This window comes from Pleurodeles waltl, chromosome 10 (assembly GCF_031143425.1).
Source record: "Pleurodeles waltl isolate 20211129_DDA chromosome 10, aPleWal1.hap1.20221129, whole genome shotgun sequence".
NCBI lineage: Eukaryota > Metazoa > Chordata > Amphibia > Caudata > Salamandridae > Pleurodeles > Pleurodeles waltl.
In genome coordinates, this window is record NC_090449.1 from 734,677,012 (window position 1) to 734,798,907 (window position 121,896).

Consider the following 121,896-nt stretch of genomic DNA (forward strand, 5'->3'; position numbering starts at 1 on the left):
ACGTTCAAGTTAAATGGACAGGATCCAGCGATCCCTGGTATCTATTATATATGTGGACTTAATGCTTATTACCGTCTTCCAAAGGGATGGTATGGGACATGCTATTTGGGGATAGTTTTCCCAAAGATATATCAACTTGGCGATTTGAAAAGTTTTCCGAAATTGTCTGAATTACATCGTACTAGACAAAAGAGAGAGACTGCTGCTGGCGTAGTAGGAGACATATTTGGGGCGATAATTCCTTCAGTGGGAGTTATCTTAAACTCCATAAAGATTCGAAAGTTGTCTACTATTGTGGATAACATGCTGACAAATTTTACAGGGGCTATACTCCTGATGGATACTGAACTTGCTGCGGAGAGAGCTATGACTCTTCAAAACAGGCTTGCTTTAGACATTCTTTTAGTTAAAAATGGAGGAGTTTGTAGGATGCTTAATGAGCGTCACTGCTGTGCTTACATACCAGACAATAGTAATGAGATTAGAAGTATGCTTACTAACTTAACTAGGGATAGTGCAGATTTGAAGGAACTGAAAGAACCAGGTGTTTGGGAAAAGGTTGAGAAAGGATTTGCTTCGGTGGGGAATTGGTTTAGTAATAATTGGCATGGAATATTGGTGAAAATAATACAGGGAATCTTGATTGTTATAGCTTGCTTATTTGGATTATGGGTGGCATGTAAATTAGGAAAAAGAATAAAATTGAAAATGGCAAAAAATAATAAGAGGAGGGAAGAAAAACAAAGGGAAATATTGTTTAGGGCAAAATCACAGGCGGAAAGATTAAGAGGAGAGACTGAAATGAAGGAATTTTAGAATGTAACATTTGAGGGAAAGGTTTGTGTAATGACAAGAGTCATCAGAGGAGGGATTGTTGGAGTGTGTTGTAGGAAAGTACCATCTTGCCTGGAATGTTACCCCCATTTTCACTGTATGTATGTATGTTTTAGCCCCTGTGTCACTGGGATCCTGTTAGGCAGGACCCCAGTGCTCATAGTATGTGCCCTGTATGTGTTCCCTGTGTGGTGCCTAACTGTATCACTGAGGCTCTGCTAACCAGAACCTCAGTGTTTATGCTCTCTCTGCTTTCTAAATTTGTCACTGCAGGCTAGTGACTAAATTTACCAATTCTCATTGGCACACTGGTGCACCCATATAATTCCCTTGTATATGGTACTTAGGTACCCAGGGTATTGGGGTTCCAGGAGATCCCTATGGGCTGCAGCATTTATTTTGCCACCCATAGGGAGCTCAGACAATTCTTACACAGGCCTGCCACTGCAGCCTGAGTGAAATAACGTCCACGTTATTTCACAGCCATTTTTCACTGCACATAAGTAACTTATAAGTCACCTATATGTCTAACCTTCACCTGGTGAAGGTTGGGTGCCAAGTTACTTAGTGTGTGGACACCCTGGCACTAGCCAAGGTGCCCCCACATCGTTCAGGGCAAATTCCCAGAACTTTGTGCGTGCGGGGACACCATTACACGCGTGCACTGTACATAGGTCACTACCTATGTATAGCGTCACTATGGTAACTCCGAACAAGGCCATGTAACATGTCTAAGATCATGGAATTGTCACCCCAATACCATTCTGGTATTGGGGTGACAATTCCATGATCCCCCGGGTCTCTAGCACAGAACCCGGGTAGTGCCAAACTGCCTTTCCGGGGTTTCCACTGCAGCGGCTGCTGCTGCCAACCCCTCAGACAGGATTCTGCCCTCCTGGGGTCCAGGCAGCCCTGGCCCAGGAAGGCAGAACAAAGGATTTCCTCTGAGAGAGGGTGTTACACCCTTTCCCTTTGGAAATAGGTGTGAAGGGCTGGGGAGGAGTAGCCTCCCCCAGCCTCTGGAAATGCTTTGATGGGCACAGATAGTGCCCATCTCTGCATAAGCCAGTCTACACCGGTTCAGGGATCCCCCTGCCCTGCTCTGGTGCGAAACTGGACAAAGGAAAGGGGAGTGACCACTCCCAGGGGAGGTGCCCAGAGCCCCTCCCGTGTGTCCCAGACCTCTGCCATATTGGAAACAGAGGTGTTGGGGGCACACTGGACTACTCTGAGTGGCCAGTGCCAGCGGGTGACTTCAGAGACCCCCTCTGATAGGCTCTTACCTCTCTTGGTAGCCAATCCTCCTTTCTTGGTAGCCAAACCTCCTTTTCTGGCTATTTAGGGTCTCACCTCTGGGGAATTCTTCAGATAACCAATGCAAGAGCTCACCAGAGTTCCTCTGCATCTCCCTCTTCGACTTCTACCAAGGATCGACTGCTGACTGCTCCAGGAAGCCTGAAAAACCACAACAAAGTAGCAAGACGACTACCAGCAACATTGTAGCACCTCATCCTGCCGGCTTTCTCAACTGTTTCCTGGTGGTGCATGCTCTGGGGGTCACCTGCCTTCACCCTGCACTGGAAGCCAAGAAGAAATCTCCTGTGGGTCGACGGAATCTTCCCCCTGCTAACGCAGGCACCAAAAGACTGCATCACCAGTCCGCTGGGTCCCCTCTCATCCTGACGAGCATGGTCCCTGGAACACAGGAACTCTATCCAAGTGACTCCCACAGTCCAGTGATCTTTCAGTCCAAGTTTGGTGGAGGTAAGTCCTTGCCTCCCCACGATAGACTGCAAATCTGTGTACTGCGTGATTTGCAGCTGCTCCGGCTCCTGTGCACTCTTCCAGGATTTCCTTTGTGCACAGCCTAGCCTGGGTCCCCAGCACTCCGTCCTGCAGTGCTCAACCCTCTGAGTTGGCCTCCGACATCGTGGAATCCTCCTTTGTAACTCTGCGTGGACTCTGGTTCACAAATCTTCCAAGTGCCTGTTCAGGTACTTCTGTGGGTGCTGCCTGCTTCTGTGGGGGCTCTCTGAGTTGCTGAGTGCCCCCTCTGTCTCCTCCTCCAAGGGGCAACATCCTGGTCCTTCCTGGTCCCCAGCAGCACCCAAAAACCTCTACTGCAACCCTTGCAGCTAGAAAGGCTTTTTTGTGGCATTTCTTTGTGGGAATACTTCTGCAACCTTCATCGCGACGTGGGACATCTTCCATCCAAAGGAAAAGTTCCTAGTCCTCTTCGTTGTTGCAGAACTCCAAGCTTCTTCCACCTAGAGGCAGCTTCCTTGCACCTTCATCCAGGGGTTTCTGGGCTCCTGCCCCCCCGGACACTATCGCAACTCTTGTACTTGGTCCCCTTGCAGGTCCTCAGGTCCAGGAATCCACCTTCAGTGCCTTGCTGGTGTTTGTTGTTCTTGCAGAATCCCCCTATGACGACTATTGTGCTCTTTTAGGGTAGTAGGTGTACTTTACTCCTACTTTTCAGGGTCTATGGGTGGGATATCTTGGACACCCTGACTGTTTTCTTACAGTCCCAGCGACCCTCTACAAGCTCCCATAGGTCTGGGGTCCATTTGTGATTCGCATTCCACTTTTGGAGTATATGGTTTGTGATGCCCCAGACCTATGTTCACCTATTGCAACCTAGTGTAAGTCTACACTGTTTGCATTACTTTTCTGACTCTTACTTACCTGTTTTGGGTTTGTGTACTTGTGTATATTACTTACCTTCTTACTGAGGGTACTCACTGAGATACTTGTGGCATATTGCCATAAAAATAAAGTGCCTTTATTTTTAGTAACTCTGTGTATTGTGTTTTCTTATGATATTGTACATATGATATAAGTGGTATAGTAGGAGCTTTGCATGTCTCCTAGTTCAGCCTAAGCTGCTTTGCCATAGCTACCTTCTATCAGCCTAAGCTGCTAGAAACACCTCTATTCTACTAATAAGGGATAACTGGTCCTGGCACAGGGTGTAAGTACCACAAGGTACCCACTATAAGCCAGGCCAGCCTCCTACATGTGTCTTTTAAAATTAATATTAATATGAAAAGCTTACAATATATTCTGTAATGAAGCTGCATAGAAAATGTGTGAACGTAAAAATAATGCACGCGTTTGAAATGCGCCCACGGGGAGTGGTCATCAATGTACACGAAGACTAATGAAGCTTATTGATGATGAATTAAATGATGTACTAATGTTTTGATTTGTATTAGCATATTATAATTAGAGTCATATTATTAGGGGTTTGTTAACTTAATCACTAGGCCTTAGTTAGCAAGGGTCTGGGCCTAGCTGTAAACTTCGTACTTGTATAGCACACTACTCACCTGTTAGGGTCTCAAGGCGCTGTACGCATAACGCTGTAGAACCCCTCCTGGCTTTTCCCTGTGAGGTGCCCACTCCTGGGCAACCTCCAAGGTGAAGCCAGGCACCCCAGCACTGTTGGGGCCGTTGTGGAGATTAAGCAAGCTATTGCCCAGAGTTACAGAGTGGGACCCATGAATTAGAATAGGCACCGATGCGAGAATGATCAGGTCCGAGGAAATTGAGCCCAAGACCCGCCGAGGCAGGAATTGAACCCTGGTCACAGGCCAGATTTCCGCATCAGGGTCTGCTGCTCTAACCATTGAGCCACACTTCTCCAATAGCTGCTTGGTCTCATATTAAACTGTGTTTTTCCTAACGTGCAATGTGCTGTTTTCCTGAAGGACACGACGCTGTACTTTTCCAGAAGTTAGATGTGTGTGTAGCCGTAGTAAATTCTTTCTCATGAGACCCGACTTGCTCAAGGAGACATTGTTGCTGAATGCAGCAGTGTAGTTCGTAACAGGTGCAAGGCTGCCTGGAGTAGGGGAAAACAATAGAGCCACTGACTGGAGCGTGAAGTGTAACTTTTCTTACCTGACATTCCAACCGATGAAGACGTCAATAATGTGAGCCAATCAACGACATGAGAACTGTGTTCTGTGGAAAATTCTAGTGAAGCGCGTGGAGAATTATTGGACAGAGATAATGATGCACCAAATATTATCCAATGGGGAATTAAGGGCTAGTTCGACAGTTTTGATATAACCGCATGACCCGAGGAGAGATGACACATTTTATTAGCCATTATTTGGACATTCTACCTTAAGCCATACTTTGTCATTTCGAGACTTTGCCTGATACTTTAACCATCCTCTATCTAAGTCCACACTGATGCTTGCTTCTCCCCCATATGAGGGAAGTGTCTTATTCTTTAGCTATGTCATACTGAGACTTTGCCCTGTCCTATCTTTGCTGATGGTGAATCGACTGATGTCCTGAGGACGAAGACTGACGCTGGTTACTGATTCGTTGGGGGGGGGTAACTATCTAATGATAATTGTAGTTGTCTGTTTGCCTTTTCTTTTTAGGTACCAAGTGCTCTTTTGATAGAGGCCATAGTTAGATATTTTCCAAATTTGTGTTTGCTAAATTGTTTTGCATGAAGCCCAACATGCTGATGCTAATTCAAGGTTAGTGAAGGTGTTCACAAATACCTGACGCAAATAGACAAATGACTGAGTTCTTGCTTTGTTGAATCTTGCCCTACTGAAACTTTCCTAAGATGCTTCCTATTAATGATGTGTTAATGCTTAATGAATATTCTCTATGCATTGATTAATTGTGTTTTAATGATAAATCTGAAGTGTTACTAATGAGACTGATTGCTAATGAGATTAACGGAGATGATTATTGGATTGTAACCAATAGGGAATAAATATCCTAACACTTAACTAGATTTGTGTGGTTATTCCTGACTGAGGGTTCAAGGCGTATTCATTTATTGATTCTTGCTGAATATTGATTGGGTTATTGATATATTGATTTTGTGATGCCAGAAAGATATCTCGTACTGGGAAGTCTCCAAACGTGGTCAAAAGGTTCATCGGCCTAGGCGTGTCCCCTTGCAAGTTTACTGATCAAGGTTCTGACGCGTGGCGCGCTATCACATCCAAGTCACAAGAGAAAGGCATGACAGCATGGACGTCATTTAGGGGTCGCCAGTAGCAACCCCTGCTTGCTCCTTGCGAGCCCTGGCTCTGATTTTGCGAACCCTAGCCTTACAGATGGCAACATTAGTGTCAGGAAGACAGGGGAAATTCGTCCTTATAGATGTTGGTTGGGACTCCAGTTTCCTTTTTTTCTTGCAATTTTTTATTACACCAATGGGGATTAATATCATATTATGTTATATTATTGACTAGTAGTGTAATAGAGAATGGAGTATGATTAGCTGGAATGTGACTATCCCTGGCAGCTAAGGTAAGTAAATAATGCTTTTAGATGTATGTTGCGTGCATGCTTGTGAGCGAGAGTGTAATTATGTGAGAAAGTGTGTGAATGTGTGTGTTTATATGTAAGCACATGTGTGTGTGTGTGGGGGGGGAGTAAAAGTCAAATGGTGTGTGATGTCACTTCCTGTAGGGGTAGCAGGATGTAGAAGCATAGAGAGCTGAGTGAAATATAAATACTGACAGAAATGACTGCAGCTTTAAGAATTGGCAGTCTTTCCTCAGATATGTTAATGCCACATATGTTGTGTCTTATTAAGTTTAATAATCCTTCCCTCCTCTCTCTTGCACTTCCTCATCAGATTCAGGAAATTTAGTTTTCTATGAAACCAACTTTAACCCCCCTGGCTTCTGTTATTTTAGGTCAAAGCCTATCAGACAATGCAATTGTCTGGTTTGCTAAAGACATCTTGGGGACATTCAGAAAGCTGATCTAGGCACAATGCCACACAAGATAGCTGCCTGCCTTTGAGACTCCTGAGCGGTTCTGATGGCCAGACGAGGATACAGGCACCTCAGCTGAAAGAGTCTATCTAATGGCACAAATTTAAGTGCTGGAAGGTGGGCACTTTCAAACCATGTCTTTTCCGACCTCTTACTTTCAGTTTCTGTCAAGCACTAATCCGTTTGTCCAATGGAGACACAATATTGACCAAGTTGCTTATTCTCAATTCCTCCTAGATGTTCTGTGCCTCCCACTTACATGCTCGTGATCAGCACCGGAAAGTCCCAGTGGGAAGGGGATGGATGAAGAGAGAGACACTGGAGCCATAGGTCCGGATCCAAAGGAATAGTGATGGTTCTCGAAGAGACGGAATTTCCTATGAAAAATTACACATCAGTCAAACAACTCATTACTCATAACCCATGTATATACTAGTCTCTATCTACTATGTGCAAGTTAAGGTGTAACTGTTAGCGCCCCCTTTCCCGCTTTAGATAGCTCTCCCTCTCTCTCTCTAGGAGGTTTCATGAACTTATGTGGCTTACCGGTAGTTAAATAAGAACCTTGAACCTCCTAGAGTTTTAACTACTCCCACTGTGACCCCAGATTGCTCCCAAATCACCTCAATTAACGCCTACCTAAATGTTCTTGAAGTTCTGTGGAGACCTTGCTTGATTCACCTTGCTGAGTTTTCCCAAGATGCTGACTTACTCGCCTTCATAGACATTTAAATACATAATAAGTAATGACAACAAATTCTCAGGTAATTAGTGTTTGCAGACATTCATGGTTTAATTACCGCATTATACTTAGAATTTCAAGAAACACAATTCAGTGTTTTTGATCACACTGAAAACATAGGGTTAATATCAAAAGATCACAGTGCACAGTTTGCATCACTTTGGGAACATAGGGTTAGTATCAAAAGAACAAAGTACAAGATTTGCATCACTCTTAAACATACGGTTAATATCAAAAGATCACAGTGCAATGTTTGCATCACTCTGGCAACATAGAGTTAATGTCAAAAACACAAGCAATTGGTTTTATCACTGTTACATCAAAGCGCAAGTTGATCATAGAAATGACAAACTTTCAGGCCATACACAGACTGCTCTGTATCACCAGCAACAATTTAGAATTATGCAAATGTCATATTAAACTTAGCGATAACCAACACATTCACAATACATCGTTTTTATAATAGTTGCACGAAATAATTTCCTTTCTGTGATACATAGCAAGCAATAACGATACGCGTTACTACGTGACAAGCGGCGAACACCCCAGTGACCTTAAACGCCAATGATGTGCCTTCTTAAGTGCTTCGCGCGTCGAAACATCCAACTGTCGAAAATCAAATGAGCAAATGTCAGGTTTTCACAAAAAAATGCCTTTCGAGGGTGCAACACGTTACTGCATTTTTAGTAGTTAATTCTCTTGTTTTCTTCCTCTCCCCAAAAGCGGCATCCAAGATACTGGACTGAATGTGAAGGTCAAATGTGGAGAAGCAGAGACTCCTTTTCTGCAGCCGGTGACCTTTACAGCAAGCAATTCACTCAGGCTGGGTGAGGATTAAATACCTTCTGCATCTGGGCACACCCAGTCTGAGTCAAAGTATGCTAGAGGCTTGAGAAACAAGCATTGGTCTTAAACAAGCAATGGTCCCAACAAGTACTGGTCTTTGTAAATAAGCATTTGTCTCTGTAAAACATTCTTATGGGGTTACAGCAAATGTTGGTGCCTGCAAAGGCAGATGATTGTCTTAAGAGTTCTTTACTGGAGCACATCCAGGTTTGCAGGCCCAACAGTTTCAAGGTATCTTTTTACAATGATGTTGTTTCAGGCTTTCTCCCACATATATTTGACTTTTCTTTCAACAAACGCTTGTGATATTCTTATTCAATATGAGTTGTGCTTCTTTACAAAAGGATTAATAAATATAATTACAAAGGATAGTTAGGATTACAGCCACTTTGCCACTCCACTACTATTGCCCTTGCTAACACATATGTACTATTTTACAATATACACATGCTTTATAATGATTTATAGTGTCTTCATTTTCTCCTTTTGCCTGCAGGACAACAGTCCATGAGTATCAGTACATGATGACATACACGATTTATAGCTGAAGACTTATATATTGCCATACAGACTCTTTCCCTGACTCATTCACCTTTTTTCAGTAGAGAACCTTTGATTCTTAAGCTCACAACTTACATGTTTTGGTGAGATAAGCACGTATAAAGTATCAGGGAATTCTCTTCATACATTATACATGGACAGACCGCATAGACTGAAATGCATATTAGATCATCCTTCTCTACTGTCAAACCTATAATAAGGAAACCTCACCATCAAAGGGATCTTGGCCCAGAGTATCTTTCATCTATTATGGAGGGTGACAGTGATTATTAAGGCGCCTCCTCAAAATCTGTCATGGGAGCCATTTCATTGAAGTCATCTAGGTCAGTCAACCATCCTAAAATAAATGTTGAATCTCCCTCCAAGTCACATTCTTCTTTTACGCTGAAGCATATTATGGAGGAAATTAGAGCCTTCAAGCCTTAAAGTACTTCAATCCAGTGAATTGAAGAATTTTTTTTTTCTCATGATCAAAGTATTTCTGCCATTGAGCAATGGATTAGTGATGTTGAAGACTCCATGCCTAATGTTTCTCATCTACTAAAAGAAATTAAGCAATGTAATAAAGCTGCAGAGGGCTTGGAAAATAGAAATCACAGGAACAATGTCAGGCTTTATGGCATACCGGAGAACTCTGGAGGGTCTAATATGATTGCCTTCCTGCAAAATGCAATTCCTTCAATAGTCCATCTATAAAATAAAAGTCCCCTTAGTATCCAAGGGGTTCATTGATTGTGTCCAAAAGCTAGAAACTCTGCAAATTCAAAGCCCAGAGGGATTATTGTTCTCTTTTTACAGTTTACTGAACTGATGCAAATACTCTCAGTGGCTAAAGAAGTTGGCATCTTACATTGGTCTGGTGACAGAGACTACTTTACACAAAATGTTTCTAATGCAGCTAAAAGGAAATGTTTCCTTGAAATGCGACCTCAGTTTAAGTCCTTAATTGCATCCAAAGACAGACAATATACTTTTGGGGAACCAGACAGTCTTCAGGCACTCCTTTGACACAGGGTTCAAGAAGATATGGAAGCAGCTTCAAATGCCACAACATGACTTTACAATGTTTATCCTGGTCTCCATGTTATTTACTAACTAAGCAGAACTTTCTTCCGGTTTTGCTTCTTGAACTAACATTGTTGATTCATATTTTCCTTTCTCCTTTTGTTTTTTTATGTTCACTTGTGACAGAAGCTCCCACTCCCCTATGTATATTGCCATGCATGTATCTTGTCCACTGACTACAATCACATGGGCCACCAATGGTAGGTCTGTAGTGTATTTTCTATTTTGTTAAACATTTTGCTATTATAGTTCTACATGTTTATATATATATATATATATATATATATATATATATATATATATATATATATATATATATATATATATACTTGTTACTGTCTCATTGAATTGGAGTACATATTTCAGTTTGTGTCCATTCGGAACAAAGTCAGGTGCATCTTCATCAGGTGCCCCACTCCCTTAGCATCCTTTGGGATGGTTCATTATTTCGTTCTTTTTTCACTTGCAGTTAAGGAATTTTTCTTTCCTGTATTTCCTTTTCTACCTCTTGTTCTTAGTTTTCAGGTCTTTACTCCCTTGTGTTTCTTTTCTTTTACTTCACACTATTATTTCTTAGCTGTCTTTCTGCCTTCTTTTGCTATTTTCATTCTGCCATATATTATACATACCTTCAAATATGCTTATCTGCTAAGAATATATCTGGGTCCACAGTAAATTTAAGAGATGTTACTTGAAATGTTAAAGGCCTCAAGAATTCAGTGAAAAGGCAGGAAGTACTGTCTCACTTATCTAACCTAAATGCTAAATTGGTTTCCTTCAAGAAACACACTACAATGATAAGGAAGCTGGTATGTTAAGGAAATGTTGGGTTGGTGATTGGTGTTTTTTCCCATCTATTTACCGTAAGAATGGAGCTATTATTTTATTTCACAAACGACTGAAGATTTTGTTTGTATCTCAAGAATATGATCATGAGGGTACATAGGTTTTAGTTAAGCTTAATATTAATAATATTACTTTCACCCCTTTCAATGTATATGGTCCGACACATACAAACCCTGAATTTTGGAAAGGGATTTCTCACAAAAGCACGTAACACTATTCACAGAATTTCATATTGGGTGGAGACTGTAATCATGCATCAGACCTCTTCCTTGACCGCTCTTCTTCTACCAAATTCACACCTAACAAAGCAGACAAGGTCTTACAACGTACTATGGGCCAGATGTAGCAAAGGTTTTTCCCCATTCTGTGTCTATGGGAAAAAGTGTTTTTACATATGGCCCTATATCCCAACATTCCCTTTCTGATAATATCAACCCAGACCTTACAGAATTTTCCTTTTACTCCCCTCATCACTACTCTAAAACAAGAACTGACAAAATATTTTTAAGCATCAATCTATTGCAAAATTTGACTAGTTCAATTTTATTATCTGACCATGCCCTGGTACTGACTGATCTTGAAATTCTAAATACATCAACACATAAATCCAGATGACGATTCAATAAGTCGTTACTTTCAGATAAAGATTTACTCTGCATTTTAGTCCTTTCCCCTGGATTTTTCAAACAAAAAGACAACGGAGACACTTCTTTAAATTTTGTTTGGGATGCTTTCAAGGCGGCATCTAGCGGATTTATATTTAGTTATGTCTCATCTATGAAAAAACTTAGGGAAAATGAGACCACAGCCATACTAACCAATATTAAACATTTAGAACATATTTATTATGCTTCCAAGAACATCAAAGCAGATCTAGAAGTGCTCATCACATAAAATTCCAGTTCAATAAGTTATCTACCGGAAAAGCATGTGGTACACTTTTCAGAGTAAACTCTTGAAATTATTGTGGTAAAAACAAAGCGTGTGCTTTGCTTGCAAATGATCTGAAAGGTAGAAAGAAAAAAAGCACTATTAAGACAATTAGAAGTTCTTTGGGTACTCAGCTGTTCCATGACATAGCAGCATGCTTTGCAAAATATTATCAAGCACTCTACACTTCTGAAAGTAATCCTCCTGAAGCTCTTATAAACTCTAACTTTGCGAATCTTAAAAATCGAAACATCACAAATACTGATACTTCCTACCTTGAATCTGAATTCACCATAGATGAACTTAGAGAAGCAATTAAATATTCACTCTATTTCACTCTAGGTCACTCTACAACACTCTATTCCACTTAACTATAGGCCACTCTATGCCAGTCCACTCTATGATATCACACTTTACGACACTCCACTCAACGGTACTCTATGCCACTTAACACCACTCCATGCCCCTCTGTACAACTCTACTCCAATCTACTACACTGTACTCCACTCTATGCTATACCACTCCCCTCTAAGACACTTTTTTCCACTCTATGCCCCGTCACTCTATGGCTCTCTACTCTACCTCCTCTGCTCTACACCCCTCCGCTCTACAGATCTCTGTTGTACAACCCTCGTCTCTATGACACTCTACACCCATCCGCTCTGTGCCCCTCCACTTTAAGACACTCCACAACACTACTTCACTCTACAAGTCGGAAGACCGCCAGGGTTAATATGGTGGTATCACCGCCAACAACCTGACGATGAAGACCGCCACATTATGAGTGTGGCTGGTTGGCTGCTGCCGGGCCGGAGATGTTCATCTCCGACCCGGCGGTCCAAGGAAGAACGCAGGCGGTATTAGGAGCAGGCCTACCGCCATGGTTTCTGTGGCAATAGCACTGCCACAAAAACTGTGGCGGTAAGGCTACCGGTGACAGGAAATGCTTTCCCTGTCACCAGTAGATGGTTCCCCCACCTGCCCCAGCAAGCACCTGACCCCCCCTGCAGTCACAGTGCCCCCTACTCACATAGCACGCCCTCCTCCCCGCATACGTGCAGACACCCACACGCACCACGCATACACAAATTCGCCTACACTTCCAGACACGCATCCACTCACACTCATCCATACACATATTCACTCACACATACTCACACGCATTCAGGCACACATACACACAAACATCCAAACACGCATACTCACATGCATACACACTGACATGCAGACACACACTCACTTCAACATTCATACACGCATTCACTCACATGCATACAACCACAAATACACCATAACACTCACACACAACACCCCCCCCCCCTCCCACCCTCCTCCCCTTTCGGACACCCGACTTACCTTGTCCGGTGAGGAGGTCGTCTGGCAGGGAAGGGGTGCTGCCACTGCCTGCAGCGCCCAGCCAGCAGGACACTGCCAGGCCATATTAATGGTCTTAATATAGCTGGCGGCGTCCTACTGGTGGGGCGGTGCAGGTGGTAGCAACGCCAGAGTGCCACCACCCGCCAGTATGGCTACCTCCCGATATCCGCCCACAGTGTGGCGGAAATCTGGCAGTACCCATTACATGGCAGGCAGAAGACCACCAGCACTGGCTGTCTTCTGGCACCCGTAGATTTGGCGGCCTCACTCAGAGACCCCCAAGGTCATAATGAGGGCCTCTATGCCCATTCATTCTACAACATTTTACTCCACTCCACTCTGCATGCCTCCACTCTATGGCCCTCCACTCCATGCCCCTATACTCTACAACCCTTCACTTTACAACCCTCCTTTCCACACCACTGTATGACACTCCACACCACACTACAACACTCCACAACACGCCACACAGGCCACTCTATGCCACTTTACTACACTGTGGGGGTCATTCTGACCCTGGCGGTCATGGACCGCCAGGGCCAACGACCGCCGGAGCACCGCCAACAGGCTGGCGGTGCTCCCATGGCATTCTGACCGCGGCGGTACAGCCGCGGTCAGATACGGGTACACCGCCGGTTTCCCGCTGCCCAAGGGAATCCTCCATGGCGGGTTGTTCTGGCGGATTTGACCGCCAGAACCTGGTTGGCGGTAAAGGGTGTCGTGGGGCCCCTGGGGGCCCCTGCAGTGCCCATGCCAATGGCATGGGCACTGCAGGGGCCCCCTAACAGGGCCCCACCAAGATTTTCAGTGTCTGCCACGCAGACACTGATAATCGCGACGGGTGCAACTGCACCCGTTGCACCCCTTCCACTCCGCGGGCTCCATTCGGAGCCGGCATCCTCATGGAAGGGGGTTTCCCGCTGGGCTGGCGGGCGGCCTTCTGGCGGTCGCCCGCCAGCCCAGTGGGAAACTCAGAATTACCGCGGCGGTCTTTTGACCGCGCAGCGGTATTCTGCCGGTGGGACTTTGGCGGGTGGCCTCCGCCGCCCGCCAAAGTCAGAATGACCCCCTGTATGCCATTCTACTTTATCACTCAACGCCACTCCATGCCACTCACATCACTCCACATTACTCCACACTACTCCATGACACTCTACATCAGTCTACTCCACTCTATGTCCCTCTACACCAGAGGTCTTCAAACTGGGGGGCGGGCCCCCTAGGGGGGCCTGAAGTGATCCCAGGAGGGGCCCCAGACTCTGGCCAAAATAAATATTATACAGATAACAGGCCTTTGTTTTAAGCAGAAGCATGTTATTGCAGTTTTAAAAAGGTAACAGTACTTAACTGCAATGTTTAAATAGGTTTAGACATATTTAAACATTGCCATGTTTATGAAATAATTGTGAAAAATTCTGAGGGGGGCCCAATGATTTTTATTTTTCAACTGGGGGGGCGCAGCATTAAATAGTTTGGAGACCACTGCTCTACACCACTATAGTCTACTCTGCTCCACTCTACGCCACTCTTCTCCACTTTACCCTACACCACTCCACTCTATGAGACTCCACTCTACGACACTCCTTTCTACTGCATTCTACAGTAGTTATCTCTATTCCACTCTATGACATGCCAATCTACTACCACCTACGCCCCTCTACTCTATGACACTCAATGTCAGTCCACTGTATGCCACTTCACAACACTCCACAACGCTCTATGCCACTCCACTCTATGTCACTCTACTTCATCTATTCTATGACACTTTATTCCACTCTTCAACACTTACTCTACTCTATGCTAAGCCTCACCACTCTACTCCATATTATGCAACTCCACGCCATGCCACTTCACTCTACACCACTCCACTTCATTCCACTCCACTCTACAACACTCCATTCCACTTCACTCTACATCAGGACACGCTATGACACTCTATGCTCCTCCATTCTATGACACTCCACTCTACAACACTCCACTCTATGGCACTCCACTGTATGCCACTCTACTCCATTCGACACCACTCTACTTCACTCTGCCCTACTCTACTCCACGCTATGCCACTCTAGAACTCTCCACTCTATGACCCGCATTTCTATTCCATGACACTACACTCTAAGACACTACACTCTACGTCACTCCACTACACTACACAACTCTCTACTCCACTCTATGCCACCCCCATGACACTCTACTCCACTCTCTACCACTGCACTCTACGTCTCTCCACTCTATGCCTCTCTACTCTATGATGCTCTACTCCACTCTATGCCGCTCCATTCAACAACACTCTTCTCCATTCTATGCAACTCCCTCTATGCCACTCCATGCTACTTTACTCCACTCTAAGCCACTCCCATCTTCTCCACTCCACAACACAGTACTCTACTCCACCTATGACACTCTATGACATGCTGCTGCTGAAACTTGCTTCACGATGCTCTCTGATATCTGGATAGGCTATCTAAATAAAGGAGACTGAGCACCCCCTTGGAATCCTAATGACATGATCCTCATCTAATGTATGCCATTCTTCAGGTAAGCTGATGCTGCTGAAAGCAGGAACAGTGTGTCATTTCATTGCATAGTTCGACCTATTGAGGTTATTACATAAAACAAAGGTAAGAATTTACAATAATAAAACCAATTCCCCCAACATTCTGACAATATGAACAAGTAAACATTCCTGGGCATTTCAGTTGCTTCGCAAAATTATGCTATGGCGGCATAAGGTGGCGCTAGGGTCTTGTAAATATGCCCCTAAACTCCTTAACCAATCCTTGGAAAGCTCTTCATCATGGGGCTGTTGTTATTGATAAATCTGAGAACACTCTCAGATAATTGTTTTCTGATAAAAAGAATGATTTTTTTGTTAATTGCTGTCCTAAGAATCTCCTCTTTAATTGGTAGTCCGAAAAGTTAACCAAAATTACTATTTCGCATTTACTGGCTGATGCTTTGGGACTCTGTGCGCCCTCATGATCGTCAGGTCGGCTGGTGGGTCCACTAAAATATGCATATTTACAAGACCCTAGCGCCACCTTACGCCGCCATAGCATCATTTTTGTTTATGCTAAGGCGGCTTTTCCCTTACACTGTATTTACAAAGTGGTGCAATTCTTGTGTCATGCATAATGTATGAAAGGGGGGCATACTGATGTAGGGAGGCCTGAAAAAATGGTGCAGTGAAATTTACAACATTTCACTGCGCCATTTTTTTCCATCATTTTTAACGCCTGCTCAGAGTAGGCGTTAAAATGACACTCCTATTTTAATCAATGGGCCTCCCTGTGCTATGCTGCACTAGCATCAAAATTCTTGACACTAGTGCAGCAAAGGGCCACAATAGCATAAAAAATGTTGACACTTTTGTCATAATGACTGCCATGATGTGTTGTATTATAAATACGGCACAACCATAGTGTTGTTAGGTAGGGCAGGGGCAACGCAAGAAAAGTGGCGCATCAGGACCGATGCACCACTTTCTTGCAAACATGGCCCTTAATCTGGTAGGAGTGCAAGCCTTGCTATTCCAACAATCTACGTTTTGGTTAATAGTCAACTTCTTGTGTTCTCCAATGTTGAGGAGGCACAGGTTTTCTTGTCTAAAATGCCAAAGTCAAGAATGTCATAAAAGCAAATTGTTTGGGTGGGTGCAGTCCAGAGCTATGACTGGGCTGAACTTTTGTAGATGTACTAGCGGGTTGTGTGGATACATAACAAACACAGGGTACAGTGTCAGGGCACCATTCGAGGGCAGGGAACCTTCCGGGGTAGGTGGGGAACCCCCGGATCCAAGGATGGGGTGGGACTAGGTTGTGGTGGTGGGGAGGATGAAGATCATTTGAAAAGAACAGTGTAAAAAAGTATCTGGAATGGTTAAAGCCTAAGCTGAATGTGAATGTGAACGCAAAGACTAAATTGCTGGGCCAGTGCGTATGCCTGAATTATGTGATAACAGGTGCTGTGGAGGCTAAAAACTCAGTAATGCAATACGTTCAAATGATTAGGTGTAATGGCAATGGAGTAGAGGATAGAAGTAAATGCAGTTCTCTTTTCATTTAGCACAGATGCTATCTATTTGCAAGAAAGACATTTTAAAAGTGAGACCCCGAAACTGAGTTTATCAGGAGGATTTACACAAGCCCTTTTCACATCAGCTGTGGAGGCAATGAGGGGTGTAGCAATCGTGTTTACAGATTTAGTGGAATGCCAAATAAAGGGGTAGAAGGGGCAAAAACATAAGGTGGATCTGGGTCAAGGCCTTAGTTAAAGATAGAATGGCCAACTTTGCAAACTATTATGGCCCAGTGACGGATAATCTGCAGCCATTAGAACAAATCTATGACTTAGCCACGAAAGCACAGGGGGTGTTAGTTATTGGGGGAGATTTTAACTTTAGTCAAGATATAAAAACAGACACCGCAAATACAGTAAAAAAAAACAGCTGAGACCAAAAACAGCCGAGCTGTGGAATCAAACAGGATTTTAGATTATTCGGCACTTGGTGGGTGGATCACCCTCAACTTTCACAATATACATGTTATTCGAATAGATGTAGATCTGCCTCTCATATAGATTTTTTTCGTCTGACAAATACAGTGAAATGGATGAGGCAGAGGAAATTGTAGCAAATTAATTTTCTGATCATTTAATAGTTTATCATAAAATAAAGCAGAGTCCACTCTCAAAAGTACAGTCAAGGTGGCATTTTGATAGGTCACTCCTTTCGGATCAGATTTGTTTGGAAGAGATGAGGGGCTTTCTAAAATAATATTTGGAAATTAATTGTAATACCACATCTGATTTTATGGTTTGGGACGCATTTTTAAGCCACATTTAAGGGGAATGTAATAGCTTATAAAGCATGATATAAGAAGTTCCATCTTGTAAAAATCCAGCTATAGTTGATAAAGCTGTGAATGATTTTTTGACAGTTAAGGGTAAACCAACAACCTTGGATGAATATCAGGAAAAGAAGATTTGCTTGATAAAGCAAGGCAAGATTTGAAGGATCTTATTTTAATAGAATTAATTTCAGGAGATAAAGCTTTGCAGCAAATTTATATGAGGAAAACCAACAGGTAACAAAATATTTGTCCTGGTCAAAAAAAATAAAAAAAATAGCCAAGTGTTAGTAAAATAAAAACATCTGCCACTGGTGGATGGGAAGTGGGGGAAGAGGCAATTATGGAGGTGTTTTTACGACATTACAGGTATATATATATATACCACTTGATTTCTGCATATCTGAAGAGTTCTCAGGACTGCATTGATTCCACATTCCAATTGCAATCTTCACTCATGATGCTTTTCGAAAATCCACCAGTGTCAGCTGTGCAGCCACTGAGCAAACCATCTTGTACTACCTGAGGAAGGCGGAAGCTGAAACGTTGTAGTAGAAATATATTTTTGTTCTTTAATGAGATCATCTGTTTGAGTCACTTCTTTCTTGGATATATATATATATATATATATATCCAAGAAAGAAGTGACTCAAACAGATGATCTCATTAAAGAACAAAAATATATATATATGAGGAGGAAGAGGTTGTCTCCCAAATTAAGTTGGAACAATATTTTGAGACACTTGGGCTGCCACAGTTATCAAATTCCTGAGTAAGTGCTCTGCCAGATAAAATTCAGCAGGCGGAGTTGGTCAATGCCCTTAAAAAGATGGCGAATACGAAAGCCACGGGATCTGATGGTATATCATCAGAAGTTTACAAAATGTTCCTAAAAGCACTGCTTCCTTTTTTAACAAGACTGTTTGATCAAATCAGTGAGGGGATAGAGGTCCCAAATTTGTTTAAAGAATCTATAATAACTAGTTTTCTAAAAAAAAAGGTAAAAGTGAGTGCAACAGATGCCAACATATTTCACCCCTTAAGTCTGCTAAATGAGCATTATAAGTTATTTATGAAAATGTGGGCTGATAGAGTTGCTTTAGGGGCACAGCTAGCGATAGACAGAGACCAGAGTAGCTTTTTACCCCAACGATCAATGGCAGCCAATTCACAGTTTTTGATGCAAGCAATAGGTTATTTTTCAGTCAACACGCAGAAAGCAGCAATTTTAAAGATGGATGCAGAAAAAGCATTTGATTTGATAAATTGGCAGACCCTGTTTTATATATTGGAGAAGTTTAGGTTTCCAGATAAAATTTTAAATACGCTGAAAAATTTAAATATGGGGCAGAGGCAAAAGTTATTGTCAACTTTAAAGAGACTGGAAGAGTCAGGATCAGTCGTGGCACCCGACAGAGGTGCCCTCTATTCAAGCTTCTTTTTTGATTTTTTTATAGAGCCATTAGCGATCATGATTCAAAACAATGATCTGATTATGCTGCCTATGGAAGGAATGTCCAAAATAAAACTGCTTGCAGAATGCATCCTATTATATTATACATAAAGGTAGAAAGTGGGAATGTACAGAGATTGATTGACAAAGTTAAGGGTTTTACTAGTAGTGGTGGTTATATGACGAACGAGGCAAAAACTTAATTTTTATTAATTAATTTGTCTAGATCAGATCTTCCGGTCAGCTTACAAGCCCTACCCAGCGCCCTCTATGCTCTCTGGGAATTTATTTTACCAGCAATTTCTCAGAACTATGCCAACTAAACTACAGGGCAACTTTCAACAAGATTAAAGCGTCACTTGAGATGTGGACTCTCTTATAACTTGTGTTGATTGGGAAGGTTGTTTAATCAAAATGTGGATAGTGCCACTGCTTTTATTCCTTTTGTATAACCCTCCCTTTACAGATACCTATCTTAAAGAACTTGATGTAATCTTTCAGAAATTTTTATGGCACAATAAAAAGTCTAGAGTAAAGAAGGCAGTATTAGAATTGGAGGTTGAGCAAGGGGGACTGGCATTTCCTCACTTTAGGACTTATTATCAGGCAGCCCTTCTAGACAATCTTATCCAGCTCTCAGTATCAGCTATGGGGTTTGACTGCTTCTTTTTTTAAACTTATGGCCAGAGAAAGCCAGATTTAATTGCCGGCATCTTTGAAGATGGCGAAGTTACTGAAAAAGTCTAGATATAAGATGTTGGGAGTGTTAGAACAGCGCCTCCAGGTATTTTTTAAGTGTTGGGAGGGGTCCAACTTGTCATGCATATACCCTTATGTAGGATGGCGACATTTTGGGGTTGACAGTAACAAAGCCAATGATACACCAATGGGAGGAGAAGGGGTTCACTAAACTGGGAGACTTTTATATTGGTATGAATAACGTGGGACCAAGTAATCCAGCGATTTGGGAGTACCAGATTGGGTCTCCAGCTCAGTTTTAGTCAAATAAGGAGTCTCTTAAAAGTCAACTATCAGGAAATGAAGGTGGAGACTCATGCATTGGTCAACTTGTTCTACGAGAATAAACTCTAGGGAGTGTGAACTTGGTATAGGTTATAGGCCAAATAGTAGTACAAGATGTTTTAGAGAGAGTACATAGAGAGACTGGATGTAAATTAACAATATGTGAATGGCAGTACATCTGTGAGCTGGGGTATAAATCTCAAAGGGCTGCCAATTATAAGAGGATGGCATTTTTTTCGGGGAGGCTTGCATATTATGCACCATATCGACTCCATAAAATGTATCAAACTCAACTAAGTCAATCTTACCAGTGTGACACAATTGAAGGAGGGGATTGGGAACAAATCTTCTTCACATTTCCTAGGTTACAGCAATTTTTTGGCTGAGGATGTGTTCTTTGAAATTTCTAAAACAATACAGGTAGATGTATCTCCCGATCTTACATTGACCTTATTTAGTTCCTCCCTTTCACTGGGCAGAATTGGCAAGTATTCGCAATGGTACATTTCAATGCCTATTGCAGTAACACACTTGTTAATTTTGCAAAACTGGAGATTAACCAAACATACATTTAAGATATTGGAGGAAAAAATCATGAGGACTAAAAGCTTTGAGGGGGTTTATGCAAGAAGGGTGGCGGCTCTTTTGAGGTTCCTGGCAACATGGGGGGACTAGATAAATCTGGATTTCTCCATCAAAGCAATCAGAGAATTATTTAATAGGGGAAAATAGTGCTGATTTTCCACTAAAAAGGTGCTTGGGATCTGTGGTACACAGTTACCTCTATATACCTAAAACTCTGTTGGCATGATCTTGCAAATGAAAAAGAAGTTATTTAACAATGACATTTAATTCGTACAGATATACTTTATATGTTTTAGTGGTTTTGCTAAAGAAAGGAGCTCTGGGATCTTTTTAGTCAAATCTGCACCTGTCATACGAGGATTTATCTTAATTGTTGAGTTAGATTCCTAACGTGAGACGTTCGAATGCACTTTAACAGCACAAATGTACTTTGAGTATCAGGTATACCTGTGAACAGAGAGGTTTCTGAATAAATTAATGAGATTTGTTATGTACCTATGCACTTTAACATATTTCTTGAAAGGCCTATTAAATCAGTTAGATTTGTTACATATCTATGCACCTTAATATATTTGCTGAAAGGTTTGCAAGGTTCAAGGCTAAAAGTACTTTTTACAGCACAAATGCACTTTAAGTAATAGATATATGCTGTTAATCGGGAGGTTGTTGAATAAATCAGCCATACCTGTGACGCATCTTTGCACTTTAACATATTTGCTGAAAGCTGGTCAACAAGAGAGGTCAAAACTGCACTTTAGCGGCAATGGTGCTGTGGCGAAATATGCTGTATTAGTAATGCTTGTTGCACTTTATTGTATTTTTTTGCTTTTCTGCCATGTCCAGAAAAGTAAAAGATGCTTATTTGCAATTTTTTCTTTGTGATATTGTTTCGCTTTTTTATCCTGCTCAATAAAAAATAACTTTGGACTTGAGGCAGGCTCAGTGAAAATGCCAGTTCTTGTCCTGATGATTGAACCTGACCTTTAGAGGTCACGCGTGGTCACAGAAACAAGAGACAAGACTTTGAGCACATCAGCTTCTTGCTTTTAATCTTGTGGAAGAGAGCATTAAAAAAGTGTCCAGAGAACCTAAGAGCTTACAAGTTTATTCCAGTTCTCAAGTTGAGAATCACAGTTTCACAGGTTGCACAGATCTGACAGTCCCAGAGAGCAGAGCTACCACTTAGTGTACAGAAATTAAGTAGAGCATCCCATTCCCACATCTGGTTACTTAGGCTACCCATCTTCTCTGTCTCTTAATACCTCCCTAGTTATGAATAGTAACATTTTCTTAGACATCAAAGTTTTTAAAATCTTGTATGTGAGTAGATTTTTAGAGCAACAGGAAGCTATTTTCAGACAGATTTCATATTTAAAATAAAGAGCTGTGTGCTCCAATGTCTAGTGTGATGCTCGAAAGGAGTTTCAGTTTGAACATTTAGGCCCAGATTTACTAACCTTTTGCATTGGGGTTGCACCACATTTTTGACACAGTCACAATGCTAAATGTGAGTCTGGATTTATGAAGGAACACAAATCTTTATTTGCATTGCTGTGCATCACATTTATCCCAAAAAGTAATGCTGCCTTTCGTTTTCGTGCATGTAATTGGAACAAGGACAGCCCTATATGCTCATGATAACCAGGCTAGTTCTGTGGGACTCATTCATGTTCAGCTTCAATCATCCTTACAAACAAATACACGTGGACACAACTCAAGTGGTCATAGAAAGTGTACAACTCACATACTTATTTAAATGTGTTATCTAGGAACAATATACAGCTCATAGAAATATTTTACAAAACTTTTTTAGTGCAGACGACACAGTGCTCAAGGTGTGAACAAGAAATATATACTATAGTATAAAACAAAATATTAAATAATCCTGGGCTTTGTTTCTAATTCTGGGAAACAACATTTTTTTGAGATTCGATCTATATTTTTAGATTTTCTAGCACATATAAGGATGCTGAATACATCCTAGGGAAGTGTTGTCAATGTTTCAACCCGAATCACTAATCTGGTCTCATCAGGACAAAAGACACCCGATTAACGACCTTCCAGTGGCGTACATTGAGGTTGCACCATGTGTGATGCACACGAGGTCATTGACAGAAGGACGATAATCACAGAGACCAAGCTTTGTACGTACGGGTTGTGATTCCAGTTGGTCGGTTGATCACATCTGCTACAAGATATATGAGCCGCTATTTCAATCAGCTTGTCCCATATAGTAACCATGTCTAAACCTGTATGGGGCTACTGCATTCTATTCAACTGGCCACCACCATACTGCTGGAGAGTCACTTCTCTAGGGTGCATTCAGGGTCTTTATATGCACTGGGAGATACTATGACCAATTGAATTGGGTCCACGTTTACTTGTTTGTAATTAGAATCAACATTGAACATGAATGAGTCCCACTTGACTATAGTTGGACTACAATTTCATTTCATTGCATCAGGAGGCAATACATGGTTGGAGCACGGGCATTCCTGTGCATGCACATATGTATTTTGATGAAAACTCAGATTTTCTAAAGTCAGTAAACATCGGTTCATGCCAAAATGGTGTGCCTACCTGAGGTTGACATAACGAGGAGAAATATCTTTATTTCTCCATGTTACTTCCTCCTTGCATGTGTGCTGCATTGTGCAGCACACATACAAAGAGGAATAGGCTTCAAAGGAATGTCTTTGTACAGGAAGATATGCCTTCCTGCACAAAAACAATCCTGACCACAAAGCAGGCACCCTTGCACCATGGCGTATGGGTGCATGAATTGGCACTAAGCTGCCACAAGCGTGCCAGCTCAAGGAGTGAACAGAAGTGCGCCATGTCTTAATAAATGTGGTGCATTTCTGATCTAGCCCTTTCACACAGTGCAGTGCAGGAAGATCCCTTAGTATGTTGCGTTGAGTGAAAAACTACTAAATCTGTGCCTTAATCTTTTCTTTGATTTCTTCCCACTTCCTTTTGTTAAGAGGTCTCAAGTCTCATGAATGGGCACAGCCTTCAACATTTCTTTATTGTGAGTTAAATGTAGGAAAATGGTAAATTATGTATTAAAAATCTGTGTTTGTCGATGAAAAAGTATTTCTGACAATTCATGAACTGCTACGATCAAAGTTCATTAATGAAAACATTGTAAGATACTTAACATTGTAAATCTGGCAAACTAATGAGAGTACTAATTTAGTAAATAGTGAAAGCTGCCATAGACTACTCAATTTTCAAAGACTGGGAATACTTTAACTATTTAATTCCAACAAATGGCAAGCAATGTTTTGGTGAACCATTTAGTTTAGAAACCTATAGCAGCAGGAGTAAGAGACATGTTTAGTACGTATTGAGCTTTATGTACATGGAAGCAAATGATTTTAAAGCTGTCTCATCCAGCTGCATGTCGCCCACTGCACGCACATTCTGTGAGAGAGGTGACGATTGCAATTCTTATTTAGAACTTTGTCATCTTCACAGGCACACGGTGTAGTGATATGTGAGTTGTTACTGTAATGAGGCTTGCACCTGGTACTAGCTACGAAATTCCTTGGTAGATATCAATTGGCTATGAGTCAATCAAAATGCAGCATTTTTGGTAGTGTATAGCTGTCTGATTTACAATTATTGTTAATTGTTTAATATGTTAGATTTGTACTGTTATTATTTATTTACATGTTTTATAATTCTATAATTATTTATTTCTTTTCATTTTGGGGATGTGGAATTTATTGGGGGATTTGATGGGTTTCTTTAAATTCAAATTGATATGAATGTATTGATTGATTCTCCTATTAATTATGCTAATATTTCAATAATTTTGTTTGCTTAATATGTTCATTTTTGTACACGTTGGATTATGTGATTACATGTTGAATTGAAAAATAATGTCTGTATTTTTTCATTATGGATTGTGGTGTAGATTGGGGAATGGGGGTGTTTTTTAAACAAAAGATATTATTAAACTATAATTAGTTAAAAAGTCAATAATGTTAAATTTGAAAATTCTTTTTTGTGAGGTTTTTAATTATTATAACATATGTTATTACTTTTCTTTGTGGTTTGACTGTTCTACTGTGGTTGACGGGATACTGTTTATTTAAAAAACAAAAATTGAATTTGGGGATTCTGTTATATTTGCAATCTTTTAAAAAATATTTTAATGAACGTTTCAAATTGTAAGATATTTGATTGAAATTTAATTGTTTTAAAGTCTGAATTTAAATTTCAGCTATCATTTTTAATGCACAATTATATTATTTGAGTGAGGCGAATCTTACAACCTACACTTGCCCTAATGTTCATGAGAATGAAGGTAAATAAATGTAAAATCTCCTTCCCAGTGTATCCACTTTACCCAATGTTTTAGATTGAAGTTAGAATAGTAAATACTCTCTTTCTCCCCCGCAAATATACACTTACCCCAACCATTTTTTAGTTGGAATTAGAATGCTAAGCTACATTCCTTTAAGACTGAAGCTGCATTAGAAAATCTGACCCCAGCCCCAAAATATGTACTTTTGACAGTATTTGATGGAATATAGTGGGACCAGGAAATACCCCACCCCCATGTATGCATTTTCCCTGATGTTTGTAGATCTGGTGTTAGACTAGTTCATCTGACACTGCAAATATATTTTGTACTTTCCTCAATGTTTGTTAGACTGGAGTTTGAATAGTATATCTGCCTCTCCCTACAATGTATTCTTTTTCCCCCATGTTTGCTGGATCCTAGTTAAAATAGCATATTGTTGTTTTACTTGGTTAGTGTGTTCATGCTTTTGGAATGGAGTTAAGTAACTACATAATACTTTACCCTCAAATATTTTAAAGACATTTTTAGCATATTTAATTTCTTTTGTTTTTTGTTTGTTCTACTTTTTCATTTATTTGTGTTTTGTTTTTAAATGTTTTTAAAAATAGACAAATATGTTGTGTATTTTCCTTCTGTCAATATTTATCTTAGGTTTTATTATGTATTATATTTTCTATGTAGGACATATTTATATTTATATGACAAATACATTGTTGTTTATAATGTAATATTTTGTAGTCATTGATAAAATTATTTTAAAGTTACATGTATTCTAAGAATATTTTGAAAATTAATAAATGAATGTTGAGATTTTATTTTTGTGTTACATATATTTATTTAATATTATATTTTTTTAAATGTATGTTTTATCATTTTTTAATCTGCAAGACAACACCTCACAACACTGATCACAGTAATGATCATGATCATAGAAAAACCATTTCATCAATTTAACATAAAACATCAAAAGCCTAGAAGAAGAAGGGAAAGAGAGAAAAGGAAACTCCAAACGTATTGCACAAATCTCCATAGAGTGCTGGTGCAAGAGTTATGTATACTACTTATTCCGTCCCTCAAAGAATCAAGATTATTGCCCAATCTCTTTGAACTACAATATCCCTACGCAATTCAGCTTGAGCCCAGGGGCCTTTAAAGTGCAGAAAAGAAGTTTCATAAAGTACTGTCAGAAAGTGATATAGTACCCAAGATGGTTACTTATAGTGGTCGGGCTACAATTTCTGGAAATCACTCGGTCCTTTCTAAACGCAAGCATGCGCACAAAGAAATTCTTGGGTTTGTAGTCCATCTTCAATTTCAATTACATGTTTCGCCACATATAAAAAAACATGGAGGAGAACGGACGGGTTCTTCATCAGCAATCTCTGTCATCTTGTAAGAGTGGAACTTTCTTACCCGGTACGTTTCTTTATTTATTTGTCACCACATATGAATATAATTTTTTTAGGGTCTTGTATTATTATTGCAGTTACTTAATAGTTTGTTCTGGTTGTAGTGTACTCGGTATATGTTATTAATTGTAGAACGAGCAAGCGCATATCACCGCGCTTCATAACAAACGTGGCCAGCTAGTTTACACTACAGTAAGATACTGGGCAACATAAACTCAGACATTATTTTAAATGCTAACAACATATTTTATGGTTTTCATTACTCTAATATCATCAAGGTCATTTATGAGCATGGTTTCGATGAGGTTCGGTTGTGGTTTTTTCCGTCGCACGCTAGCTATAATATTCTGTGTGTTTATTGACAATCAAAGATAATGGTCACAGTCTTTTTCTCTTTTTGGTCTTGTGTCCCCAGGTAATAAATACAACATCCATGTGATGTGTAATTAGAAGGATGAATATACTATGATTTTAAGAGAGATGCATTCCTGTGTATGTACTTCACAGGTTTGTTTGCGTTTTGTTTTCTTTTGGTTTCCAAAACATAAACGTTTACCCTTTCTTGGATAATTTTCTTCTTTCAGACTTATCATGGTTGTTTTTATCTCCTGACTTGAGATACACACTATTTTCGGGCCAAATCCCACCTCGCATATTCTATATATTTTCCATATACGGGATCGTTCAGTACATTGGATAATGTGAATAGACATACATTTCCTGGTATGTCATTATTCTTTATTATATCTGGAAATATTTCTTGTGCCCGGTTTACTGGCCTAATTGATTCTTGTATATCTGTGTACTTTGGAGCATGCCAATGTCTTGATGGGACTATTCCTGTGCATTTTTACCTCATTGCTTTTTTTTGTTAAATACTTATATCTACAGCCTTGAAAAAAACAATTTGACGAAACACGTATCGGCTGTTATTGCATGGGACTAGCTGCTCCTTGTCATTTTCTTAATCTATGGAAGAATAAAAGAATTATGAACGGTGAAATGTGACTACGCAAGACTCGTAATTTCTGACTGGACTACATAAACAAAATAGAGTATGCTGTGGTATTTTGAACATTGTATTAGCACTTGTCAACTGGCCTCCAGTAGACAAGATTACACTCGGAGTGGCTGGGTGTACACCATTTTGGCACCTCTTCAAGGACTGTCTTTAAGTTAAAATAATATAACTATCTACGTGATATACACATGGGAAATGCGAACCAGTTGCATAGCCACTATTTTTGTATTTCATAAAGTAAGGCCATGGCCAGTTAGGCCATTATTAACTTCAAGATGAATATTAAGATCTACCAAGAGTACCAAAGGAAGTAGCCATGTGGACAGCTCAACAATCAGTACATCAAACAGTTCTGCCTCATCGATATTTGACCCATAGACAGTTCATGAAGTAAACCTTGCAATATCCATAATGCACTCCTTAATAATCCAGCGCCCACCTTTATCTCCCAGAGTGCGGCTAGCCAAAAAACATGAATTCTTAACCAAATCTGCCAGACCACAAAATCGATACAGCCTGCTGCATAGATGCTAAGAGCATCACCCCAAGTCAGTAAAACACCCCCCTTTTCCTCATGTTTATGGGTCTCCTGAATACATATTATGTCAGCTTGCATTGATCTTAGGGCTAGCGCTGCTTTTCTTTTCTAACTCCTATCATTTAAGTCACATATATTGATGGAGCAGATTTGCACCCTATGCCCCATCAGTGTGATTCATTCTGCCCTCCATCCCAGATTCGTCAATGTTATTGCCACCCCTAGATAGACTACACCTGCCACCTGTTTTGGTCCATGTGATGAATCTGGCAACTAGGTAGTGCTACAGTGGCATGAGCCGAGAGGCCTGCATTTCTCTTTGACCTCCAATTTCCGCTCCTAACTGTTCTGAACTGAATGACTGAGAAAAAAACAGAATAGTGCTGTCTTACCTATGTCTACTGTACCTATAGTTACACCTCTGTGTCCCATTCCCTCTAGCCCTCCTCTCCACTATCCAATCCTCACTCTCTTCCCATCCCACACTTCCTGTCAACCCACCCTCACCAAACACCACTCTCCACCCCTGAGTGGTCATAGGACCCTCTTGGTCCATTTTGCAATGGGTTAGTGTGCCCCCGCCCCCAACCTACTCCCATTCCCCTGAATCTAATCATTGAATCAAACATGATTGGCCAGACTCATTACCAAAAATAAAAAAAATGGTTCCCCCCCATAGTGCCATCAGCTGGGACTGCCACCTGTGTAGAGATCATTGCAAGTCTGAGAATGTTTTGGCTTGAGTTACAGAGGTAGAATATTGGGTCTTATCCTTGACCATCCTTTTTAGTCTTGCAGGATTCAGTAAAAAAAAACTATGCCCCATTGTTCTGCAGTGGTTCCATTAGCTGTCAGAGGCGCAATCTTTTTTCCACAGTGGCTGGGCAATAATCAGGTCGCACAAAAAAATCACAGCCCTTGGCAGATCGACACCAATCAGGGCAGGCAAGGTCATAGAGAGATTTTCGCAGTAAGACATTATTCATGCAGATTAGTACTGCCCAAGGCTTCACCCCTTCCTGCCTGGCCCCACTTTTCATTTTAAATGGAAATCTGAGAGCTCGCTGAACTGCGGTTTCCCAGTACCATTGAACAAGGTCCAGGAAGGCTTCCTAAAAGAGCTACACAATTAATGTACGAGCAGCTCCACCTTCAGCTCCCGCTAGAATACCTAGGACTGTCAGATTATTGCGCTTGAGTTTGTCTTTCAGGTATGCCAGTTTCCACTGGGTATCATCCACATGAGCTTTAAACAAGTCAGTTGCTTCTTTCTGCACCTCCAAAGCATCCTCTAGCTTATAGATCCTGTTTTCTGCTTCCCCCATTCAGAGCATTTCTTAGCTACTTGGTTGATGGCACTGTGCATTTTGCAGCAGGCTGACTGAGTTTGTCAGCTGTCAGCTCTTATTTCATCCCGGTGCTCCATGATGCTCTTAAATATAGTTTCCAATGAAACCGCCTCCAGCGCTTTGTTGGTACCTTCCGACGGCTTGTGGCCCCCTGGGAGTATATCACCAAAGCTGGGGGTTGCGGAGTAGTCCCACTGCAAGTCCTTTGATATCTCTGGTGCTTCCTTGAACCTGTCTAGGGAGGGCGCGATCCTTTCCTTTTTCTGACTGACAGGCACACAGATTCCGACGCGACTGCCATAAACCCAGAGGCCTCTCTCTCTTTAGGGGCGGTTCCACCACTGGCAGAATCGACCCACGAGATCTTCTCTGCCCGACTCCCCCTTCATCAAAATTGTCAAAATCCTTCTCACTGGTCCAGCTCGACTGGTCTGAAAAGGAAAATAACTTGTCCCCCAAGTCTCCATCTGCACCTGGTTTATAAACTGCCTTCAAGCTAGCAAAAGACTAAACCCTTTTGCTCAGGATCAGGATTTCCAGTGGACAAACATGCAGCCACTTCTGTGCTCTGATGCAGGGACAGGAAAGATGCCAGAGATTCATTAACCTCATTCCCGCTGTTACCCACTTCCACATTTCCTTCTGACCCCTCAATAATTAGGTTCCCATATAACAAACCAGGGAATTCACAGCATGAGGGCTCTGAAAACTATTCACAGTGTGGGCGGGCTCTTCTGCATCTCAACAGTCATAGGCGCAATAGCACTCACCTCTGGGGTGACAGGGACCTTCCACATTTCATACAGTACCTCCAGGAGCCTACGCTGCCTCTACTATAAGCACAGGTAATAGCAGGGCTGTGGGTGGAGCTGTAGGTGAATCTGTCTTGTGAGGAGATTTCCACAAAAGAGCTTTAAAAGTGGTGCCATCGCGGACGTCTTTTTCTTGACAGAGCCAGCTCTTCTAGCTAGCATGGATTCCTCCAGGCTTCCCTCTCCAGCGCTGATCTTCTTTTTGCCCTCTAGGAGATCCGAGCAGTGAGATCCAGCTTCCAATCTCACCACAGCAGCCCCTCCACTTAGGCAGGCATTTGCACCCCTTGCTAACTTCGCCGGCATTTCTGCTTCACGGCGGCTGGCGTAGTAGCCCACAACAGAAGACAGGGATCCTCCACACAAGGCCGGCACTTGGGGAATATGCAGTGGGGGGAAGATGTTGTAAGCTGAATATCATAAAGAGACAACACAGCAGACGGACCGCTACCAAGTGATTATTTTCAGTTTGAACTGGCAACTGTTATTCATGGCAATATGCTACAGCATTCTGTAGTGTCGGGCGTTTCCGGCACTCACGTTTTTTAAATAATGACTCAGACAATGTGGAGTCGGTTGTTGAAACACAGACTCATGGGCAGGGTCTGATGTCAGCCGCACGGTCCGTCTGAATCGGTCGGGTGCGCTCGCACGGACATCAATGAACCCCGCCTCCAGGATTTACTTTAATATATAACCTCGGTCACATGACCTGAGGCGCAATAAACAATTACAGAAACGGAGTGGGAATCAGGTATGGTGAGCCCGCCATTACCCCTCCACATTTGACCTTAATGGTAGTGCCCGACAACCAGTTTGTTCACTGGCGCGACACTACATTCCTCCCAAAAATTTAAAACACAAAACTACACAAATCACAAACACATTGAACATCTAGTCATCAGTCACATGGTCACGTAGCTTCACTGACGGAGCGGGATTACTCAGCAGATAGTACCTGGTGCTGTCAGCTCTTCCCTTACTGGTACTGGGTGTCTCGTTGTCAGTGGGGTTACCTTCCGTTATAGTGTCTGGCAGGTTGTCATCACCTGTCTCAGGATAGGATAAGTCATTGTCATCATCATCCCCGTCCACGGATGGCGAACCACCTGCTGGCTCAGAGAATGCCTCCGCTGGACAGAATGCAGTAGGAAAGCAGAACCTTTTAAACATCGACACATTGCGAGTCACTGACTCCGTATCACGTCGCGCCACTATGGAAGATCCGTGCCGTTTCACAACTCACCACGGGGCAGGGTCAAAAGGCACTCGAAATTTGCTGCCTGGGAATATCTCTTTGAGCAGCACAAAATCTCCCACTTTGAGGTCGGACTGTTTCGCTCTTCTACGGATTCTGGCATATTTGCTGCTGGCCAAACGCTTTTCATGAGCCTTGTCTAGGTCCACAGAAGTGGGGACCCAGGACTGGTGGTGAGGTATTGAATCCACAGTTGCTCTTTCAAAAATCACATGCCCCGGTGATCGGTTGGTGGTAGAGTGAGGAGTCTGATGGTAATTCCTCAGAAAAGAGTACATGGCATGCTCAACCGGTTGCCCCCCAGCATGTGCAATGCGTCTTACCTTGTTCAATGTCCTCATAAAGCGTTCAACTTCACCATTCGCTTGTGGCCACCGAGGAGTGATCCGCTTATGCCTGACACCCATGCTCTCAAGATACCCAGCTAACTCTCGGCTCTGGAACGGTGGACCATTGTCCGTCTTGATTTCTCAGATGAGTCCTTGGGTGGCCATAATTTTCTCAATGCGGGGAATAACTATCTCAGCCGAGATAGAGGGGAGAACTTCAACTTCTGGATATTTAGAAAAGTCATCAATCATAACCATTGTGTGCCGACCATCCGGTAGGCTTCCAAAATCTAGGCTAACTGACTTCCATGGTGATGTGGGACCCGGCTCCGTTTCCACTGGAGTCGGTCGACTAGGTTCTCCTGATGCTTGACACCACTCACATGTTTTCACTGCACTTTCCACTAACTCATCCATAAGTGGAAACCATACCTTGGACCTTAGCCGATTTTTTGTGTTTACAATTCCTTGATGTCCATTATGAGTAAGCTGCACTACCCTGAACGTGAGAGATGTAGGGATTACCAGCCGGCACCCTCTCAGGAGGCACCCTTCCGCGTCTATCGTTAGCTCATCTCGTACATGATATAGGCTCCCTAGTATGCGCTGAGCGGCTACTGTCATGGTCGAGAGTTGTTTCTTGATTTGGAACCAACGATTGTCCCTTATGGCTTGTCTCTCTCGTCGAATGGCTATGTTGGGAAGGCGCATGTCGACACAGGGGCGGACCTCGCCAGGTTGCTTCGGCTTCCGGGCTACTACTATTGGTGATACCCATGGCATTGGTCCCGTCACCTTCTCAATGATGTCAGCTTTCTCAAGCTGGTCTAACTCTTTCTCCACTTGTGGTCTGAGGTGGAAGGCTATTCGTCGGTGCCGTAACGCATCAGGTTGGACAGTGTTGTCAATATGTAGTTTTATCTTTTTTTTTTCAAACACCCAATCTCTTTAAACACCTTGTGGTATTGTGTAAGGAGCTCTTCCACTGACTCTTGATGTATGCCTCCAGCTCCTCAGCTGTTTTACAACCCAACAACATTCCATTTCCTTCTTCGGCCACGTACACTTTAGTGCTGACTGTCTTCGTTTCATATGTGACGGGCGTGTTAAATACTCCTCTCAAGGCTAATGGGGTGTTTTATCCGTATGCATATACCCTGACTTTTGCTTTGTTTAAAGTTGGGAGTGGCTCATTTTCGCGTACTCGTTGGCTGCAAGAATGTTTATGGATGCTCCTGTGTCTACAACTGCTATGATGTTGTGATTCCCTACTTTGATCTGACATTTGGGTAATCTCTTCGACGACTGCGCAGCGTTTCCTATTGTGAACAGGGAGTGAATGACATGTTCTTCTGTCTCGTCATCATCCATATCATTTCCGTGTTCGGATTTGCTTGTTGTCGCGTTGATGAATGCCTTATTTGTTCGTGTTCCGCTCGACCTGCACACTTAGATAAAATGATTCAGTTGCCCACAACCAGTGCATGTCTTTCCTTTCGCCGGACATTCTGTCAGTTTGTGTGGCAGACCGCCACAATAGCTGCATGTTCAACCGAAGGCAGCCAATACGCACACAAGCAGGGGGCAGGAGCAGAGCGGGATGGGAGAACACCAATGATCTGTCTCACACGGCTGCCATCATGACTTCCTTTAAAATTACAGTTACATTTACTGAAAATATAATTGAACTGTAATTTTAAATTACAATATTGGTGATTATACTCATGTACTTTACTTACCTATATATTGTTAACATTTTGGACCACAATATCTTGGTAGTTGATATTTTTGAACTTTATATTATATGTATGTAAAGTCGATATTTTTCTTGTCAATAGCTTAACAATGATATTTTGGTTCCACAATATTTTTGTGACCAATATTTTGTCATCTAATGTCTGTGAAGTCCAAAACTGGAACAGTGCTAAAATGTGTATGATGATATTCAATAATTTTGCTGCATTATTAGCTTCTGTTTTACTCTATAGGCACTGAAATACTGTTTAAATGTTAGGGTATTATCTTACTCCTTAAAGCTATACTGACATCACTGTATTAAGATATTCTCTAAGGAAATAACAACAGATACTAAATAAGGGTATGTGAGTCGTGGCGTCAATGTATAAACATGTATTAAGTTTATAAAGGAGGTTGTTAAAAGATTTTTCACGGTGGATGCAGCAGGAAAGAACATGTTCTCTTTGTGAAAAGTGCACCTCTGACAGCATTTAATGCAGAAGAGCAGCAGGAGACGGAGATTAAGTAGAACAAGAACTGCCAAAGCTAACACTTTAGCCTTCAGGTTGTCAGTACACATCTGTCATGAGCTGACCACGGAGATGTGCTTTGTGGTTGAGACCCCTAGGCTTTTGTGAATGTAAAAAAAAATGTGTCGGACAGTAGGCAGAGGTCCAGGAACCACTGCCAACTTTCACATCAACTTTAAAAGTAAACCTTTTTTAAACATAGCACATTTCATTTAAGGAAAATGGGGTATTTTTTTCAAAGGGTACTTAAAGGCAATCGTGGACATGATGGGCTACTCACCCAAGCAGACCACCAGCCGGATTGGGTCGCAATTTGTGACCTTCCTCACTAGTAATTAGGAAGTAGGTCAGATTGCTACCCACTCTGAATTAGGTATTTTCAAGCTGTTCTACTACTACATAGGTCGGTTCATAAAATTATATACTAGTTGTAAAAATACTAGCCGCAAATTGTGACCTGTATTTTGCAACCAGTATTTAATTTAGTACAACTGACCCCATAGCCATTAGTGTCAATCCATAAATGCACAGCACTCTGACACCGATAGTGTGCTATTTAATCCATGGCAGCCTCACTGGACTGCAGAGAAGTGTTCATGATATTCTGAGGAAAAACTCTCAGCATCTCAGGGACACTTCTAATGGGGATAGCGGAACAGTGTTCTCAGGTTCAATACCAGCCCTTCTGACTGGAATTCCACCGTGGACTAATGGCATGGTGGAATATCTGCTGCTGGGAATCTTCCCCCAAATGTGACTATTGTCACTTGGCCAGGAGTAGACTTCGGAGAAGAATTACCAAAAAGCTAGGCATTCTTAAATGGAATGGGATGTTTGTCATTAGCAAGATGACAGCACAGTCCTTCTGACACTGTTTAAATCTGGTACTACAGAAATTATTTAAGTATGGCAAATGCAGTGACTGTGGTGGACAAAGTATGTACCTTCATCATGGAAGAGTACTTTACTCCCACCATGGCAATGGTACGCAATGGTACTCTGCCCATCAATGCCCACCAATGGTAGAGATGTCCACCAGCCCAGCAGATACCTCTTGTATTTCCAGAAAGCGCCATCATGGCGGTTCCTATAAATGCATTGAAAGTTTGCCAGATGGCTCTGTCAACTTTCAATATTTCTTTATTTTCAAAAACAAAATCCCCAAGTAGGATTTTGGTTTCAAATATGATAAAAAATGACTCCCCTCGTCACAGGAGTTTTCTCCCATAGAAAGGAGGTAATTTAACAGACTTTGCTTTCATATACTGTCATCTTTGGTTTGGAGGTATGTAAAAGCAAAAAAATGGATTTCCGACAGGCCTTTCTTCACTGCGCAGTCAGAGGAGTTTGTAGATTACAGAGACATAGGCCCTCATTACAACATTGGCGGTAAATCCCGCTTACCGCCGTGCAGAAGACTGCCAACACACCACCGCGTCAGCAGAATTTCGCCACAGCTATTACGACCCACAGCTCAGAATCCGCCAAAATCTAGACACCCACACATGTCCGCTACACCAAAGGTCAGTGATAAACTGGCAAAAACAAAACCTCCACCATCACACCAACAGGAATACGCCCACACTATTACGACCCACGAATCCATGCAGCGGTCTTTCAACTGCGGTATTCCATTGGCAGTACACACCGCCACACTCAAAATACACACACATGTAAAAAACACTACCACATTGGACAAATCGAAATACACACACCTGATACACACACACACACACCACTCCCACACACCCAATACAATTTAAAACACACACCCACATTACCCACAAACCCTTACAACAAATGTTTTTGAAGAAGCAGAGAGACAGAAAAGCAAAGACCACACCAGCAGACTGAGGCACACAACACCATTACTCATACACATCCACGCACAAAACACCACACACCCCTAAACATCACCCCACACATCACAACACACACCACCTCACACATCACCCACACCATCCCATGGCACCGCAAAGACACCCCAGGTTTTCTGAGGAGGAGTTCAGGGTCATGGTGGAGGAAATCATCCGGGTAGAGCCACAGCTATTCGGATCACAGGTGCAGCACACCTCCATAGCTGGCAAGATGGAGCTATGGCGCAGAATCGTGGACAGGGTCAACGCAGTGGGACTGCACCCAAGAACACAGGATGACATCAGGAAGAGGTTGGAACGACCTACAGGGAAAAGTGCGCTCTGTGGTCTCAAGACACCAGATTGCAGTTCAGAGGACTTGTGGCGGACCCCCACCTACTCCCCCACAACTAACAACATGGGAGGAGCAGGTCTTGGCTATACTGTATCCTGAGGGCCTCGCAGGAGTAGCTGGAGGAATGGACTCTGGTAAGTCAAATCTTTAACTACCATATCCCCTACCCTACCTTCATGCTATCACATACCCCTCCCTCACCCTCACCCCATCACTCCAACTCCCCACATATGTCCCACTATCACAAACCACCCATCCCAACACCAAGCCCTGTATGCAACAACAGAGCATGGACACCCATCACCAATGCATGTCCACTACACATGCCCACACAGATCCCCAAACCAAATATCACACAATGTTCTATAAAAGAATGTAAGCACTGGGGTACAGGGTCACCCACACCTTGCACACCATGGCACACGCAGATGCAATAATCATGCCTTTACACCCCTGCAGGACCTCTACCCAATGTCACCGGACAGGAGTTTCCAGACATGTCCACTCCCCCCACAGAAGAGGACCACAGTGATGACAGCAGCTCTTTCCAACTGGATCTAGATGACCAGCCCGTCCCTTCTGGGACCTCAGGACAGTCGGTCCCCTGACACAGTCAGAGGCCACCACAGAGCCTTCCCCCTCAGGAAGCACCAGCACAGCACCCACCCAGCGGGCCCATACCTCTGTCCCCAGGACACGTCAAGCAGCAGTGTGTCCACCACTACAGGGAACCCAGGCAAACCTACCACCCCAAGAACAGCAGGGACCTGGGGGCAGTGGTAGTGGGCACACGGTTCAGGGGACAGAGGCCCAGTAAAACCGGGGAACTGGGAGGTCTGCTGTGCGACAGGGGGAGGACAGGCCCAGGGAACCCACTCTCCACGAGGCCCTCTCCAACATCATGGGAGCGTACCATCATTCCCAGCAGACAATGGCAACGGTACTGGCCAAATTTCAGGAGACCCAGCGGCTGCAGTAGGAACAGTATTTGGGGTTCAGGGAGGAACTCAAATCCATCAATACCACCCTGGGCACCATTGTAGAGGTGCTGAAGGACCTTGTGAACACCAGGAGGGACACTGTGGCTCAACAAGGGGCCCCTGACACTAGCCTGGACGATGAACTGCCCACCACCTCCGCCGGCGCTAGTGGACAGGGGGCACCACCACAGGACCACGACACCAGCACCCCACCCCCTGCAGATGGAGAACCACCCTGCAACCGGTCCCTGAGATCCAGGACAAAGACAGAGAACAATGCCAAAACCCCCACCAAGAAATGAGACCACCCTGATTGTCATCCTTCTGTCCCACTTTGTCACCCTGTCCATCCTTAAACTGCCATAGCTCCACTTCCTATGCCCCTTTGGACAATGCACCTGTGAGACAAATAAACTGGACTCTGCCATGGACATTCCTCCACCATCACCCCTGACCACTTTAATACCACCTCCACCATTTTGCACTTAAATAAACACCCTTGAATCACAAAACAATCTAGAGTCAGTCTGTGCTTTCACAAATGTGCATTTGCAATAACTGAGGAAAATACCAATGTCCATTCAATTTGTCAACATACCTATGTCACACAGCTCTAGTCCATGGGGTAACATACCAGAGGTCACACAGTGGGACCCACATCTGTGTAATGGAAAGGCAAAGTGACAAGTCAGGACCCATGCACTGGGTGAAAGTGACAGACAGATGATAGGTCTTACAATTTTATCAGATATAGGAGGCGGTGATGTCATCTTACCTGTGTCTCACTGGAAGTATTGCTGGATCACGTTGTTTCTGTTGTCTATGTCCTCCTCTTCTGCCTCCGCTTCTTCACTGTCAACAGGCTCCCCAGCTGCCACAAGACCCCCTTCTGGACCATCCTCCTGCAGAAAAGGCACCTGTCGTCGCAAAGCCAGGTTGTGCAGCATACAGCAGGCCACGATAATCTGGCACACCTTCTTTGGTGAGTAGTAGAGGGAACCACCTGTCATATGGAGGCACCGGACCCTGGCCTTTAGGAGGCCGAAGGTCCTCTCTATGACTCTCCTATTTTGCCCATGTGCCTCATTGTAGTGTTCCTCTGCCCTTGTCCTGGGATTTCTCACTGGGGTCAGTAGCCATGACAGGTTGGGGTACCCAGAGTCACCTGCAAATGTCGAGGGACAACTGTTAGACACACACTAACCCTCAGGGACAACCCCAGACCCAGACAACTATTCACACGGTATAGGGTCCTTGTTCTCACCTATTAGCCACACACGGTGCCTCTGGAGTTGCCCCATCACATAAGGGATGCTGCTATTCCTCAGAATGTAAGCGTCATGCACTTAGCCAGGAAACTTGGCGTTCACATGGGAGATGTACTGGTCTGCCAAACACACCATCTGCACATTCATAGAATGGTAGCTCTTCCGGTTTCTGTACACTGTTCACTCCTGTGTGGGGGTACCAAGGCCACATGTGTCCCATCAATGGCACCTATGATGTTGGGGATATGTCCCAGGGCATAGAAGTCACCTTTCACTGTAGGCAAATCCTCCACCTGAGGGAACACGATTTAGCTGCGCATGTGTTTCAGCAGGATAGACAACACTCTGGACAACATGTTTGAGAACATTGGCTGAGACATCCCTGATGCTATGGTCACTGTAGTTTGAAAAGACCCACTTGCCAGGAAATGGAGTACTGACAGGACCTGCACTAGAGGGGGGATTCGTGTGGGATGGCGGATAGCTGACATCAGGTCTGGCTCCAACTGGGCACACAGTTCATGGATTGTTTCACGATCAAGTCTGTAGGTGACTATTACATGTCTCTCTTCCATTGTTGACAGGTCCACCAGCGGTCTTTACACCGGAGGATGCCGCCATCTCATCACCTGCCCCATCGGACGTGCCTTATGGACGAGAACAGCGAGCACAGCGTCAGCCAACACTGAGGTAGGAAAAATACAATTTAATTGCACACATTTGTCAATCGGCTATGTGCCTGCCTCTGTGTGTATGCAAGGCCTAGTTATGTGTGACGCATTTAAAATTAATGCCATGTGGCTACCTGAAATGGCGGATGCCTGACCTGTAATGTGGGACAAGGGGATATGAGGTAACTGCGCTGGGGTTGTACACCGTTACGGTAGGCGGTCAAAGACCGTGGCGCAATCCTGCATTGGTTAACATTGGACCCTATGGGTTCCAGGAGCCAGTGACGATGACAGTACCCACCACCACGGACGTGACCACCATTTTCTGTCTGTTCAATCACTTGATACCTGATCTTCGACAGGAGAGGACCTACACTGCAAGTGCTGCTGTGACCTCAGTCTGGAAGCGAAGACGGCTCATGTGTCTTGGGAAAGGGCCCCTGCCTTCACAGTGGAGGAGTCGGACAAACTAGTGGATGGGGTCCTCCCCCAGTACACATTACTCTACAGTCCTCCAGACAAACAGGTGAGTACACTGTGAGCATGCTGTATGGGCAATGCCTGATTGGAGTGGTGTGGATGGAAGATACGGCGGTGGGGGGGGGATGAGGCCTGCATGATCGGGTGGTGGGTGTATGTGCATCTGGGCAAGGGTGGGAACGTGGGCCAATGACTGTGACGGTCCGGGCGGTTACAGGTTTTCCTTTTGCCCTGTACTATTCCTCTAGGTCAGCGCCCACCAGAAGAAGGATATTTGGCGTGCCATCGGTCCACCACAGACGGAGCACCCAGTGCCGGAAAAGATGGGAGGACATTCGCCGCTGGAGCAAGAAGACGGCGGAGGCCCAGCTGGGGATGGCCTCCCAACGTGGGAGGGGTGCCCGTCGCACCATGAAACCCCTGATGTTCCGGATCCTGGCGGTGGCGTATCCGGAGTTGGATGGGCGCTTGAGGGCATCACAGCATTCACAAGGGGGTGAGTACCGTCACACCCATCTGACTCTGCGCGCATTGGAGGTGTCTGGGTGGGGGAGCTGGGCAGTGGGTTCCCCTAGACTAGGGCGAGCTTTATAGGCAAGGACCCTTTGTGAGGCAGGCTAAGTGGCACCCCAACCCCACCAGTGGTAAGAGCCATCAACACCTAGTCAGGCTCCTGTGACTTCAAGGTGTGCAGCAATCGGGCATAGGCCATGTACCCCATGTCCCTGTGATTAATTAGGGAACTCTAAGGGCATGGCATAGTGCAGAGGGCTGCTGTGTCTGTGGTGTCCGCCAACGGTAGCGGTATTGCATGCACTGAACATGTCTTTCTTCTTTCTCCCCCCCCTTTTTGTGGTCTCCCTGTTCTTGTGTGTATTAGCATTATCAGGCCGAGGAGCTGTGCCACCGGAGCAGGAGGGAGCTGCATCCCACATGGCCCTGGAGGCCGAGACAATAGAGTCAGAAGTCACCAGTGGGACAGAGGGGAACTTCACAGCGGGGACAGGAGCAGAGACCAGCAACACCGACCGACTCCTCCTCTGATGGGAGCTCCCTTGCGGTGGCGTGCCTCTCTGTGCCCCGCATCAACAAGTACAGCCGCCACCTCCCCTACCAGCACCGCCCTCCCAGCAGCCCCTCTGCGTGTGTCCAGTGGCCGCTCACCCAGGAGGGTGGGCATCTCCTTCACCCCAGGCACCTCAGGTCCTGCCCCAGTCAGCCCTGCTTCCCTCAGTGAGGAGGCTATTGACCTCCTGAGATCCCTCACTGTTGGGCAGGCTACCATTCTGAATGACATCCAGGGTGTAGAGAGGCAGTTGCAACAGACCAATGCATACCTGGAGGGCATTCATTCTGGCCAGGCAGCCCAACAGAGAGCATTTCAGGCTCTGGCCTCTGCACTGATGGCAGCCATTGTCCCTGTGTCCAGCCTCCCTCTCCAACTTCCTCCACCCAGACCCAATCCTCAGTACCTCAGCCTATCCCAAGCACACCATCAGACCAGCTTGCACACACCTCAACACACAAGGGTGGCTCTGGCAAACATAAGCACCACACATCCCACAGGCACTCACACAAGCATCATACCCATGCAGACATGCCAACATCCACTGCCTCCACTGTGTCCCCCTCCTTCACGTCTCCCTCCTCCCTCCCTGTCACGTCTCCACTCACACCTGCATGCACTACATCTTCAGCCACTACCTCCATCACCAGCACACCCATCACCACACACCGCTCACGTGCAGTCACCAACCCCACTACCATTCACACATCCCCTGTGCCCTCTCCCAGTGCGTCTGTGAGCCCTCTTCCCGAACTTCACAAATGCAGCCACACACCCACCCAACAGCCATCCACCTCACGACAGCCTCCAGCCCATGCACCTTCATCCAAAGTCAGCATACGAACACCTCCTACAACCACTACCTCTTCCTCCACTCCCAAACCCCCTCCATCTACCCGTCCCAGTGTGTCAAAAAAGCTTTTCCTCTCAAATGTTGACCTCTTCCCTACACCTCCCTCCCCCGTCGGTCCCCTAGGGCCCGCCTTTCCAGGTCCCAACCCAGCATCTCAGCCACCACATCACCGGGCACAGTGGTGCCAGAAATATCCGGATTCTGGAGTGCTCCAAGCAACAGGGCTGCCAGTGTCCCAAGGAGCGAGTCCAAGGACATTCCCCCACCTCCAAAACAGAAGAAGTTGCCCACATCCCGGAGGGAGAAGGCAAAAACACCTGCCACCAAAGGTCTCAGCCAAGACAACAGTTGGGAGTGGCAAGACAGCTGCGCCACCATCCAAGGTGGGGAAGGGCCTGAAAAAGAAAGGCAAGTCAACGTCGCCGCCAACCTGCACGGTGGAAAAGACCGCCACCGGCACGGCCACATGCACCGCCGCCACAGGCACCACCGCCAGCACCCAAGATACTGAGCCCTTCACCAGCACTGCAGACACTGTGTCCTTCAGCAGCACCGCGGTCAGTGAGCCCGCCACCAGCACCGCCGCTCATGACACCGCCGCCAGCACCAAGGTCAGTGAACCCGCCACCAGCACCACCGCTCATTACACCGCAGCCAGCACCGAGCTCAGTGAGGCCGCCACCAGCACCGCTGCAAAATGACCGCCGCAAGCACCGCCGCTACTGATCCCACCGCCAGAGGCCACACCACCGTCAGTGGACTGTCACATCCACTACCTGAGTACTTGGCAGGATGAAGCACTCTGGGTAGAAAGCCCCCTCCAGAACCAGTAGAGAAAGGCATCCACTACCTCAGTCCTTAGCAGGATGAAGCACTCTGGGCACAAAGCCCCCTCCAGAACCAGTGGAGAAAGGCATCCACTACCTCAGTCCTTGGCAGGATGAAGCACTCTGGGCAGAAAGCCCCCTCCAGAACCAGTGGAGAAAGGCATCCACCTGAGAGACCATGGCTTTGCACTCCCTAGGGTAAAGCAGTGGGCAAACCACCCAATGGAGAGACTTGAGAGACTGTGGCTTTGCACTCCCCAGGATAAAGCAGTGGGCAAACCACCCACTGGAGAGACTTGAGAGACTGTGGCTTTGCACTCCCCAGGATACATCAATAGGCATGGATCCCCCTCGTGGAGGTGGAGTTGTGCATTCATCCGGCTGAGGAGCCTCCCCTTCCCTTCCCCCTGAGGTGCCTGTTTTTTTTTCCATCTGATGCCCCCGCAGTGTTCTCTCCGTTTCGATCAGGTATCCTGTGTGGGCCCCGCCCATGCATTTTGGGCCCAGTGGTCCATGGACTATATTGGTGCAGTACCTGGACTTGAATTCTTGGTGTACATGTTTTTTGTAGTGTATATAAAATTTTGACTAATGGATTTTACATGATTACAATCGTTCTACTCATTTCCTTTTGTCATTGCATTCTTTCAAGGGGGTTTGGGGGGTGTAAATGTAATGTATCAGCATGTATTGGTGTGTGTGTTGATGTCGGTGAGGGTGGGGGTGTTGCATGTTGCGTGTGTGTGTCGCTCTCTTTTCCCTCCCCCTCCCCTGTGTTGTCGGTGCAGTACTCACCCTGGTTGTCGCCGCTATCGGTCGTGCTCCTGGTAGAGGAGCAGGTAGACAATCGCAGGGAGTATTTGGAGTTCAGGCTCCATGGCGTCCTAGTTCCTTGTGGGTTGTGTAGAGGTGAGTGTTTCCCCTTCCAAGTCCTGTTTCCGCCGTGTTTTTGTTTGCGTTGAATCCACCCCAGAAAAGGTGGCGGATTGGCCTGTCATAATAGTGTGGGCAGTACATTGTCTTCCGCCTGACTGTTGGCGGTGACCGCCATGCTGTTTGTTTGTACCACCATGGTGGTCGCAGTGTTAAAGTGGCTGTCTATGTTGGCGGTTTCCGCCGTGGTCGTAATCCCACTTTAACACCGACCGCCAGGGTTGTAATGAGGGCCATAGTCATCTCCACCATCTACATACTGAAGCTCCACCTCATTGCAAATGAGGCAGGCATTACTTTGCTTTGGCAGAAAGGATACTCTGCTGCCTTTGCAACATCTAAATATGGCCCTAAACTTGTTAATCTAATCTGAAACAAACCCTACAATAAACATATCACATTCATTCTAGCGAGTGATCTCAGTCTGTTTGTGTTTTCAAAATCAGCAGTGGTGGCTGGAAATTCAAACAGGAGGAGGAGGCAAGCTGACCACTCATGCCCACACAGACACCTACCCATCCACATGCACACTCACTCACACCCATTTGCATTCATAAGCATGTACACATACACCCACCGTTCACATACGCACCCATTCACATCACACACTCACAAATACACATACACACGCACACATGCACCAAACATTAACAAACATAGCCCCTACCTTCTGTAGCACCCCATGGAAGGAAGCCTTGGTGGTTTCAGAAGGGTTGGGACTGCAATTTCCCATCATTGGCTGACCTTAGGCCTGCCAATGAGGAAAGGCTGCAAGTTCGTACCTCGTCACAGAATCGGATGGGATAACTTAGACTGCTGACCCAACCCCACCCTGTGACAAGGCGTCAATGATAGGCACCTGGCCCTGGGCACTTCAGGCTTTAAAACTGGAGCACTCAGGTCTGAGGTTCCCATTGACACTCCCCTTCATCATGAGAGGGAGGCCTTGAGGCAGTTTGCCAGCCTGAATAGGTCACATTCACAGGGCTGTGACATCTTCAGCTTGGTAAATTTCAGCTCAGGCAGCCAGGCGCCTGTGCATTTACTGCATGTCTTGCTCCTGGCTGCCTGAATGCAAAATAAATAGTGTTTGTCAGCTTGACTTTTTCTCAGCTTGACAGATACTCTTTATGTCTGCCAAAAGGCAAGGCGGGTGAGGAAACCCCACCCTAAAGGATGTGCCAACGCTGAAAACCAGACATTGATAGAAATTAATACAACCCTTTTTCCCATCAGGCCAACTGAAAAACAACAATTTGAATCCTAGCTAAATCACTTTAACCTTTTTTTTAAATTAAAAATCTCATTTTGAAGCATTTCTATTTAACATACATACTTTATTCTCTTTACGACCTCACTTCTCTAAATTCCCCAGTCATCTTTCCCCTCCTTACTGTCTGTGTACATGGCTAGATAGGCCTTTTTATTCCACTGGGCATTTCACTGGTGGGCTGAAGCTCTTGGAGGCCGGTTTTGAAAGCCAGGGGCCACTCCTAGTGCCTCTGTCACTTTCCCCTTCTCCCCAAGGTTAATTGCAGCAGACATAGGAGGCTTCAGGAGAGAGAGAAAGCGAGAGCTCGAGGGAGAAGGTAAAGAGAAAGAGATCAAAGAGAGGGGGAAAAGAGAGGAGAGAAGGAGAGAGAGGGAGAGAGAAAGAGGATGGATGGAAAGAGAGACAGAGCTAGAAGATGCCTGAAGTGGGACTGGTTTTAGCATTTTACCCAGGGCTGCTTTTGATTCCCCAGTCCGACGATGCCAGTGCACCAATTAGAAACTTTGTTGTATTTGCCTTGCTGACGTACTAAGAATGCAGAAGTATAATAAACCTTAGGGGCTGATTTTAAATATGCAGCTAATAAAAATATAGGGCCTCATTCCGACCCTGGTGGTCCTTGACTGCCAGGGCCGGGGTCGGCGGGAGCACCGCCAACAGGCTGGTGGTGCTCCTAAGGGCATTCTGACCGCGGCGGTTTGGCCGCGGTCAGACACGGAAAACCGGCGGTCTACCGCCGGTTTTCCGCTGCCCTGAGGAATCCCCCTGCGCCGCCATGGGGGATTCCGACCCCCTCACCGCCATCCTGTTCCTGGCGGTTTTGACCGCCAGGAACAGGATGGCGGTGAGGGGTGTCGTGGGGCCCCTGGGGGCCCCTGCAGTGCCCATGCCAATGGCATGGGCACTGCAGGGGCTCCTGTAAGAGGGCCCCACTGAGAATTTCAGTGTCTGCATAGCAGACACTGAAATTTGTGACGGGTGTTACTGCACCCGTCGCACACTTCCCACTCCGCCGGCTCCATTCGGAGCCGGCTTCCTCGTGGGAAGAGGTTTCCCGCTGGGCTGGCGGGCAGCCTTCTGGCGGTCGCCCGCCAGCCCAGCGGGAAACAGAATAACCGCGGCGGTCTTCTGACCGCGCAGCGGTATTCTGCCGGCTCCCGCCTGCACCGCGGTTACCGCGGCCGGCGGGAGTCGGAATGACCCCCATAATGTGTTTAATTAATTAAGCGTATCACTGCAAGAATGCAGAGGTATATATAGCCTATGGGGCTGCTCTGACATGTGCACCTAATAAAAATACAATGTAAAATTAATTAAGTGTATCACTGCAAGGTGATAGATAGTCTAATGCATTTATAAATAATTCTTTGAAAAGGAGTGCTGTATAATGCAGTATTTTGCACCAATTAATTCTGTCTCTTGTTCTTTTTGCAGCATCCTATTTTATCTTCAGTTTTCCTATAGAAAAGCTAGGCCCAAGTCCACTTTGCAAACTTTAGGACAAGGTTACTCTGTCACAAATGTGAAGGATATCCCTTCCCTTTATTTCAATTCCATTATATCCTATGGAACTTGTAATAATGGAAACTGAATACTCGTCATGTTTGTGACGGAATAACATATCCGCCAACCTCTAAATCAGGCCCTTAGTTTTAAGTCGTTACTTCATCCCAACACTGTGAGAACTTGATGTTCACCTACAGAATAACATCCAAAAGAAAAGGTCTGAAATAAGTTGAGGGCATTTCCTTGCACTGTAGTTGATTCTCCCAGCTTTAAACGTAATTCTCAACTTTTTCTGCAGAGAGCAGCAACAAGATGAAAGCCTCACACAATTCAGATGATTCTGGTCAAACCAACACGACTAACTATCACTTTCTTCCACCAGGCACAAAGATAACAACAATCATTAACACATCTCTCCATCAAGGAGCTCTTCCCAATTGCATACATCAGGCCATTATCATGCAACTGTCAAAGAAACCCACTTTAACCCGCTAGCCACAAACCCATCTCAAATTTCCCTTTCCTGGCAAGATCGTGGAAGGAGTAGTAACTCAGCAGTTGCAAGAAGACTTTGATTCAAATTTGATTCTTCATGATAGGCAGATTTCAGTCCAGGGAAAGGGAAACAAACTTCATTAGAAGATAACAGTGGAGAATTGTCCACACATGACAAGGCTAAACCTTATCCTAGTTGACCTATCTGACAATTATGGCAATGTTGATCACATAACACTACTGGAGCAGCTGAAAAAATGAGCAACATTCTCTGAACAGCAAGATGCAGCTCCTTCTTATCGAACTATAGGCAGCCAATAAGAATTGGTTCATCGTCATCTGTGAAAAGCACTTCTTGTGGAGTACCACAAAAATCTTCTATGTCCACTCTGTCATTTGGCATCTGCATGAGACAACCGATCGAGGTTTTTTTCTTTAGCAAGCCACTAAAAATTGTTCTGGCATTTTTATCAGGCTCTCCATTCGGAGGTAAGTGTTTTCTTTTTATAATTTATTTAAAGCTTCATGGCCCTGATCTGGTTACAGAACCACCCTGATTTCATGGGCTTTCCTGGGCACCCTTCACATGCCATGCAGGCATATGACTCTTAGCTTCAACATCTATTTAAACAACTACTTAGATCAATGTTAAAATACCACTGCCTGCTTTGAAATGTATACCCTTGAATGAAAGATACATATCTCTGTCCGAATAGTTCTAAGATAGAAATTCTTACAGTCACAGACCCTCATGAAACAGCCTGCTATCTGATTTGCACTAAAAATTAGGGTCTCCTCCAATCCCTGCTCGAGCAGCAAAAAACATTTGCAGGGTGATTTTATGTAAACAATCCTCTTGTAACCCAATTACAGTAGTAATTGCTGCTTTAGGGTCCGATTATGAGTTTGGCAGTAAGGTCACCAGCATGGAAGCAGCGTGGTTCTCTCCCACTTACGAGTTAAGTGGGTGCACGTAGAAAAGCCTGCCATGGCACCGCCAGGAAATGCAGACAGTGGCGGTCGAGCCCAATACGTCTGTCTGAGGGCACACTGCCAGTCCCACTGCCAGTTCAATCACGATGCACGTTGCCGCCAAAGTGACTGTGGTGGGAAAACTACCACACCTGAGCTGGCAGAAAAGGAGGGATAAAATGCAGAAAGAAACTCACCTTCAATCACCTGTCCACATACCCTGATGTCATGGATCTGATAGTACATGTCCTGCTGCTGCTGGATGACTGCGAAAACCCACACCATTGTGGAAATAACTGACGGTAAGCCCTCATCTCACCCATTTACATTTACTTTACACTTCACAGATGCACAGATAGGTGCAACCTAAGGTGCAGGGTGGCCCTCAGTCAAAAACAATTTGTGTGTCCCTATCAGGAACAACCAAAATTGTTTGCACCTAAGTCACCTCTCTGATGCCCTCTTTGGCGAGCTCACTGACATAGCACAGGGGCACTCCCCCAATATCAAAATGTGTGCCTCAATAAGCGACAAGGATAGTGATGATTGTCCACAATACACCAACACAACACCAGGTCCATACTAACATTGCAGCAAATAATCACTGTGACACCCTGACACTTAGCACATGCTACGTCCTGTAATGATAGACAACACACCTAAGTAGGGATGTATCATTAGAATCAAACACACCTTCTATCCTACAGTACTGCATTGCACCCTCACACATCAGGCACATCAAACAATCACATTTGGAAAATGCTGTCCTAAACAACACACCTAAGAACTAATGTTTGTCTTCCCTGGGAAAACCTCGTGCAGAACAGACTCCTTGCAATCAGTGGACTCCCTGAAAGTCTTGTTCACTGGGCACAACCCACTTTGCCCATGCCCCTAAACATCTCTGTGCACATGCCACCAAGGCTCAAGATATAGCAAGGACTTACATAGCATCGCCAAGTGCCATATATATGTGTGCTATGTGGAAGTGCAAGATATTTGAACAAACACATCAGTAACTGCAGTCCTAACAAACAACAAAAGTAGCTTTAAACTACACACAAAACAATGGACAGATGTCACAAAACAGAAGTCAAAAAGCCATGATAAGAAATAAATGACTAACTTGCACTCAGTCAACACATATCCAGCATACATCATAGGGAGAAGTGCAACCCAAATGAGGGTGACAATGCACAAGACTAGCTGAACACTTAACCATTTGAAATACCACACAAAACAATGTAAGGGCCATATTGATTACAGCACACATATAATCCATGCTACAGTGCCCCCTAACCTATGTAACCTATGTAAGGCCTGTACAGCCTACAAAAATCAAATATAAAAACCTTTTCACATTGATCACCATTAAGGGTGAAAATAACACACCTGCAGTCCCATGCCCCAATCTCACAAAACACAGAAATTAGATGGGGCAAGTGCTCACCACCACGATGAATGACTACCCAGAAAAGCCCATCCTCAACACATTCTATCACAAAATGTGCATGCACATAACAAAGTACATCATAGACATATAAATAGCACAACCTGCCATAAAGTGTAGACCCAATGACACTGTGTCACATTAACAATATTAAAACATTTGAATGTCTACAGAAATAGCTAGGGAAAAGTAAAGCTAGGACCAAGGTGTTCAAGAGGAACAAAAAACCTTCTAAACATCAAAGAATGTCCAAATTAAAAACAAACACAAAGGCCAATGGGCAGTCTATTTATATATGTTGTGCACAGTACTGTGCCACAAAACATGCCTCTTCAGACACTGCCAGGTAACCTCTTCACAAAGGGGCATCCATTGGGCAGGGCAGGCACCTCTGGGATATTATTTTGGTGGGGGACATTTGAGCTTGGGGGTGGACTTAGGTTGGGAAGTGGTCGATTTGGAAGAGAAAGGGGTGGGTCGATGCTTAGGAGAGGGATTCTGGGAAGTGGAAGGGATGGAAGGTCTTATGGAGTGGGTAGATGGGGACCTGGAACGGGTGAATGCTGGGCTATTAGAGGTGATTTGAAAGTTGTGAGAAGTGATCATGGGAGGGGTGGGATCCTGATTGTAGTTGGAGTAGGAGATTTGGGAGGGTTCAGGACCCGGGAAAAGGATGGGTCCTCCATAAGGAACTTAGGAGTGGGCTTGAGAAGGGGTGTAGTGATGGAGGGAGAGGGAGTGACTGTGACTGATGTGCCTGGGAGTGTTGTTGGTGCGGGTGCAGGAGTGTCTGGTGAATGTGCTCCAAGTATGGGTGTGTAAACTAAAGGAGGGGGGTGTTGGGTACTTATTTGTGTGTGTCTGTGTTTTGTGGGTGTGTATGAGCTGGATGTGATGTCAGTGGTGTTTGTTGATATGGAACTGATGGGAGTGGGTGTGGTGGATTTTGCTTTGGTGGTGACTGTGGTTGTGGTTGTGTGTGGTGTGGAAATGGATGTGACTGAGGGGGTGCATGTGGGTGTGGTGTTGTCAGTACTGGATGTGGCGGTGGGTGTAAGTTGTGTGCATGTGTGCGTAGTGTCTGATGTGCTGTGTGTGCATGTGAAGAGGGAGTGGTGTGTGTAAGTGGAGGTTGTGTTGTCTGTGGTGGGTGTGGATGTGAGGCATATGATGGAGTCTGTGGTGGTTTTGGTGGCAGGTGTAGTTTCAGTGTGTTTGTATGCTTGCCTGTTTTTTTTCTTGTGTTTCTGCCTATGTGTGAATGTGCTGCTTGGGTCTATATGGGTGTGGGAGTGGAAAAGTGTGCATGTGCTTTGGACAGGTGAGGGAATAGGGTATTGGTATGGAGAATGCGCAGTGGTAGGGACATTAGGTGGGGGCTGGGAGGTTGCAGAGAAAGAGGAGACAGCAGCCTGAAAGGATCTTTCTAGGCCAGACATATCACTATGATAGGCCACTATCTGCTACAGATGGCTGCCTTGCCCCTCGATGGCATTCAGAATGGCAGTCTGACCCACAGAGAGGGATTTCAGGAGGCCAATAGCCTCCTCACTCCGCGCAGCAGGTGGAACAGGGGCAGGGGCTGAGGTGCCTGGAGGAAAGGAAACTGTCCATCTCTTAGGAGAGCGGACCCGGCCAAGTAGGTGGGGAGCTACAGGGAGGGTGATGATGGAGCTGGTGGTGGCAGACAGGGATGAAGACTGTACTGATCATTTGAGGTCTGCCACCACTTGGGAGTGTCCACAGGAGGAAGACTCTGAAGATGACGAACTTGAGCTGACGTCCTCCGTAGCACTCCCCACACCCTCACAGCCACTGGGTCCCTCGCTGTCCTGAGACTCATAGCCAGAACCAATATGGCCAGAAGCTTCCCCAACAACATTGGCATTGTTTTCTTCACTTGCCCTGGATGTATCTGAAAAGGCACATTAAGAAGGGTTGAATGTATCTGCATAAACACACCTATCCATCAGATTCAAGCACAAACTATCACAGGAGGGCATCTGCTTGACTCACTACATGTCCCCAACATTAGCAGGAGCAAGTGCATGCATGCTGGATTATCAGAAAATAGTTGGGCACACTGATGTCACAACCCCCACTTTAGACCTGATTTTTTAATTATGAACACTCCCTCTTCATCCATGCCATCAGGCAGTTGCCCATCTTGTATACTTTGGCCCTTGCAGCATAAACTGCTGAACTGATGGCACAAGATATGATGCCTAGCAACAGTACATTCTTACAGTGTCCACACAAGCCCCAGATTCCCCCTACTGTTTATTTTCCTGGAAAAACTTCATGGTGTGATGATGGGAAGTCATTCAGAAAGGTAAATGCAATGCGTGCTGTAGCAGGGATCATGTCACATGCACAGGCACAGTTCACACTGACTACATTTTTCTGGTGATTCTTCTCCAAATGACTTGTTTCAAGAAAGTACAATGAAAGCTGTACTGAGGTAGCTCGACTACCGATCACATGTAGCATAGAAAAGTGGGCTGGAGAGACTCGTGGCCTAGACTTTGGGAGATACCTACTACAAATGCACACATCATATTAGTCCAAACGGCACCAGGAACATCACCAATCAGGCTGGAAACTGGTGACAACAGCATTCTCAACTTGCATTCCTAGAAGCCAATACACCTTTGCTCTCTGTTGTATGTCAGTGAATGACAATGACGTAAAGAGAGGGACACACTTCAGTTTTGATGGGATGGCACCACACTGTACCATTTGGGACATGAAACACCAATGGCTCTGTAAACATAAGTGCAGGCACTCATATATGAAGCTAACATTGTCATATATCACTCCCAGATGCATTTCACCAGTCAATGAATGTGCCCTCAGACAGTATTGCAAATGAAACAACTCCAGGGAAAGGCATATTGCATAACATGTGGCCACTACTGCTGATGCCACCAGTGATGTTTGCATACTCATGTCACTGGAACTTACTTACCAATGGGAGGTATAGGTCAGTTACTGCAGGTAAAGTACACTGTATGCTATGGCACATGTAATATGGGTTCCAGAACATCTCCCACAGTAGTGAGGGAGCATCCCTCTTGACAAAATGAAGACAAGTGATCTATCTGGTACAACCTTCTTCCAGAACATCAAACTACATTAGGTGATCATGGCCTTACTCGTCCATGATGCACAATTGGCAGTGGACTGGGCTCTGCTGGCCTGTTAGTCCTAAAAACATTAGGCAAAGATTTACTCTTGAATGCAAACATTTGTTAATTGTTCATTACCTCTACGCTGCTATGGTACATTAGAAGAAAATGTGTTTTGTAAACACTTACACCCCTTGGCTAGACCCAAATTGTCCAAATTACACAGAAAAGTAATATGATAGTTACCTGCCACATCACATTTTTACATTGAAATCTGACGTGTTTTTTGGAAAGTGCCTAGCTGTGGATTTTGGCCTCTAGCTCAGCCGGCACCTAGGAAAACCTACCAAACCTATGCATTTTTTTAAACTAGACACCTAGGGAAATCCAGGATGGGGTGACTTGTTGAGCTCTCACCAGGTCCTGTTACCCAGATTCCTTTGCAAACCTCACAATTTGGCCAAAAAAACTCCTTTTCCTCACATTTCGGTGGATAGTTCTGGAAGCTGAGAGGAGCCACAAATGTCCTTCCACCCAGCATTCCCCCACGTCACCTGATAAAAATGGTACCTCACTTGTGCGGGTAAGCCTACTGCCCGCGAAAGGAAATGCCCTGAAACACAACATGGACACATCACATTTTCCCAAAGAAAACAGACCTGTTTTTTGCAAGTGCCTAGCTGTGGATTTTGGCCTGTAGCTCAGCTGGCACCTAGGGAAACCTACCAAACCTATGCATTTTTTTAAACTAGATACCTAGGGGAATATAAGATGGGGTAACTTGAGGGGCTCTCACCAGGTTCTGTTACCCTGAATCCTATGCAAACCTCAAAATTTGGCAAAACAAACACTTTTTCCACATATTTCGGTGACAGAAAGTTCTAGAATCTGAGGGGAGCCACAAATTTCCTTCCACCTAGCGTTCCCCTAAGTCTTCTGATAAAAATGGTACCTCACTTGTGTGGGTAGGCCTAGTGCCCACGAAACTTTATGCCCCAAAACACAATATGGACGCATCATAGCCTTGAGACCCTCATGGGTGAGTAGTGCGCTTTACAAATTCCTGATTGATTGGTCACATTTTCCTGAAGAAAACAGACCTGTTTTTTGCAAGTGCCTAGCTGTGGATTTTGGCCTGTAGTTCAGCCGGTACCTAGGGAAACCTACCAAACCTATGCATTTTTTTAAAACTGGACACCTAGGGGAATCCAAGATGGGGAGACTTGTGGGGCTCTCACCGGGTTTTGTTCCCCAGAATCATGTGCAAACCTCAAAGTTCGGCAAAAAAACACTTTTCCACTCATTTTGGTGACAGAAAGTTCTGGAATCCGAGAGGAGCCACACATTTCCTTCCACCCAGCACTCCCCCAATTCTCCCGATAAAAATAGTACCTCAATTGTGTGGGTAGGCGTAGTTCCTGCAACAGGAAATGCCCCAAAACACAACATGGACACATCATATTTTCCCACCGAAAACAGACCTGTTTTTTGCAAAGTGCCTAACTGTGGATTTTGTCCTCTAGCTCAGCCGGCAGCTAGGAAACCCTACCAAGCATGTGCATTTTTTAAAACAAGATACCTAAGGGAATCCATGATGGAGTGACTTGTGGGGCTCTCTCCAGGTTCTGTTACCCTGAATCCTTTGCAAACTTAAAAATTTGGCAAAAAAAAACACTTTTTCCTCACATTTCGTTGAAAGAAAGTCCTGGAATCTGAAAGGAGCCACACATTTCCTTCAACCCAGCGTTCCCCCAAGTCTTCTGATAAAAACGGTAGCTCACTTGTGTGGGTAGGCCTAGTGCCCACGAAAGGAAATGCCCCAAAACACTATGTTGACACATCCAAATTATCAAATACAAAACTACATATTTTTGCGGGGCACTTGCGTTTTTGGTCCTGGGCTCAGCAACCATATAGGGAAACCTACAAAACCCAAACATTTCTGAAAACTAGACACCGAGGGAGAGGGCAGAAATGGCCTAAATTAAACTTGCCCCCCCAGGGGAAGGATCCTTGTCTAGGGGGTCACTCCCCATCTGTAAAAAAAAAATTAAGAAATTATCCGTGGTGCCTAGTCATCGGCCTAATTAAAATAGGCTGATCTGCCCCCAAGGGGGGCAGAAATGGCTTTAAATAAATTTGCCCCCCAAGGGAGCGACCCTTGCCTAAGGGGTCGCTCCCCCTTTTTTAAATTGTCCCAAAAAAAATCCCTGGTGTCTAGTGATTGAATAAAAATAGGCTGATCTGTCCCCAAAGGGAGCAGAAACGGCCTAAAAACGGTATGCCCCCCCCCCAGTGGAGCTGTAGTGTGGTCAGTTTTACGTATCCTTTGCGCATTAGCTTCAGGCTTTAGGCCTTTGTGCATTTTGCCCTGGATGTATTTTATTCCTTTGCTCGCAGATTAGAGCCTCTGTGCACTTTGCTCTAAATGCTTTTATTCGGCTTCGTACTGTTATTTTTCAAATAGCCAGTTCTACGGTCTTGTTTTATTTTTTATATCACACTGTTTAGCCTACTTCAGCACTGGAGTTCTCCATAACACATTCCTGTTCACTCTGTGCTTCAGTCAAGGATACAGTCTGGTACATTGCCGATAGACGTGGTAGGAGTTTAGTCTTTGGCATTCTTGCGTAGGGACATTTTGTGATCACGCTGACATGTTAGTTATAAAAACACTTCCTTGTCCCAATACACGCAAGAGGGAGATTCTGACCAGGGAACCACAACTAGACGCTGACTGCCTCGTTGCAGATGCTGAACCAGATCACAGGCCTTTGCTCAGGTATGAGGGCTGATGTCTCCGCAGGGATTCAGAAAGGCAAGTTAGAAGCTTAACATGCTGTGCTCGAAATAGAACTAGCTGAGAGAGAGTAGAAATTGTTAAACACCATGATAGCGTTGTTCTTATGTTTCACTCTCCTCGTGACTATTTCAATCCTACTGTGTTGTATGGTTCTGGTTATTGCGGCTCACGCCTTAATATCTAAAATGCAGTCGTTTTATTGAAACATTATATAAAACTTATACTGCCTTTGTCATTTGCATATGAGATCATATTGTAAATGAGAGAGTTGGTTTGGATCTGAGTGACCACGACTTCCCTGAGAAGTTCCAAAGATGTCATTCGCTCGGCTGCACAATCATCTCTTCCCTTTTGGAGAAATGAGGCACTGCTAGTTAGCCGGAGCAAAACCGGGTTTAGGGTGACAGAGGTCCTTCCAAGGGGGTCCGACTCAGTCCCCCAAACCGTGAATGACCCTGCTGCCTAGAAATCCAGTAGTCTCATTTAGGATAATGAGAGCCCACGCGACAGAGCAACCCTTGCCTAAGGGGTCGCTCTCCTTATCAATGTAAACAAAAATAAATCCCTGGTGTCTACTGGCTTCGGCCTATTTAATATAGGCCTATCTGCCCCCAGGGGGGCAAAAAAGGCCTAATGAAAAAATTGCCCCCTGGGGAACGACCCTTGCCAAAGGAGTCACTCCCCTTATGCCAATTTCATTTTTTTTTTAAACGGTGTATAGTGGCTTCTCCCCCGGAGCACATTGGCCTGCTTAATATAGGCCGATCTGCCCCCATGGGGGGGCAGAAAAGGCATAGTAATGAAATTGTCCCCTTAGGAGCAACCCTTACCTACGGGGTCCCTCCCCTTATAAACATAAATAAAAAAAGAAACGCTGGTGTCTAGTGGTTTCTGCTACCATGGGCAGAAATAGCATTAGATAAAATGTCCCCCCTTGAGGAGCGACCCTTGCCCAAAGGGCCGCTCCCCTCATGTCCATTTCAAAAAAGAAAACAAGTCACTGGTGTCTAGTGGCATTCCTGCAACACAAGCTCAATGCAATCGTGCTGCAGGAATGCTCAGAGAGACGTGAAAGGGTAAGGAAGAGCCTTTCCTTCCCTTTTCCTGCCTCTCTGACCTCCCCTGCCCCCGTACAGAGGAGAAACTAATCTGTTTCTCCTCAGTCGCACTGGAAGCAATGCTTCCAGCACATTGCGAGGCATCCTCTAATGAGGTCAGTGTGCCATCATGCACTGATGTCATCAAACGTCACTGGGAAAGGGATTTGGGGGGCTGGGAGAGGGTACAAGGCCCTCAGGGACCAATACTTGGATAAGGAGGTTACATACCTGGTGCCTGAGCGCCACATCAGCGGACGTAACCACCTTGTCCAGGGCACCCGAAGGGTTAATAGCTGTGATATATGTTGATTTAATAAACAATAACATAAACAACTACTAACAGTTTATCAAATTCAAAACAAACATAATTATAAGATCTTTCTAATATTTGTAATCTAGTTAGATTAAAAGAAGAAACCTGTTGGCATGAGGGCATGCAGCGAGGAAGAAAGAAGATGGCAGAGAAGAAAGAAGACAGAAGGCGGTATGTGGTAAAGAAGAAAGAAGATAGTAGTGAAGAAAGAAGACAGAAGAAGGCATGCCGTGAAGAAGAACAAAGATGGTAGTGAAGAAAGAAGACAGAAGACGACATGTGGTAAAGAAGAAAGAAGGCAGCAACGAGGAAAGAAGACAGAAGATGGCATGCAGTGAAGAAGAAAGAGGATGGCATGAGATGAAGAAAAAAGAAGACGGCAATGAAGAATAAAGACAGAAGGCAGCATGTGGTAAAGAGGAAAGAAGACAGTAGTGAAGAAAGAAAACAGGATGCAGTGAAGAAGAAAGAAGATGGAAGTGAAGAAAACAGACAGCATGAGGCATGCAGTGAAGAAGAAATAAGATGGCAGCAAAGAAAGAAGACAGAGAAGACAGCAGCAAAGCAAGAAGAAAGAAGAGGAGCAGCGAAGAAAGGAGTCAGAGAAGAGGACATGCGGTTGAGAAGAAAGAAGATGGCAGTGAAGAAACAAGACAGAGAAGACGGCAGCGAAGAAAGAAGACATCAGCTAAGAAAGAAGATGGCATGCAGAAAGAAAAACAGAAGTACCTTCAGTGTTGTAGCCAGAGGAAGGACACTGGCCAGTGTCCAATGGCAAGTGACCAGAAAGAGTACTTGGTCCAAAGGCAACCTGATGGCATGAATGGCAAAGAAGACAACAGGAAGGGAAGCAGGACGACATGCTGGTCAATCAGAAGCACGTAAATCAGAGTAACATTAGACTAAGCCAATGGTGAGTTCAGGTAAGGAAGGGGCTGGTTCTAAGCCCCTTTTAAGTTTTTTTTTATTCACAAAAGATTACACAAGCAGCATACAAGCGTGCATGCAGGCAAAACCTACAAATGACACACCATTCAGAGATTGAGAACAGCACACTATTTGTGCTTTATTGTACAGACACCTTTACAGCCAGGAGCACTGACTTGATTCATGCGGTCTATACAACTTGGAAGCATACTACAGACTATATCCTAAAACTTGGACACTCATGACAGCCCTTCCATCATAACCAGGGACAGCTTCCTCTATACTGATATGTGAAAATGTGGACAAGTTAACGTTATGTTTTACTATGTCTGCTGGAGTATGCAGCATGTTGCAGTAATTACCTACATTTCATAGTTGTCTTTGGTGTGGATGGATGTTGCAGTATGTATCTACACTTCATAGTTGCCTTTGGTGTAGATGGATGTCAAAAAAATGTTGCAACATACTCATAAGCACTTGTGAAACAAATAATACCTGCACTGAAACTTTGTAACATTGGACACTGGGCCTGTTTTGTTAAATCATTACATCTGGTAATTGAAATCCAGACCTGTGGGTGTAAGGGGCCTGTCAACATGAAATTGAGCCAATGTGGCTCAATTAAATGAGTCAGCAGCTCAAAGGGGTTACCTCTGTAACCATTACAAATGTATTTCTTGTAAAACTAAACCTGGCTAACAATGTGTGTTCAAATTATTTCAGCGCTCATCCAGGGTTCATAGAGCTACAGGCACCATACACTTGGCCTCAGTTGTAGTGCCACACAGCCCCTGCCCCAGCCTGGCCCATGGCAATGATTGGGCACAACTCAATCTCATGTCCTGCTAACTGCTGGCCGAGCATACCTGTCTTGCTAACTGCTGCCAGTCCAAAGTGAACCTCGTAGTTCTTGCATTTCAAAATGACAATTTGCAACGTTAGGTAAATCCATATGTGTGCTAAAGGCTGTGTGGCACTCTGAAGGTGTCTGTGAGCTATTGGTATTTCACAGACAACAAGTTTAGAGACATGAACTACATTGAGTGATAGTTGGGAAATTGCACCTACCTAACTTCATTCACAAGGGGTCAATCGAAGATACATTCACAGCTTATGCAGTAAGAGCCAGACGTGTTTGCAGAGTTAGTATGCCCTGAATGCCACATTACTCCCAGCTCCCAGGAAAGGTATACATGCATATATGGTACATACCCCGCCAATGAAAGATAGGGATGATTTTCAGTACACAATGTACAGTGCTTCCCAATCTCAGACATCATTAGCCTGTGTAAAGGCCACATTGATATAGCCCAGTAATCAGAGTGAACATTGGGCGACAGAGGCACAATGTTACCAATGGGAAGGAACATTATGGATTAAAAGTGAGTGACAGATGCATGTGAGAGTTAACTGTTCCTCTGGTGAGCCATAGAGCTGGCCATACAGGGAGAGGACCTCAGTTGCCAACTTCTCTAGCTCCTCTTCCGAGAAGGGACGGGCCTCTCTCCTGCTTAGGTAAAAATTATTGCTCCCAGAGGTCACAAATAGCCGCTAAAATGGAGGAGGCCTTGATAACAACAGTGACAAGAGGCAAATGAGATTGTTTTCAAAACTGAGGTATACATGTATACATGGTCGTCAGTGTCACCACAATCAACAATGTTAGCCTATTGCTGTGTCCATCAAGCACTCATCCACCTAGTGTGTGCTCGACTTCCGCTGACGGCATCTGACGCATACAATGTCCAATATGCGAGGTCAGGCAGCCACCATTTCAGCAGGAGATAATGCAGCAATGGTGACTGCTGCCTGCGTCACCACCACTACAAATGAGGGTTTACATCGGTAATCCTGTAAATCACTTTTAAGAAGGATTGCAACTAACCTTTTCATGTGTCTTGTGCCTTAGTGTGCTTGTTGACTTGATTAGCGCACAGCACTGTACGCCATTGTTGACAGTATCCTCTCTATTTCCTAGTATATGGCACATATGTTTTTTTCAAATATACATCAGTGTTGTACATTTTGCCCATTAATGACCAAATGACATGTCAGGGCAACAATGGGGACTGTTAATGGGTATAGCACAATATACAATTTTGATAAAAATGTAATTTTGAAAAATGTAAAGTGTTTTGTACTGTCACATGATTTTTAACATTGTGAGCAGCCACTGTTTCTAATTTACATCTAGGTACCCTGTGAGAGGGAGAGAATGACAGCCTTCTGTGTACCACCCATTCCCAGACCCTCATACAATGGTTCAGAGGGACATAATCTGCAAGTTTTGATTGAATATGCATACCATACTGGACCTGTGTTATCAGTTGGAGCCTGATCTTCTGCCATAAAACACGAATCCCACATGTTTGACACCAATAGTTAAAGTGATGGCAGTATCGCATTACCTGGTAACAGGTTCCTTTCAATACACTGTGGAAATCTGTGGTGGGATGCCACAATCAATGTTCTGTCTTGTGCTGAGAGATGTGCTTTCAGCACTGATGCAACATCTGGACAGCTACATCCTGTTCCCCAGGCGTGAGGATTTAGCTAATGTGAAGGCTGGATTTTATAGAGTGGCAAGGATACCACATGTTGTGGGAGCCATTGATGGCACCCATATTGCCTTAGTACCACCCCATAACAGGAAATAAGCAGGAAGAACTTCCATTCGATCAACGTGCAAGTTTTCTGCTTGGTTGATCTGTTCTTTTCCATCTGTGCCTGCTTCCCTGGATCTGCCCATGATTCCTTTGTCATGCGGACCAGCACTGATGAACTGATGAACAGCTGATGTCATATTTACCACCAGATTCGGACCTGCCTTGTTGGTAAATATGTTGTGAGCTAACTTTGTGGGGTTGATGTCAGGTAGTATGAACAAGAACTGTATAACTTACTTTTGCACCTCTGACTGTCTTCCATCTAGGAGACTCAGACTAGCCCAACTGGCCTTCGTTGTTGGCTCCGTTGAGGAATCCTTCAACACATGGGGAAGTCTGCTTCACTGAGGCCCAGGGAAGGACAAGGTAGCCAGTAGAGTGGGCTTTTGGGCTCCTGAACACAAGTTGTGACAATACTGGTTATTTGTTGCTGTTCTGATGTAAAATGTGGAGAAAGTTAGTCCTGTGGTATGAACGAGACACACTTTGGAAGTAGAAATACTGGAGCAGGACAGCTTGCACAGTGATCTTTTGCACGTGTTTCTTGTCATGTGGTGGCTGTAATGCAATGTGTGTGCCAACATGTGCTACAACATGATATTGTGTTGGAGCCCAAATGTTCTATTCTCCCTTAAGACTGGCTAAATCCTCATTGTGTGTGATGTGTTTGTAGCTGTTGATGTGTTTCATCGGTGTAGGGCACGGTGCATGAGGCACAACACAGAGATTTATTGTTTGCATTCCACAAGATAGTGGGGATGTTGATTGGAATTGTCCTGTGCTCAGTCAACATGGTACTGCCATGTGTATGTTTACTCAGCTCATTGATAAGGAATTCCCTTTATGGACTAGGTGATATGGTTCCTGCTGGTGACAGACACCAGGTGAAGTTTACCTATTCACATTGAAATGATCAGATGTGTCCCCTCCTTCCATGTTGAGTTTGTCTGCACAATAAGACATGGTGATTGGTGCAGAACATTGTTTTTTTGTCTGATTTGCAATGTGTCTGACATAGGGCCTGACTATTGATGCTGTAATATACTTAAGCTGGTATATGGGTACACACATGTATGTATGTTTGGGTGAGGCACGATTGTGCTCTTGAGCTAAACATTCAATATGTCCAACATATCCATACTTACACAAGTACATATTCATAACATTGTCAAGTTCATGTGGTAGTACATGCATACAATGCTAGACAAAAGCAGGGAAAGAGATATTTGCATTTTTTTTATCTTAGTCAACAGGATAACTGAAACATTGGGTAGAACAAAAAAGTCCAAAGTCCAAAATACTGCTGTTGTCAGAAAAGGTATGTGTCTCCAGAAATAGTCCACAGGGTGAATGTGTAACACACACTGGGGGAAAATAGGGCTGAGGTTTCTTGGTGGTGGAGGTATTGCCATCCACGCCTTCTGGTAATTTTCTGGAACGGCCCCACTTTACAGGGCAGGGGGATCCACAGATGCAGGGACAGGTTGTCTGGTGGTGTGCCTCCCTCTTGCAGGGCCTCTTCCTGTGGCTCCTGCACATGTAGACAGTCCTGATGGAGTTAGACTACAGATAAAGGTTAATGCCCTGCACAGGTGGGTGTAGTTGTCCATCAGCACCCCTATTTGTGAGCCCATGTTGGCGTTATTGGCCTCCTCCAGCTGATTGTGTATGTCCCTATGCAGCTGCTTTATCTCCCTCAGTTCAGTGAGTACCTGGCCTATCTTGCATTGGGGCTCCTATTAGACTCCCAAAACTTGGCTGATGGTGTCATGGTTGTGAGGTTCCCCAGTGGCCTCACTCTGCTTGCCCCCAGTTACCGTCCCATGACTCCTCCACAAGAATGTGCCCTTGTCCCAGGCTGCCCTCTCCCACTGGTTCCAGGCCCCTCTATAAGTGAGATGGTGATTGTCCCATACGTATCTAGGACTGGGGGGCACACAATGGTGGTTACTGTGATAGGCACACAGGTTGTGGTGGATGATGTTGTGGCTGGGGTGGGAGGTGTTGTGTGCCCAGTGACACTCACAGTTGATGTCTGCCCAGGTGGGCCAGATGGACCAGCATTGTCCTCCTCATCCAGATCACCAGAAGTGTTGTCATCCCTGACAACTTGGTTCAGGGATGATGTGGGTGTCTCACTGTCTGCATGGGCGGCCAAGGTGTTCTACCAGATAGACCTGTTGTGAGATAGAGAACAATGTTATTCTTGGAAGTGTGCTGGCTACATCCTGGTTCTTTGTGACACAGTGAGTACACACCTAGGAAAAGAGAAAGGTAGAAATGACTATTGTCATATATTTCATTAGTCTTAAACTTGTTGTGAAGACATTGTAGACATGAGATTCATGTATTTAATTCATGCAGCTCTTTAGATGTCCTGAGGTGTTTCAATTTTGTATTGATGTCTGCACATGACATCTCCCCAAAATTCTAGCCAACACAGTAGAGTTTTCACATTTCTTTCTCACCATTTCCAAAGCCTAGCTGTGTACAGGAAAGAGCACAACTTGTTTACATATTTCACATTACTCATCATGTGGAAGGTGATGTGACAATGGTTCACCCGTAATAAGTAGAGAACTGAGTTGACTTCATGCCTATCTAAAGTTTGACCCACACACCTGCTATGATGCCAGTCCTTCCATCAATTGTTTCAATGGGGGTGGGCAGAACAAAGCCTAACTGTGTACTAGACAGGCACGAGCACAACTTGTTTGCATATCTCACATTACTTAGTATGTGTCAGGTGATGTGACAATGGTTTACCTGTAATAGGTATAGAACTTCATGCTGATCTAAACTTTGACCCACACACTTGCTACGATATAGTCGTTCATCAATTGCTTCAATTGGGGGGCAGAACAGCATAATGCAGAGTAGGCAGAAATGTCTCTGAGTTGAACATTGTCTGTTGATTGGTCACTCCATGTGAAGAGGACATCAGCTGTGGTATGTGAGACAAGTGAGAATGTTCATAATCCAATTTTTTTTATGTTTTGAGTTTCCAAAACAAGGCCTCATGGTAGTTGTAGTAATTTCAATGTCTGCTTGCCAACACTAACAAAATGTTTAGTGTATCATTTCTGTTCACAAACTGCATTTGGGAAGGCCCTTCAAGTTAGCAATTGACACATATATTAGCTCCTAAATTGTGTTTTTGTGGGACTACACTTACAGACTCCATTGCAACAAGTGGCTTTTGATGGTAATTGAGACATGATCCCATTTGCAACATTGGCATTGATAAGACAAGCTCTCTCTAATACTTTGTGGTTTTCATGTTGGAAGACTAGGTGGTTAACAAATTTGCAGAAGCTGGATTGGGGGCAGATAGGATATTGAGACTGAGTGACAGTTGGTGAGCTGTAACTTACCAGAGTCGACTCCCCCAGGTATTCTTGTCAAGCCTTCAGGATGTAAGATGGCCAAGATCTTCTCCTCCCACAGTAACTATCTGATAGGGTTGCTGGGCGGTCCATCACCAATCCTACTGGCCTCCAGCTGTTGCTTGGAGGCCAGGGAATGCACCTTCCCACTCAGGCTCAGGTCATTTCACCTCTTCCTAATTTCCTCCTGTGTGTGCAATGTGGTGCCTACTGCATTCACCCTGTCTACTACTTTAGACCACATTTCCCTTTTCTGACTGAAAGTTGTATTTTGGACTTGGGCTCCAAACAATTGTGGCTCTACTCTTATGGTTTCATCCACCATGACTGTCAACTCTGCCTCAGAAAACTGTGGGTTTTTGGGCTGTGAAATGTTTCCATGATAGAGTGACAGTGCAACAAACAACTGACTAATCTGCACAAAGCGGTGATAAAAAATAGGGCGCTGGCAAGGTGTGTGGTGAGCAGTAATAGGGATGGGGTTGGAAAAAAATGCCTGCCTTCTCTCTGCAAGAAGCGCTATCAGAATGGTCATGCTGCAGTGGAATGGCAAAGGATCAGGGTTTGGAATGGGGTGTGTTAGCAGTTGGTCATCAAGTGTGTTGTATTTGTCTCCATGCATTGGCCAATTCTGGTGCAATGCTGTGCGCGTACTGCGGTAGTCAACCGCCATGAGTAGCAGCTGCCAAGGGACCACCAGTATCACTGTGTTTTTGTAATCTGGTTGGCGGGCACACACTGCACTTCCGGCGACAGAGTACTTATGGCGAACACTGCATTTTGCCACTTCGAAGGCAGCCCAACCTCAGTGTCCACTGTCGGGATTTCTGGCTCCATGCATCGTAATTCTGCAGGCGGGAGACTGCCAACTCAGCGGTGTACTTGGGACCGTCATTGCAGCGCACTGGGGTAGGACCACCAAACTTATATTTGTGCCCTTATTTACCACCCTGCATACAAATCACAACAGCGTTGGTTTTATCGACACTGGAGTGTTGTCACATTAACTACACAGACTTGAAGGATGACCCATTTGTCAAATACCTCCCAGACTAACTTACTTCTATCCTCACTAACCACTTGATTGGTGAAGCTTTTCACAATGAGACTACAACAAATAAATACATTAATAAATTAATAAATAATGACATTACACACCGAGCAACAACTTGAGTTGAGCAAGATTTACCTGCTGCACAGGCCAGGTTAAATCATAAAAACCTCAGAGGTAGATCGGCTTGGAAGCCAGGAGCCCACCTTTGGAATATTTTCAGAGCTGAGGCATCAAGCTAATATGACAGCATTTAGGAAAAACTAGAGCCAAACCTTTTCAAAGGGGCCTTCCCATCATTTCAGTAAACCACATTGAGTGCACCCCTCTAAATAAGGACAGTGCATCATTTGGAGGACATTGTCCCTATCCAATGAGTAAATGTAATGATCAAATAAAACATTTCATCCTTTTTGCTATATTGAGCTGTGAATTCTCAAAGAAAGGGATGTTGGACTTTCCTAAAATTATTCTTATTATTAACACCAGTGCTAGAAAGAGGTCACCATTTACAAGTTAGCACTTTATAACACAGTAATAATAAACACATTATTTTTCTAAATAGCCTCTTCCTTGGTGACACTGCAGTTTCCCCAGGAGCTCCACATCTGGTGGACAGGGCAGATAATTCACCAGGGTTCATTAATATCTTTGAAGACTTGGATAAAAGAAAGAGGCCAACTTTTAGTGCCTTTCTGTGATGCAAATAAAAGATGATCAATCAAAAAGAATAGAGTGGCCAAATATGTGACTTGAATTTGGTCACAGACCCCAACCTGGACAGGACTGTCCAAATGACCCAAACAATAGAGTTTTTATGTATGATGTACTTCAGGACCATTGTCTGACTGATGTCTGGAGACTGCTGAATCCAAATGTGAATAATCCTCCCTTTTGTGTGTCTCTGGTATTTTCATGTGTATAGTCTGCGTCCTGGGCTCAGGCTACCTTCTAACCAGTGCAATAAGGTGCAAAATCCTCAAAAATGCTACCAGCATTCTACATTTGATCACTCGTTTATGTCTTGCTTGGTGCTACCAACCTTATCAGACAATGGCAGATCATTTGTAAACAGAGAGATCACTAAGGATAAACACTGCTACTGCAATTTGTGACCAACCATATAATAACCCCCTGAGAATGATGACTTCCTTAGTGAGTTTTATAAACTTGGTAGGGCACAATTCATTGTCATCCTCTTTGAAGCGTACATAGATACTGAGTTCAAAGCTTCCTTGTCCGTCACATCAATAAAACAACTAATCTCAATGCTGCCAACCCTTGTAAAGAGCCTCTCTACTGTGCTAGCTACCACCCAGTTTACTCTACTCCATTTAGACTTAAAGATACTTGCAAAGATACTGGCCTATAGATTCAAAATGATGAGAGTCCACCTCATCCATCAATTTACCTATGTGGGATTTGCCCCAGAGAGATCATCAAAAAAACACCTGATTACCCTATTCATTCGTGGTAAAGACTGTTTGAAGGACTCTGTAGTCCTGTTTTTTAGTTTGCCAAAAAAAACCTTTGATGGGTTTGAACTGGGTCACCTCTTTCAAATATGAAAGAGAGAGAAGTGAGCACAATTTGTTGGCTATACGCTACCCTAATGGCACAAATGAACTGTGGAGGCTTCCTCTCATCTACCTTTGTGATTAACAGAGACCAGACTACTCTTCATCCCCCCTCTTCTTCTTTTTAAGTTTAGAACCACTTGCGGCAGCCATCTGACAATCTCACAATATCAGAAACATCCACACACAAGCAGGGGAGGCAAAGGACCAACTTTATGTTGAAAACATATTACTTATACTCACCAGACCGGACACCTTCCCACTCTCAATGACCTACTGGATTACTGGCCTTTCTACTTTCAAGGCCTACAAACAGAATGGGGGTAAGAATCAAATCCTCATTATATCCAAAATGATCACCAGATCTTCGATGAAAGTCTCCAATTACAGTTGATACAAAAGGTCCTCTTAGTAAACATTGGGCTTGATCACACGTGGAAGATAATCTATATTCTGTGATCTTGAAAATGGCTCAAGGAAGGGAAAAGCGAAATCTGGCCAAGATGACTGACCCTGAGCGGGCTCGGCTGATCAGCACCAGGCCATGCTAATTTCAAACAGAGTAAAGGCATTTCAGTGGCCACAAGAGGGGACATTGCAACAAGAACCTTCACAGCATCAGACGTCGTAACCAGAGGCACCTGTGACTCTTCAGGTTTGCCACCTGACTAGCAAAGGTTTTAGTACCTTATATCACCTTGTCACACCCCCTGGGGCACAGACAAACAGCACCACTCCCTGATCTTCCCAGGGTGGATTGAGGTGTGTAGTGTTGGGTCTTGTACAGTGGGGAGTGGTTTTATGCAGGCTCCATGCCCAGAGTATGGACTGACTGCCATCTGCCGCCGGATCTGTGGGGGAATACACAGGAGGCATCCTTGCAGGAAGAAGTGTGATCAGCTCACTGACTTGGACTCTGCCACTGAAGTGACCCTGGGCTGATACATTGGGCCATGTCCTAATGCATCATTGAGGCGGTGGTGGCCTTATAATATTTGAAATGTCTAAACTCAAAGCTCATAGCGCCAAGTCACCATCTTGCTAAAGGACCTCTACAATAGTAGGCCCTGCCAGCGGGCCTCAACTCTGTATGATTGGCAGGTGCAAGACACTGCTGCATAGGTTTCCTGGTGGAGCCTAAAATATTTAGAGACACTGTCTGGGCTTATCATGCATCACACAGCTAGATCCCAGAGACCAGCCTCTTTTACTGATGATGCCTTCCTACAACAAGTGCTTTTCCAGTTCCAATGGTCTACATTTAGTTATCAAATAATCATAGGTATAAGCCTTTTCAAGGCACATTCACAGACACAAAGGAGACCCACACGGGCACTTTTTGATCACAGTAACGTCTAAGACGAGCAACGGTTGCTTTGCTTTTACTATTCAGTGCTATATTAAGGGCCATATTTATAATTTTTTAATGCAATGCAACACAGTAAGACACCTTGCTGTGCTGTGTGAAAGGGAGAGGGCAGAAATGCGTCATATCAATTAAGATATGGCGCACTCCTGCTTTCTCCTTGTTTTGGCGCTCTTTTGGCTACCTAGCTCCAAAGCAGGCACCTTGTACCATGGTGCGTTGCAGGCAGGATTGTTTTTGTGCAGGAAGGGACACCTTTGTGCACAAAAGCAATCCTTTGAGGCTTTTTTCTGTTTATAGTGTGCTGCACAATGCAGCACAGGAAGAACGAGCAAAAACTGAGGCGATATTTCTACTCGTTTTGCCTCCCCTGGGAAATCGCAGCATTTTGGTGCATTTCCAGGTCTACCTCCCAGGCACAATGTGGGAATGTGTCAAAATACATGGGTGGATGTGTGAGAAACACTGATGTTCCACACATAGAACACCTCTGTTGGGCAAAGCAAGGCAGCGACTTGCGCTGCCTTGCATTAGTCCAGATTTACCAAGCCACGCAGGGCCATGAAGGATGGCCTTGAGTGACTTGGAAAGTCTCATTCTAGGTTTGCATCACCCTGGATTGCCTTGCGTGGCGCTAGAGCGATGCAAAACCTTTAATAAATCTGGTCCGTACCTTCAACCTTAATGATTTTTGGAGTTTACTCACATCCTGACAGGTAGGGAGAAAAGCAATAGAAGCAACCAAAGGTGGCCGAATGAATCACACTCGCTTTAGAATACCATGCACTGTACTACAATCCCTCATCTAAACAGAAGCATGCATTCTACACTATAGCCACCATAATTTCATACTCGTTTGTCTGTTTTCATTCTCATGCTGGTTTTTGGTTTAACACTTGTTTTGTTTTTCGGGTACAATCAGAGGCTTTTTTTTACATAACGAGAGTGTAAATGCAATACTTCTTGGATTTCTGACAATACATGCATAAAAATGGTTGGCTTTTCTTTTGTTCGATGGAGACCAAACCATGACAGAGGGCTGGGTTGACCCGAAATGCAGCTTCCATGCTTATCACTATATTGGATTCATGTTTAACCATCACATCCAATGAACAAAATAAAATCAAACAAAACAAGTAAAGAAGATGATTTACTCCATAGAGGAACCACGTTTATGCATAGGATTATTTAATTACTAAATAAGTACTATTGTTACCTGAACAGCGGGTGCTTTAGGAAGGAGCACAGTTCCGGCCTAGGAACGCACTTGGACACTTGTTTGATTGATACTCAGGATCAGGGTATACCTCCACATCACATTAAAATTGAGTACTCATTTGGACATTGAGATGTACGAGAATACACAGGCCCTGATTTATACTTTTTGGTGCAAAACTGCACTAACACAGTTTTGCACGAAAAAGATTAGAACCGGCTTGCACCATTTCTGTGCACCAGCCGGGCACCATATTTATGGAATGTGCAAGCCGGTGCAAAGGGTAGGCTAGCGTAAAAAAAATTACGTTAGTCGGGTGGGGCTGGCTGTATGGAAGAGGGGAGTTTTGCAACAAAAAATGACATTAGCCAGGTTAGAGTTAAATACATTGACTCTAACCTGCCTAGAGTCATTTTCTGATGCAAAACCATCCATACCACATGACTCCTGTCTTAGAAAAGACAGGAGCCATGCCCACCACCCCAATTGCCAGCAGAGTGGACCAGGGTCCCCTGGGCATGGCCATTGCACCCAGTGCCATGTAGGGGGATCCATTTTAGGGCCTCCAATGGCACTTAAAAAAAAAATACTCATCTGTACTTACCTATACTTACCTGGGATGGGGTCTCCTATCCTCTGCTGTCCCTCTGGTGTGGTGGGGGTGTCCCTGGGGCGGACACCTGTGGGTTTATTCCATGGTGTTCCACCATGGAAATAGGCCCACAGGTCCCCTAACGCCTACCCTGACCCAGGCGTTAAAAAATGGAGCACAGCAACCTTTGCACCATTTTTGTACCCCTCCTCCCTCCTGTGCATCATTTTTGTACGGGAGTATAAATATGGCGTTAAGGCCATAGAGTCATTTTTTGCACAGGCACGCCTACCTTGCATATCATTAAGGCAAGGTAGGTTTCCACATCCAAAAAATGACTTCAACTCCATAAATTTGGGGCTAGATGGGTCTAGCGCCAAAGTATAAATATGGAGTTAGTTTTGCACCAAATTAGAGTAAAAGAAAATGACGCTAACTCGGTGCAAACAGAGTATTAATATGCCCCATAGTTTGCTGAAAGTTACTACTTGTATTTTGCCTTCCTGCACTAAGCTGCCTTTATCTGTAAAATCCCTCTGCAAGGTTGCCACACCCCATTGAAATGGGCCACTGGGCAAGCTTGGGCTTAGTTTGATACTGAGCCCCAGCATGACATGGTGGTTCTTTTCCAGCCCTTGGTGAGAACACAGGAATGTGCTGAATGCACTACATGATAATCAGCTACTGTCTGCAGAACTACCTCTACTTTGACACCCTGCTACATCCAACCACCAGACACTCTCATTACCCTTGAGGCCCTGTGTGGCCCTGTAATGCTCAATGCTACATCACCTGAGGTACATTCTCACTGAGCATTCTATATGACACTCATGTCGTCTGGTGATCCAGTACACCAGTTCCTAATCTTAAAAATAGGTTCTGGCAACAGCAAGAAACTGAAACAAGACTCCATGAAGATGACTGATACCATTCTAGAGAAGATTTGAAAGGAGATCTCGGGCCTGATTTTTAGCATGTCCCAGCTGGATGGTCCATAATATGCCATCTGAAGTGAAATTAATACGCATGGATCTAGCATCATTCAACAAGTGTCTCTACTCAGCTGAAAAGAGAATTGACGGCTTCAATCCTGGAGAAAATACATCATAACACCCCTGATAAGTGAGGTGGCATTTGATACCTAAAAACCAAACTTGTCAGGACAGGACAATATATGCTTCTATGGAATATATGAAAAGGCCATCCAGATACTACTGGGTGTTAACTTCACAAAATTGTTAGTCCAAAGTCCAGTCTTTGTCCCCTTTCACCAGGCAGAAGCAGCAACTGCAGGATAGCTCCACAAAGCACAGTCACAGGCAGGGCAGCACTTCTCCTCACCTCTTCAGCTCTTCTCCAGGCAGAGGTTCCTCTTGATCTCCAGACGTGATCTAAAGTCTGTGGTTTTGGGTGCCCTCCTTATACCCATTTTGGCCTTTGATGTAGTCTTACTTCAAAGGAAAGTCTCTCTTGTTTGTGAAATCCTGCCTTGCCCAGGCCAGGCCCCAGACACACACCAGGGGGTTGGAGACTGCATTGTGTGAGGGCAGGCACAGCCCTTTCAGGTGTGAGTGACCACTCCTCCCCTCCCTCCTAGCATAGATGGCTCATCGGGATATGCAGGCTACATCCCAGAGAGAGGTGCAAACAGCCCGACTGTCAAACTGACCAAGACAGGGAATCCACAAACAGGCAGTCACAGAATGGTTTAAGCAAGAAAATGCGCACTTCCTAAAAGTGGCATTTTCAAACAAACAATCTCAAAACCAACTTTACTAAAAGATGTAATTTTAAATTGTGAGCTCAGAGACCCCAAACTCCATATGTCTATCTGCTCCCAAAGGCAATCTATGCTTTAACCACTTTTAAAGGCAGCCCCCATGTTAACCTACAAGAGAGATAGGCCTTGCAACAGTGAAAACCGAATTTGGCAGTATTTCACTGTCAGGACATATAAAACACATTAGTACATGTCCTACCTCAAACATACACTGCACTGTGCTCATTGGGTTACCTAGGGCCTACCCTTACGGGTGTTTTACATGTAAGAAAAGGGAAGGTTGAGGCCTGGCAAGTGGGTACACTTGCCAGGTCAAATTGGCTGGTTAAAATCTGCACACACAGACACTGCAGTGGTAGGTCTGAGCCAGGTTTACAGAGCTACTAATTTGGGTGGCGCAACCAGTGCTGCAGGCCCACTAGTAGCATTTGATGCACTGTACCAGGTACTTACAAGTAAATCAAATATGCCAATCATGGATAAACCAATCAACAGTACACTTTACACAGAGAGCATATGCACTTTAGCACTGGTTAGCAGTGGTAAAGTGCCCAGAGTCTTAAAGCCAACAAAAACAGGTCAGAAAAAATAGGAGGAAGGAGGCAAAAAGACTGGGGATGACCCTGCAAAAAGGGCCATTTCCAACAGTATCCCTGACAACTTGCACACACTGGAGAAGCATTTTCCTTCAGTACAGTTTTGTGTGCATAACCAGACAGACATCACATGTTTTCGTTAAACACCTCCTTAAATTCTAGAGCGTCTTGTGAACAAAGGCATCCTCACCTTTACGATACCTGACTAGAGTAACAACATCTACTCCTGAAATCTTGTCATGTATTGACTCTGCCATGAATGTAATTCTTTCAAAACAATTCAAGGTTCACTGTTAGGGTCTAACATCACATTCAGGTCATTTTAATGGAACCAGCTGATAATGTGATAATGCTGTCAGCTTTGCATGGAATATAGATATTTCCTGCTGTTAATAGCCCCATATGCTCAATTTCTCCAAAGAAATATCCAAGAAATTTTATGAGTTGACCACCATAGACTGAAGGTCTAATATCAGGTTCAAACACTTTGACATTTCCCATCAATTTTTTGTACAAAACTCCCTGGGAATTAACAACATTTAGCACCGAATCAAACAACATATCAATTTTCTGACCATTTACATTGATCCCACCAATCAGTCCCTTTACCTTTTGTTGTCCTGAAGTACTACCTCCCCACAATGCAGTTCATTATAACCATAAGCATGCTCTCTTCCAGAAAAACCTCCATTACTTTTTTTTTTGTTTCACCTTGTGCGCCTTGCAACATTTGGCAAAATGTCCCACTTTGCTGCAGATCTGACACTTGACCATTAGAGCTGGACAACTCGTCATTTGTTAGATGACCTACCGTACCACACTAAAACATTTGCCTTTAAAGGTCTTCTTTGGAGCGTTGCATGTTTAACTTTCACTTTACTTACACTGTGCACCTTCTATAAAGCAAGAACAGTTTCCTTTTTTATTACATCCACGCAAGCTAGAGAATATTCAATCTTTTAAGCAATTAACAACACCTCATCTAGTTTTGGGTCATCTTTTTGCCATAATTCATCCTTGACCTTTCCTATGTTACATCCCAACATGAACTGGTCTCAGATGCGTGCTTCTAAAATACCTTCCAATTTGCATGTGGCTCCTAATTTGCATAGATCAGTGACATAATTCTCTATCGACTCCTGTGGTTTTAGCAGTCTTCTTCCAAAAGACACACATCTCTAAAATTGTAGTACGCATATCGAGATGTGTGTTTCTTTTTCTCTTCTGACTGGAGGTTGGGCTTCTCAAATGATCAGGGGGGTTCTCAAACAATCAATTTGCAGTTCTCTGCCAATGTGATAAAGAATGTGATGACAGTCAAATGCAGTTTAATAAGTTTCAACAGTATACAAGGAACATCACAGTCACTACATCAGACAGTTTCCAACTGATTCCCTTAGTTCAATCCATAGCTTCATTCTAAGTTCTATGTTTTCTGCCAGTTTTACCGCCCTTTGGTTACAGCATACATGTGCATCGGATTGAAGGCTGAGGAGGCGTGCACTCTTGCAAGAAGATACCAAATCCTTTGCAGTGACATGAGTGATTTAAGAAGCTCTTTGGATGTGCCAAGAAGTCAATAGAAGCAAAACTACTTAAAATCATGGCTCTCTATTGTATCATATTGTTTTCTTCAATATTTTGTCTCACTGTTCAATGTCAATCCAGGACAGATAGCCAAGCCACTGAACAGGGTAACTTGTTTCCTACAATATCCTATTGTCAACTGGTTATACCTCCTTATCCTCGCCCGCTTCATTGTCCCCAGGGTACTACTGTGACATACTGCTGGAATGTTCCCCTGCTCTGGTGGAATGTGGGTGGCATTGCAGGAGATAAGTGTTATACCAAATTAGACTCACCATGGACCCCACCGTTCAACTGCCAATTGGCCATTTAGGTTTTCTTATTTGACACCACCTTGTCATGCCCTCCACCACCGACAAAGCTCTATGATAGGTATACTTGCCAATTTGTCCTATTGAATAAACTGGGTGCCTCTGTATTAACTTATTGTGGACCAGTGGATCATATGTGCTTGTTATTATCATGTCAAACTGTCTGCTCCCGAAGTCCATGCAGTCACCACTCTTTAGCCTGTTGTTTCTCATCAGTTCCTGGGTAGACCCATATCTGGTTCACAGTGGGGTACTGACTCTTTTGCTGACACTAGGCTGTCCTTCAAAAGCCCTGCTCATTCACTCTCTGAACGTTAATGGTTTATCCCGTTAAATTAAATGCAAAGAATTACTGCACTACTTGATCACAGATATAGAGACATGGCCTTTCTGAAGGAGATACACCTATCAGAGGATGAATCACTGAAGCATGACTGGGTAGAAACAGCAATGAGCAGTAGCCTCACCAAGACCCCTATCAAACCCCTTTGATGCCAGCAACAGTACCAAAACCTCTTTCCAATAAGGTTATTGGGACTTGGACTGACCCTCAGAGTAGCTATTCTGTTATGAAGATCTAAACACTAGCCAGAACTCTGATAGTTGGGATAGTGAATGCTCCAAACATTTATTAGCAACACTGTCCATCCTGTAAAGACTGCTGACTAAATTATTCCCTCCTGCTTTGGAACCTTTATCAGCTGAAAAACAGCACCTGGATGATGTCTATGGATTCCAAACATTTCAGAACAAATAAGGGTGTTTTTGTATACCAACAAAATCACTTTCTCTAAGTCTGGCTCTGTATTGTCCATGGTGATGTACCTAATTTTTGCATTTTCAGAATTAACCAGTTGTAGGATAAACCATGGAAATTATGAGGCTCTATCCAAGTCACACAATACCACCTAAAGGCATGCCCAGTCAATAAACTTATTCAAAGAGTGCCTGAATTACTCATATACATAGGAATGCATGGGAACATAGGGCATGAAGGGATGGCGGAGAACAATCTGACCCATCTTATGGGAAAACCGAAACCAATTTTGCAATCTAGACCTTTCTCAATTTATTTATGTAAGGCAGGGTTCAGAAGATTAAAGTCACAGTTGCGCCCAGGCACAATTGCATACTCTGAATACTACTATTACAGGACCCACTACATGCCCAAATTGACTTGGATATTAAATCGCACATATGCAGTGGAAAGGAAGCCAGATTGAAACCGCAGAAACTAATCGCACACACCACATGTAGGGGCCTCCATCTTCCTTACATTTCACCTGGCACAGAGTCTCTCACATTGGCCTGCTTCTTGCTGGGAATCCGCGATCCACCCCCAGTGGCTGACTGCTGAGCAAGACTTTCTTGGACAAAAGATGTCCTGCCCATTTATGCATACGAATCACTACCACAAGATACTGATAGTCCATTGTTTCGGTCACTGTTTGCTGTCTAGAAACTGGTGCATGATGATTAAAGATACTCCTAGGCAGGAAGTCTTGTGTCTATGGCCAAGGAAGGAAGGAATTTCTGTGGAGCAGTTATACAATTACAAATCGTTCATGTCTTTTGACAACCTCCATTCAGAATTTGATTTGATTTGCATGACAACTGGCAATTTCATCAGCTTTCCCGCTGCCTAAGAAGAGCACTGGTCCTTAACCAGCTACTCTGCAAACTTCTCTGATTACACAATACCTCTGTAAGTAAATTCAATTTATGTGTTTGGTGTCTAGCATGAATTTAGCATCCCTCACTACAGAATGTTTCTACAAACCTTTTATGAATGCCTCTTGCCTGTTCTAGCAAGCACCATTTGACAAGTGGTACTTCCTGAAAGACTAGTATAATCTTCTCATAGATGATAACCATGAGAGAATCCAAGTTAAAATGATTTTACCTTAACATAGCATACAATTGGTATTAGACCTCTCTGAACTTACGAACAACCTCTCTACTATCCCACTCCAAATGTTGGAGGTGGGCCAGTGAGGCTGTAGTCTGATGAATGTGTTTTGCCATCGCCTGAAAATACAACCCTACAGGTCATGGGTGAGGGTAGATTGTTACAGGCCCTTGACATACTTGACCCTCCTACAGGTTGTCAAGGTTGTGGAGATTTTATCAAACCATACACACTTATGGGTAGCCACCTCAGTTGTGACAACACAATCTGTATTTTGTGGCATTGGCATCAAGTCACTTCACCCACATAGAGGAGTGGCAAACAGAACTTCAGCTGACAGCTTAATGCAAGCCCATTATTTGTGAAATTAGAGACCACCTAGGTATCTTTAATAAGAGGTGGAAACATTTACCAAAGACCTCCACACTGATGAATGTTGGTGCATCTTAAACATTGTGTCACTGCTTACACCTCTATGCTTGGTATTTTAAGTCCTTAAATTTGACAGTGCAGACCATTTTCCTTGTAAAGCACCACTACACGAGACAGGTCCGCTGTCTGCAGACCACCCCATCTGACTTTATGAGGCCCATGACTGAAATCATACATTATGCTTACCTTTCCAGAAGTTAGGCTTGGGGGCTCCTTCTGTACATGTTGAGCCACCTCAGTGAATTGGGTAGCACAAGCGAGGGCCCCTTCATCCTACTAGCCAAAAAGACAGAGCTGTCCAAAACCCAGATGAAAGGACTGTAGCCAAGTGGCATTCCCTATAGACTTTAGCAGTAACGCTTCCACAGTTAGAGTAGAGATGCTGACTCCTCCCGACACAAATAAATAGATAATACTTTCCACCTGGCCATACAATGATTCAAATCCCAGTCACTGTCCGATCATAAGCATACATACCAGGGACTTAGAGGACACATTTTACAAGCCCCGCCTTGGGTGGAAATAATACATACAACCTGGATAGGAATGGGGGTTAACCTACCTGGGATGTCCTGTTCCATGTGACTTATCAACATGACTTAGGGCCTGATTTAGTGGATGGGTTACACCATTAAAATGTAAATGCATTACACCTTATGGAAACTGTAATGAGGCACACAGGAAATCCGTCATGTTAGTGATGGATTAGCCCTTTGCCTAACTCTAAATCAGGCCCTTAATGTCAACAATGGCTTAATGAACTCTACTGAATACAGAGACCACTGGCACTTCTACTGGGTGTTATCTCATCACTCTCTCTCTCCACACCCATGATGACGCCCCATGTCCATACCCATGCACAGTTGGCAATTCTTTTTCTTCAGAACAAATGTTATTGAACTTTACCAAAAGGATCAGGAAGTACAGGCCAGTAAACATAGAGAAAAAATAAAATCTCATACAGACGTATACATTAACAAAAGCTACGCATAGACACATTTTCCCTTTCCACCCCACTCTGACAGCCAATTAAGTTGCTCACATTAAAGAACATTATGTAGCGATGTTTAAATTCTCCCATTGAATGGCCATACAATCAAATCTCTTCATCTATCGATGGGTTTGCCACAGGGGTCAGTTGCAAAATAATTCCCCCATAGCCTGCCTATCTTGCCAAATTTTGCTATTGGTAGGGCGTTAATTTTAGCTCTGTTCCTCATGCTACTGAAGTCAGCAGACTGTGACAAGTTTCAGTTTATAAATGTAGAAGAGAGAAAAACTAACCTAGAAAGCTGCACTGACACACATTTTAAATGTGCCTTTTGCTTGTATTTCACAGTTCTACATGTGCCTTTCTGATTTAATCACATGCTAGAAGATCAAAGTTGATGTTAAAACATACTTTAGACTTCAAACTAATAGCCAATATCAAAACAAATGTAGATTTCTTCTTGTTATGAATAATTTATGACTTGGAAATTATATGCAAATGAGAAAAATGGACTTCGTTGGTAAAGCAATAACAAAATCTTTAATATTTATAATGAAATGTTTTACTTCTATTGATTATATATTATTAATGGTGAATGTATCAGTTTGCATATTTTGTGTGTTTTATTAGCTATCATTATTCAGTTGCATTATATATTTTATTGTGGTAGCATAACTGAGGCCTACAGAGCCTGCATTTCGTAGTCATGTAAACGTGCTGAATTGTTTTTCCATAACATGAACATTTCTTTCAGAGTTCTTTCATATGAGAAGCAAAGTACCATTTGTAAAAATCCTAGTATTTAATTGAAGAAGAACTCTGTACTGTTGGCCTTGACAGTATTGAAATGCAGGAAGACTGATCTGAAATTGTACAAAATTGCTGCAGTTTGGAGTCACATCGAAAGAGGAGATGTTCTCATGAGAGACCTGAGAGTATGTTAGACTGTTGTAACCAAAAGTTTGCTAAGGTATTATGATTGGAAGATGCTCCTTAGGTCGTAATATGAACTTACCCTGGAAGCCAATAGAAACATTTCATGTGGATTGACATATCGTTTACTGATCGAATTTTGCTCAGATGCATGCAGATGCAAATTCAGAGCTGATGCTGAAGTAGTTTTGACTTGGCTTGAAACAGACACTGTCCTGATGCTTGCTGACCTGATGCTTTTCTGACGACGATTCCCTGAAATGGTGTAATCGTTGGAGGGGTAACTTCCTCTCTGCCATTTATCGTTTGCCCCTTGTCCCTTTAAGTTGGACTCTCCACAATGCTTATGCTTACTTTATTTTTCTCAGGTAGTTTCCTGTAGCCTGAGTTAATTTTTTCCAAATTATTTTTGTCCCGTTTTGTATTTTTGTATTTTGCCTGTATGTGTTACTCACCACACATGTATTGCCCTAACTTGATTAGCTGTAGGCTGACATGTGCCCAGCCAATGATTATTGACTTGATTGAATTTGAATTTACTAAATGATTGTGAATTCTGAACACTGTGTTATTTCCGTGCCTCAAAGATTTCCATTGACTTTCTGTATTGTCCTTCTTGACTGCTTAGTTTTGTTAATGTTAGTACGCCTGAACTTATTTTGTTGCCTTAGGCAACCCTGGGTGATTATGTATCTGTATAACTTGGTCTTGCGCATAGTCTATATGACTCAAAGCTTGTGTTTGTAATAAATCTTTGAACTATATTCCTGATTGGAGTTTTCCTTCCATGGCCACACTGGCCATGGTGTCTAAGGTATTGAGATGATGCTAAAGTAATTATTTATGATTCACCACACTTCTTACTGGGTCAAAAGGTTTCATGATCTTGGTGTGCATTTGATTCCTGCGAAGGAAGAAAAAAGCATTCATATTATGTTTCTAAAGGCATCCCCTCGATAGATATACTGTGACCTCCAGGCCTGTGGAGCGATTTAATCCCTTTTTCCACACCAGTAAGGGGGGTGGGTGCCTTGGCCTTCTATGCTTTGGTGATGTCTCTTTTCACCAAGTTTAGGGCCAAGAACAGGAGCATCCTCTTGTATCTATTGTCTCCGATGTAAGATATTGTCCAAGAAAGTACTTTGCTGAGGCAGTAAGTCACACAATTCCAGAATCTATTTAAGACTGTGCATCCCCATACCGTATGTAAGAAAGTGCCCTCAGCCATTCAGCAGCACAGGCAGAGTGGAGAAACTATTACCTCTATACGCCACAGGCGATCACTTGAGTAGTATGCCCTATGAAGGTATTTCAGTTGTATGATCCGAAGATGTGCGGCTATGGCTGTCTAGTGAGGTAATCTCAGGGCCTTGCACCAATCATCGTCATCCAGGGTCTCAAAATCCATTTCACGGGCTGTTCTAAGGGCTGACAGAGGGTGGTGGCTGTTCAAAACGAGAGAGCTATATATTTTGACTGTTTTGTTGTCCCCTAATTCCCCCACAAGGAGTTTATTTTCAAGAGGGTTAAAGTCAGGAAGGGACTCAAGGTTGCCAATGTGAGGGGTAATAGCGTGCCGGAGCTGCAGGTATAGGTGAAATTGACTACGATATAGGCAATATACCTGCTGAAGCTGTTGGAAGGACTTCGGGACAGTATCATTCATTACATTACCTAAGACGGAAACAGCACTAGCATCCCATTTACTAAATCCCTCCAGTTGTGCCACCTGCTGCAGCACAGAGCCGTGCCATAATGTTGCCTGCTCCGTGAGCTTTCCCCACCATCCCATTCTGCGCAGGGAGACCTTCCGAATGGTTAGTGCCACCCACATCACTGAGGGAAGAGTGTCAAGCCTCCATGCCATAAAGGTAGTCGACCAAAGGAACCTCACCCATCGCCCATTCCTCTGCTGCATATGCCAGGTCCCCGCAATAGTCATACCACCATTCATTGAGGATAAGGAAATGGGATGCAGAGTAATAGGAATATATGTCAGTGACCACAATGCCCACATTATAGGTAGACTGAAAGCATTTGGCCAGGGCAATACTTGGGGTCCCTCCACTCCAGAGATATTTAGTAAGAATTGTATTAATCTGCCAAAACCATGACCTAGGGACGGGGTATGGATAGTTTTGCAATTGATAAAGTAGTCTGAGAAGTAAACCATTTTAAATATGCCCAATTCACCAGGAAGCGCAACGGTAGAAGTGACCAAGTCCGTACCGCCTCCCTTGCTCAAGTGAGGGCCAGCTCCAAGTTTCCGGACCAGAATACACTGCATCTAGCACTATAAACACTCCCAGATATTTAAAGCCCTCAGTCACTGACTGCAGGTCTAGAGCCCAGTCTATGGGCCACGCATATCCATTCAAGGGAAACACTACTGACTTGAGGTGTTTACATAAAGACGTCTCACTAAATATTTGCATCATTTGCTGGAGTCTTGGACCTGTGACCTCTGGGTCAGTGATGAAAAAGAGGAGGTCATCTGCGTATAAAGCTATTCTGTCAGAGCACTCCGAGCTCCGTTCAAACTCCAGCACCTGGCATCCAACATGACTCATATGGCCAGGAGCTCAGCAACCAGGGCCAACAACAGCAGCGAGAGAGGACACCCCTGATGCATCCTTTACTGGATTTCGAATGAGTCAGCAATATGGCATGCAACTATAATCACTGTTGTCAGGTCGGTTTATAGCAGCCTTACATAAGTTAGGAATCTGGGGATGAAATTCAGCAGTGCAAATATATAGTCACAAAGTGTCAAACTCTTTGACGACGTCCACCAAAAGGATTACTGCAGGTTGCCCCAGTTGATGAGCAAGGGCATTGGACATGTGGCAAATATGGTGCTGAGTGACACGGCCTGGCCCAGATGAACTAGGTCTTGGATGTGACAGTCTGTAGGTCAATGTTTTGGTGATCAGTTTTGCCCCCATGTTTAAGAGGGAAATGGGGTGATATGAGGAATGTTCCTTTGGCAGGTGACCCGGTTAGGGATAATCATGATCTCAGCATGTCACCAATCAGGTAGTAGTAGTGCATCCATGCCAGCGGTGTGGATGGCACTCAGGAAATGCTTCCCTTATTTAGACATGTAGGTCTTGTAAAATTCACATGGAAATCCATTCAGCCCTGGGGCTTTGCCCAGTTGGAGCCTAGCGAAGGCCACTGAGAGCTCCACCTCTGAAATCTCTTCATCTAGTTGCGTCATCACTGTTTCTGATAAGGTTTTAAGGGGTAACACTCAACAAATTCATGAATCTGTTCACTGGGCATGGCCTCACTCCAAGCATAGTAAGCAGCAAAGCTGTGTGCAAACTCATAGGGGTTGACAATCAATGTACCCCAGGAGTCACAAAGTAGAGGAAGGGCAATAGGTCAATGTGCCACTTGACACAATCTGTGAAGCAGTTTACTAGATTTGTCACCTCATTGGTATATGTGACTCTGTGTTGCCCTCCAAGTCTGTTTGGCCTCTTCTAATAACAATTGATGATGTTGCTGCTGCTGCTGAACCAGACCTACCTGCCACCACGCCTCATGACCGTCAGCCTGACACCTATGCTCCTTTAAGTCCTGTATCTGAGATTCAAGATCAGCTAGACCTTGCAGCCTGCGATGCAGTTCCCCTGCACAGTAGCGTATGTCCAACCCCATAATTCTGGCTTCAGGGCCTCCCAGATGGTCATTATAGATGTTGCCGTACCCTCGATAAGTGGAAAGTATTCTTCTATAAATTGCATAATGTGTGTTCGTATGGGGGGGTTGCAAATGCCATGGTGAACGTTGCCATCAAAAGGCCGGTCTTTGGGGCCCTATTTGGAGAGCCAAGTTTATCGGGGAATGAACAGACAGTTCCCTAGCTAAAATGTTGACGTCTGATATGATATATGTTGTGGGTATATGATAGTCCAAACATGCAAAGGACCCATGAGTTGTTGAAAAGTATGTGTACCCAGAGCCAGATGGGTGAAACACTCTCCAGGCATCCATCAACCCCAATGTACATGTAATGGAAGCAAGTTTGGTTTTGCTTCCGTTGGCCACCTTCTCCTGAGAATGCCTTCTGTCAGCTCAAAGGTCATTGACGCTGCTCCAGTCACCGCCAATCACAGCCAGGCAACCTGGGAGGACTCTCTAGAGATTAACAAATTGCTCTACGAATATCTGTTCAAAGAGGGGGAGGGGCATACACACAACAAAGCTTGATAGGCTCACTATATATGATGCCTGTAACAGCTGTGTATCTGCCCAGGCGATCTAGCCATAACCCGGTAACATGAAATGAAATGCCATGGTGTATCAAAATACATGTACTTCTGGATCCTCTTGTGAATACCTGACTATAGACATATCTGGCAAGGCACGAGGTTTATTACCAAGGAGATGGCTTTCCTGCAACATCAACATTTGGGCTCCCTGCCTCTTGACATACCTCAAGAAAGCTCTATGTTTAATCTTGCCTAGAGCCCCTCCGATGTTCCATGATACCATTCGGTCAGAGCTCAGTAGGTCATCCAGCCTTGTAGTACTCATACCAAGGGAGTAGAAATTAAGTCATGTTATTGAGTGTGGGTGTAGGAGTAGTCTCAGACTGGGTCTGTGTATGCAAACAAGGTTTAACAAATTACATTATTGGAACACCCCTCCCTTTCCCATACTTCAGAGAACAAAACATATCTATCATGGACCGTGAAAATGGGTGGTCCCAACAGGGGACTTCCAGTGCCACCTCCATTAAATCCCTATTCCCCAGACAATCCTGTTACCCTAGAGAGAGAAACTAACAACTGTCTCCAGGGTGGCAGTTTAGTCCAGTTCCAGACCTCACTGCATCATAAACAAACAGTACATTGGTAAACACAGGTCCCTGATGAGCACAACTCAGCCATCAGAGGCTCCTAGTGCAATTGGCGAGTCACCAGCCTCAGTTCTAGGGATCTCCGTTCCATCAGGCACTGCACCAAGAGGAAGGTGAGCAGTTACACTGTTTTGTAGCCTGTTTCTGGGTCGACCCCTCCTGTCCCCCTGAATTTAAATGGAGACCATATGTGGCGGGGTCTGAGGCATCAACGTCACCCTTTCGTCTGTCCAATGGAAAATGTTTTCTGGAGTCTAAAAGTAGAAGATTTGGGCATTGAAGATAACTTTTAACCATGCTGGATATAGAAGCATGTATTAGATCTTCAAATCACAAAGACACTGCTTGGTCGCGGCAAAGGACTGGTGTTGCTGCTGTACTAGTTTGATGTAGTCAGGAAATATCATAATATGGCAGGATTGATACATTACCTTTTCTTGTTGGTGTACGTTTTTAAATATTGCATCTCTGTCCATATAATTCAGGAGGGCGCTTCTGCATCAACACCAAAGCACGAAGAGAGGGCCTCCACTGTCACCATTGACCTGATCCACTGTGATAGGAAAGCATACATAGATTGGCCCTCACAGCCTTCAAGAAAGCCCACAAATCTTAGATTTTTTTTGGTGGGCTCTCCCTTCCTAATCCTCCAACCGCAAGGTCAACTGCTTCGAGTTGAGTCACTTTCTTCAGGAGGCTGACCACTAAGTCCTCAACTCTAGAGACTCTTGTCTCCCCCTCAGTTATTCATTCCACCCCTCTTCTGATATCTTGATGAAGGAGAGCCACATCAGAACCCACCGCTCCAATTTTGGCATCAAGCATGTTGCGCAACTGCGTTATGGCCGCTAATCACGCTGTGCTGTCTGGCATTGAGGCTGCCAGCTGTGCAACCCCGGGCCCTGTAATAGCACTGCCTGGCTACGCATATTTGTCCATGGTGCTTTGTTTGGTAGTCAAGCATGTTTTGTACTTGGTCATGTGTTGCAGCAGCTATTTTCGCACACTGTAAGTCATGACCAGATGCGACCTGCCAGACCACCAAATGGATCTACAGAGCTGCACAGGCAGTCAATCGCAAGGGTGTGGCCAAAATACCAGGATCTGGCAATGCAGCCAGGGTGCAGACAGCAGCTCCACCAAAAAAAACTCCCCAGAGTTCCAACAGGCCTCTCGTCACAGCCTCTGTAGAATACAATCTGACCACGTCTCTTGGTAGGGAACCTTTATCACACTAGGAATACAACCATTGCCCACAGCTGCTGAGCATGTGGGACAGAATACACTGGAGATGCTGTGGGACTACAGTGAGGCTGGCTGGGTGTCCCCCTGTAGGTGTAAACTGGTAATGTCCACCACCCACACTCACCCCAGGTCCTCCACTGCTGAGGCGTAGTTGAAGAAAAGGTCAATTAAACTCAGCCTTTATGCCAAACCAGGTTGTGCCAGTGATATTCCCTGCAGCCACCAGCACTGACCATCTAGCATAGAGCCCATCCTCCCCCTAAAACCGCTGGTACCTGCACGCAAGAGTCAATGACAGTTCAGACTCTCCGGGCAGCTGGCCCCTCATCATGCAGACAATTGCCGGTATGCTGCAAGGGCAGCTCAGGTGCACATGGACCAGTGAGTTCCTCTCCGCCCATCAGACCCCACAGAGTCGATGACAGGCCGCCCGCATGGCAAGCAGGCAGCGCAGCTTTTCAGCGCACAATCACCGTCAGCCACCCCTCGGCCTCCAGGGCCTGCCCGCATCATCAATAGCAGGCACGAGGGGGGAAATGCTGAATCGAGGCCTCCAGCAGTGAGGAGGCAATCCTGGAAGTCCTGCTCCTCCGTGGACCGAGCTTTCCCCTACTGGCCCCATCCCAGGCCGTTGCAAAGCTGCAGGCACAACCACTCAGAGCAGCCCTGCCATGTTGAATATCAGGCTGTAGCGCGGCCGCTCTGGTGCTGATGTGTTACATATGTAGGGAACCAAGTACAGTCAATCCAGGGGTAGCGCGCAGTGCTCCTTCACTTGAGCCATGTCTGGGGCAGATTCAGGATTCATTTCAGGTGCAGTAAGGTGAGAATGATGATGAATAATGCAGCGACCACCAGGAGCTGCATTAAGAAGCAGCCATCATGTTCAACGGCCAAGCCATGCCCCACACAATCAACAATTTTGATGGCAAACCCATGTGCCACTTTAATAGTCAGGAAGGCATTTGACTAGATCCCTCATTTCATCGAGAGGTGAGGGATGGTGGACATGAAGGCTGGGTCACTTCCACTAACTTGATACTACAAGGACATGTCACAAAACCCATATAAAACACATATGCAGATTAAACTGGGTTAATTGACCAAAAGGTGGCATTGGGCTGTTGGTGCTATGCAGAGCACAGATAACCTATAGCACCAGTCTGCTCCCCTACTAGTCTTCAGGATGTGGTGGGGACAGAGAGAGAAGGAAGGAATTTGGTTTCAGGTTTCATTGTTTGTTCTACTTTAGACATTTCAGGTATCTCCCCACCAACAGCTCTCCCCTATCCTCTCCCCTACTCCACTCAGTTCATCAGCTCTGTAGACAACTAAGCAAGGTAACCTCTCAATATACTTTCAACCGATCCTTTTATTGTTCTTCTTCTTTGTGACAATCTTTCAAGGCCCTATTATTTATCATAATAGTATGTTATGATACTTCCATTTCATTCTGTCTTGAAAAAACTAATAAATAATACTTTAAAAATAGGTAACAAACATGTTAAAAGCTGAAAGGAGGCATCTCATCAATGCCTTGGCATTTTCCTGGACAGCCTTCCTCCTGCCAACATAAAATACTTAAATTGTGATTTATGTAGTCTCTGTCACAGACTTAAGCCTAGGCTTTTTGTGAGTCTTGATGGTTGTAAACCAAAATAAAGGGCTTAGGTTGGTTCATGAGCACCTTCAACAGGGGCTCAGATGGGCAATGGAGAATGAGTAAAAGTCTGTAAAGTTACAAAGAGACAGGGGTTCTAAAGCAATGATAAAATCCGTGCCTGAGTGAATGTGGGTGGCATGATACCACTCATTATGTTTTGCAATATCTCAAATGGGAATCGTGATGACAGGGTGCCAGGCCAGTTCTTTGTGTAGTGGAGTGGACAATGATCTTGTCAATCTGGAAAAAGGCTCTCAAATACAACTCTAACAACCGTATTTATACTTTTTTAGCGCCGCATTTGCGTCACTTTTTGACGCAAAAACGGCGCAAACTTACAAAATTTGGGGCATATTTATACTCTGTTTGCGCCGGATTTGCGTCGTTTTTTTTTACGCAAATCCGACGCAAAGCTAACTCCACATTTATACTTTGGCGTTAGACCCGTCTAGCGCCAAAGATCTTGGAGTTTGCGTCATTTTTTAGCGTGGACACCTACCTTGCGTTAATGATATGCAAGGTAGGCGTTCCCTTCTAAAAAAGGACTCTAAGGCATGTGCACCTTATTTAAACTCCAGTGCAAAAATGACGCACAGGAGTGGGCGGGCCTGAAAAAATGACGTCCAGCCGCTTTTGCGTCATTTTTTAACGCCTGCTCATGGCAGTTGTGCGTCAAAAAGTATAAATATGGGCCTTTGTATTTTGTAAGTTTGCGCCGTTTTTGCTTAAAAAAGTGACGCAAATGCGGCGCTAAAAAAGTATAAATAGGGCCATAAGTACTTAGAGTAAGACAGAGAAGAAAATCGAGGAAAGGACAGGGAGAATGAGAAAATAAGAGAGAGGGAAATAGAAAGAGATAGACAGACAGATCAGGTGATGAAAACTCACCTTGATGTACTAGAGGTGTCGTCCTGATAGTTCTAACTTTGTATGAAAAACCTATTGCAGTCTGGATACACACAACCTGAGGGTTAAAGATCTAGAAACTGAGAACTTCAGATGACCAAAGTTCTTGGAGGATTTTAAATAGCTCTTTCTGAGATGCTGCATAGGGGTCGTCCAAAGGTCAGTAAGACGTCAGTTATTAAAGACAACTGATTATCATCTCACAGCTAGTGTTTTGACCAGTGCTACATCATACTTTTTTAAAGCAGACTTAGCTTTTCTCTCTTTGGTTGGAGCAAACAGACCAAATGCAGAGAATTTGCCACAGACTAAAACAATTAAAATATTGGTGTTCCGCAGGATTTAGTTTGAGAAATTATATGGTATTGTCAGGGTTGTCTTTAAGTTTAAGTGAAGCCCCGTATTTCAAGTATGCTTCCAAGTGTTTAATAAAAATAGTATATAAAGTAAGTGTGTCCAACCTCATAAAATAAGAGAAGATTTTCAGTTAGGCTTTCCTTGTAGGCTGCATTTACATGCAAGAATCTAAACAGGAGCTAAACAGATTGGGGCTGACTTAGAGTTTGACGAATGAGTATGGAAAACGTAATGCAGTGGATGGGATATCCATCACGTTTGTGACAGAGTAACCCTTCTGCCAAACTCTAAGTCATGCCCATGGTCAGTGGTTAGCCTAAAAACTAGCAACTTTTTCACACCTCATAGGTGAATATTGGACATGCCAATTTAAGCGCTGATCACAATTATTTCTATGATTGAAGTAAGGACCAAGGGGGCTCAAGGGATTCATAGTTAACCACATCGTTAAAAAGAGGCTCCCATTAAATTCAATGGTCCCCTGGGTGCTTTGCATGATTAGCATCAACATTTTTTACTCTAGTCCTGCAAAGCATCGGACTAGTGTAGACTAAGTTAAACATGTGTCAAGTGCTAGGCATCTAATTAGAATGACTCTGCCATCCCAAGCATGGACTCTCCAAGATGGAGTGGATGGGATGGTAATGGATCAAGGGCCACTGTACGATACTGAGAACAATTGCTGTGTTTTGTTGTATGTCGAGTATTGAGGAATTGTATCCTTGAAAAGTCAGATTCAGACCAATTTTAATCAAGATACTACTAACACTAATTCAGCGTAAGTGGCTCTGATAAGGAATATATATATAAACAAAACAGTAGTGATGTGTGACTAATTCAGGAACAGAAACCTCATCTGTACGTTAGAGGAATCCACACCCTAATTGGCATAGAAAACAGGACAAACATAGAGTCATATTTATGAAGGCCCTAGCACCACCTTGTGCCACATTTGCATAATTTTTCTGATGCTAATATGGCGTTAGGGTGGCAAAAATGCTGCGCCGTATTTACAAAGTGGCCTCCTCTTGGGCCACAATATGCCTGGCAAAGGCATAATGTATGTAGGGGGGAGTTCCGGTGCTAAGGGGGCCATAAACATGGCACAAGGGAATCTATACAATTCCTTTGCGTCATTTTTATCAGCATTTGTAACACCTGCTCTTTGCAGGTGTTAAAAAGAGGCTCCCATTAAATTCAATGGTTCCCTGGGTGCTTTGCATTATTAGCATAACATTGTTTGACTCTGGTCCTGCAAAGCACCAGATGGTGCGTCGTATTGTAAATACGGTGCACACATGGTGGTGCTAGGGGGGTGCTAAGGGACGCAAGAAACATGGCGCTGCACTAGGTACAGCGCTACTTTTCATAAGTATGCCCCATAGTTTTTACAGAAACTATGTTTGTCCTGTTCTTAATTCGAATTCACATTGTGAGTAACTATGCCAATTAGACTGTGGATTCCTCTATCATATAGACGAGGTTTCCATTCCTGAATGAGTCCCACATGACTACTGTTTTGTTTATATATATTGATCCTCTTCCCGTGGGCATACAGGGTTGTCCTTGTTACATATTCTCTGATAACGGATAGAGCACCTGCATAGCAGAGCCAGAATGGCCAAGTAATCGCCAAATCATCAGCAGCATGCCAGCTGTGTACATCCAGTGTACAGACGTAGTTGAAGTCATTACGTATATCACGCTGTGGTCAACAGAAAAGAGTAACCTACCTTTTGCTTCTGCTAAAATCAGCACATCATGGGCAAATAAGTACAGTTGTTCACTAAGGAAGGAAATATTTAAGTAGTACAGTCACATATAGACAATAAATTCAATGCAATAATTACCATTACAGAACAATAATACAATCAGTTAGTGGTGCAATTAATTCAAATGTCTTCTCAGTACCCCTGAGGCAATGTATGAGGAAGCAAATACTAACATGTGTTGCTGCAGTGGGAGAACCACCTTGTAACCAGTGTGGTGGGCGTCGCACCTTTGCCACAATATTGGAGGAAGGTCCACCCCAATGCTAAATTTGAGCAGCTGCTTTCTGGTGTTCGGCAGCGGTACTCATCTGTCAATGCCAGCACTTATGACAGTATACCACATGGTGGTGCTGATGGTTTAATTTAGAGACAAGCAAACAAAAGTTGTTCATTAATTCAATATACATTAAAATAACTAATAGCTCCTACCAAAGCCAGTCTCTCAACCTTAGGGGCATGTAATATTCTAAATTATTATACCTGTAGGAATTTAATGGATAGTAGTTGTGTTAGTACTGTTGAGAGAGCGTAGCTCATATAATCTATATTAGCATGAAATGTTTATGAACTAATGTGATAATGCCGCATAGAAATTGTATTAGTATATTTTGCTAAACGTGCATTTGAAATGTGACCACGGGGAGTGGCCGCCATTATATTCGGGGACTAATAAAAAAACGAATGTTCTGTTAAAGAATAGTTTTGTACTAATTATTAATGATTATGTTATTAAAGTTTTGCTAAATAAATCTTGTAGGTATTAGTTAGCATGAGTCAAGGTCTAGCTGCCTGGCTCTCATATTAAATTTGTTTTTTAAACGTGCAGTGTGCTGACTCGCAAAAGGACATGAACTCTTGTTTTTTTTCAAACTAGTAGCTGAATTGAACTATAGTAGATCCGTTCTCATGAAATTCATATTGCTTGTAGAAATGTAATAGCTAAAATGCAACAGTGTAGATTATTATAATGTTTAAGGTCGTTCAAACCGGTACAGACAATGGAACTACTGACCGAAGATATGCAAAGAAATTACAGAAGAATGAAATCATACCGGACATGCTACCTCTGAAGACGTCAATCATATGGACCAATAAACTGCTTGTGAATTAATGTGGGGTGAAAGATTTAATGACATAGGGGGTCATTCTGACCTCCGCCTGGCGGGAACCGCCAGAAGACAGTACCGCGGTCGAAAGACCACGGCGGTCATTCTGAGTTTCCCGCTGGGCTGGCGGGCGACCGCCAGAAGGCCGCCCGCCAGCCCAGCGGGAAACCCCGTTCCATGAGGATGCCGGTTCCGAATGGAGCCGGCGGAGTGGAAGGGGTGCGACGGGTGCAGTTGCACCTGTCACGATTTTCAGTGTCTGCTTGGCAGACACTGAAAATCTTGGTGGGGCCTTGTTAGGGGGCCCCTGCAGTGCCCATGCCACGACACCCGTTACCGCCAGCCAGGTTCTGGCGGTCAAAACCGCCAGAGCCAGGCTGGCGGTAAGGGGGTCGGAATCCTGCAGCGCCGCCATGGAGGATTCCCTTGGGCAGCGGGAAACCGGCGGGACACCGCCGGTTTCCCGTTTCTGACCGCGGCGGTCAGAATGCCCATGGGAGCACCGCCAGCCTGTTGGCGGTGCTCCCGCGGTCGTTGGCCCTGGCGGTCCATGACCGCCAGGGTCAGAATGACCCCCATAATCTGTTTTTAATTGGCTAAAGATAGTGGGGTGCAATATTTGTTCAATCAAGTTTTAGTGGAATGTACAACGCAAAAAGGATAAAAACCCATGACACGGGGAGTCATTGAGATTGGTTAGGGAAATTCTATTGATTTGATACAGAAACTTTGTCACTCTGTTTGGTGACTTATTGGTTTCACTTAAACCATCCTCTTCCTTAGATTGCCCATTTTACACTTTACCTCTTTATGAGGGAAGTGCCCCTTTTCTCCTGAGAGCTGAGTCTTGACTGATGGTGAACCAACTGATGTCCTGAAGACGAAGACCGAACCTGAGTGCTGACCCAAACCTTGGAGGGTAACTATGACAATGAAATTGTGATTTGTCTGTTTGCTTTTCCTTTCTAGGTACCAACTGCTTACTTTTGACAGAGACCATAGCTAGATGTTTTCCAAATTGGTGTTCTAAATTGTTTTGCATGAAGCCCAACATGCCAATGCTAATCAGTGGTTAGGAAAGGGGTTCACTAAACTGACGCAAATAGATGAATGACTGAATCTAGGCTTTGTTGAACTGATGCGTTAATGACACTCTGCTAAATTTGATCTATGTTGACTCCGTTTTATGTTCTAATAATTGCGTTCCTTGCTTTGATTAAGTCTTATTCGAGTTGCCAAATCATGACAATGTTACTGAGTGTTTTGCTTTTGAGATTAACACACCTGCTTTTAGAATTGTAATTAATAGGGAATAAAACCTCATAAAATTCTACTAAACTGGTGTGGTTATTCATGACTGCAAGGTCATGGTGGTGTCCTGAATTGATTAATGTCTTTGACTAAAGTAAAATGCATTGTGGTAATAAATAATGATGAAATTATTAATATATTGATTGACATATTGATTAGCTATCTCGTCCTAAGGTGTCTCTCAACTGGGTCAAAAGATTCATTGACCTAAAACGAGTCCTGATGTGTAATAAATTATCACAGACTGACGTGTTATCAGTCTGGTAGCAGAGCGACGGTTTAGGCCTTTGGGGCCCTAGGACGGAGAATTATTGTTTAGATTGTTTTTCGGAGATAATGCAAATTGGAAGTATGATGTGTTTCTAAATTCCCCATGACTTTCCCGGGATCTCGGAGCCTGCCTAAGTGAATTGGGAATGTTCCCGGTGTTTTAGCATGTGTGGTGAAGAATTTGCGCTTGCTCAGCTTATGCATATTGCAGGTGTTTTGTGAGGATTATGTGTGTTTATGCCAGGTAATGTTGTTTTAGCAGGAGTGGGCATACTCCGCAGTATGAGAGTAGGGAAGTCGGCGTACTTCATGTGAGTGTGGCGCTTTGTGCTCAAAACATTATTCACGTGGTTGGTTGTTAATGTACGGACCCGTCGTGGTCTAAGACTCCGGAGTATATTGACAAGTGTAGGAGACACTTGGATTTATGTTGTAATTTGTGCGGTTTAATTAGGTCAATCGGGCGTGGTTGACAAGTCGAGTTTGAGTCAAGTGTATGAGTGAAACCTTCAATGGAGATTTGGCAAGTTTTAAAGTGCACTAGGACGAACTATTGACAAGTCGAAAGTAGGATTTACGGGTCGAATTCTACTTGCCTATGCGGGAACTGAGAAGGAGAGAGTAGCGGCAGAGGCTTCAAGTGAAATCTCTGTAAAGTTCTAAAGCGATTGTGTACCCTTCCTGTAGTAAACCGGCAAATTTGAGTTGTTGTTGTTGTTAAAGGTGCTCGCAGTAATTTTGCATTAGTTTGGTGTGAATCCAGTGTGAGGATGAGAAGCTGCAAGACTTTGTCAGCTGCAGTGTGTGTGAGTGTGACGTCAGTGGTGCCGCGCTGGGATAAGTCAGTTACCGAGAGGGGTCGCGCACGGATTGGCAGACGTCCGTGAGAGGCATTAGGTTGAGAAAGGTGGGTGAAGAGTGTCCTGGGAATTAAAGTCACTTCCTGATCAAATACAAAACAAAAGAAAAGACGCAAAGATGAATTTTATCAAGGCTTTTAGGAGTGCTCTGAAAGGAGATGCATTCATTATGGCGAGTGAAGGGGAGCCTATCCCGCCTGAGGGTACTCTAGCTTTATAGTAATGGAGGAAAAGGGAGTCACGCCTTGCTTATGGATGAAACAGTGGCGCAAATTAACAGAGAAGGAGGGATGTTTAGCATTTCTTAAACACGGAACGTTCAATACGGGAATTTTGGAAAATTTGAGGTGGAGGTTAAGTGTACAAAAGCCACCTCCGAGGCCAGCTCAGTATGAGGCATTAGCAGTCTGGTATTTAATGGCCATACGACAAAGACAGCAGAAGTTTGAGAGAAGAATGAAGAGGGCAGAGAAGACTTTAGCTGAGGCTAGATGGGACAATGAGAGCAAAATGTGGAGAAGGGGAATAGTTGACGGACTCAAACTGTTTCCAGCAATAACACAAGAAGACGAGACACAGGGAAAGAAACCCACCTGTAAGACAGATAAGAGCTCTAGCAAACCTAAAGAGACTAAGAGGTCTTGGATAGAGGAAGACGACTCAGATGATGAAGAGTTTCTTAATCAGTTGTTGCATGGTCGCCAGCCACCTTACGCAGTAAACGACAATGCCCCGAGCACTAGTGCGGGTCCTGGGAACCAGACGCAGGATAAGGGATTTACAGATACAGTGCAGACTAGTGATACGGTTTTGATACAAAATGGTGTCAGTATACCCACTGCGCCAGACATGCAGATACAGTTGCAACCTCCACCGCAGATACAGAGAATCTATCCAGACGTCCCAGTATTAGAGACTACTAAGAATCTAATGGTGCCGCCTGATCCAATATATACAAAATCGAGGTTAGTGCAGATTGAGCCAACTCCGCAATTGCTGCCCCAGCCGCAGCAACAGCTGATCCCGGGTTGTAGTCCAGCAGCAGGATCTCCGTTAGTACCTGCACCAGCCACAGTGAACCAAGCTTTGGGAGTTACTGCTCCACGAGGCTTGGGATCAGGTCAGACACCAGCTGCCATATCATTACCAATTACCGTTGGTCCACCTGTACCACTGTATGTGCAGGGTAAACCTGACACATGTGATCAAGGGGTGGGAACCCAGGAAATAATGAGGGAAGGATTCACAGGAACCCCCGATACATCTCGCCCAGGGCACACACAGCCGAAAACCTCAGATCTCTGTTAGACCTCAGTCCGATTGGGGCTCCTTTGGAGGCAATGAGACAAGTAGGGTCGAGTGTGTTAGCCCCACAGACCGTGAGTGTGGATACATCGCAGATACCATTGATGCAGGCAGGAAATATCTTGTTGCAAAGCTTTTCCGTACAGCAACTAAATGAGTGGCTGGGAAATAACAAAACTTCACAACCTGCTACAGTGACCGCAGAGAGGTCGGAGAGAGATGATTACCTAAACTTTGTAAGACTGGGTGTGGAAGCTGCTGAACTAGTGGAAAGGACAATAGGGGTAAACTGATTAGAATCATACACAGAAGCAGACTTAAGGTATCTGTGCCCCAAAATTACTAAGGAAGTGGGCAAGGTGCATCAGAGGTTGGCGAACCTGGCAGACAAATACAATATTGATATTGAGAATACTAAACATTTGAAAAGAAGTTACAGACTAGACTTCGACTCTAAAGATTTTGATCACATGAGGTCGGCTGGAATAAAAGCGCATCTTAAAGAAATACTGCAAAGTGCGCAGATCTGGGGAGCCTAAGGAGAGTGGGAAGGCAGATGGGCAAAGAAAAGAAATAAGGAAAAGAGCGACAGTCCGGACTCAAATCAGACTAAAGCTTCACCGGACACTTGGACAGTAAAGATGTTACCAATGAGAGAAACAGCTGGAGGGGTACTAGTCCACGTACCGTGGTCTAGGGGAGACATTCTGTTATTTACAAATGATTATCCCAGGTTGAGGGAGAAACCGATAGAGTGGTATCAGCAGACAGACAGGTTTGTGAAGCTTGCGAAGTGTCTCTGGGAGGACTTGAATACTTTGTTTGAGATCATTGTTCCACCTGATTAATGGCTTGAGTGCAAGAGGGGTGTGGACTGGCCGAAACAGGAACCGGCAAGGGATAAGGTGACTGGAGCACCATCTGAGAAGGTGATGAAGTACTATCATAAAGTGATTGAGTTCTTGAAGCAGAAGGTGTCGCCGAAAGTGACTGATTGGCAGAAAATCGATCGGACCTCACAGGAGGTCAAAGAGTCAATCCATGCTTACCATGAGAGGTTGTTGAAAGCGTTCAAACATTACAGTGGCACTGAGACTATTGAGCCGGAAGACATGAACCACCTTGTGTTTAGATTTGTTGAAGGATTAAGACCAGAGGTTAGCCAGATGATTAAGAATCATTTGATCTGTTGGCAAGCGAAGCCGATTGATGAGGTATTGCAGTTTGCAAAGTACTGTAGTGTCGAGATTGAACTGAAGCAGATAAAGTTGAAGGAGAAAGTGATGGTGATGCAGATTAAGGCAGCACAGGCAGGTTTGCAGGGAAACGGAATCCAACAGATGGTACAGCAGCAACTGCAAGGGAATGGCATGTTTCAGGCACAGCCAAGAGGTCGAGGTCGAGGTTTTGTGAATCGCGGTCCAGACTTGAATACTGTTGTGGTTCAAAATGATGCGCACAGGATGAAAAAGATGTCACCATGTCACGTGTGCGCGGGCGTGGGGCATTGGAAACGGGAATGCCCAAATGTGGTGCATGATGGTGTCGTTCAACAAAGCACTGATGTCGGTACATTTCAAAATATGAGGGGTCCAAAACTGAGAGGTCAAAATCAGAACTTCCAGAATAACATGGTTCAGATGCAGGGGTTACAGCCCATGCAGCAAATACAAATGCCACGTGTTCAACCAGAACAAGTGCAGCAGGTACAAGAGCAGGTTCCTATGGTACCTAGACAGCAAATGCAATTACCATTAGCTCCAATGGGACAGCAACAGGTGATGCTTCCTCAGCAGGTCACAGGCTAAATGATGAGTCAAAATAACACAGTGCAGCAGTTCCCATTGCGTGGTGAGGACGGATTGAATGATGAATTGTAGGATGATAGTTCAGACAGTGAGGATTGTAGGCTTGCAGCGTCCCTAGGAGTAGATCAGAGGGGACCCTATGTAGAGGGGAAGGTGATGGGTCACAAGGTCTCATTCTTGGTTTGCACAGGAGCTACACGCTCTGCAGTCATAAGTGCAGAGGTCCCGAAATTACCATTATCAGGGCGTACCATAAGGGTGGTAGGAGTAGCAAACCAGTACCTGACAAATCCGATTACTGACCCAGTTCAAGTTGAGATTGGCAACTTCCAGGTACTGCATAAGTTTGTAGTCTGTGATTCGAGTCCCGTATCCCTACTGGGAAGAGACTTACTGTGCAAGACGAAATGTTCGAATACCTGCTCTAATGAAGGGATTGAAGTGCAAACAAACAGTGATGATGAGGGAGATGATGGGCAGTTTTCAGAATCAGAAACAGAGACTGCAAATGAAGACTACCCTCTGATAACCTTGTTCCCGATGCTTACAGTAACCGACTTGCCAGCTGAGCTGCAAGGAACCGTGACAGAGAAAGTGTGGGACCTGACAGGAAAGGAAGTGGGACTGATAAAAGGAGTAGAACCGGTTAAAGTACAAGTGAAGCCAAATGCAGTGATTCCCCAGGTGCCGCAGTACCACATGGCACAAGATATTCTCATACAGGTATCACAGATAATTGCAGACTTTGTAAAGCAAGGAGTTCTGAAGGAGGTATTGAGCTGCCCATGTAATTCGTCAATAATGGGTCTGAAAAAGCCTTGTGGGAAGGTTCGAATTGTGCAGGATTTGAGGAAAATAAACAAAATTGTGGTAAAATGTTGCCCCATAGTACTGAATCCAGCAGTAATCATGTTTCAGGTTCCGTGTGATGCAGAGTGGTTAACAGTTATGGACCTGTCACAAGCGTTCTTTTCGGTGCCTCTTCATGAGGACAGCCAATTTTTATTCAGTTTCAAATTCTTAGACAAGGTGTACAGTTGGTGCAGAATTCCTCAAGGGTTTTCTGAGTCACCTTCCATCTTCATTCAGATATTGAAGAAGGACTTGGAGTCACTAGAACTGCCTTTTAGTTCAACTCTAGTACAATACATTGGCGACTTGCTGATTGCGTCCAGAACAAAAGACGACTGTAGGTATGACACAATTGCCTTATTGAATCATTTTGGAAAAAAACAGACATAAAGTGTCCCCAAAGAAGCTGCAGTACTGTCAGAAAGAGGTGAAATACTTAGGGCACTTGATTGAGAAACGGTCCAGGAGAATATCAAAAGAGAGGGTGACGGCCATACTACAGATGAATCCCCCGACAACAAAGAGAGATGTCAGAATGTTTTTGGGAATGGTGGGCTACTGTCGTCAGTGGATTCCCAATTTTTCAATTATCTCTAAACCATTGATAAAACTGACAGGCAAGGAAACTAAGGATGACCCATATACCATAATTTTGTCCGAGGAAGAGCTGGAGTCATTCATGGAATTAAGGGAGCGCTTGTGTAGGGCACCAGCCTTAGGTATGCCTGATTAAACAAAGCCTTTTCTACTGTTTTGTCATGAACGTGATGCTTGTTCTTTGTCTGTCTTAACACAGGTCCATGGAGGTGCAAACCGCCCAGTACCATATTTTTCAGCTACTTTGGGCCCAGTCGCAGCAGCCTTACCGGGTTGTTTGCGCGCAGTTGCAGCAGTTGGTCAGAGCCTCACACAGTGTGAAGGCATAGTAATGGAACATCCCTTAACAGTAATGGTTCCACATTCAGTTGAAATTTTGCTAACTCGAACTAAAACTAGGCATATGACAAATGCCCGACTTACTCGATATGAGACAATTATTCTGGGATCACCTAGGCCCATATTTATACTTATTGACGCAAAACTGCGCCAACGCAGTTTTGCATCAAAAAAATTAGCGCCGGCTAACGCCATTCTGAAGCGCCATGCGGGCGCCGTATTTATTCAATGACGTTAGCCGGCGTTAGCCGCCGGCGCCGTCTGGTGTGCGTTAAAAAAAACGACGTACACCAGGCAGCGCCGGCGTAGGGGGATATGGAGCTTGGGCGTCAAGAAATGGGGCAAGTCAGGTTGAGGCATTTTTTTCGCCTCAACCCGATTTGCGCCATTTTTTTTCACTCCCAACCCCCATAGAAATGACTCCTGTCTTATCAAAGGCAGGAGTCATGCCCCCTTGCCCAATGGCCATGCCCAGGGGACTTCTGTCCCCTGGGCATGGTCATTGGGCATAGTGGCATGTAGGGGGGCACAAATCAGGCCCCCCTATGCCACAAAAAAAAAAAAAAAACACTTACCTGAACTTACCTTAATGTCCCTGGGATGGGTCCCTCCAGCCTTGGGTGTCCTCCTGGGGTGGGCATGGGTGACAGGGGGTGTCCCTGGGGGAATGGGTGGGCACCTCTGGGCTCCTTCAGAGCCCACAGGTCCCTTAACGCCTGCCTTTTGCAGGCGCTAAAAAACGGCGCAAAAGCGGCCGTACGTCATTTTTTTGGACCCGCCCACTCCCGGGCGTGATTTTTGCCCGGGAGTAAAAATCCCACGCACATGCCTCGGAGTCGATTTTTTAGACAGGAACGCCTACCTTGCATATAATTAACGCAAAGAAGGTGTCCACGCTAAAAAAGGATGCTAACTCCATGGACTTTGGCGCTAGACGCGTCTAACGCCAAAGTATAAATATGGAGTTAGTTTTGCGTCGAAATTGCGTAAAAAAAAACGACGCAATTCCGGCACAAACGGAGTATAAATATGCCCCCTAATGTTTCTTTGAAATGATGTACTGTGTTGAACCCGGCAGCTCTACTTCCTGTTGAAAACACTGAGATTAACAATACAGAGGAAGTGGAGCACAGCTGTCTTGAGGTAACAGAACTATGTACCAAACCCAGACCTCACATTAAAGATACGCAGTTAGAAGAAAATGACTGCATTACGTTTGTTGATGGATCCTGTTTGAGAGACTCAGTTGGAATACCTAGAGCCGGTTAAACTGTATGTACAATCACCAGTATTATAGAAGCCTCCTGGCTCGAAAGAGTGTATTCCGCACAAATGGCAGAATTAATTGCCCTTACTAAGGCATGCCTCGCAGCTGAAAATCTGAAAGTCAGTATCTACACGGACAGCAGGTACAGATTCGGAATCATACATGATTTTGGCCAATTGTGCTCACAGAGGGGTTTTATGACCTCTTCTGGTTCACCAGTGAAAAATGGCGAACAGATTAAGGATTTGCTGCATGCGATTCAGTTACCTCTTGAAATTGCTGTGGTGAAATGCAATGCTCATGTTAAGTCGCAGGACGTTGTGTCAATGGGAAACGGCTATGCAGATCAAGTTGCAAGGTTTTGCGCATTGAAATGTATATCGTTCAAGGATCAGTGGGAATTGTTACCGCAAACTGATAATGAAACATGCTTAAATTTTGCCTTAAGAGTTGTTGACACATTAAATGAGCTAAAATCACTGCAGGGCCGTGCTAGCAGAGAGGAAAAACGTTCCTGGCAGAGAATGCAATGTATACAAAGAGCTGACGACTTGTGGGTGTCAGAGGAGGGGAAGTTGGTTTTGCCAAACAGTCTCTTGTCACAATTTGAAAGGCTTTATCATGGGCAGGCACATCTTGGGAGAGACGCAATGATCAGATTGTTCAAAATTGATTGGTTTAATCCAAAATTCAGACAAGCCGCAGAGGTTACCTGTCACAGGTGCATCATCTGTCAACAGATGCATGCAAGAAAAGGGGCTGTGGTGACTTTGAGCCACATAGGGAGAGCTGGAGGTCCGTTTAGCAAGATGCAGATGGATTTCATTGAGATGCCCGTGTGTGGAGGTTTGAGGTACGTGTTGGTAATTGTGTGTGTTTTCAGTCACTGGATTGAAGCTTACCCTACACGTAGAAATGACAGTCTCACAGTTGCAAAGCTGTTGCTTAGAGAGTTAATACCATGGTTCGGATTCCCGGACTCTTTAGAATCAGATAGGGGCAGACACTTCGACAATGAGGTGATTAAGCTCTTGTGAGCTTCATTAGACATTTAGCAGAAGCTGCATTGTAGCTATCACCCCGAAGCATCAGGACTAGTGGAACAGATGAATGGCACCTTGAAGTCGAGAATGGCAAAAATGTGCGCAGCTACCAATATGAAATGGCCAGATGCATTGCCTTTAGTGCAGATGTCAATGAGAAACACACCTGATAAGAAGACAGGACTATCCCCCCATGAGATACTCATGGGCAGAGCTATGAGGTTACCCGCAGTACCTGCAAATGCTCTTGTGAATATCACAAATGATATGGTGTTGGACTACTGGGTTTGGCTGACGTGGTCTGCTCTTTTTCCCACCAGGTGGAGGCCAATACATTGCCACCAATCAGTGATCCAGGTCACACCCTACAAGCCGGTGACTGGGTGGTTGTTAAGAAGCACGTGAGGAAGTCGTGTTTGGAGCCGCGCTGGAAGGGGCCATATCAAGTAATACTGACAACAACCACTGCTGTGAAATGTGCAGGCGTACCAAACTGGATACATGCCAGTCACACAAAGAAAGTGACATGTCCAACTGATGAGGAACTTGAAGTGCCTGAAACAACAACCCCAGAAAAGGAAATCTCAGGGCCGGAGAGTATTCAAAGAGAACTGAGACTGCAGGAGAGCCCACTGAGGACGGCCTAGTCCCTCAGACAGTAAACGAGTTTGAGAGAGGTGACGGTGAGCCTATCTCAGTAGAGGCAGCAGGAGAACCGCAACAAGGAGAGGTTTTCCCAGAAGTAGACGGATACGGGTTAGAGCTTGAACCCGTCATAGACCCAGAGGATGAGGGGGAGAGAGCAGAAGGAGATCAGAACACACAAGCACCTCCTGGGCCAATTGCAGGTCTGTCAAGGGAAAACACCATAGCACAAGAGGAGGGTGCTGTTCAGCTTCCTGAAAGGCCAAGCAGGAAGAAAATGCATAAAGGTGATAACTGGCCAAAGAAACAAGCTGCAAGGGAAAAATGCGTTCAAGGTGAAACAATTGAGGAAAGAAATTGATACAACCAGAAGGGAGGATCTTAGTGAAGGAGAATTGCAGAGTGAACGCAGACTAAAAAGAAAAAGGGTTGCAAACAGAAGGTACACAGGTCCTGAATGGGCGTATGCAACAACATCTGAATGGCAACAAGAATTCTTAGCATTTTGCTTTGACCAAGAAGTACCAGGCCAATACTACGGTACCTGAATTCAAATAGAGAAAGAAACTGTGTTAAAATTTACATTGAAATTAAAAGCTGAAGGCTGAGAAAAGAGACTTATAAATTACTGGAGGTGACACTGATAACCTGAATTAACTCTGAAAAACTGATTATGACAAGCTACTAACCTGATTTGACAAAGGGTCCTGGGGTGAGTGAAACGCTGTAAATACTTGCAGAAAGAAAGAGAGACTTGGGAAAAAAAAAATAAGGTTTTAAAATCGTCCTCAAGTTGATTGTTTGGCTTATATCTTCTGCTATTTGATTCTTTACAGTTCATGGCTTACACTAGAGGTAGTAGCAAAAAGGGTAAAGTGTGTGGTTGGTTAAGTGTTATATTAGGTATTGTGTGCAATAATAATTGTGGGTGTGATTGTGGGAATGCCATGGTTGGATAAGAAAGTAAGTAACAATGCTTCAAAACCTGAGACTGCTACACTAACACCATGGGAGAAGTTTGAGCAGGATACAAAATATTTGCATGAGGGAACTAATTCAAAGGGGGAACTTTCCACTAATGTCTTCTATCGCTTACTGAATGAGTATGTTGATACAATGGATGCGAGAAACTGTTATGTGTGCACAAAGATTCCTACGTCAGTACAAGAAGGGGTCACCTACCATAGCCTGCCACTAACCTAGGGAATAAGCTGTAGTTTGCTGCTAACAATATTCTATGACCAGGAACATGTGCAATATTTTTTATTCAAATCTAGATGTAGTGTTTTCTTTTGTGCCTGTGACTGAGTTTCTGAATAAGTTAGCTAAAGAGCACAGTATAAAATTAGTTAGGGATTTCTTTGAACCAACACTAACCTTTGGCACAGCTTATGTGCACAGCAACAATCTGACCTGCTTATTAACACCCATAGAGAAAAGCTTTTTAGATCAAACTGATAATAGACGCAAAGCACTGAAAGAAAGATTAGAAAAGGGGCTAGAGAAACGTGCATACGCAAATGATTATGCTTACACCGCAATAAAGACGCAGGGCAAATTAGCTAGAGATGCATCACATGTAGGAAGGCTTTGTATATATTGGCCGAAATCTGTTCATGACACTTTATTTGTGGGAACGAGTGAATGCAGGCATGTGTTTTTGTTTCAGAGTAAATGGACATTCATGGTAAATGAACAGGATCCAGCGATCCCTGGGATCTATTATATTTGTGGACTTAATGCCTATTACCGTCTTCTTAAGGGATGGTATGGGACATGTTATTTGGGGATAGTCTTCCCAAAGATTTACCAGATTGATGACTTAAAGCAAATACCTAAAATATCTGAATTACAACATGCTAGACAAAAACGAGAGACATCGGCTGCTGTTGTTGGTGACATATTTGGAGCCATAATTCCTTCAGTAGGGGTTATTTTAAACTCCATAAAGATTCAGAAGTTGTCCATTATTGTGGATAACATGCTGACAAACTTTACAGGGGCTATACTTCTGATGGATACTGAATTTGCTGCGGAAAGAGCTACGACTCTTCAAAATCGTCTTGCTTTAGTCATTCTTTAAGCAAAGAGCGGCGGAGTCTGTAAGATGCTTAACGAACGCCATTGCTGTTCGTTCATTCCTGATAATAGTAAAAAGATTAGAGGTATGCTAAATAACCTAACTAGAGATAGTACAGATTTGAAAGATTTGAAGGAACCTGGAGTATGGGAGAAAGTTGGAAAGGGAATTGCCAGAGTAGGGAGCTGGTTTAGCAATATTTGGAATGGGGTGCTTGCAAAAATATTAGGGGCTCTATTAATTGTCTTGATCTGTTTATTGGGTTTATGGGAGCATGCAAAATTAATGAGAGAATTAGAAGAAATTGGACCAAACGAAATAAAAGAAATGACGAAAACGAAAGAGAGAAAATGTTTAATGAAATTTGGGAAAGTTCACACAAAGGGCAAGATGTTGAAATGCGCATTATGCGCAAGGTGAAAAATTAAAAGTGAAAGGTTGAAAGGGAAAGGTTGGTGTGATGACGAACGTCATCAGAGGAGGGACTGAGAGAGCGTAGCTCATATTATCTATATTAGCATGAAATGTTTATGAACTAATGTGTGATAATGCTGCATAGAAATTCTATTAGTATATTTTGCTAAACGTGCATTTGAAATGTGACCACGGGGAGTGGCCGCCATTATATACGAGGACTAATAAAAATGATTAATGTTCTGTTAAAGAATAGTTTTGTACTGATTATTAATGATTATGTTATTAAAGTTTTGCTAAATAAATCTTGTAGGCCTTAGTTAGCATGAGTCGAGGCCTAGCTGCCTGGCTCTCATATTAAATGTGTTTTCTAAACGTGCAGTGTGCTGACTCACAAAAGGACATGAACTCTTGTTTTTTTCAAACTAAAAGCTGAATGTAACTATAGTAGATCCGTTCTCATGAAATTCATATTGCTTGTAGAAATGTAATAGCTAAAATGCAACAGTGTAGATTAGAATAATGTACAAGGTCGTTCAAACCGGTACAGACAATGGAGCTACTGACCGAAGATGTGCAAAGAAATTACAGAAGGATAAAATCATACCGGACATGCTACCTCTGAAGACGTTAATCATATGGACCAATAAACTACTTGTGAATTAATGTGGGGTGAAAGATTTAATGACATAATCTGTTTTTAATTGGCTAAAGATAGTGGGGTGCAATATTTGTCCAATCAAGTTTTAGGGGAATGTACAACGAAAAAGGGATAAAAACCCATGACACGGGGAGTCATTGAGATTGGTTAGGGAAATGCTATTGATTTGATCCAGAAACTTTGTCACTCTGTTTGGTGACTTATTGGTTTTACTTAAACCATCCTCTTCCTTAGATTGCCCATTTTACACTTTACCTCTTTATGAGGGAAGTGCCCCTTTTCTCCTGAGAGCTGAGTCTTGACTGATGGTGAATCAACTGATGACCTGAAGACAAAGACCGAACCTGAGTGCTGACCCAAACCTTGGAGAGTAACCATGACAATGAAATTGGGATTTGTCTGTTTTCTTTTCCTTTCTAGGTACCAACTGCTTACTTTTGACAGAGACCATAGCTAGATGTTTTCCAAATTGGTGTTCTAAATTGTTTTGCATGAAGCCCAACATGCCAATGCTAATCAGTGGTTAGGAATGGGGTTCACTAAACTGACGCAAATAGACAAATGACTGAATCTAGGCTTTGTTGAACTGATGCGTTAATGACACTCTGCTAAATTTGATCTATGTTGACTCCGTGTTATGTTCTAATAATTGCTTTCCTTGCTTTGATTAAGTCTTATTCGAGTTGCCAAATCATGACAATGTTACTGAGTGTTTTGCTTTTGAGATTAACACACCTGCTTTTAGAATTGTAATCAATAGGGAATACAACCTCATCAAATTCTACTAAACTGGTGTGGTTATTCATGACTGCAAGGTCATGGTGGTGTCCTGAATTGATTAATGTCTTTGACTAAAGTAAAATGCATTGTGGTAATAAATATTGATGACATTGTTGACATATTGATTGACATATTGATTAGCTATCTCGTCCTAAGGTGTCTCTCAACTGAGTCAAAAGATTCATTGGCCTAAAACGAGTCCTGATGTGCAATAAATTATCATAGAGGGACGCGTTATCACTGTCATTGGCAGGACTGGCATGTGCAATGGGTGGTGCAAACTGCAGGGGCCTCCTGACAAGGGCCCTGGCACCTATGTTTATTTTACAAATTAAGCACTGGTTCACCCCATTTGAGGATTGCTCTCCATGGAAGAATAGCTACTGAATTCCAATCCTAAATGAGGGTACAGTAAATGTAACCCCACAGTGGCTGTACATTTCAGATGCACACACTAAACATGATCTACAAGTGCTGAGAGGTTTTTCCCTGCACAAGAGGAACTTCTTTAGGGCTTTGTGTGAAAAACTGCAATGATTACGACACCACCTGAAATGGTGGCAGACATGAATACCCACATTGGGCAGACAATCCAATGGCATTTTTGATGGCATCACTACTGCCCCATGATCTATCCAGTGGCAGAGCGCAAGGTGGCTCTGTCATCATGAGCACTACCTTCCCCTGGGCTTTCTGTTAAAATCTTTTTCACTGGATGGCCACATGCAATGGCTAGGCCACCCCATTTGTTCCAGTGACTACAAAAAGCTTGGAATAAAGTGTGCATTTCAGTAGTCTCAGTGGACTAAGAAAAGTGCACGTTTTACAAGAACTCCAATATACTTTGCACCGGAAGACCAAACAACGAAGCCAACCATGTTGTCATCCACGGGAGAAAAATTCATGGGAGAAACGAGGAAGAAGGAAACAAGCCAACCAATGTTTCTGAATCCCGCACAAGAACTACACTGTTTCTGATAGCCACCAATGGCCCTAACATTTCCCTCTTTTTTGGCATTCTATTGCAGAGGCATACACCCGACTTGGCCTGGTATCATCAGACAGAGAACTGTAGTCAGTTGCCATGCAGCCACTCCAGTGGTTACTCTGTCCAACATATATAGTTGCTATTGTTATCAGTTTGTGTAGCCACCAATGTTCTTGAATACAAACAATCTTGGACTACCTCCGAGTGTACAAGAATAAAAGATTTCCCAAACATCAAGGACCCCAGGAGGGATCCACAATGACCCCTTGAACACCAGTGATAGTGCCAGTAGTTTTACATGGGTCTCAGTGTGGCAGCACTACATTGACCGTAGTTGTGTGTTCAGAACCCTTCCTCTGTCACTATACTCTTCGTAGTGTTTCCCTGGAAATCATGTCCCTCTGTCTTGAGGCTGCCAAATCCACCAGCACAATTCCCAGGTTTTCTTTGTTTCCTGCTATATCCATGGCCACTAGTCAGATATTTTCTTTTTTTTATTCCTATTATTGACATTTAAAAGAGAGTTACAAAGGGAGAAGCATATGCAGTTTACTACGAAGTATGTACATTCGTAATCGGGGATCATGTATGACAGATCTTGTAACCAGTTGCTGTGCCATATACACTTCTTCTCCCAACAAAAGCAAACAGAAAAGAGCAGGGTAAGTTAGGCAGTGGGGGAGGGAAGTGGACTAGGGTCACTCAGCTCGTAGAGCAGACTAGAGGCCTGCAAATGTGATACCTGCAGGGCCACCAGGAGCGTCCTAAAGATGCACCAAATGTGGTGATACCAAGCAGAAACCTCCCAAGGTCACGCAGATGCCAGGCGCAGTCTCATTTAATCTGTCACCTGAGCAGCAGGAGCAGCAGCCTTCTTGGCCCTCCCAGCCCCTGCACACGAGTACATTTCCTGGTGGGACCATATGTCCTTAGGATGCGATCTCATCGGCATCAGCTCCCAGTAAGCAGTTAGATTATCCTGACAATGCACTGCTTCTTTAAGCCAAGTATCCTTTTGGGGTACAGAGCGATGTCCCCAATGCATCATTACCCACCTCTTAGCCAGCAACAGTCGGAGCGCAGTTAGCTTCCGCCGCTCCGAGGATAGCTCCTTAATGTATCCCTGCAGTGCAAGTTGGGGCGTGCATTCAAGTCGCAGATCCGTGATTTCATCAATGGTGTCAAAGAACCCAAACATCGTCCATGGTTGGGAGTTGGAGCTTGTGCAATTCAGTACCCCTGCCAGCATCATGCGTGCCAGGGAGTGCAGGGTTGGCTATCACAGGAATGGAATGGCAAAAGAGGAGTTCTAGATGGGCTCTCTTTCCCACACCATGCATCATACTGCCGGGCCCTGCCCCACTGCAAAGTCTGGAACACCGCCATGTGATGAGGGCAGGAGACACTGTGTGGGCAATGAACTGGATCGGATACAGCCAATAGTGTGTGAAGTTCGCTTGTGCACTTAAGTAGTAAAGGACCATATGTGGCGCTGCCAGCCCACTTTGCTCAAAGGACAGTGTGAGGACCTCCCACACAGCTCAGGGTTGCTTGCCGGCCCATGCTAGTGACACCAAGAGTGAACAGAGATGGTGTCTAAAGCATATTGGCAAGGGGATTGGGAGATTAATAAACAAGTAGATGAATTTGGGTAAGACCACCATCTTAGCCATGGTTAGTCTTCCAGCCATAGAGAGCAGGAGCTTCTTCCAGGCCTCCCCTCGCTCTTCCAGCCAGTCCATCAGGAAGCCATAACTGGCATCGTCTGGGTGCAGTGAGATCTGTACCACTTGGGGAGTAAAGGCCAAACCACAGTGGGAATGGTGCTGTCGGAGGTGAGTGGCAAGTGGTTCCAACGCAATGGCAGAAAGAATGGGTGACAGCGGACATCCTTGATGCATACCATGAGAAATCGAAAAGGCAGGGGTAATCAAGCCATTAATACGAAGGTGACCCATAGGTTGCACATTGAGGAGATTAATAAGTTTAATAAACTAAGGGCTGAGGCCAAACCCGGTCAACAGGGTAAAGACGTACAGCCATTCAAGGGAATCAACTGCCTTCGTGGCATCCAGAAATATTGCAGCCATACTTAGACTAGGTTTGATGGTGTGCAGAAGTGCAAAAAAGGTTTGGAGGTTTTGGGAGGAGGGACGCCCAGGGACAAACCAGACTGATCAGGCCTGGCTATATGCGGAAGCAGCAGAAGTCTGAAGGTGATTAGCTTGGTGAAGATTTTATTATCCAGGTTAATCATGGACAATGGTCTGTAGGATTCAAATTTCTGTGGATCCTTCCCAGGCTTTAGAATAATGACAATGAGCGCCTCACTTAGGGAGGAGCAGCACGCCCCTGCCCAGGTGCTCCTTCTACATGGTGAGAAGGTATGGAGCCAGAAAAGAAGCAAACTCTTTATAGAAGGCAGAGGTGAGTCTTGAACGCTTCCCAGAGAGTACAGCTGGAGTCAATGAGGCAGCATTCAGTGCAAAGTACTCCCCAATCACTGCCTGGATTTCCTCCCACAACCCCTGATCCCGTAAAGTCCCTGAAGGAAGGCACCTTGTAAAGGTGCAAGATTGAAAGTCGGGAGGGGAGAACTTACGTAAAACCTGGGCATGATCGGATAGAGTGTGTTGGATGTGAAGAACCTCACTGGTTAAGGCAGCAACATCTTGCGAAACCAGACAAAAGTCAATGCGCGACCAAGGAAGCCGAGTGAGCGCTACACACGTACCCTCTTCACTGTCACTTTTCGGGACCTGCGCAAGTCCATGAGGTAATCGTCATAAGGGAGAGCAGCAGCAAGGCAGCCCTGGGGTGAGGTTGCCTAGATGCAGTAGATCTGTCCACCTCAGGATCTAGAACTACATTAAGCCTCTACCCCACAATATAGCTCCATTCCCGAGGGTGCACACCAGCCACCAAACTTCAGCGAAAAAGTCAGGGTCATCCACACTGGGGCAGTGATAGAAATTAGCTTACGAGGGGGGCCCTGCAGTGTCCCTGAGATTATCACATATCGACCGTGCTTGTCACAAAGGGAGTGGAGGGTGCGCCAGGGAAGGCCTTTATGGAGGAACACTGTGGCCCCTCATGCATAAATTGAGTAGTGTGCTATCAATTTCTTCCCAATCCAGCCCACCCTCAGGTGACCCGATGTCTATTATATAAGATGTAATTCTTGTAGGAAGCAAACATCTACACTGTCTCTAGAGATATCCCAGTACAGGGTGAGCTTTGCGTTTATCATTCATTCCATGGACATTCCATGTCACACATGTCAATAGCATCATAACATACTGTTCATGTGCATTGCTAGAAGGATCTGTGGATTGCTACGAAGGAGGAGACTGGGCCACTGGAGTGGTGTGTGTGCTCTACGTGGAGGGGAGGGAATAGGAAGAGAAAAGGGGATAAAGAAACTGTGCAAAACAGTCAATAACAAAAACCCAACATTTTACCCACCCGCCTCCCACTTCAGTACATCCAACCGGGCCGAACAGATCCAGCCCGACCCAAACAAGGCTACAAGTGCCAAACAGAGTATACAACCGAGGAATAGTCCCAGAGGGGAAAGCCAAAGTCCCGGCACACTCCCAACTACAGAAAAGCTGGACAGCCAGAGGGTGAATAGGGTGACAAACTACACCCATTAGCTAACAGTCTAGCTATGACTTATCAAGGGAAGGATCTAATAACCTAGGAGCAGTAAACAGCATGGAGCTTTTTATGTTATTGTCATCTAGCCAGTCTGAGGCAACACTGTAATGCAATCAGGATCAGAACAGTGTGATTAAAATGTAGACCTCAGTTATTCTCACTGAGGAGACCATGCTCAGAATTGTTAGACTCAGCCTGAGATCCAGTAGCCATCCGGGGTATGCCTTTAACGAACTTGGTGGCCGCTTTAAGATCAGTAAAGGATGTAGTCTTCCCAGCATGAAAGTTGCAAAGTTTGGTGGGGTACAGTAAAGCATGCTAAGCATCTGTCTGTAGGAGAGAGCATTTGACGGGCATGAAATCTTTCCTGGCTGCCTGCATGGACACTGTGAAATCCAGGTAGAAGGAGACAGTTGAGCCTTGATAGGAGAGAGTTTGTTGATCTTTATCAAGTCACAGCACTGTGTCTCTGTCCCTATAATTCAGAGGATGGGCAATTATGCGACATGCAGGAGTGCCTGCGGAGGGCTCGGGCCTACCTATCTGTGCACTCTTTCGACTGTCAGCATGGCAGAGTGTGACTCCCCGAAGAGCAAATGCAGCATTGCTTCAATGTAATCTTCCATGCGACTCATTGCAGTGGATTTGGGGATACCTATGATTCTCAGGTTGTTCCGGTGCAAGAGCACCTAGAGGTCCTCACTTTTATTTTGGATGGCCTCTAAATATTTTCCATCTGCAATATCTTCTCACTCATTGTCACTCTGCTGTCTTTGATGACTGATGTGCGGCTTTCAACTTGCGTGAAATGGTCTCCATGTCCATCGACCATCTTCTTAAGGTGATTAAACCTGCCAGTCACAAGATCAGTTTTGGTGTTGATGACAGTTAGTCTGTGTTTCAAATCCAGGAACATTGCTCGAATATCTGCTTCCTGAGTAGCACCCTCACTACCTCTTGGGCATGGCTGTCTTCCCTCGGCTGACGACTCCATCATGAGTGTCAGCCGGCACTGATCAAAGGATAATTTGGACTGCTTTTTGTCAGTTTTCCCCATCTTGGAGGTGGTGGGGGACAGTTAGGATGTCACATCGATTAGCTGTTGGTAGTAGCCTGAAGTGCATTTAATATTCTGTAGTAAGACCAGGTCCCGCCATACCACCAAAAGGTCATGTCAGGGGGGCATGAGCAGACCGTGCAGATCTGATATAGTTTGTGTAGCAGCTGAGCACACTATTCACCAATAGAGGGCCCGCTATGTAGACCTCGTTGGAGTATGTCCCTTAGGGTGGCATAAAGTAGACCCCATAAGTCAAATTTAGCCCTGGAAGGGGACACGAGCAGACCGGCAGCCCATCTCGTGAAAAATGATGGCAATTAAGTCTGCAGATGCCAGGAGCACCCAAGCAAAGGATGCAGTACCATGCGGTAGACATGAGGCACATGTTGGCATCAAGTCACTGGAGCCAGCAGTGTTGGTGCAGTTAGTTGTGAGTGTCAGAAGAATAAGGTATTCGGGACAGGCAGCAGAGAATTGACACCGCACTGGAGATTCCAACTAGGTATCCAGTGTCCATATAGTGTGGTGCCGCTGTAGGTCAGGCATAGCAGCAGTGCAACCTGGAAGCCACCAGCCATGTAAGGAGCCGTGGCCTCGATGACAAGCAGGGAAATGAGGAAGCCCGAAGGACATAACAGTAGGCCTGTTAATGCGCCCGGGTGAGAGCATTGCTGTCTTCCTCCATGCAACCCATACCTCAAGTGCCCTGCGTCCTGGGGCCCCCTCAGTCTCAAGCCTGCCTGCAGAGACGGGCGGGTCCACCGCAACACGTCCTCACCCACGGCCCGATATGTGGGCCGTTCGAGCCAATGCCTCCACAATTTCCCGCTCCTCTGGGCAGATGGCCACCCCAGCCCAGTGGCACCCAGCTCCACAGCACTCCTCGCAGAAGGTGCCCGTTGCACTGCCCAGCCTCCACCAGTTCTCCTCATTGGCCACTGGGCCAGGCATGCCTCCTGGCCCTGCACCTCCAGTCCCCTGCTAGGCTCGCCTGGCACCTTTGGGGCTGCCAGTTGCTCGACAAACAAGGAGCTCCCTAGAGGCGGTCAGGTTTCACACACATGGAAGCTCTGCGAGCTTCGATATCCGTGGCAGATAATGATGGATAAATGACCCTCGACTGGCAGAGCCTCACAGAGTGGCAGCCATCTTGCGGCCATGCTCTCTAGCACTCTCGTAGCCTTCTTTATGTTACTTGAGCCACAGTATCTTCCTGCAGAATAACTTCCTTCAAGAACTGCTGCACTTCTGAGTTCAGTGCTCCATGCTCTGTAGTAAAGTCGAATTCCAGTATGTGGATTTGCTTTGGCAGTATTTTTCAGTTGCTCAGCTATGGATTCAAGGTTCACTTTGGAGGCAAACGTTCCATAGCCATCTCTTTTTTGTTTCCTCTTCTAGGAACTTCCTAGGGAAGTGAGCCGTAGGAAAGAAAAAATCTTCTTTCTTTTATGTAGGACACTGTTTAGATTCTTTGAGAGGCATGGCTTTTCCAGAAGCTCTTGTTCTGAGTTCACATGGGTAAGCCATTGTTGCCATGCACCTAGGGACAGATCTTTGACCTAAAGCTGTGTACCCCACGCTCAACTCATTGCTGCTCCCTTCAGCTCCATCTCACCATCTCACCACTGAAAAACAGCAGACACCCCAAAGGGTCTGGTTCCCCACAGAGGAATCTCAATGGCAACCTCCACACACCCTAGAGATCTGCTCTGGGTTCTCACATCAGCGAATCAGAAGCAATAACCTCACATACGGACGTCCATCTTAGAAGCATTGGGCTGCAGCAGCTCAGTAAAAATATATACCGCAAGAGGAAACTGAGCATAAGCTGCCACTCACTCAGTCTATTACTCTGTGTTTCACTCTCACTCAACCAGCCACTTACAACCTGGTTTCTGGTTCCGAGAAAGAGGCCTCTTCCTCTCAAATTGCTATGCAGTGTATCAGTTATTTTAAAATAAATTGGAATCACAAGGTATTGTTTGGTTACCAGTACCTGAAAGGATGCTGTCCCCATGGGCAGCTTTCACTTTGGGAATGAGGGATGTCAGCACTGGTGGGGAGCAAGAATCCATCTTGGAGTCCAATGCTTGCAGACGCTTTTTTAGTTTTAGGGTCGAGCGCAAAGCGCTCTGTCCCTGGTGTAATCTCTTTATGGGCTTTTAACTACACCCATCAGTTTGGTTGGTTTGCGGGCTTGCCTTTTAAAATTTTCTTGATTTAGTTAGTGAAAGGCATGGATACGTTATGCCTTTTCCGGTGTTTAGCCCACCACAAGCACACTGGCCAACTACTGAAAACATACGAGGCTCCATATTTCTGGACTACTTTTTCTCTTTATTTCACAGGCAGCGTGAACTTGTTGGGCAATAGTCAAGCGCTTTGCATGACATCGACAGAGTAACAAGGCTAATTGCACTTTTGCCGGTTACATGGATCATTGCACTTATGCCGATCCGTTTCACTGCTAGCGAACTTATGTGTTCTTTTGTGTATCTCTGTCACGCTTGATCATGGCCGTGGGTTCGCATATGTGAAACTATTTTACTTTTCAGTTTTTGTGGCATGAAAAGTCCGGTTAGGACTTTAAAATGGGAATAGCTCTAACTCTAGCAAACGTGAGACCCGTTGCATTGCAAATGCTTGTTTTGATTGCAGCCCGTCTGCATTTAGGGGAAAGAAAGTGGAATGTTATAATGGATCCATTCTGTGAACGCAACTGCTGGGATGGAGGTCTATTATCTCTAACAGGGCTCCATTCCTGCATTAATCCATTCTGGGGGTCATCCATACAGAATCCTACTTATTAGTGTTTATGGGACAGGGTTCTGCTGTGGTCCACCAGTTGTAACCCAAAATTAAAGTCGGTTTCCAAACATGCCATTATGCAAACCCCCTGACTGATTATAATTCAACCTTTAGTACATCGGGCTCTGAGTGTGGTAGTAGAATTACACAATCTACAAACAGAGCCTGCTGTCTGGCATGGGAATCTCGTTTTTTTCCTTTGAAAAATAAATTTGGGGTACAGGTACCCCTTCGGAAAGTGGCCCTGGACCCTTGAACGTCAACCAGTCCCTGTTATTCTTAGAGCTGTTGATAGCAACCTGAAAACGTGTGTTTATTTGAGAGTGGTCAGTTATGCTTGGACTGTCTGTAGTTGTGACTGAGCCTATTGCCTTAACATTCTCCTGTTGCTTGAATCTAAATGACAGTAAACCAATAGATCACGTATGGAAAAAAGTGACTCTCTCCCTTCTGCAAAATGTAACGAGCGAATCTTGCAAGCTTAGAACCCTGCCATTGATTTTTAATCTACAGAACAATATTTTGATGTTGAAACGATTACACTCTCCTGGGATCAAATATTGTATAATATGATGTGAGTTCATATGTTATGTGGAACAGCATTGCATAATGGGAGATCATATATCATCGGGGGTTGCTGGAACGCATGGAAAGCCCTTCTCCTAACAATGTGTGGATTAGCTCTCAGATGAGTCATCATTCAGTTTCTAAACCACTTCAGAGCATACATTTAAAATGTATGAGACGAACGCTCAATATAAGTGAACATATTGATGCGAGCGTCTAAATATATCAAACCAAAAAGAGACATGGCCGCATCACTGGAAAAAGCCTCTCCATCCCCACTCTCACCGCCAAAATTCATAAACCAGAAATTCAGAATTACTAACCAGAAACTAACATTTTTTTGGATGGCTGCCTATTAAAAGAATGATAAATGAAACATGCAGGTTTGTTTTTTCCTTTTATACTATCAGAAGAGTCCTGGAGAGTATAATGTGACTCGCCTAGTTTGAGCAACAGGTATGATTTCCCTTAAAAGCCGTTTTCTTCTCTTCACTATTTGATTTTTCTTCCCATCAAGTAAGAGCTGCTCAGCATGTGTTGTTTTTATTGGGTTCACGTGTGTTGCTTTTTGTTTCGCGATGTTCTCCATCTAGATTTATTTTAGATTTTTAAAAATGGCAGTTTAGAGCAGTGGTACTCAACCTTTTGACTACTGTGGACCCCCACTTTATCATTACTAGAATCCGGGGACCCCCACTGAATCATTTTTGGAATCCAAGGACCCCCACGGAGTCATTACTGGAAGCCAGTGACCCCAACCTAACATTGCTGATGATGTGACTGCAAAACAATGCACAAAAAACACAGAAACAACGATTCCATCAAACATATACAAATGATTACATGTTTTATTTAATTTGCAAACAAATATAAATAAAACAAAATTGATAGGCAATTTGCAGCTTTTCTAAATTCGACTGAACCCACTTATTGCCCGTACTATATTCAGTTTGATGCACCAGCACTGTCCCCATGAATCAATCTGAGGGCACTAATTTCATTTTTAGCCTCTTTGACATTTATAGTACTTTTTAAACATTTTCAGTTATACATTTAGACACTTTATTTACATACACTTTATTAATCTGTTAATATTATGTAATTTTCTAAGCATCACTGACCCCCTGAAGAGGCTTTGCGGACCCAATGGATCCCAGACCACAGGTTGGGAACCACTGGTTTAGAGGGCACCCTTGCATTGTATGAAGATATTTAATATTTGTTCCTACAAGCTGAACAATCCTCTACCAAGGATTGTTTCCCTATACATTGATGCTCCATATACCCCTATAATTATACAGAGCTCATTTGCTTTGCAGCTAGGTTAGCGCTTTACGAGTCAACCTAATCCATACATTCATAAGTACAAACCCAGTAATTCATCGAGCAGAAAAACAATCCTCAGAGGCATTTACCTCTTTCTACGTGTGCTGCAGAATGGGAATATCCATGCACCACCCATGGTACGCTTACACAATACAGAATAACATTAGGCAGTGATTTGCACTGTTGCGCTATTCCAGATCTACAATACCATGCCGAGCCACAGAATGTGGCTCTGTGGCATAACAAATCTGACTTAAGGGCTTGTGTTGGCGCCTGCTGAGATCAGTCCCCTCTGAAAGGTCCTGTGTTTGTTGCTGATGGGGCTAGAGGGAAAGGCACGGATTGGAAACTGCAGAACGCAACCAGACACTTATCACTCTATAGTCTTCATGTTTTTGTTGCTTTAAAATCCTGAAACCAGGGGTAGTAATAGCAGTGCCAGGTGTTTCAAAGGATAAGCCTTAAAGAGTAGCTGTTACCCCTGTCAAACTCTAATTCGTGTGAAAGCCTGTTTGTGCATAAGTAGAGGGTGTATGAGACCATTACAAGGGTTAATGCGATCTGAGTTTATTTGTTATAAAGAAGAAAGAGATTTGTCCTTTCATTTTTGTTAAGGTGGACGCATTACAGTTCGATGTGTATGCCAAGTATGGCCAGGAGTTCTCTGTCTTGAAATCAGTCATTGGTTAAACCTTAACGCTTAGTGGCACAGAGCCTTGCCACTTGAAATCAATGCTTTGCTGAGCTGACCTGTGTTTACGTTGTAGCTCGCTGCTAGTGCTTTTCTAATACATTGTAAATGGGAATCTGTGCTGAAATCTATGCTGGAAGAGCAATCACTAAGGAAATATGTTTACAAGCCCATTTGAAAACTAAAAAATTTGATTTATAAAGTCACGCAAGGCCACCTTCATAAATCTCGAATAATGCAACGCAGTGCAAATTGCTGTGTTGGGTTACTCTGCACTAGGAAGGCATTTCTGTAGGTGTTGTCTTGGTGTTCCCATGCAGCATCCATGACTTTTGACGCATTCCCAGATTTACCAGAAGTGGTAGACTTGGAAATGCACCAAAAACCTACACCTCCCCAGGTGAGGCATAACAAGGAGAAATATCTTAATTTCTCCTTGTTTTTCCTCTTTCTATGTGTATTGCATTCTATAGCACAAATGAAAGAGGATAAAGCATCAGGGGATAGTTTTTGTGCAGGAAGGTGCCTCTTCCTGCAGAGAAACAATCCTGCATGCAATGGAGGCACTCTTGCACCATGGTGTAAAGGTGCTTGCGTTGGCGATAGGCTGCCAAAAGGGCACCAGCATGGGGGAAAAGGCAGGAATGTGCCATAAAGCAACACCTTTCTGCCCTTTTCCTGTCACACAGTGCACCATAGCAAGGTGACTTGTTGTGCTGCACTTTGTGACAATCTCATAAATATGTCCCTTACAGTTTAGGGTACCTTTTTAGTTAGATGCCTACAATCCTATATCATTCATCGCAAAAGGACTCTAAGGTCGGCTGCCTGGCTGTTTAAGACATTTATTTTGTTTTGTGGTAATATGTGATATTTTGTTTTGTGGTAATATGTGATATGTACATGGGATGTTTGCACGCTATTGTTGCTAAGGCACAAATTGTTGATTTTCTTGCTGTTGGGACATATAATAGGGAAAGACAAAAATACTACGTATTTAGTCATTCATTTGTTTCATACTGCATTATACTGTTGCATTGTAGCTACTTTGCAATGCCTAAGACTCAGAATTTGAGGCTCATTTGGTAAGCTACTTCTTAAGGTGTAGGATATGTGTATTGTATCCAGTTTTAGAAGGTGCCATTGGATGAGTCGCAGGTCCATCCAGTCTTAAGAGGATTGCCCCAGCAGATGCTTACTCAGAGTAAAAAAGTGTCATTGAACAGGTACACCTTCAGAGCTTTCGTAAAGGGCATTGGGAAAGTCTTGTGGAAAGGTCTATGGAGGATGGTACATTTTAGGGTCACTTTCCCTGCCATTTGATGGATTTACTTGTATTTGTACAATTGCATGTGGACTATATAACTTGCTTATCATCATTTGATCTCAGTTCAAAGCTTGAGATCCACTCGTTAAACTTTTTCCTCAAGTAATCAATGCCTTCGAGGCCAGGATTTTGAAAAAAGACACATAACATTTTTTACTTGAAAATTTGCACCACAGGGGACTGCTGGATCCTGTTCAATTTTTTTTTATGTTCGTGGAGTTCCTAGCAACTTGAGTTTGGAACCAGTGGAGCTGCTGCATCTCACTTTTCAGCACCTCTGCCTAAATAATGCTGAAGTACTTTAGGCTCCGGTAACCATATTCCGCTTGTCTAACTGAAGGGAGGGAGATTTGCTCTCAGCATCATGAGCTGAAAGGTACTTCTCTGTGATGGCTCAGGTTATCTGTTAGGGAGAAAGTGTAAAATTAAACAGGACACCAAGGGCTGTACATTTTTTACTAGGCAGTAGGAGGTACAGCTAATTTCTGAGATCTATGGAAAGGGAGCAAGTTTTGAGTGGATCACTTAAATGTATAACCTTCGTTTTGTTGCCACTTAGGCATCGATAGTCATAGAATGATGTTTACGTCAGAGACAGTTTGCGATTTTTCCAGTTTTCAAACTCATTCCAAACAGATGTCACAAAAGAGATGCAAACCAGACCAAAAGATATATTTTAAATTTAGCTTCCAGTTCAAAACTTGTTTTGCACTGGAAAATTGCCTGAAAGTAACACTTTGAAATATTTTGAGTCAGTGCGGTGTTCCTAGGGTGGTACATGGGCATTTTCCAGCAGTCAACTATGGGTTTTAATACAAAGCCCTATCTACTAACAATAGCAGAAAGATTTTGGAGTCAAAAATAACATATTTTTGAGGTTGGTGTTAACTTGAAGAAATATTTTTATTTCTCTCAACTTTTCTACCTTTGCATGTGTGTTGTACTGTACAGCGCACATCCAAAGAGGGAAATGTTTTAAAGTTTTTCGAGGCATAGTATTTTATATTGGAAGGATCATCACAAACACACACTTGGACTATGGTGCCTAGGTGTGTGCATGGTGCTCGGCTAACTGATTGTGCACCAGCACTAGCGAGACAGCAGGTAGTGCCATAACTTAGTAGGTATGACCCTACCCTGTTCTCTCCGTCTCATGAAACGAAGCACAGCAACTTAGGTTGATGCACTGATTTACGTGACATCTTTGTACACCAGTCCCCAAGTGTTGTTAATTTACATCTGGAACTGTAGTTCGTGCAGTCACATTACCCCAGCCTAGACGCACAAGTAGATTTTGAAGAGTTCCTCTGGTGATGAAGGCTTTTAGGAAACACTGCTCATGACAAGAATGACGACTTATGTGTTCTAGCGCCAAGAACAACAGGGAAATACTATTATTAACACATACTGCAGTATTTCCATTACACTTATAGGGCTGTAACATAATGGAAAGACTGCCACTGGCAATGCAAGATAGATACACCTCCGGTTATGCTAACAGAGTGTAGACGTCATACAAAAGCTACCTTCTGCAGGTATAAAGATTGACCTTCTATTATGTTTAGGGCAATACTGGAAGCTGTCCCAGTGTGTGAAAGCATTAGTATTCACTACGACAGAGTGTTTTCTACAATGCTAAATGAAGTCACGTTACGGATACAGCACTGGAAACACAATAGAAGGGCGTCCTCCTGCAATTAAGACTGGCTTTCCATTATGTTTAGCAGAATGCAAGCTCAGTGCCCATGGCTAGGCAGATGCGTGACACATGTGGCAGTCGCTACAGCAGAAGAGAGAGTGTTCGCAGTCCCGGAGGGCCTATGCCCCCTGAAAAATCCACAACTAATAACCATTAATAACTACACCAATTATAGTGGGAGCTCCGAATATTTGAACGAAATGGACCGAATATTAACAAGTGATCCTACTGTTTCCCGAGGCTTTTCTCACCGGGTATGAAAAAGTGTGCACCAAAGATCCAGAAATGTGCATTTGTACCCAGCCAGTTCTTTGTGGACAGGATTCAGGCCATCTGTCTTAGGAGCCCAAATGCAGGCAAAGTAAAATATATGTGGAGAGAAAACACTCTGGAAGGAGGTCGCAGACACCTGGCAGGGTTTAGGAGTGAGGGAAAGAGGCCCAATGCCATTCAATCACCTAAATGAGACGTGCATTTTGTGTCACAATCACAGATTGCCTCGTGCACTACTATTGCATTTGCCAAAACTGGTTGCAAATACTGAACCGAATATTTACAGACGGAACACCATTTTTTGAAGCAACCTATACCCAATTAGGTCAGTTGACAATATACCGAACGGCAGCAGATCACAGATTGATTCGCTGGGCAGGTTACAATTTGGGACTCCCTGCGCTAGGCCACAATCAAGGGGATGGTGAACTGCAAGTGTAAGCAATGTCAGTGATTGTAAATTATATTTATATAGTGCTTACTAACCCTGACAAGGCCTTGAAGCACTTTGCGGTGAGTATCTCTCTACTCCAGAATTTAAGATTAAAGATTAGTAGCTACGTTTTTTTTCCTTTGTGCATTAGTTGTGTTAGGTTTCTGTTCTTGATTTCTTGTGTTTTTAGTAAAGACTACAGATAAAATGAAGGGAATAGATGTTTTTGTAGCTTGTGGTAGTGTATGACTATTGGTTGGTAAACATGGCTAAACAAGCACTGACAAAGCCAATAGGCTTCATCTTTGGATTTCTTTTGCATTCTATTTTATTAACTGGATTATAAATATTAGAAAAAGGTTATAATAATGTTAGATTTAAATTTGATAAACCGTTAATAGTTGTTTATGTTGTGATGTATGTTGCATTAATATCCCAGTGGTCCAAACTCGTAATTTGTACGTTATTTAATATGGGATTGTATTAGAGTATAGCAATGTGTAGTTAGTAAAGTGCCACTGCACCAGCTGCACAAGCAATGACAACTTTTGGACCCGGTGCCAGTGCACCTGTGGCACCATTCAACTCATGACCTTAAAGCCTGCAAGATAACTGCACTTGTGACTGCCTGTTTAGAAGTAAAAGTTTGTAATAATTTCTGTTTAGTGGGGTTCCTGGAGCTTTTGGGCATGGTGCCACTGCACCTGCTGCACCAGTCTAATAATGACCCTAATGCATGCAAGGTAACTGCACTTGTGACTGCCTGTTTAGTAGTAAAATATAGCCATAGCCCCGAGACATCTGCTCCCAGTGCACGCAGCATATCAAGGAACCCTGCAGCACTGCAATCTCCTGGGCCACTGTGATGAAGAGTAGCTGCAGCCCGGGAGCCATGTTCAGAGCAAAGATAAGACTGTGGGGAGCAGCAAATGCACCATTGGCACAATCTAAATAGCCGCACTGTACATTATAATGTCGCTGCTGAGCTGGCTTGACCTGGTCTGCTATGAAAGTATAAACCGGAATAAACTGCCTGCGCCTTCCCATAAGGAAATGTACAATTCTGCTACTGCCCATAATTCTCCCACTGTCCGCTGGCCAGAGCGAAAACTATAAAATAAGTCACTGAGAGAATAACAATTTGAAATAAAACATCACCCAATTATACAAATGACTTTTCTTTGAAAATAAGTGACTGGTAATGCAAGAAACCAACACACAAATAATATTAATATCTACAAATATTATTCAGCAGAAATGTAAGTATTAAGTAAAGAAGAAAACAACATAATAAGTCACCTGCTGCTTGCTTTACATCTGCCCTCGATACTTCATTGCAAGATAGCCGACATGTTTACACACATTTCAACACAAATTGACTTGCGTTCAGTTAATGTACAAACACCAACAAGTAACCAATCACCAAAAAAAGGAAAGGTGTACTTAGTCTACGCTCCACGCGTTGGCAAAAGCAGAACAGAAAGCACAAGAGAAGGACAGGAAGAAACCTGCTAGCCAATGAAATGCAAGTTAACTAAAGCAATATTTGAACGAACAAACGGGAAGTTCAGGTAAGTAAGGGGCCAAGTAAGGGCATGTTCTAAGTCCATTTAACTCATTTTTTCAGTAACATAAGACCTTGCAAGCACAGCGCAGGTGCTGTGCAGGCGAAACCCAAAAAGAAGGGGAAAGTTTGAAAAGGATGTTTTGGGGTCATAGTAGTCAGAAGAATGTTTTTAATGCTGTTTGTTTTCCCTAAACAGGACAACATTTAAAACATTTTTTTCTTTTCATAAAAAGGCCCTTTTACTTTGTGAATCCGATACGAGTCCAACTTGACGGTCAGTAACCTGTCAGTTTTCTGCAACCTGATTATAATCGTAAAACACTGTTAAATCCGTGTCAGAATCGCTAGTGGGCAGGGATGCCCTTCACACATGTGGCCCAAAATCCTTCTAAACTGACACCAGCCATACTGGTATCATATTTTGCCAGAAGCAAAAGTAAGCCAACACAGCAGGGTGAAAAGTTACAAAAAACATATGGACAATTCCCAGTGGGGTTGAAAATTCGAGCACACTGGCCAGAGAGATAAGAAATCAGACCGACTGAATACATTGCACACAGGATTGTAAAACTTGCACTGGGCCGCAGGCACTTTAACCAAATACCATAAGAATAAACAAATTATGCAATGTTTTACAATAACTGCTGAACAGGCAAGATGCAACTGAGGCTGTCGAGCACATAATTCACTGTACTTTTCCACCCTCTGCTGGTTTACAAGTGCATTTCTCTCTTGAATACATCTCGACTTTGCAAATACATCTTATTTAGAAAGTGGTAATGCAAGCTCAGACATGAAGCCTTCCCATCCTTCTACAATGGAATATAGGGAGACTTTCTTTAATTAAATGAAAGCTGAATTTGCTGATTGATTTCATTTTAGAAGGTATTTGACAGTTTGAGTCCACCAATGTTGCTTCTGTGTTAATTATTATTATTATTATTATTATTATTATTATTATTATTGGTATTAGTAGTAGTAGTAGGATTAGGATTATTATTACTATTAATATTATATTATTATCAATATTATTTGTTTTTATAAAGTGCACAACTCCCCTTAAAGGGTATGCATGGGCCATAGTGCAACAGCCTGGCTAGTGTCCAGAAGACCAGGTGAGAAGACCCATATTTTTAATGCATTCTTAAAGGAAAAATGGTTTATGATAAAGCACAACTAGCACAGAAAAGAGTTCCAAAGTTAAGCAATGATATGCAAAAGAGCGTCCACCACCTCACAATGTATACATGTGGATATGAGCTAACGACCAGAAGTGACACATCTCAGTGACCGGGAAGGGTGATGGATGGAAATAAGCGTGTGACTAAAGCTAGGACTTTAACAGTGGATGATTGCGGTAAAATAGAGTATATTTTGTGGATAATTTTCTTTGCACAGATTTTAATTTCGGTTCACAATATCGTGCAGCTCTTTGCACAGTAGCTCATTATAATTTTAGAATGAACATTACACTGACTTAGGACACTTCCAGTCAATGTAATCAATATATTTCAATATGTTTTAA

At 44.1% G+C, this 121,896-nt stretch overlaps 1 long non-coding RNA gene across 1 annotated transcript; it reads right to left on the reverse strand.

Annotated features, from left to right (window-relative positions):
* Nucleotides 1–6,924: 6,924 nt before the first annotated feature.
* Nucleotides 6,925–120,157, reverse strand: LOC138260814 (uncharacterized). The gene is made up of 3 exons (XR_011199007.1): nucleotides 120,104–120,157; nucleotides 88,596–88,648; nucleotides 6,925–6,976 (listed from the first exon to the last, which is right to left on the reverse strand). It is a non-coding gene; the product is annotated as an uncharacterized lncRNA (long non-coding RNA).
* Between the last annotated feature and the right edge of the window lie 1,739 nt (nucleotides 120,158–121,896).